Source organism: Marmota monax, unplaced genomic scaffold (assembly GCF_021218885.2).
Source record: "Marmota monax isolate L192 unplaced genomic scaffold, Marmota_monax_Labrador192_F-V1.1 WCK01_AAM20220418_F8-fsc00148, whole genome shotgun sequence".
Lineage (NCBI taxonomy): Eukaryota > Metazoa > Chordata > Mammalia > Rodentia > Sciuridae > Marmota > Marmota monax.
In genome coordinates, this window is record NW_026693034.1 from 2,233,962 (window position 1) to 2,375,103 (window position 141,142).

At 42.6% G+C, this 141,142-nt stretch overlaps 3 protein-coding genes, 1 long non-coding RNA gene, 1 other non-coding gene and 1 pseudogene across 5 annotated transcripts; 2 read left to right on the forward strand and 4 right to left on the reverse strand.

The window, feature by feature from the left end:
- Positions 1 to 2,329: 2,329 nt before the first annotated feature.
- On the forward strand, positions 2,330 to 28,015 carry Rac1 (Rac family small GTPase 1). Its single transcript, XM_046453656.2, has 6 exons — positions 2,330 to 2,589; positions 13,004 to 13,075; positions 15,417 to 15,534; positions 24,872 to 24,934; positions 25,860 to 26,019; positions 26,347 to 28,015. Exons 1-6 carry the CDS (start codon positions 2,555 to 2,557, stop codon positions 26,475 to 26,477), a joined length of 579 nt encoding a protein of 192 aa, XP_046309612.1. The 5' UTR covers positions 2,330 to 2,554; the 3' UTR covers positions 26,478 to 28,015.
- Positions 28,016 to 30,606: 2,591 nt separating this feature from the next.
- Daglb (diacylglycerol lipase beta) lies at positions 30,607 to 59,519 on the reverse strand. The gene is made up of 15 exons (XM_046453657.2): positions 59,338 to 59,519; positions 57,789 to 57,940; positions 51,478 to 51,649; positions 50,309 to 50,567; positions 48,320 to 48,442; positions 47,291 to 47,418; positions 45,256 to 45,382; positions 44,484 to 44,567; positions 42,710 to 42,787; positions 38,359 to 38,439; positions 38,145 to 38,272; positions 34,218 to 34,286; positions 34,059 to 34,131; positions 31,575 to 31,825; positions 30,607 to 31,465 (listed from the first exon to the last, which is right to left on the reverse strand). The coding sequence occupies exons 1-15, from the start codon at positions 59,430 to 59,432 to the stop codon at positions 31,267 to 31,269; spliced, it is 2,019 nt and encodes a 672-aa protein (XP_046309613.1). The 5' UTR covers positions 59,433 to 59,519; the 3' UTR covers positions 30,607 to 31,266.
- LOC124098820 (small nucleolar RNA SNORA42/SNORA80 family) lies at positions 54,542 to 54,671 on the reverse strand. Its single transcript, XR_006853710.1, has one exon. It is a non-coding gene; the product is annotated as a small nucleolar RNA SNORA42/SNORA80 family (small nucleolar RNA).
- Positions 59,520 to 63,431: 3,912 nt separating the features above from the next.
- On the reverse strand, positions 63,432 to 69,532 carry LOC124098804 (uncharacterized). The gene is made up of 2 exons (XR_006853699.2): positions 67,476 to 69,532; positions 63,432 to 66,553 (listed from the first exon to the last, which is right to left on the reverse strand). It is a non-coding gene; the product is annotated as an uncharacterized LOC124098804 (long non-coding RNA).
- Positions 69,533 to 103,484: 33,952 nt separating this feature from the next.
- On the reverse strand, positions 103,485 to 107,886 carry LOC124098781 (guanine nucleotide-binding protein subunit alpha-12-like; annotated as a pseudogene).
- A 28,345-nt stretch (positions 107,887 to 136,231) lies between these two features.
- LOC124098782 (speedy protein E4-like) lies at positions 136,232 to 141,080 on the forward strand. The gene is made up of 6 exons (XM_046453733.1): positions 136,232 to 136,337; positions 136,887 to 137,117; positions 137,691 to 137,749; positions 138,740 to 138,825; positions 139,502 to 139,670; positions 141,021 to 141,080. Exons 1-6 carry the CDS (start codon positions 136,232 to 136,234, stop codon positions 141,078 to 141,080), a joined length of 711 nt encoding a protein of 236 aa, XP_046309689.1.
- The last annotated feature ends 62 nt before the right edge of the window (positions 141,081 to 141,142 follow it).

Genomic DNA, 141,142 nt, shown 5'->3' on the forward strand with positions numbered 1-141,142 from the left:
CAATGGCCCACCACTATTACTGCTGAGAAACCCAAAGCCATTCTGTTTCCTGTTTCCTTAAGTCTTGTGTTTTCTCCTTGGAAGTCTGTAGTATCTTATCTGTTCACATTGTTCAACATGTCCTCTGAGTGGGTCTGTTTTCATCCATAGGGGTTGGCACTTTCCATTAGTAAACTCCTTCAGGCCTGGGAAATTTCTTTTCAGTATTTTCATGAAGGTTTCCTGATGAACCCAACCTAATTCTATTCTAAGATTGGGAGCCATCTCGGCACAAAGTTATAAAAAGCTCATTTCTGTTTGACTAAGATACCAATTTGGCTTGACCATACCGTGAGGGCTAATCTTGTTGGGAATTCCTGCTTGTGTTCCAGACTCACCCATGCCTGGCTCTCCTTGACCACATAATAACCCTTCGTAAAATCTTAGCAGCCCCTCATCAATTCTGATGTTGGAATATCAATTTAATCCCTTTCTTGAAATATTGAATCATGTAGATCATTAACCTGCTACCTGCCTTTGTTATGCTTGCCAGAATCTTGTTAGCTGTAAGTTCCCAACACATCCCCTTTTGTTACTTTTTATGCTATCAAGCCTTTTTCCTGGAGAGCTGGGCGGCTGTTCTCTAGCCTGGCTTTGGGTGAGACAGCGGCTGACCAGCTCTCTCTGTGTACACAATATAAGCTTGCTTTAATTTGATTTAAAATTGGAGTTGGTGGTCTTTTCTTTGCATCGTGGTTCAACATTTCCCTCCTTTGCTTTTTCTTCGTTCTTTCCACTGAGTTTTGAATTTTGGCTAGGTTGCTTTTTAATTTCTTTCTTGTTTATTTATTTATATTTTCATTTTAAAAATTTGTCTTTATTGCTTTTTAATTTCTAAGAAATTTTTAAAAACTTAGGCATGGTGGCCCAAACCTGTAATCCCAGCAACTCTGAGAGGCTCAGGCAGGAGGATCACAAGCTCCAGGCCAGCCTGAACAATTTAGCAAGATCCTTTCTCAAAATAAATAATAAAAAAGGGTTGGGGATGTAGCTCAGTGGTAGAACACCCTAGGTTCAAGTCCCAGTATCAGAAAAACAAAAACAAAAACCCAAGGTTTTGGGCCGTGGGGCCTTACAGCGGTAGAGCAGAAAGCCCTGGGTTTCATCCTCAATACCGCATAAACAAAACGATATTTTTTGAAATGCTCCTGTTTTCAGATAGAATTCACTTTCATTCCTTCTTTCCTGCAGGGGATTGAACTCAGGGTCACTCTATCTCCTACCTCCGATCTACTCCTCCAGCCTTCTTATTTTTTTAAATTTGAGACAGGGGTCTCCGTAAATCGTCCAGGCTGGCTTTGAACTTGTGATCCTCCTGCCTCAGCCTCCTGAGTCTCTGGGATCACAGGCATGCATCATCATACCCAGTTTAGATTTCCTTTCTTAATCATGGATGAATTATATATATTATCTGCAGATATTGACAACCTTTAAAAGAGGCTTTTCTTTTCTCACCCTGGATTCTGTGAGTGAGTGTGTGTGTCTGCTGTTGATGGCCTGAACTCAGGGGTGCTCTTCCACTGAGCCACATTTTAATTTATTTTTTTCTTTTTCTTTTTTTTTTTTCAGAGAGAGAGAGAGAGAATTTTTTTAATATTTATTTTTTAGTTTTCGGGGGACACAACATCTTTGTTTGTATGTGGTGCTGAGGATCGAACCCCGCAGGCATGCCAGGCGAGCGCGCTACCGCTTGAGCCACATCCCCAACCCCCTAGACTTTAATTTCTGAGACAAGGTCTCATTAAGTTGCTGAGGCTGGTCTTGAACTTTTGGTCCTCCAGCCTTGAGTCCCCAGTGGCAGAGACTACAGACCTGCCACTGAGCCAATCCTCCGTTTTCCCCAAAGTATTCATTATGATTATTTTAATGGTATGGAGTACAATTTTAGATTTCGAATTTTTTGGAAAGACCCATATCAATGACATAAGTTATGGTTATTATATAAAAAGGATTAAAAAAGGAGGATGCAGGTGGTTCGGCGGGCCTGGTCAGGAGCTGACGAGGGCCCGCGCGGCTCCCGGAACCTGGGTCTCCTTTTCAGACCCAAAGCCGGGCGGACCGCGAGGTGGGGATCTCCAGGCCTGGACACGCCCAGGAGTGTTAGCGCGCAAACATGGCGGCCATTCCGCTGCCCTCCGAGGCGCGCCCGCGGCCCGAGCCGAGCGCTTCCGAGCATTCCCGAGCGCTCCCGAAGCCCAGAGGAACCCCGGGAGCCGCGCGGGCGGGAGCGGCCCCGCCCGGAGCCTGGGAGCGGCGGCGCCGGCGCGGGGGGAGGGGAGGCCGGATGTGAGTGGAGCGGCCATTTCCTGTTTCTCTGCAGTTTTCCCCAGCTTTGGGTGGTGGCCGCTGCCAGGCTTTAGCTTCCAGTCCGCGGAAGGCGAGGCGGCGTGGACAGCGGCCCCGGCACCCCACGCCCCGCCGCCCGCAGCCGCGCGTCCGCCCGCCCGCCGCTTTCCGCGCCCGCCGTTTCTCGTCTCAGCGCTCGGCCGCTACCGCGGCCCCGCGAGCGGCCCAGATGCAGGCCATCAAGTGTGTGGTGGTGGGAGACGGGTGAGTGCCGGCGGGCCGGGGGCGGCGGGGTGGGCCAGGGAGGGCCGGGGGCGGCGAGGGCTGCGGGCTGCGCCCGGCTGCCGGGCTCGCGTGGCCGCCGCGGGCCTCGCGGGGCGCTGGCTCCCAGCCTCCCGGGCCGCGGCGCGGGCCTGGTTCCGGCGCTTCGGTGGGGGAGGGCTTGGGCGCTTCGGGCCGGAGGGAAAAGTGAACTCCACCCTCCGCTTTCTTCCCGGGCGGACGCCGCCCGCCCTGGTTGGCACGAAGATTAGGCGGGCTTGGAGGTGGTTGTCCCTTTTCCCCCTGGAGGAAGGAGTTCTTTTTGGTTTCTTCCTTCATCTCTAACCCGGAGTCGGTCCTGTTGGATGCCTGTTTGCACGGGCCACTTTGGCGGCCTCCAAACTTACTTAGGACCACCAGTTTGCTTCTGATTGGCACCTCTCCACTTTAAGGGTTCTAAAATGATCCTTTTCGTGGAGAAACTTAATTGAGATGCTATCTGTGAGGAGCCCGATCTGGTAGAGAAGGTTCTGAAAAGAGCCTGGTGTCATAAAGATTAAAAACAAACAAAAAAAACAAACAAGCCCAAACTTCCAAATGGACCTTCGTTTAATGCATTAGGTATGGCTGGAGCAGAACGGGCTCCGTGTGACTCTAGGCTTTTCTTTTCATTACTGTCCGTGGTGGTTACAGGCCCTTGAGGAAGACAAGACTTGTCTTATTCGTTCCCCCCCCCCGCCTCCCCCCGTATAGAAACAAGAATCTCAGTGTAATCCAAGCAAAATTGCGCATCTGAGCTTTGCTTGTGTAGGTTAGTGTTAACAAGGAAGCTCGGAGAATTACTAGCAGTTTCATGAAACTCAGAATGCAACTGGTACGTTGTGAAGTTGAGTAAAGTCGAAGGACAAGTTCTGGCATCCCGTTAATTTTTGGTTAATATTCTCCAAACTTAACTTTAACATTGATTTTACTTTTATGCTTCTAAATGTATTTGTTGATTTTCAACTTATTTAGATGATTCTAGGTTGGACATTTGAAATTGTTTCTATAACTAATTGAGATGAAAGGCAAACAACTGATATTTGTAAGATAACCAGTCTTTGGGATTTGCCCATTTACTGGCTTCTATGTATATAACTAGAAATTGTAAGGTTCACTTAATTTGAATGTATATGTGACTTTCTTTAACTTTTTGAAAGAAAGCTTTACTCTGTCACTTGGAAAAGATGTTCAGTTTTATAGTGAATTATTTTAGATGAAGTTTTCTTCTTTTTGCATGTCATATAGTTATCTGAACTTCCTTTAAAAGTTAAAAATACTGAATCCGTAGTGGCATGGGATATATAAAAGTACTACATACTAGTTTTTTAAAAGTTAAATTGGCTAGTTGCAGTGGTGCAAGCCTGTAATCCCACTTTATCCCAGATACTTAGGAGGCTGCTGTAACCCAGGCTGGCTTGGGCAATTTGGTGGGACACAGTCTCAAAAAGTGCTGTGGATGTAGCTCAGTGGTAAAGCCCTCCTGGGTTCAATCCCCAGTACCAAAAAATAAATAAAATAAAAAGTTACTGCTAATTCAGTACTCAGTCATACTATGTGATGTTATTTGAAGAATTCCAAGACTAAAATCTAAGGAGAAATCTGGTGTGGTGGCACCCAGTGGTTCAGGAGGCTGAGGCAGGAGGATAGCAGATTCAGAGCCAGCCTCAGCAACTTAGAGAGGCCCTAAGCAATAATAAAAAGAGCTTAGGATGTAACTCAGTGGTTAAGTGCCTCCAGAGGCACTTCTATTCCTGGTATCCTCCCCCCCGCCAAATATATATGTATGCACACAACAGTTACATTTAATTTAATTAATATGAGCAAGTCATGGACCTGTAATGTCTTGTTTTGGCTCCCCAGCTCCTGTTGCTAGGTATCAATCCAGGGCTTTGAATGTGTTAGGTAAGTGCTCTAACCACTGAGAAACACCTCCATCCCTGTATTAGCTTTTTTTTCCTTTTTTTAAAAAAATTTTTAGTTGTAGATGGGCATGATGTCTTTATTTTATTCCTTCGTTTTTATGTTGTGCTGAGGATTGAACCCAGTGCTCACCCATGCAAGATACGCCATCTGCCACTGAGCCACAACCTTAGCCCTAGCTTTTTTAAAATACAGTCAGATACTTGTTGAATGCCCACTATGGGAACTATATCCTTCCTTAATCCCCACCCCACCACTTACCTTGACCATATCACTCATCCTGAAGAGATGCATCAAGGGAAAGGTAAACAAGATGCTAAATATTAAGAGCCTGATAAGTGCCTTACTCTTTGCTGAGTGCTTAGTAATCTCCAGTTATTGTTGTCATTGTTACTATTGCTCTTTTTATTACTGGAAGACTCTGAGGGAATATGTAGTTCCTGCTGTGCATAATGTTGCAGCAACCTAGAGAGGCGGAGGTGGAGGATGGCAAGTTCAAGTCTAGCCTCAGCAACTTACCCAGACCCTGTCTCAAAATAAAAAATAAAAAGTACTGGGGATGTAGCTCAGTGGAAGAGTATTCCAGGAGACCCTCATACTGGACACCAGAAAGCCACAGTTCCTGGCTTTTTTTTTCAGTATGATTTTTAAGACTGCATTTGACATTTGGTATTGACTAGTGATATAGCTAAGTGATGTAAATGAAATGTGCCTTTACAGAAGAGTTTAAGCTGTGTTATGTCAAGGGATAATATGTAGCAAACATTATTTTAGTGAAAAATCTAGGTACGTACATAATTTTCACACCAGAAATATTTTTCTGCTTTTAACCAGATAATATTCCTGATATTATAGTTTGAATATTTTTATTCAGAAATTGCTAATTATAAATATGGGCCTAAATTTTGTGGGGCTTAAAGCTACTTAATGTTGTAGAATTATAAACAATTAAAAATAATAAAATCAATGAAGGCAAACTGATTGAGGTTTCACAAATTGCAAGCTTTCTTTTTTTTAATATTTATTTTTTAGTTGTAGTTGTAGTTATTTTATTTATTTTTTTTATGTGGTACTGAGGATCAAACCCAGGGTCTTGCACGTGCTAGGCAAGCGCTTTACTGCTGAGCCACAACCCCAGCCCCAAGCTTTCTTATTTAAGGAATTATAAACTATGTTATAACTGTATTATAGTGAGAATCATTTAGCTTGTATTCTTTTTGTTTTCAAATTTTATTTATTTTTTTAGTTGTAGTTGGACATAATACCCTTATTTAATTAATTTATTTATTTATAAATTTTTTGATGGGTCTTTATTTTGTTCATTTATTTATATATGGTGCTGAGAATCAAACCCAGGCAAGCACTCTACCACTGAGCCACAAACCCAGCTCCAATACCTTTATTTTATTTATTTATTTTCATATGGTGCTGAGGATGCACGTGCTAGGTGAGTGCTCTACTGCTGAGCCACAACCCCAGCCCTTAGCTTGTATTCTTTTGGTATATAATTTCCTGTATAGCAGTAAATTGGCATTGGGTATAAAATATGAGATAGGATTTATTTTTTAAAGATAGTCTTTCCTAGCACTGGGGTTATAGTTCAGTGATAGAGCACTTGCCTCACACGTGAGGCACTGGTTTCGATTCTCAGAACCACATAAAAATAAGTAAAATAAATATATTGTGTTCATCTTAAAAATCTTTAAGAAAAAAAGGTAGTCTTTCCTGAATGTAGGACCTATAATTTTTATTTGAGGGGGACCTCTGCCCTAAGATTGATTGTCTCTTTACTTAGGTAAGACAGCATCTCACAACTGTTTTGAAATTTTTTAAATAAAAATTGTTTTGATGCTGGGGATAGTATATGCTTCACCACTGGGGTATACCCACAACCAAAAACAGTATTTAATAGTGTTGTTTTAACTTTGGTTGACTAGAAGGTGGAGGGTGAATGACTTGAAGACCTCATACAAAATGATTTTTGGTTGGGCCAGTGATCTGTGCGCCACAGTGTCTGACTTAAGACATAGCTGCCTAGGTGTTTTTTTTAGTTGAGTGTGATAAATGCCTCTTGTGACATCATCTTTATAAGAATGTGTGCCATTTAGTATTTCCATTGAACTGTGTGATAGCATGAAAAATGAATTTCAGTTCTTCATAAATTGTCTTGGTGTGTTTTGAGGTTTACTTTTTATCTTCTTTAGTTTTGACCTGTTATAAAGGTATTTGAATTCTCTGCACTGGCTTACAAGCTTAGATTTAATGTATGACTGATAATGGTTGGCAAAATTATATATAATAATATTCATTTTTTTTTTTTAATACAGGACTGGGGATACAGGCACTTGCCTAGTATGCCAGAAGCCCTGGGTTCAATTCCCAGCAATGTGGGGGTGTGGAATGGCAGTACTAGTAAAAGTGGAGGAGTATCAGGAAGCCATTTTGAGAAACCTTCAATCTGTCATAATCTTCTCTTTTGCATTAGTCATTTAATATCTTAGTGCTTCCTACTTTTTCACCTCTGTATCACAGATAGCTCTGTCTTCTGATTGTAGTCTTCCTAGAGGGAGATGTTTTTATCAGGAGTCTTGTTATCAGTGTAGTTATCGCATGTCATCAGAAGGAACATTTTTCCACCAACAGGTTAATATGAAAAATTTCAAGCATACAGAAAAATTGAGTATAGTCAACACCCGTATTCTCACCACTATAATCTGTAGTCAGTATTTTACTCTATTTGCTTTCTCACATGACATCCCACTAACAGGGGATTTAATAGAGGAGTTGAAGGAGAATGGAGTGGTATGCAGTTAAGATATTATTTTTGAACTCTGTATCTTGAGCTCACTCATATCTGCTACACCATAGTTGGACTTGATTCTAGAAGGGTGGATTGGAAAAAAATCTGCTTCACACTTCAGTATTCATTCTCTCTCTCTCTCTTTCTCTCTCTCTCTTTTTTTTTCCTTTCTCAAAGACACAACTGTTTATTTAGGAAAGTAGAGATATTTAAGGGATAATGTAGGCTGTGTCAAGAGTGAGAAGTTTTTGAGATAAAGCAAGAAATACACATTCAGGAGAGAATGTGGGCCTTCTCCAGAGGAAGAGACAGCCCATAATTCAACAATTCATATGTAGTGTCTTCAGCCTTGAGTGTTTGAGAAACTTTAAACAGAATCTTAATTTGTATGTGTGTGTGTTTGTGTGTATGTGTGTGCACATGTGTGTGCGCTGCGCTGGAGATTGAACTGGGGTCTCACACATGCTAGGCAAGTACTGTCCCATTGAGCTATATCTCCAGCCCTGGAATCTTAATTTTTTAGGGAGCCTCTAATGGTGATAATGGCTAGCTTTCTGTTTTTTGTTTGGTTTTGGCTAGCTTTCTGTTCATTTGCTGTGATATTCACTGTTGGAAACAGAACTTAAGATTTCAGATTGGGTTTTGTGTTTTTGTAACATTGAACTACTCTCTCTTTTTTTTAATATTAGTTGTCAATGTGCCTTTCTTTAAATTTATATGTGATGCTGAGAATCGAACCCAGTGCCTCACACATACTAGGCAAGCGCTCTACCACAGAGCTACAACCCCAGCTCTGACCTACTCTTTTTAGAAATAATTTTTTTTGTAGATGAACACAATACCTTTATTTATTTTTATATGGTGCTGAGGATTAAACCCAGTGCCTCACACTTTCAAGGCAAGTGCTTTACTACCGAGTCACAACCTCAACCCCTGAACTACTCTTACTAGTTCATATTTTTTTCTGTACATATTCTCTTTAAGCATTTGTTGTAGAATCCCCATACCTTATTTCTCACTGTAAATTGAGGCTGAGGCAGGAGGATCTTGAATTCAAAGCCAACTAAGTGGGAGTGTAGACAACTTGGTGAGATCCTGTCTCTAAATAAAATATTAAAAGGGCTGGTTATGTGGCTCAGTGGGTTGAGTGCCCCTGGATTCATTCTTCAATATTAAAAAAACAAAACAAAACAAAACAAAAAACTAAAACAAAACTATGTGCTTTTAGATGACATTGCATGCTCTTTGTTTTGGTTTACAGTTGTCCTTGGAAGAATGTTTTTTTCTTTCCTAAGATCAGTTTACCTTAAAAAGCAGTGCAGAAAATTATTTATGCTTCCTAGATCCCTTTAATTTTTTTTTTTTTTTTTTAGTTATAGATGGACACAATATCTTTATGTTGTGCTGAGGATCAAACCCAGTTATCTCAGACATGCTAGGCAAGTGCTCTACCTCTGAGCCACAACCCCAGCCCCCTCCTTTTATTTTTATTTTTTTAATGTGAGGAAATTGCCATTGTTTCGTAATTATTGATTTTATGTGCTTTTAAGTTGTGGTTTATAGATTGCAAGAAATAATAAGGTTTGCAGAAAAAAAAAGTAAAACATTCTCTTAATGGGAAAGTGAAGAACCTAACAGAATGTACGTTATTGGCTTTAGTCAAATACAGGTTTAAAAAACTGTAATGTCGTGCGTGAACTTGGAGAAATCCAATATAGAACTGACATGAGCTTTCTCCCTGCAGGCCAATCCAGGTTCATTTTCTAGAGTGATGACATCTTTCAAAGATTAAAAAGAGGTTTAACTGAGCAGTTAAATATATAAAACTGGAAATTCCAAAGCAAAACTTCCAGAAATTCTACAAGAGCCTGTCCACACTGTGATCCAACATGGCTGACATTCTTCATGCATTTATGTTCAAGTTGTTTTGCCAAGTGCAGATGTTGACTCTGACCTCTAGAGTTGATTTATATATGTTTATATATACATATATGTATGTATATATAAACACACACATATTTAGTTGTAGTTGGACAGAATACCTTTATTTTATTTATTTTTATGTGACGCTGAGGATTGAACCCAGTGCCTCACATGTGCTAGGCGAGCATTCTACCTCTGAGTCACAACTCCAGCCTCTGATTTATATTTTTATATATACAAGGAATAAATAAACAAAAATTTCAATTTTTTTGTTCTTAATAATTAAAAAAAGGTAGGGCATGTACTTATTTTAAAAATCAGAATTCCACAATTTAATCTTTTTCGTAAAGATTTATAGATTAGTGGCTCCGGAGACTGAGGCAGGAGGATGAGAGTTCAAAGCTAGCCTCAGCAAAAACAAGACACTAAGCAACTCAGTGAGCCCCTGTCTCACTTTGTAAAATACAAAATAGGGCTGGGGATGTGGCTCAGTGGTTGAGTGCCCCTGAGTTCAATTTCCGGTACCCCCCCCCAAAAAAAAAAAAAAAAGAACATAGATTTGTAGCCAATAATGATAGATAGTAAATTATCAGCCAGTATCAGATTATGCCAATATCTTTTTTCTTTTTTGGTACTGGGGATTGAACCCAGGAGTGCTTTACCACTGAGCTACAATCCCAGTCCTTTTTATTACTTATTTTAAGACAGAGTATCAAATAGTCCTGCCTCAGTATCTTTAGTGACTGGGATTACAGGCCTGCACCAGTGTGTTCAGCAAGATATTTTATCTTAAAACATTTATAGTTGCTTGTCTTAGACATTAAGTGACAAGAATTGTTATCGTTTTCTACACGACATTTGTCATTTTGAAAAAGGGTTTATTTATCCTGGCCTTAGACTCCACTTTCTTTCTCAACTACCACATCCAAACCATGGCCAAACCATGATTGTTCTGCTTTGTGTCTAAGTAGCTCATGAAACAGCCCGTTTATTTTCACCCTACAGTCCCTCTCTGTGGTCCAGACTACCACAGGTGGTTCCTGGAACACAGCAGCAGCTTCCTTATTTTCCTACCTCATGTCACACCTTCCTCAGTCCTCTTTCCGCAGTGCATTTGGATATTTCTTGGAAAATCGAATGCATTCTTGGCAGTTTACCTTCTCTGGCTTGTAGGCAGGATCAGTCCCACATCTCTTCTTAAGGAGATGACACCTCTTCAGATTTTCCTCTACCACTGCCCCCATATTTCTTGTTAAGTTATGCTGGGCTTTGTTCAACTCTGGGCCTCCCCATCTGCTGTTGCTTTGTTTGCCCATTCTGTCTCCATTCCTCATAAGTTTTTAGCATACATTGCAGCCTTCTCTGTCTACCCCGAAGACAAGGTTAGATTTTTTTCTGTGCATTCCCAGATTAGGTTAGATTTTTTGCTGTGCATTTCCAGAGCATTTTTACTAATATCATACTGATGATGATGATTATTATTGAATTATTATTATTGAACCCAGGGCTTTGTATATGCTAGGCAAGCACTCTAACACTGAGCTACATCCCCAGCCTCATACCAGTACTTCTGTGTAATGATTGTGTTCTTCATTTTTTAGTTTAATAAGTGCACATACTCTGTGAGGCCTTGTTCAATGAAATATCTTTGGTGCCTAATATACTTCTTATAGTACACACTTGCTATAAATTAAAACTGAATTTATGCTCACAATAGTTTGCTGAATGAGTTGGTAGTTTTGCATCTGTTTGATAAACACAAAAACTGAAGCATATAAAGAAAGTTGGAACTTGCCAAAAGATTGGAACCACTTAGTGATAGTTGGTTCTGGATCTCAAACGCAGGCTTCTGACTCTAAATCTTTTGTCTCTTGCTTATATAGGTTCATTTGGAAAGTCTAAGCCTTTTACAAAATGTATGTCCAATGAGTCATTTCTATTTAGGAAACCTTAGAAGTTGGAAGTTACCTTCTGATGATGTAATGTTTGATTGTGAGATCTTTGGGGTGGAGAGTTCCAACTTCTGTTAAGCCCTTAATAATGTTAGGAGTAAAACAAGTACTGGCAAGACCGAATTAGCCTGTAATCTGCCCTTGTTGAGACATTTTCACTTTAAAACTTTAGAGTGTGAGGGGGAAAAATAGGAAAGCACTAAACTTTCTTTATGGTGAATCCATTTATGGCATTTGGGATTGAACAGTAAAAAACTTTTAAACCAATACCATAGTGAACTCTTATCATCTTAACTTTGGTAAACCAACAGAAAACAGCAAGAAACTGGGCTCACTATAGAGGACATTTGGTGAATTGAGCCCTTAGGAAAGCCCTGAAGAAGTCAACCTATGAATGCTGTAAAACTCCAACCATGCCCCTGCACAGTGGTGCAGTGACCTTAATTTATTTTTGTCCATTGATTGGTTTGTACTGGGGATTGAACACAAGGCCTTGCACATTCTACACAGTGTTCTACCACTGATTACATACCTAGCCCCTTGTAAATTTTATTTTGAGACAGGGTCTTGCTAAGTTGCCCAGACTGGCCTCCAACTTGGGAGCCTCTTGAGTAACTGAGATTATATGTGTGCTACTACACCTGGGCTAGGAATCTTAATTTTTATTTTTATTATTATTTTTTAATATTTATTTTTTAGTTTTTGGCAGACACAACATCTTTGTTTGTATGTGGTGCTGAGGATCGAACCCAGGCCGCGCGCATGCCAGGCGAACGTGCTACTGCTTGAGCCACATCCCCGGCCCCAGGAATCTTAATTTTTAGAAATATTCTCTTGAGGGCTGGGGATGTGGCTCAAGTGGTAGCGCGCTTGCCTGGCATGTGTGCAGCCCGGGTTCGATCCTCAGCACCACATACAAACAAAGATGTTGTGTCCGCCGAAAACTAAAAGAATAAATACTAAAATTAAAAAAAAAAAAAAGGAACATTCTCTTGAAAAACATTTCAGGTGGTTGGGAGACTGAATCACCACTTTGACTTTTGCCTGATGGTTTACTGGTAATATTGATCCAGTCTGTACCCATTACCAGTTGTACAGGTGGCTCTTTTGCCCTGAATATTTATTTCTACATGGTTCTCTTTTACTTTCTCTTTGTAACTGTTTGGGAACTTTACACTATCATCTCTGAGCTATTAATTAATATGTGTAGACTGTATTGTTAGACCCTGTTTTTAAAAGCTCATGACGTGGCAAATGCATACAGATAAATTAATGTGAGAACATTTGTGTATGATGGTTTTTAACTAAAAGCTCTGGAGAAGAGTCAAAACTGAGGGAAGCCTTTAGGAAGTGGGTGGGAGTTTGAGCTGTGTCCCTGAGGGATGGCAAAATAAGTTAGTTCTTACAGAAATAACTGCATGTATGTTGCAGGGGCAAGCTATGTTTGCATTAGTATTAGTGAACTAATACATTGAGTATAGAACTTAAAACTTCTTGTATGAAAGGCTTGTTCACAGAAGATGTTCACAGAAGAAACTTTTTTTAAATTTTAAAATGTTCTTCCTTTTGTAACTTCCTTTTGTAATTTGTACAAACAACTGTACAAATATTGACTATTGGTGCTAATACCACATAACCTTAATAGAACTAGATGGATCCAAAATCTTACCTTTCTGAAAAAATGCTGGTTTGTTTGGATTTCTAGAAATTATTTTAACAGAACAAAGAAAACTATAATTATGTTCATGTCAACTAAGCAATCTTATTTTTCTCCTTTTAGAGCTGTAGGTAAAACTTGCCTACTGATCAGTTATACAACCAATGCATTTCCTGGAGAGTATATCCCCACTGTGTAAGTATCTTCAGTTATACTTGTATTGTCTGATATGTTTTTTTCTGATTTTTTTTCCATTTGTTTTGTTGTTAACCCTATCTTAATGCTCGTATATGTGGATATAATTTGTTTTCCTCTCAAACATTGTCTGGGATTTAATTGTAAGTATTTTGGACTTTTAAGAAATACCTGGTCAGTTTAATATAGTTTTCTCACATGATGGAATAAACACAGCCTTGCTTTTCTAATTTTTAGATACTCAAGAAAACAAAGTTAAAATTTAGTGTGAGATATAGCACTTGGTAGTAATATAAAGAAATCCAGAGCTAGACAAAAGGAAGCTGACCAGAGATTGGTCAGAGAACAATTCTTGTGAATGTAAGAGTTTTGGATAAATTTGGCTCTATGGGAAGTGGAACATGAAGTATTCCATTAGATTTTAATTGGCTTTTTCTGACAAGTCATCCATCAGTTGGTTCTAGGTCACTGTTAAGTTACAGGCTTCACAGTTGAAACCAGGTAGGATAGAAATGGCCATTGGGCTGCATCTTCCCCAAGGGCAGCAGAATTGGGTGGGGAAGGAAAAGTGCTTTTTTGTTTCAGTTGTAGTTGGACACAGTATCTCTATTTAAATTTTTATGTGGTGCTGAGGATCAAACCCAGCGCCCCGCACATGCTAGGTAAACACTCTACTGATGACCCACAACCCCAGCTCCAGCAAAATGCTTTTTTGATGTTGGGTTACTAGAGAGTTTCAAGTAGCCAAGCTTCACTGTGGCCCAGTGAGTCTTGTGCATCCCAGTGAAGGCAGAGACACTGTGGAGAGGAACGCCTTTAAGTCCCGCCCTGCTCAAGCACAGCACACTGCTTAGGTGCTCTGTGAAAGTGCCATCGAACAATTTAAAGTATGTAAATGGTAACACTCTGTCCTAGTTGTCTTGTATTTGTGGTGGGAATTTATCTATGCATATAGATAGAGCTTAAATCCCTAATGATTATTGATTTTGAAGTACTATACCTGATTATACCACTGGTCCCCCTTTTTTTTTTTTTGCCTCGATGCAAGAATATTATCTAGTATTTTTTTTTTCCCCGTAGGCTTTTTTTGGCTAATGTTTGTAATTAATTTTTGGTATAGTATGAGGCAAGCATCTGATTTTCCACCCATGCCAGTGGGGGGAAAATACAATACTGTTTATTGAACATTTATTGAATAATCTGTCCTTTCCTCATGGAAGTACAATTACCACATTCATTTAACCTACTTTGCTACCAATAGGGGCCATGGGCACTTCCCAAACCTTTTCTTTATAAAAACAAGTTAGGTCATTAAATTCTGTAAATTATATTGGGAGCTTGCTTAGATCTCAACTCTGCTCTTGCAGTATAGTAAGAGGCATGAAGTATTAAAAGCATATAAAAAGTAAATCCTTGACTTTTATAGACTAATAATGTATTAGGGTATTTGTCTTGGCTTAAATTGCAAAGCTTGAAAAAAATCATAAAGCCCTTATTTTTGTTTTAATTATCTATGATACCAGTAGCACTTTTTAAATATCTGTCAGCCTATAAGCCTTTTTTCTCTGTTGCCTTTTCCTATAGTAACTAATTTGTGTATAGTAGCTTTAAGTTATTTTAAACATTGATGTGACCAGGTGTGCTCATTTTGAAAACAGGGGTGGCTTCTAAAGTCAGGTATGTCTTGTTACCACTGTACTTTGGTTGCAGGCATGGATGACCAAGACTGTACCAAGTATCACTCCATATACTCAGATGTGAGGGCTGGAAACACTTGTTGAAAATTATAAGACATGTACATGAAAAACCCCACACGTGGGATTTGAAGGAGGAACTAATTCCACTTTTTCCTGGGGAAAAAAGTCTTAAAACTTTCTGTTTATTTTATTTTTTAAATTTATTTTTTAGTTTTAGGTGGACACAATATTTTTATTTTACATTTATGTGGTGCTAAGGATTGAATCCCGTGCCTCGTGCATGCTAGGTGAGCACTCTACCACTGAGCCACAACCCCAGCCCCAACTTTTTGTTTATTAAGGCAAAGATTTTTTATTGCTGACAGAAATTTGTTTCACTTAAATTTAGTAGTTTGTCCTTTGTTTCTCAGGCATTTTTCTTTCTCAAGTGTGTGTTTAGTTGGTTCCTCATACATTTCAGCCAGCCTGCCTGCCATTCTCTCTCAGAGCTCTTTCTCCTTTTGCTTTTGTGGTCATTTCCTGGCCTGGCAGTATCCAGGTCCATTTGCTGCCTTTTAGCAAACCTTCTATGAGATGTGAGGTGCTGCTGGGACAGTGACTTTGATCCTTTGTCTGTGACTAACCACTTTTATCTCATTCTATAGTTTTGACAACTATTCTGCCAATGTTATGGTAGATGGGAAACCTGTGAATCTGGGCTTATGGGATACAGCTGGACAAGAAGATTATGACAGATTGCGCCCCCTCTCCTATCCACAAACAGTAAGGACTAAACTGAATTTTAAAGTTTTATTCTTGAATGTTTTATTAATGCATATCTATGGTTTGCTTATTTTGCTGTGATTTGGGTATATTGAGTAATAGCACTCAATATAAATTGGTTCCCTACATGCAATTCAGATTTTTACTTTTTGAGCATTACCAGTTATTTAGCCTTGTGCATTTTACATTCTTTCATTTAATTTTATTAGGCTTTTTTTTTTTAGCTAAAGGTTTTATCTTTAATTTATAATTCATTTTTGGTATAGTATAAGCAAGCATCAGACTCCCCTCCAAGTGAGGGTAAAATATAATACTATTTATTGAATAATCTGTCCTCTCCTCATGGAAGCAGAATTACCATATTTATTAAACCTCCCCCACTCATAATAAAACTGGTAATGTTTTTATTGTCACAAACCAGTTTTTAATAGCAGTTAGTTTGAAGATGATTTGCTTTGGGACAGTTTTTCACTACCATATCAAATTAAGTAGTTAAGATTAAGGTCTCTTTAAACCACATTAGTAATTAATCAGGGCTTAATAATTTATTTTCTTATAAAAAATATAATTCTTTGACTTTAGACCTAAATCTTTTCCATGTAGATTGAGGTTTCATTTTTATAAAATGGGTCTGCTGTGCCAATCAGAAAAAAATTTGTTTTGCCTCTCTATAAAACAACTAAAAGATTAAAAAGTGAATTAGAGCAGAAGCTGGCAAGAACAGTGGGTACTTAAAGAGGAAGCAGAGCAAATTCCTTGGGTTCAGATCCTGCTTTTCCACTTCCTAGCTGCTGTGTGACCTTGGACAGTGTCTTCTCTAGTTTTTGCCTCTTTGTTTCTTGAGTGAGTTAATACATGTAATGTACATAGAAAATTCTTAGCATATTGTACACACTCTAGTATTAACTGCTATTTGGATTCCTCTTCATTCTTATTGATACAATTTGATCAGTCTAGAGGCTCATTAGGTGTAAGTTGTGTCTTGGTGAGTGTCATTTTCTGTGAATGTGCTGGACAACCCAGTATTGGCCAGGAATCCAGGATGGGATCAGGAAGAGCTTAGAGAATGATCATATTTGAGCCCTGATTGGTAGGGTAGACTTAATTGACTTAATCATTACTTTTCTTTCTTTTTTTTTTTTTTTTAATTGAGTGTTATGTATTTAAATTTTTTTTTTAGTTGTGGGTGGACACAATACCTTTATTTTATTTTTTTATTTTTATGTGGTGCTGAGGGTCGAACCCAGTGCCTCACACATGCTACTGCTGAGCTACAACCCCAGCCCAACCATTATCTTCTTAGATCTTGTTTTTTAAAACAAACTTACTGTTTAGTGATAGTTTTAAGATCTTGAATACAGACAGCCTTTTCCCTCTAACCAACAGTCTCATGCATTTTGTTTCTAGCTGGAAGTATTGCCAAATACAGTCTAAACTATGTAGTTTTTGCACATTATACTTTAGCTGAATTTTAGTTAACAGTGCTAAATATAGTGTGGGAGGTTTCAGTTGGGTGGTTTCTCAGTTAAATCTATAGCTAAAAATTAAATGTGATTTAAGTATTAAAAATCAGCCCATAAACATAAAATGGTTCAAAATCTTAAATATCTTGAAAACTATTCTGTAATCAGTGAGTGTTGAATCATTCCTTTTTTGGGGGGGTGTTGAACTCAGGGGCACTCAACCACTGAGCCACATCTCCAGCCCTTTTTTGTATTTTATTTAGAGACAGGGTCTCACTGAGTTGTTGAGGGCCTTGCTAAGTTGCTGAGGCTGGCGTTGAACTTGTGATCCTCTTGCCTCAGCCTTCAGAGCTGCTGGGATTAGCGTGCACCACTGCGCCTGGCAAATCATTCCAAATTTTAAGTGGATTTAAAAATAGTGACTGGTAGAATAGGAATATCAACCCCTAGATAATCTGGAAGAGTGTGGCATCATTTCTGAGAAATGAGAGCCACCCCACTGTGACTCAGGGGATATAGGATAGGGCAAGGCCATTTTCTCTGAGGGAGTCACTTATAGCAAGTCAAAGGTGACTTGGCAAGAGTCCCATTCTGCTGAGAAGCACAGATAAGGTGAACTCTCAGATTGAAGAAAGCTATGTTGTTATGTTAGAGGCCTGAAATCAAAGGGGGTGTTGCCATGATGGGGCTTAAGACTAAACATTTTAGGTCTTGACTATGTACATCAGTGGACTGTTTTCCTATAAAGTACTTGAGTAGGAAAAAAGGAATAAGACAGGGTTCTTGCTCTCAAGTAACTTTCAGAAAAGACCCATAAACTGACTGCTGTGTAATACATTTGAGGAGGGTGAGTGGGGGTGCTTAAGGAGCACCTGACTAGCAGTTAAAGATATGCTTGTTTCAACTCCTTTTTGCAAGGAAATGATCTTGGGAGCGCAGGGGCAGGCCCAAATGGTTCGGTACCGGGGCCCAGATGTCTCATTACTTTGAATCACTTTTTACCAAGAGGATTTGGCCTGGGAGTTACAGGATGGCACCTTGTTGTCTTGTTGGTAATGGGGAAACCTCTCAACCTAAGTGTGGAATGGAACTTGATCTCTGATTTTGGCTCTTTGGACTGCAAGGCTTTTTATGTGGCTTACCCAAGACTTCTCAAACCCATTCCTGAAGGGCCAGGTTGAAGATTTCTTATTTAGGCCACACAAAAAAGATATATTATGCTTTTCGTGTTATTTAAAGTTGGCATCTTCTCTGTTGTATAGTTCTATGTAACTAAATCTTGTCTAAACCATTAATTTCTACTTTGTTCTCCAAAAGATAGTGAGCAGCTAGTCATCATTTTCAGCTGAAGTTACCCTTCAAATTATTTTTCCAAATTAAATAATCCTAAGGGCTTTTCTATCCTTCAATAAGTTACCTATATTTTTTTGCAAGTTCTGCATGCTCATATAGGTAGATCAAAGTAATGCTCAAATCCAACATCTTGTATTTCACTGTGTGGACTTAGTGACAGGAGTAGGAACATGAATGGTATGTCAGTATCATAAGGCTTATGCCCTGTTGGTGTCTGATCCAGCTGATGTAGCCTGTTTGCTGAGATGGTAGGCCTCTGTTTAGGTCAGCCCTCCCGTCACCTTTTTTTTTTTTTTTTTTGCTGGGAATAGAACACATGATTTACCACTGAGCTATATCCCCAATATCCTGTTCCCACCCCACCATTTTGAGACAGGGTCTCAACAAAGTCTGGATGAACTTGTGATTCTCCTGTCTCAGCTTTTTGAGTCACTGGGATTATAAGTATGTGCCACCACACCTGCTTGAAGGTTTTAACCCATTAAGTCCCAAGTTTTCAATTCTGCAAACATAATAAATATTTACACATTATTTCAAAATTGCCCAAGTAGTATATTTTTTGCTTAGTTTAAGGTCTTTTTTATTTTTTTGCCTTTTGACTTTTTATTACTCAAGCTTCAGTTTTTAATTATTACTTTTTAAAAATGTAGGTTTCTGACTCTACTTGTCCCTTCAACATAGCGGTTTTCTGTCCCTCAATAAGGAAAGCATGCTTGATCCTGTCATGGGCATATTTAGTAAGCGTGGACCCACTGTAGGCCTTGCTGATATATGAGTTTTTGTTTTAGAGATCTCGTAGGTCTCACAGCACATACCCTTGAAATCTGCCTGGGCACACAGCACGTGCAGATTTTGATGCTTTCCCAACCTTCTTTGTATAAAGGTTAACGATTCTAATACCAGGGGTTTGGGACAGCCTAGTTTTGTTAGAGGCTGTATTATAGGAGAAGCCTACAAAAGTATGTCAGATGCATTCTGAGTCTGTCTTTGGAAGGACTGCCAAGATTAAGGAGTTTTTGAAGCTTAAAGTAGGGGACTTGCTCACCACCAGCCTTCCTCTTTCTCCCCTTACCAATCCTCATGCCAGTTCAAAGAACTATTTGGTTTAAGTTTTTGTAGGTGGTCCATATCTGGAATGAAATTAGAATAATTCTCATTTGCCTTTAGAAGAATTCTCAAGAATTCTGTGTTGAAAGAATAAGTCTATTGATTTTTATTTGAAGTAAAGAAGTGAATTAAAAGCATTGTGGTAAACACTGGAAATGTTGTTAACTTTTGTCTCTAAGGAACAACCTCACCAAATCCATAGTGGGGCTTGGAATTGAGTCTTACTTTGAACCGCATTGTTCATTTCAGTAATACAAGTCTAAATCCAAACTACACACAGAACTAGGAGGAAGACAGGAACACAGCTCTGCACAGGAGCTTTTAGTGTTCAGTGTTAGAATTGTCAGCTCTCAACTCTGGCTGTGTCCTGGGAAAAACTCTCAAGTCTGGTCTGTTAGGCATGTTTCACAGGCAGGTGCCTTTTCTGTATTCAGGCTTCTGCAGGACTTGTCTGTAAGAACTTACGTGCAGCTCTTTGAAGAAGTGCCTGTTGCTGACGTATGCCAGTGACAGCACATGAGCAGGCCTTTATGTTAGGGGACACTTGCTAACATTTCCAGCTGCATGGGAATGTGTTAAATTCTTGTGTGTGCTCTACAGGTAGAAGGAACACCTTTGTGGCACCCTAGTGGGTTAATAGTGGGTTAGACTGCTGCAACATTGGATAAAAGAAAAACCATGCTTTATATAGCTGGGAATATTTTGGGGCGGGTATGGTTACAGGGATTAACGAAGGGTGCTTAACCACTGAGCCACATCCTCATCCATATATATGTGTGTGCGTGTATATATAAATATATATATATTTTTATATATATTTATTTTAGTTGTAGTTGGACACAATACCTTTATTTCACTTATTTATTTTTATGTGGTTCTGAGAATCGAACCCAGGCTCTCGCATGTGAGGTGAGCACTCTACTGCTGAGCCACAACCCTAGTCCCCCCCCTTTTTAAAAAAAATTTTAATATTTTTTATTTTTTGGTAGACACAACATCTTTGGTTGTATGTGGTGCTGAGGATCGAACCCGGGCTGCACACATGCCAGGCGAGCGCGCTACCACTTGAGCCACATCCCCAGCCCTAGTCCCCTTTTTTATATTTTATTTTGAGACAGGGTCTTGCTCAGTTACTTAGGGCCTTGCCGACTTGCTGAGGCTGGCTTTGAGCTTGGAATTCTCCTGCCGCAGCCACCCGAGCTGCTGGGATTACAGGTGTGTATCACCATGCCTGGTTTAGCTGGAAAATTTTGATTTTTTTTCAAAAGGCCTCAGCCTTCATTAGTTGGGTCAGTGTCCTTCGGCTACAGGTCATTAGGAACACACTTATAGTTAAGCAGAATTGGGTTTCTTACTTTTTGCCATGAAAGAGAAATACCTAAAAACTGGGGTGAGATTTGCTCTTGTGCTGTATGGTTGGGGGAGTGGTAGGGCTCAAAAAGGAAGTTGTTGTTTGTGGATGTATACCATCAGGAGCAGGGTAATTCTGCATTGGTATATTTTGATCATCTAGTTGGTGGGGAGATGAAGCAAAACTAAAGCTATGGTGGAAGAATGTAACTCATTTACTAGGAGCTTGGATGTTTAGCAATTTTGCAGTGATTCTTTTGACTTGTCTGCACTTAGACAAGATTATAAGTTTGTCTTTTTCTTTACTTTTGGTCTCATTTCAGTGTGGTCACATGGGGCCTTGTCTGATATTGGTGTTCTGAGAAATTGTTACATTCAACAGGCCCACTGTGACAAAGCTGTTGGCGCCAGGCTACTTCCTAGGTGTTGGGCTGCTTCTTTTTTTTTCTGGGGCTTATTTTCTTAGAGGTTCCACAGTGATGACACATGTCCAGCTTTTTTTAGTTCTGCCTTTTCTCTGTCATGTATGTATATCCTGGTCCTTTCTTTGCGCATAAAATGCCTGTATTAACAAAAAGAAAATTTCACACACTTGTAATCCTAGCTAATCAGGAGGCTGAGGTAGGATGATTGCAAGTTCGAGGAAAGCTTGGGCTGATTAGTGATTCCCTGTCTCTAATCAATCCCCAGCCTTTGGCTGGGGATTGATAAAGCACCCATAGGCTCAGTCCTCAGTACTAAGTTGAGGGCAGGGCAGAATTCCAAGACTGACGGGAAAAGAGAATAAAATGAAAGAAACAATACTGCTTTTGGAGTAGTGAGATTTCAGCCATGCAGATGTCTGCCCAGTCACATTCTACCAAGACCAGCCCATCAGTGTGGACTGTACTGTAGACAGGCAGAGGAGCAGCTGGTGGAATTGTTCTGTCTGTACTTTTGACCAGTGAGGAAGGGAAGTGGCTTGTGATAGGAGACTAATAAAGACATGGAAGACTTGCCACTTTCTTAAAAGGCATGTTGGGCGTCTGGTATAGTTGGAAACATCATAATGATCTGAGGAAAGTATTAGTGTTCAAGTCACAGGAAAGATAGGCCAGGACTAGAGGTGTTCTAACAGCCACGTGACTTGTGAAGAAGGAAAGTGAGAGACCTTGAAAGAGCCAGGTATTCCTAAGGAGTGCTTGCTGATGGTTCAAGGACAGGGAAAAACAGAGAGCCAGGTTGACCAGCACAACCTCACATGCCACGGTGTTAGGAAAGTAGAGTTGGAAGGAATAGGTGGTAGAAAGTAAGTGTCAGAAGCACCAGACATGTTTTCTGAAAGCTATATTTAGGCTGGGGGAAGAAAAAGCAACAAGGAAGGAACAGGCAGATGGTGCAGTGTTCACATAGGAGGGGAACTGGAACTGCTTGGCTCCTGTTGTGCATGTCCCTTATCTATCAAAAAAGATGTTCTTAAAAACTGAAAAGGGTACAACAAATGTGATTAGATGGTATTTTGAGTCTGTTTTTTTGTGTGACTGATCTCAGCAAGTGTGGATCACAATGAATATTTGGCCCCTCATCAATTCCTTCAGAGGACAAATCTTTAAAAACAGCCCAAACATTAAATCAGGAGGGTTAGGGGAAACAAATATTATCTTTGAATTATAAATTAGAGAATCTTGAGTGAGATGAAATTAGAATAATTCTCATTTGCCCTTAGAAGAATCCTCAAGAGTTCTGTGTTGAAATAATAAGTCTATTGATTTTTATTTGAAGCAAAGAAGTGAATTAAAAGCATTGTGGTAAACACTGGAAATATTAACTTTTGTCTCTAAGGAGCAACCTCACCAAATCCACAGTGGGGCTTGGAATTGAGTCTTACTTTGAACCGCATTGTTCATTTCAGTAATACAAGTCTAAATCCAAACTACACACAGAACTAGGAGGAAGACAGGAACACAGCTCTGCACAGGAGCTTTTAGTGTTCAGTGTTAGAATTGTCAGCTCTCAACTCTGGCTATGTCCTGGGAAAAACCCTCAAGTCTGGTCTATTAGGCATGTTTCACAGGCAGGTACCTTTTCTGTACTCAGGCTTCTGCAGGATTTGTCTGTAAGAACTTGCATGCAGCTCTTTGAAGAAGTGCCTGTTGCTGACGTATGCCAGTGACAGCACATGAGCAGGCCTTTATGTTAGGGGACACTTGCTAACATTTCCAGCTGCATGGGAATGTGTTAAATTCTGGTGTGTGCTCCACAGTAGAAGGAACACCTTTGTGGCACCCCAGTTGTTTTGTCTGACTTGACCATTGTTGAACTGCACTGATGGAATGAAACCTTTGGCCAGGTTTCATTGAATGATTCAGTGGTGTTTGGCATCAAAGATGTCTTAGGTTATTAAATGCTTTTGGATCCCTCAGGAGGGTTGAGCTGAAATTCTGATGAAGAATAAATAACAGGTTACGTTGATTTTTTTTTTTTTTTAAATTTTCTTCAGTTTGTACTGAACTCAAACAAAGTTCTCATACGTTACTAGGTTGGAGACACGTATGGTAAGGATATAACGTCCAGGGGCAAAGACAAGCCGATTGCCGTATGTAAGACTTTCAATCGACTTAAGCCTCAAGCTTTATCTCTTCTCTCATTTCACTTAGTTTTCTTAGGAATTCTTATTGAACCTCAAGTTCCTTTTGCTTGATGAAAAAAGCTTTCATTGGAGCGTGACAGGTCACTTACCAGCTTGATTGAAGCAGTTTCTGAACTGCTTGCTTCCCTCCTTCCAAGTGCAAGGAAGGGTTTGTGAGAGGGCCCCTTCTGGGCTGATTAGAGGAGGTGGTGTGAGAATCCACCTGGGAGCTCACAGGGGTGGCTTCATGTTGAGCCTGGGCAGGACTAACCTTGCTGCCAGAGCATTCTCTCTTTGCTGTGTTGTCCTGTGTGGTGTGCTGTCTGGGTGGCTGTGCGGCACTGGTGAGCTAACCCACTCATGCTTTGAGATGGTTGCAATCAACTTGGATGCTGGGGTGCCCTGGTGATTCTTGGACAAGCTTGTGCATGAGCCAGTATTTAAACAATGTTATTCATAAAAAAGCTGTTGTATGGGATGTTTCTTTCCTTTTCAGGTACAAGATAACCAGCTGGATGGTTTAAAGTGCTAGCTTGGGAATTGTATGCATTTCAAAAGCAGCATAATTGCGTTTTTCTAGGGATATGTTTTATAAACCTAGCATTTTAGAAACTCTTGGGCATTTTTTATACAGGTAAATATTTGAATTTTACATTATGTGCAGTATTAGATGGGAAGAAAAAGTCAAATATTTTCTGTTTAACCAGCAATTCTCTTCAAGTATTTACTCTGCGCTGCTTTTCCTTTGCATCTCTATTTAGCAACAGCTGCCCTGGGGGCAAGTTCTCCAGAGGCCCTGATTGTGCTTGAGAGTCTGTGACTGTATCTAGGTGGTTCTCAGCTAGGAAAATGCTACTTCCACACTTAAACTACCCTTTGTTGGAGAGGGAAGGGTGGGGACAGCAAATAAGCCAGCCACTATTTTGTGGCCAGGGACTGTGACAGCAGTTTAATTGGAACTCAGTGATAATCTAAAAATGTTTGTACTTAACCTGCATTAGAGAACGTAATGAAAAGCATATTGTTTGTAGCTAATGTTTTTAAAATTGACTCTGCTTTTGGGAAACTGAGAGATCAGATTTTACAGAAGTATTGGAAGAGCACTACTGTACTTTTTTTTGCCTGTTTATAACAGATAATTAGGTCTCCAGTTGAGAGTTAGGGAAAAGAGGCCCCCTGGGGGTCTGATTTGATGCTTTCCCAGCCTCCAACAGCTTTCAGTATTTTCCTTCTCCCTTCCTTTCTCATAATTCACTAGTTGCTTGATGTGCTGGTTCTGATTTGGGAGTCGTCTGACAGACTGGTGGGGTGAGTGGGGGGAGCTGGCCTCTGACATCAGCTGTTGGTACCAGTAAGCACCGCACCTAATGATTCATTCCCAGCAGCCTTTAGGAAGCAAATCACCTTCCTCATTTTAAGGTTGTTTTCTGAATGCTTTCCTGTTTCCTTTTTGTAGGATGTTTTCTTAATTTGCTTTTCCCTTGTGAGTCCTGCATCATTTGAAAATGTCCGTGCAAAGGTAAGTAGGATTTTGTTTTGTTTTTTCTTTTGGTATTGAGGATTGAATCCAGGGGTGCTTTACTACTAAATTTACCTCCCTAGCCCTTTAGTTTCTAAATTTTGAGACAGGATCTCACTAAGCTGCTATGGCTGGTGTCCAACTTGTAATCCTCATGCCTCAGTCTCCTGAGCAGCTAGGATTATAGGCATGTAATACTTATTTCTTTTAAATATTGGAAGGAACAATAAAAAAATATCATTTAGTGCTATGAATTTTCAGTTATTCAAATTGGTCTTAGTGATTTTATTTCTTGGGAACTTTATCAGGTTTTTTATTATTATTATTATTATTATTTCTTTGTGGTGCTGGGGATTGAACCCAGGGCTTCGTGCATGTGAGACAAGCACTAACCAACTGAGCTATATCCTTAGTCCCGTAATCAGTTTTTAAGCAATGCCTTTAGGATATAGATTTCTAAAGCTTCAGGTCTCATTCAGAAAATAAAGAACATCTTTGGAGTCAGTCTAATGACCATTTCTTTTTGCTTGATACTTGTCAATGTAGTCAAACAGGAGGGAGAGAGACCTTTTTGTTGTAATAATCAGGGACATTTTCAGGGTGGGCAATGGTGGCAGAGCCAGAGTACTCCACTAGGTAGTTTGTGTATTTTTATCCCTGAACAGGTGATGAATTTTCTGAGATGATCCTAAGAATTGGATGTTTTCCCCCAAATAAAGTGATTTCCTCTGATTTTTTCCTTAATCCCAGGAGTCCTGGCTTACTAAGATTATTTCTTACAGTTCTTTCAGGCTGAGCTAGAAGGTGTGAAGGACAGGCAGCAGCTGAAGTGGGGTGGTTGGCACAGTTTGGCACCTTAGTTGTAATTTAGGTCAAGGTCATCTGTGGAGGAGAATGGTACAGACTTTGTTCTTTTCACATCTAGTGGTATCCGGAAGTGCGACACCATTGTCCCAACACTCCTATCATCCTAGTGGGAACTAAACTTGATCTTAGGGATGATAAAGACACAATTGAGAAACTGAAGGAGAAGAAGCTGACTCCCATCACCTATCCACAAGGGTTAGCCATGGCTAAGGAGATTGGTATGAAATCCTGCATTTTCCTACCTGATCTGCATGTCTTTTACTCTAGTGAGAGGCTAGGGTTCAGTCTGGGGAAGTAGAGAGAATGTATTTTTCCTGCTTAGGGTTGGCTTACTTTTGGGGAACCAGCAAGGCCCTTCTAGGCCTTAGTGTTAGTTAGCCCTTGGGAGGTGGAGGTGGGGTTAGAGTTGGCTCTGCAGTGCCATGTCACATCAGCAGAAGAAGGTGCAGGGTTCCAGGGGAGCAGCCTTTTGCTGCTGTCCTGATCAGGAGAGTCGTGTCGTGCCATGCTGAGTGTACATTGCTGTGTGGCTGTGTGTCTCGTAGGTGCTGTAAAATACCTGGAGTGCTCAGCACTCACACAGCGAGGCCTCAAGACAGTGTTTGATGAAGCTATCCGAGCAGTTCTCTGCCCACCTCCTGTCAAGAAGAGGAAGAGAAAATGCCTGCTGTTGTAAATGTCCAAGTTCCTCGTTCTTGATCCTGCCCCTTGGAACCTTTGTATGCTTTGCTCAAAAACAGTGGAGCCTTCGCACTCAATGCCAAGTTTTTGTTAAAGATTAATTTTTCCATAAAACCATTTTGAACCAATCAGTAATTTTAAGGGTTTGTTTTAAGTGTATGAGTTCAAACTCACATTCTATTAAAATTTAGCCCTAAAGTGACAAGCCTTCTTAAAGCCTTATTTTTCAAAAGCCCCTATTCTTGCTCAGATTAAGAGTTGCCAAAATACCTTCTGAACTAAGTTGCGTTGAGCTGAGAACACCGAGCACTAAACTGTTGGGAGACCTTTGTCTAAGAAGACTGCGCTTCTGAAGTCAGGAGGTGCAGACGCTTTCCGAGTAGTTTGAGATCCTGTGAAGCAGCACAGCCTCCTTAATGATGAAATGTTGCCGTTTAATGCATCAGTAACTTATCAGCCCATGTTCACCACGTAACTGTACTGTATGTCGTAATGAAATGAGTATAACTCAGCTCTTTGGATAAGTTTCTGATTTCATAGTGAGTTTTTTTTTTTTTTTTAAATCAGTCGACTAGCTTTTGCAGAGACTTTGAACAGAACTCTCATTCACGTGTTTCCTCTAATGAAGTATTCTGTTCCTAGTCGTGGGTGTGCTGGGTGGAGCGTGTGAAACACGACGTGATCAAAGGATGAAGACAGTATTTTGACTAAATATAAGTGGAGATTAATTTACACTACATTGTACACAGAATAATTCAACTGAATAAAAAAGTGTCACGGGTAAAGATTTTTAAAGATTAATTTCTGTCAAATGCAGTAGATGAAGAAAGGTCGGTATTAAGTGTCTTTTCTTAAGCTTCTCCATTTTCCTATACTTGCCATCCCTCCCGGAATTGGGCATTTAATTCACTTTTGAACGGCCATTCCCATAGTTGCTAACTTAGTAAGTGCTTTTCTTATAGAACCCCTTCTTAATGAGCAATATGACTTCTACTTGTACTATAAATCTTTCTGATAATGCATTAGTTTTTTTGTAGGTTAGTAAAAGTGCATTCCTGTTTTCATGTTACTTTATTCAAAGCTAATAAGTGCTTTCCTTAGTTTTCTAGTAACTAGGTGTAAAAATCATGTGTTGCAGCTTTACAGTTTTTAAAATATTTTAGATATTCTTCAACTATGAACCTTCTTAACATCACTGTCTTGCCAGATTACCAACACTGTCACGTGACTAATACTGACCCTGTTTACCACACACACACACACACACACACACACGGACACACGCTTCCTGTTGTGGCTTTGCCTAATGATGTTCCTTTGGGTCTGTGAGGTTCTGTAAACTGTGCTAGTGCTAAGAATGTTCTGTACAACTTAAACTCACTGGCAAGAACACAATGTTGGACCTTTCAACCACTAGAACAAAATTTTTTAAATTGACAGTTGCAGAATTGTGCAGTGTTTTTACATTGATCTTTTGCTAATGCAATTAGCAGTATGTTTTGCATGTATGACTTAATAAATTCTTGAATCATATGACTGGTAATACTCGAATTTTTGAGAATTTGATGAACAAGCTCCTAGTGTGTTTGTCTCACTTTAAAGTGGATTTTAAAATCCTGGATTGCTAGGTTTTCATTTTCACACTGGAGGGACAAAGGGAGTCACCTGCAGGGGAAAAGTGGGCGAGTCCATAGCTGAACCATACAGTGTGTGTGTTGGGGGGGGCGGGGAGTGGGGGGGTCATGTTTGGGCCTGTTGAATTGTTGCAAGCTGTCCACGTGGAGATAGGCATGCTGGGACACGTGTGTGCATATGCGTGTGTCCTAGGCCAGAGCTCAGGGCCAATATCCCAGTGTTGAGAGCTTGGTAGGGTGGGGGGTGGACTACATCACCCCAACCCGTTATGTCTCAAACATACATAAAAAGTTGATGTTAGAATCAGTTTTCCTTGGGGCTGGGGATGTGGCTCAAGCAGTAGCGTGCTCGCCTGGCATGCGCGGGGCGCTGGGTTCAATCCTCAGCACCACATAAAAATAAAATAAAGATGTTGTGTCCACCAAAAACTAAAAAATAACTATTAAAAAAAAAAAGAATCAGTTTTCCTTGAAAAGTCTTATATTTTTGAGTTTTCTTTATTTTTTTAAACCAAAGGTAAGTAAGCAGTTTTTAAAGATAAAAGTTCTGAAAGTTTGTTACAAAGGACAGCAGTCTCTTATTCCCTTCATGCCCTCCAGAGGTAATACTCCAGGTTATTTTTGTAGTGCTGGGCACTGAACCTAGAGCCCTGTTTGCAAATGCTGTACCAACTGAAAATTTGATATTTACTACACACCTAAATTTATGCTTTTCCTGTTTGTTGAATCTTTCAGATATACTCCCATGGTGAAAGACTTGAGGCTTTCTCTCCTGACTGCAACCCTCCTCCTCAAACACTTCCCATTCTTGAAATACTGATTTTTTTTTAAGCATCTATGTGATTATTGCTATATAAACTAACTACTACTATTTTTCCCTTGTAGTAACTCTGCCTTTCTTTTTTCCCCTTTTCCTACATTTTTGTTTTTTTTTGGGATAATGTTTAATTTGGTTTTCTGTGTACTTATTTTTTTGGGGTAGGGTCCTGGGGATTGAACTCACTGAGCCACATTCCCAACCCTATTTTGTATTCAATTAGAGATGGGATCTTACTGAGTTGCTCAGCACTTTGCCGTTGCTGAGGCTGGCTTTGAACTCAAGATCCTCCTGCCTCAGCCTCCTGAGCCTCCGGGATTACAGGTGTGGGCCAACACACCCAGCTTCTGTGTACTCACTAAAAGTTCAACTGTCAGCATCCATCTGTTGTCTGAGTCTCAAGATTTTGCTAAGTCTCAAAATCATTTGATGACATCCACCTCTTACATGTTGATCTTTTATTTCTTTCATCCTGATGAATAACTTCTCCAAGAGATTCCTGAGAACATGGGAGAAGGGAAAGTGTGTATTTTTGAGCCTTTACATCTTTGAAAATAGCCATTCTACTGTGATACTCATGGCCTGTTCTAAAATTTTAGATTGATAATTTAGCTCATGCTTTCAGTTCAGATGTTCTTTAACTCTTCACTGTTTAGCTCTTTGGGTCAGTTTTGCAATGACAGCACTCTCTGGCCCCAGCTTCAGCTTGGGGTTGTTTGGAGCTTCAGCCTATGTATTCTTTGGCACTTCTGTTCTTGTTCCTCATTGGTAAGGGAGCATGTGGTGGCACTAGGGCAGCAAGTCAGTTCTCACCATCTGCCCCCACGAAGTGTAGAAACTTGTGTTTTGAGGCAAACCTGGCAGCAGTGGGGTACTCTTATGATATTTGTCCCCTTCTCCCTTCAGAAGGGGGATTGAACCCATGTAAACTTAAGAGACATGGCTGAGACAGCTAGGTGCCTACCTGAGCAAGGTCTCCAGAGGTCAGATTTGCCTGGCATGTTCTCCCCGATTGTCCAGGGAGTAGAGTGAGAAATGCTAAGGAAGGTCATTCCTTTTCCTCAACTGCTGATGCGCAGACCCCACCCTCTGCCCGAGAGCAAAGGGCCAGACCAGATTTTTCCTCCCCCTCGGACCCCTTGGACCGAGCTGTTTTCACATCTGCTCAGTTCCTAGGAACCTGGGTGGTGAGCCAGCTAGCTCATCTTTCCTACTTAGGAATCTTTTTTTTTTTTTGGGTACCAGGGACTGAACCCATGGGTGCTTAATCTCTGAACCACATCCCCAGCCTTTTTTATTTAGAGACAGGGTCCAAGTTGCTTAGGGTTTCACTTGCTGATGCTGGCTTTGAACTCGAAATCCTGCCTCAGCCTCCTGAGCCACGGGGATCACAGGTGGTCACGGCGCTCGGTTGGGAGCCATTCTTGAGCCAACCGTTCTTGTCTCTGGCTTTCCCCCATCCTTGTGGGTTTACGCTTTTCAGAGAAATTCCTCAACCATTTATTTATTGGTCTTGTGGGTGAAACGGGGTACTTGTGCATCTTTAATATTTAGCCAGAATGCCCAGAAAATGTAAGATTTCATTTTTGTTTACAGTAGGCAGAAAAAGCCAATACTTAAAACATAATTGCTGTAAAACAACTCAGTAAAGCGAACCTACCTGGAAATACTACTCATGGTGTGCAAGTACTTTATTTTTTAAACTTCTGAACCCACTGGCTGGCCTCAGAGCCAAAATAATACATGAGAATCAAACTATCAACTCTCACTGTTTAAACACCCAGGTGGTGTAAACACAGGCAGAGCCATAGGCTGAGGGAGCAGGAGTGGCCTTTGCTTACCTCCCGACCTGGCTCATCTTCATTTGAAGACGGAGCTCAGGGCTGCCCTTAGTACCCTGAGATATGGAAAAATAAACTATACACCTGTCATCCAAGTTCAGACCCACCTAAGTGGTGGCAGGACAAGACCCTGAGGGGGGAAGGCTACAGTCCATTTAGGGTCTTCAAATGCCGTTGGATTCCTGCCCTTTTGGGGCCGTTCTTAGGTGGCGTGGGTGGGGGAGCTGCTTCCACCTGGCTTCCCCACATTGCTGTCTTGGCAGCCCTGTAGTCTTGGCACGCTTCCCTGACTCCTGATCCTGCTGCCACTATGATCAAAAGTAGTTCCAAAGGACTGTTGAGTCATCTTGAAGCTCATTAAATTGAGTACCCATCAGATTCCTGTCAGTGGGCATCCAGTGTACCGGCATCATGGAAGTTATTTGCGCATTAAGTTGGTTTAAGAATTAATGTGTGAATCCATTGTTCTGGGGCCATTTCCAGGATACCTGATTACACCACATCTGTATTAGAGACCCCTTGTCCTGGACAGGAGAGACAGGCTGCTCTGTCAGCCACCATGCTGTCCAAGGCTCTCATCAGGATGTCTGGCATGTGGTCTGTCAGCATCTTTGGGCCTATGAGTATTTTGCTGAATTCTGCTTCATGTGACCACCTTGCTCTATACCGAGCAGCAGCCCAGCAGCCAAACCTTCAACAGAGAAGAAAATACTAGCTAGTGAGCGTTTCTTGAGTTTGGTCTCCAGCACACGCTTTCTTCCCCTGGTGGTGAGTGCAGACCTGCACACCCTCACACTCACCTCCCTGAGTTGCCCTCTTCCTCCAGGTGGATGATCCTGCCAGGAGGATACAGAGGCGGGTACTTGGGTGAAGAGTCAAGTGGGGAATCACTGGAGGAGCTGTATGCTGGGGACCAGTGTGTCAGCAGACTCTGCTCCCCAAGAAGAGGCTGTGTCAGGTCTCCCTGGTCACCCCCATCCAGTTCGGTTGGGAAGTTATCAGGGTTCCCTCCAAACAGTTCGTACCAGCAGCCTTGAAGCAAGATCTTGTACTGAGGGCGAGAACCAAGACAGAACATTGGTCCTCTGAGGATTTGCCACCCTTACCAGAGGGATCTCACAGGACTGTTAGGTGGCAGCAACCCTCAGGTTCAGGAAGTCCTCTCAGCCAAACCACCCAAACCAGTGTTGGGTGCCTCTTGCGTGATAAAGCCAACATACTTGTAGCAATATTTAAAAACTATATTATGCATATTTTGATGAGAAAAATCACTTTTTATTTTGGTGGTGCTGGAGATGGGACCCCTGGGCCTTATGCCTTAATTCTTTTCATGAAATTTTGCAAATTAGATACTAGTTTTTTTTCTTTCTCTCTTTCTCAGGGTTGTGGGGAGCTAAAGATTGAACCGAGGGCCTTGCATATGCTCTTCCACTGAGCTACACCCCAGCCTTTAGAAACTACCTTCTAGGAAATTTGGAGAGGATGGCTGATACAAGGATAATTTAGTTTTTTTCCTAATTAGCAACAAACCAAAAAAAAGTTGAAGAACTGAAGACACCTCTGCTGTGTGGGCTGTGATGAAAGGGGGGCCTCGGCTGTTCTTCAGGCACCTGAAGGCTATTTTTGCTAAAATCTCTGACTTCACTTGGGCCTACAAGTATCAAATGGGTGACTGGGATATGACCTTCATGTTGTGTCTTTCTCCTTTGCTACCTTAATCTTTGGGTCAGATTTTACTCAGCTTTGCATATAGACATATTGATCATCTGAGAAATGTTTTGTCTAGAACTATAAGGTTGATTTGACCTGAATTTGCCTAATGTCTGTGTCTGTCTGTCTCCCTACTCTAAGGCTAAAGACATATACCAGCTGCCATGATTGGAAAAACTGGACCATAAAAGGAACAAAAAGAGGTGGCACCTGAGTTCTGGAAGATCTTTACCTAATCTCAAAAAAGTCATGTGTTCCTCCCCTTTACTACCCAGTCTCTCGCCATCATTAATCCTATCTGTGTCTGTAACCCTGGCCCCCTTAAGTGGAGAAGCTGATTCATGAGCAAAGCTCCCTCTTTTTCATTCTTTGGCTACTGAATAAAGACTTATTTCTCCTGTCAAAAAAAGAAAAAAGTGGGCTGCGGTTGTGGCTCAGTGGTAGAGTGCTCGCCTAGCACGTGCGAGGCCCTGGGCTCGATCCTCAGCACCACATAAAAATATATTGTGTCCAACTACAACTAAAAAAATAAATGTTTAAAAAACAAAAGAAATGATCATCTGCAACTCCATTATCCAAATAAGATCACATTTTGGAATTTGGTATATATATATATATATTTATATATTTTTTTTTTTTTTGAGAGAGAGGAGAGTGAGGGAGGGAGGGAGGGAGGGAGAGAGAGAGAGAGAGAGAATTTATTTATTTATTTTTAGTTTTTCGGCGGACACAACATCTTTGTTTGTACGTGGTGCTGAGGATCGAACCCGGGCCGCATGCATGCCAGGCGAGCGCACTACCGCTTGAGCCACATCCCCAGCCCCTTGGTATATATTTTTCAAAATTTTTGTCAAAACCCAATCATACAGGTCTATAAATAGCTCCTTGTCTCCTCCCTCTGCTCATATAATGTTCTCTCCTCTAAAATTAGTTAATTTATTGCCGTACTAGGGACTGAATCCAGGGATACTCTACCATTGAGTTACATCCCCAGCCCTTTTTAGTAATTTTCAGACAGGGTCTGAATTGCCCAGGCTGGCCTCAAACTTGTGATCCTCCTGCCTCAGCCTTCTGAGATGCTGGGATTACAGGCATGTACCTGTTTTTTCAGTGCTGAGAATCAAACCCAGGGGTTGATGCATGCTAGGCAAGTGATCTACACTCCCAGCTTCTATCACTGTCTTTACAACTGCATAATATCTATAATGTGGACATAAAATCTGATTTAGCAGCCTTAAAATCTATTTTAAAAATCTTATTTTCTTAACCACAGACAATATTACCAAAAGCACCAGAATAGTCACAAAACAGGCCTAGGAAGTCTGGCAGAAGGCAAAACACTTAACTAGAACAGGAATATTCTGTTACAGTACTTCCTAACTGGCATTTTGTGTACTTGCTTTGGTCATTTGCTTTCTTAGGTATCAAAGTCCTAGACAAAAATCTGTTCAGAGGGCAGCAACAGAATTTAGAGCAACAGCTTAAAGTGCCCTCCCTGAGGCTGAGTCCAGAGAGCTCCTGAGCTCCATAAGGCCTCTCCCTGCAGACCCTCTTAACACTGGTGCCCAGATTACCTTAGGCTTATTAGAGTGAGCAATCACTCGCAAGATCCTTTTCTTCAGATCTTCCAAGTTGGTCACACTTAACCTGTTTAGCAAAAGATGAGATTGAGACTCAGTACTCAGTATTTTCAACTAACCCCAACCCACTGACCAACCATCCAGCACACTGACCTGGGAATCACATCCTTTCCCAGGACAAGTGACACAATGAAGTCCTTGGAGTACTCGTAAAGAGATTTGCTGAAAATTTTAAACAAGAGATGCCAAGTCAGTCTTCTGCAGTTTCAGAGAGAAAAAAGCAACACTGCCAGGTCAGTGGGAGGTTGGTATAGCTCTTCTCTGTCCTCCAGGGGGGAGAAGTGGCTTGAGCCAAAGCAGCTCTCGCCAGGTTCTATTAGAGCCACACGGACATTCAATGAAGACTCCACAGCAAAGCGTCAGACTGGATCCAGAGAGCAGACCAAGGTACACGTTGACCTTTGGCCCTGCCACCCCACCTAGCAGAAGCTACCTAAGAATGTAAGAGGCAAGAATGTAAGAGGAGAGGCAGAAAGCTATTCATTGTGGTGCTACTTGAAAAGCAGAGGCTGGTCACCACCCAAACATCTGTCCACAGAAAACTGGGTCCAGCCTATAACCGTCCACATGAGTTCTCTACTGCCGTGAGACAGGGTTCTGGGTACTGTTATGGTGCACTCAAAGATTATGCTGTTGGGGCTGGGGATGTGGCTCAAGCCGTAGCGCACTCGCCTGGCATGCGTGCGGCCCGGGTTCAATCCTCAGCACCACATACAAAGATGTTGTGTCTGCCGAAAAACTAAAAAAAAAAAAAAAAACTAAAAAATTCTCTTTCTTAAAAAAAAAAAAAAAAAAAAAGATTATGCTGTTGAAGTTAAAGGAATAAAAATGAGGCACAAGAGCAGGTATAATAGCTGCCTTTAAGAAGAGGGCCAGGGCTGGGGCTCAGTGGCAGAGCGCTTGCCTAGCACTTGTGAGACACTGGGTTTGACCCTCAGCACCATATAAAAAAGTAAATAAAAAAAAAAAAGTTGAAGAAGATATGCTTGATATATAATAATAATGAAAAGTAAAAAATCAGACATAGTTACTTCTGGAATGAAAGAAAGGACATTTTTGAGGGAACAGGATGGAAACTAAATTTCTCTGAAGGTATCTGCTCTGTAGGGTTGTCTCTGGAACCATGTTAACATTTTGTTAATGTAATAATTAACATAATTAGAACATAATCAAATAACACAAATAATCTCTAAAATCAAAAGCCAAATGAGATACATGAATCAGTTATTTCAAGTGACTTTAAACAACTGCAATTTGATCGTATATCCCTAGCAGGGGTAGATCCTATGAACAAACTAACTGCAAAGAACTCTGGAGCTACTTCTGATACTCACACTGTTGGAAACTACATTAGTGTTACTATTCTCAATCCCTGATCTCTGTGTTTATACACACACACAGGAGAAGGGTTTGAACAAAACCATTTCCTGCCTCTTTCTGCTGAAAGGAGCCGCAACTGACCCTGCATTAGTCCTGTTTCCCACAATAGGAACTGACACTCCTTGAAGTATGATTGATTCCAAATTTGAACAGAGAAAAAAAACATTAAGGCCATTTTAAGCCCAAAAGTTTAGGAGAGTTTGTTTTATCAGAAAGTTGAGAAAACTAGCCAACACCTGGGGTTGGTCAGAGGCTGGAGAAACCAATCTGAAGGGACTCCCCGTGGCTGTGGCCGTGGCCAGGACAGCTCATATGTTGACAGGCTAAGGAGTCAATGTGGCCAGGGACTGTTTCCCAGCAGTGCTAGGTGGAAAGATCCCAGCATTTATGTATCTCTCTTGAATTTCCTGTATGAACTACGTACCTCAAAGTAAGCAATATTTGCAGATAGGTTTTTAAATTTTCAACTAATTAACAGAGAAGGAATAACAGAAGCAGGCTATCACCATTTTACAACCTCCAATAAAAACCAAATCTCAGTAACAATCATTAGGGCTAATGTCATGGGAGGCAAGCAGACACAGCACAGCTGCTGAGGCAATGCAACAGGAAGCACATCCCCATGATGTCATACGGACAGGAAGTGCACCCTGAATCTGATCAAATCCTTCAGTACCATTTTCAAAGAACTACAAACAACCTAGGTGAGATAGATAATGTTCAATGGCACTATGGATATATATCCAGAAGGGGACAAGTTCTTCAGCACACATGACGTGGTTTCTTCAACAAATACAGAAGAGAGGGGAAAAATCTGTACGTTAAAAGACACAGGTACAGCCGGGCACAATGGAGCACGTCTATAATCCCAGTGGCTCGGGAGGCTGAGGCAGGTGGATTGCGAGTCAAAGCCAGCCTCAGCAAAAGTGAGGTGCTAAGCAACTCACTGAGACCTTGTCTCTAAATAAAATACAAAATAGGACTGGGGATGTGGCTCAGTTGTCAAGTGCCCTTGAGTTCAGTCCTTGAAACCCATCTCCCTCCAAAAAACGACAGTTGCAAGGCAAATGCACCATATACAATGTAAGAAACTTGTTTTGGATCCTAATACAGACAAACCAATTGTAAAACATTTAGGAGACAGCTGGGGAAATGTGATTCTATTACTAGATATTAAGACATTATTAAAAAGAATTAAAGCTGGGTGGCTGGGTGCAGTGGAGCATGTGCCTGCAATTCCAGTTACTCAAGAGACTGCAGCTGTAGGATCACAAGTCTGAGACCAGCCTGGTCAACTTGGTGAGACCCCATCTCAAAAAATAAAAAGGGCTGGGGATGTAGCTCAGTAGTAGAGTGCCCCTGGTTCAATCCCCAGTTCACCCCCCAAAACAAAACAAAATTACCAAGCCCTTTATCTTTTCTTCTTTTCTTTTTTTTTTTTTTTAGAGTTTTATAGTTACATGGAAATCAGTTTCAGTTTGTGATCCCCCTTTTCTCAGCCCCTAACCCCTTTATCTTTTACTTATATTAGGGTTATTTACAGATAAAATGATATGCTCTCTCAGATTTGTTTCCAAGTTAACTCAGCTGTGGGGGATGTGGGAAGTAGGGTGAAGGTACATAAAAAGATGAGCCATATGTTGATAGATTATTGTACTGAAGCTAATTAAATAGAAGCTCACACAATGAACTCTCTCTACATGAATTTTTGGGATGAGGTTTCAGGCCCACCTTAAACTCCTAGGCTCAAGTAACCCCCCACTTGCCTCAGCCTCGTGGTAGCTGGGACAACAGGCACATACCACTGCACCAGCTATGCTCCCTACTCTGAGTTTTTAATTTTATTTAAAAAATTGTAGGGGCTGGAGTGTAGCTCAGTGGTAGAGCACTTGCCTACTACATCTAGGCCCTGGGTTCCATCCCTAGCACTGGGAGGGGGGGAAAATAAAGGATCTTTTATCTCTTCACTTTTCTATATTTTCCCAATTTTCTATAATTAGGCACAAGGCCCTTTTTTATTTTCTTATTTTTTATTCTTAATTTGTCTTTTTTTTTTTAACTGTGGTACAATTAAAAAAAATAATCAGGGTGAAAGGTTACAGAGGACAGTCCAATCAGAATAATGAATCAGCAAAGAAAAATACTTTGCAAATTCATAAGAATGTCATTATTTATCCAGATCCATAGAATGTACATGTCCAAGAGACTCCCTAACACAAACTATGGATACTAGGTGACAGAGATGTGACAATGTAGGTTTATCAGAGGTGACAGGTGACAGCTGGGGGTGCTGACAATGGGGGAGGCTTGCAAGTGTGGGGGAGACAGGGACTTTCTGTACCTTTGCTCAATTCAGCTGTGAACCCAAATCTGCTCTAAAAAATAGTCTATTATAAAATGAATCTTGGATTTACATCATTTCAGCTCAGGAGGCTAAAGCGGGAGGATCAAGTTCAAAGTTAGCCTCAGCAATTTAGTGAGGCCCTAAGCAACGTAGTAAGACCCTGTCTCAAAAAAGGGCTGGGGATGTGACTCAGTGGTTAAGCACCTCTGGGTTCAATCCCTGGTTCCCCAAAAAAGATAAGTGGACCAGACAGCTTGTGGGCAGCCCCTGTTAAGCACTGGACAGCATGGCATTACCTTAACAGCCCTCGGGGCGGGGAGAAGGCATAGGCCCGGACTTGGGGGTAGGAGCTCCGGAGCATGATGGCCAACAGGGCAGCTGCTCCTGCGCCCAGGCTGTGCCCCACCACAACCAGCCGGTATTCCTGGAGGACGAAGAGCAGAGTGAGTAACTGCGAACAACAACACAAGGCTAATGACAGGGGAAGGAAAGAACGAAACAGGATCTCACGGGAGCGACGCTGAATGCTTGGCTCAGAATCCCATCATTGATGAGTCGTCGGTAAATGTATCTGGCAGCCTGAGCAATGCCCTGAAACAGACAAGCAGGTCAGCACGGCTCACACACAGGACCCCACAGTGTGCACTCACTGCTGACTCCCTAATGACCTCCCCAACGGGACCCGACCCAGTGGTCAGGGGCCCTACTGTTCTCTGCTGCCTTCCTGGCACCTGGGCCAGACCCTGGCATGAAACAGGTGCTCACTACATACATAGTCTATTATAAAATGAATTAAAAAAATAATCAGGACGCCCCAGGTGTGGGAGGCCAACCTTACACGTGACTGAGTCACACTCCCCGGCTGGGTGCTGAGGTGCTCAGGCACAGAAATGTGGCAGAGCTTTCCCCACCCTTCTTGGGTCTGAGGGTCGGTGTCTTGTGCCTGGGTGTGTCTTGCTACAGCCCCATGAGTGAAGCTACGCTCACCTGTTCCTTTGTAATACAACCCCTTGCCCTGTGATTTTTTTTTAAATTTTTTATTGTTGGCTGTTCAAAACATTACATAGTTCTTGATATATCATATTTCACAATTTGATTCAAGTGGGTTATGAGCTCCCATTTTTACCCCATATACAGATTGCAGAATCACATCAGTTACACATCCATTGATTTACATATTGCCATACTAATGTCTGTTGTATTCTGCTGCCTTTCCTATCCTCTACTATCCCCCCCCTTTTTTTTTTTAAAGAGAGAGAGAGAGAGAATTTTTTTAATATTTATTTTTTAGTTTTCGGCGGACACAACATCTTTGTTTGTATGTGGTGTTGAGGATCGAACCCGGGCTGCACGCATGCCAGGCGAGTGCACTACTGCTTGAGCCACATCCCCAGCCCCGACCCCTTGCCCTGTTTAGGATAGAATCTTCCATGGAAGGGCCTTGTGTGTGTGTCCCCTTCTCTTATTGTACCTTTGGGTATGGCCTACCCAGATGTCAGTCAACCTGCTGACAGTGGACATCATGAAGATAGACTCAGCCCCCTGAAACCTGACCCCTTGCCTCATTTGAATAGCTTCTCCTCAGCGAGTGCTCTTGCTCTCTCTCTCTTTCTGCGGACCTTTAAGATCAGAGGAGAAAGAAAAAGATATTTGTGTCTCTTGTGTGGTTATTTTGCGCAGCCCAGTTAGCCCAGTCCAACTGGAGTGACCCCTGAGCCTTCTAGTCACGAGAACAGAAACCAGCACCCAGGAGCACCCTCCCACGCCTGCACATATACTTCTGCAGCTTCCACTGTGGCTGCCTGGTGCTTTGCTGTGCGGACCTGCTGCAGTTTACTTCAGCCAAGTTCCTGTGGTCGGTCAGATTTTGATCATAAATGACTGACCACTTCTGAACAATGTTAAAGCTTACAATACAGTTATTTTTTAGTTTTATTTTTGGTACTGGGGATTGAACCCAGGGATGCTTAACCACTGAGCCACATCCCCAGTCCTTTTTATTTTTTATTTTGAGATAGGGTCTTGCTAAGCTGCTGAGGCAGGGTGAGACCCTCCAGTCTCAGCCTTCTGAGTCACTGGGATTACAGGTGTGTCATGTCTAGCTACAATACAGTCCTTAACCAATGACACTGAGTATTCCCTGGCTCTACAAAGGCCAAAAAAAAAAAAAAAGTTCGTCAAAAGTGAGTTCTAGGAAGTTCAGGTTTGGGCTTAACTTCAAAGAATAAATTTTAAAACTTTCTAACAAATACAGCTATTTAGCTATTTTACATCAGAGGCTCCTTGAATTATGCAGTCCCAACAGAGGAGACAACCCTGCTGGCCAGTCCACTTGTGGACAGTTTCTCTGCCAGGCCCCAGACAAGAGGGCCTTGCCCTGTCCTTGTGTGGCTCACAGTCTATGAGGAGGAGGGAAGGGGATCTGTTATAAGATGGGAGACTGATTGTGATCATCTCTACAACAGCTGCAAATACGATTGCGTAATGTGCTAATTCTGCAAGCAGAACACCACACAGGATAGATCAATCGGAAGCTCTGACACTCTGTGCCCTTTCAGACAGGGTTTCCTGACCCCAACTCCAGACTGCCCTCTAGGCACTGTTTATCAGGTTCCTACCCTTGGCCAGTTCTGCACACAGAGCCAAAGAGACCGTGGCCCACGGTGGCTGCGGGTGAGCATCCCTGGCACGTGGTAACAAGGGAATGCTGAGATGGCTCCCAGAGGCACGGGGCTGGGCTCTGACCACTGAGGACAGCGGCAGGGCCAAGAGCAGAGAGTAGGCCTGGGGCAGCGGCGCCCCAGCCGGAATACAAACTATACTGGAGATGGCAACTGGTGTGAGGCAGAGGCCTCTGCTCGTGGTCACAGAAAGCCTTTCTCTGAAAAGAGCCCATGAGTTCTGAAGGCCTCCTGGGCTCCCTGAGGTGTTCAAAGTTCTTTACACACACAATAACAGTTAAACTGCAGTCTTTTGTGAATTGATGCACAAAAGGACAGCTAAAGGTTAAAGAAAAAATTCCCACTGGGAGTGTCGCTCCGGGGCAGAGTGCTTGCCCAGCCCGCTTGAGGCCCAGGTTCGGTGCACAGCCCACACTCACACATATACTCGTCGATTTTAAAGTGATGACTACAGAAGTAGCACCTGTTCATACCAAGGATATAAAAGCAAGTCAAGTCCTTGCCTTCCTCTGACCTTTGGAAGTAAGTCATCCCAACTTTCCCTAAATGTTAACAAACTGCTCTGCAAACGTCATGAGTCATCAGGGAAATGCCAACCAAAACTACAGTGAGATGCCGCTTCACACCCCCCAGGACAGCTATCATCAAAGCCTGCAAATAATAAGTGCTGACGAGGACGCAGAGAAAATGTAAAATGCCGCAGCCACTGTGGATCTCACTTGTGCTTCCTCACCTTCAAACACAGGATCACCACACAACCCAGCAACTGCGCTCCGAGGTACCAACCCCAAGATTGAAATGAAAGGAGGAATTTGAACAGATGTTTGCATACCCATGTTCACAGCCATACTAGTCACAACAGCCAAAGGTGGACACACCTCAAGTGTCCACGGGCGGGTGAGTGGGTAGACGAAGCGAGCACAGCTGTACGATGCACAATTGTGAAGATTTAAAAAGAATGAAATTTCGATACATTCCACAATGTGGACGGACCCTGAACACTGTACTAAGTGAAAGAAGTCAATTGCAAAAGGGCAAACCTGGACGAATCCACCTACGTGAGGTTCCTAGAACACACAAATCCAAGGAGACTACATAGGACAGAGGTTACCAGGGGCTGCAGAGGGGGCTGTTAGTGTTGAATGCACACAGAGTTTATGGTGGGGATGATAAAAAATTCTGGGTAGAGGGCTGGGGCTGTAGCTCAGTAGTAGAGCACTTGCGTAGCATGCGTGAGGCACTGGGTTCGATCCTCAGCACCACATAGAAATAAACAAGTAAAATAAAGGCATGCTGTCCATCTACAACTACAAAAAAAATATTAAAAAAAAAAAAATCCTGGGTAGAGATAATGGTGATGGGTACACAGCATTATGCAAACACTTAATGCCACTGAACTGTACATTTACCAATGGTTAAAATTAGTCAGGTGTGGTGGTTCATGCCCCTAACCCCAGCAGCTTGGGAGGCTGAGGCAGGAGGATCACAAGCTGAAAGCCAGCCTCAGCAACTCAGCAAAACCCTTTATAAAAAAATAACAAGGGCTGGGGATGTGGTTCAGTGGCAAATTGCCTCTGGGTTCAATCCCCAGTACCCAAAATATAAAACAAATGGTTAACATAACAAATATTATGTATATTATTATGTATATTTCACTATCACTAAAGAAATGAAAAAGAATAGAACACTGTAAACATGGTTTAAAAACCTAAGGCTGTGCTCCGCGCGTGGGGGCTTCTTTGTCCCATCAGGTGGTGCTCCTGTGCCCTACCCCACGGCACAGTGAGAAACGGAGGCCCTGGCTCCTGACACATCCACAGAGAACTTGTGAGATGGTGTGCGGCACTGCCAAGGCGTCCCTGCCTCTGTGGCAGGAGCTCTTTCTCTGCTGCTCTGTATTGCACAAGAGCTTTGTCACCGTGACAGTGGACTTTAATTAAGAGGGAAGGAAAGCCACAGCGTTTCTGGCTCACACGCCCAGTCTGACACTCCAATAACTATGTGGCTTCAGTAAGTTACTCTGCCTCTTTGACCCAGTTTCTAAAACACATATACACACGCCGCCTGTAGGTCTGGTGCGGGGACCGCAACAGTAAGAACTAGCACTTGCTGTACGCGGCAGCTGGCATGTGGTGACTGTCACTCCATTAGCGCTGACAGAACCTGCGACCCCACTGTACCTTGTGTGCCACACAGTCCTGCACCTCGGCCTCCAGGTGGAGGCTCTCGCTCTCTGCAGACAGATCGGTGAGGATGTCCTATAAAAAAGGCACAGACAGGAGAAGTGTCAGGCTGTGGCGTGCACTCATGTCCTCTGAGGGATAGTGGGTGGCAGGCTCCTGGTCAGATTGCTTAGAAGGGACCCTGGGATGCTTGACCTCAGCAGAAATGCCCATGAGTCAGGCAGGCCCTGAGGCCTTGAGGACAGCAGCTTGGAACAAGCATGTACCTGAAGGGACTGTGGGTATATCCAAGTCATCCTATACCCAACAGACTGTACAGAGTCCACAGACCCTCAGAGCACAGAGCCTGTACCAGGTTTGTTTTTTTTTTATCTTATTTTTTTGGTACCAGAAATTGAACTCAGGGGCACTCAGCCACTGAGCCACTGAGCCACATCCCCAGCCCTATTTTATATTTTATTTAGAGACAGGGTCTCACTGAGATGCTTAGTAACTCCATGTTGCTGAGGCTGGCTTTGAATTTGCGATCCTCCTGCCTCAGCCTCCTGAGCTGCTGGGATTATAGGCAGGTGCCACCATGCCCAGCTGTATCAGGGTTTTGAACAAAGCACTGCTCCTGTCTTGAGGCCCACAGTCAAGAGCTAAACTCTGGCTGCTTGCTGGGATGAGGCTCCACACCTACACTGTACAAAGCCCCTCAGGTGATTTGCATGGGCTTCATACTAAAAGCAGCAGGAAGCATGGGCAGTTTTTGAAAAGGATGGGAAAGGACACACTGGGAAGATGAGAGCCGAGACAGGGATGGAGATGGGACCTTTCCACTGTAAGAAGAGGCCTGGACAGAATGAGGGCCATGGTGCTGGGAACGGAAGACATGGCCAGAGGTCTGGGCTAGAACTTCACACAGAATGGACTGGGCAGTGACCAGAGAAAGCAAGGACAACTCCACTGTTTCTTCAGGAGCAACTGGGGTTGCTGGCAGAATGGACATAAACAGGAAGTCCTGAGGAAGTTCAGGCCTGGGAGGGGGGAGGGTCCTGGGAGACCCAGATGGCCTCGAAGGTGCAAGTATGGGGTGCTGGGAACCAGGTGCGGGCACCCCAGAGTTGGTCCACAGCAGAAGAGGGCTGAGGGCACAAGCTGTGGAGTCTCAGTACATTTTATGGGTCAGCAGATAAGTATGAGGAAGTGAGAGAGAGGAGCAGTCAAGAAGGAACTGGAAAGCACGCGGAGAGGGAAGAAACGCTGCTCTGGGATGGGGAACACGGGAGGGGCCGCTGGGCAGGGGGAGACCAAGGGGGCCTACAGCTGCCTGGGGACTGGCAAGAGGACTGGGCCAGTGAGGAACCGGAAGAGGAACTTGGGAAGCATCATGTGACTTTCAACAGCAAGATTCAACTAGTCCTCTCTGGCTATGGGCACAGATTTGAGGGGACGGTCCCTTGGGTTTGGGGCCTTGGCCACATATCCAGGCAAGTTTCAGATGGGGAACTAAACAGGTGCTCCTCTCAGAGCCCCCCTAGATGGGGACGAACCTGCTGCGTTCAACAATCCCAACAAACCTGCTGCTCCCAACAATCCCACAGTGTTTTGAAAAGGGAGCATTTCACAATTCTGGATTTGCTTCCGCATTTTCTGTCGGGGCGTTTCCCTGTGGTTTTGCTGTTGCCTAACAATGTTTCCTTCATTTTGAGCACGGGTGCCTAGCTGATCTGTACTCCCTGCTCCCAGCACAGTCCCCCCCGTCTAATTTGTCAGGGTCCAGTGTTACCTGGAGAGACATGGTCCCTCTCACAGCGACCACGACAGCCTCCTTCCTGTGATCCAGAGCCACCAAGAAGGGCAGCTCATACACCTGAAGGATGAGAAACAGTGTGAGGCCTACATAATGGAAACATGCAGCTAACAATACAAAGTTAGAACATGTCTGCATCCCTTGCAATTGCCACAAGAAACCTGGAGGAAACACATCCACCTCGTCCTCACCAGCCAGGGCTCCACTTGACACTACACACCAAAGGCCTTCATTAAACACTCAACTGTCATGACCAGCGGTTTTCTTTCTTAGCCTCTCTCACCCCTGCCAGTAGGTCAAATCTACTGTGCAGCTCCCTGGTGGGTTCAAGGCTCACTTCACCTCCCTCATCTGGGTCCCGGCACCACTGATTGTTCATTCGATGGATAAATTCAGTCTTGTGCTGAGCAGCTACAGGCCAGCCCTGGAGGCCAGGACCACAGGTGCTAGCCACCAGATTCTCAGGCTGCACTATCCTGTCACCTACTGGAGTCAGGTGAGACAGCATGGTATCTCTGATGAACCCTGGTTGTTCTACCTTGTGTTAAACCTGGGTTTTAAACCTGGATCCATGGACCTGTGTGGGATTCGGGGGTGGGGGGGTGTCTGTGAACTCCTGAAATAGTACACAAGATTTGGGGTGAGTGTGTGTCTCTGAATTATATAAAGGATAATTCCTAATTCCGATTGGAATCTCAAAGGACTCTAGGATGCAAAATTAGTTAAGAGCCCCTGTTTGATACTGCACCTTGTCATGAAAGCTTATGTGAATGAAGTCTCTGTATTGTAGCCTCGTCGTTTGCAGGATGGAGCTGAAATGGCAGTTGAGCTGATCACCTCCAACCAAGTCATATTCTGTTGTTCTGCTTCTGCAACTAAAAAGAGGGCAAAGAGGTTACTGTGCCAACCTGAACCCTTACCAGGAGTCTGATACGGTCATATTTTCCCAGGGAAAAAGAACTAAAGCTGACAATTTCCAGGACATCCTGGCTAACAGAGAATGGCATGCACGCACTCATTCACCCACTAATTTTGCAGTACTGGGGACTAACCCAGGGGCACTCCACCACTGAGCCACACCCCCAGTTCTTTTTATTTTTTTATTTTGAGACAGAGTCTTGCTAAGTTGCCGAGACTGGCTTTGAACTGGGATTCTCCTTCCTTAGTCCCCTTAATCACTGGGATTACAGCTATGTGCCAGCCACCCTGCTCAGCTAAATTCACAATTTAACAGACACATCGGGCTGAACTGCATGAAATTGCTATTTTCCCCCAACTCTGTCCACTGAAAAGCCCAGAAGCAATGACACCCAGGAGGGATAGACACACTTAGATCTTGGTTTCTAAATACAACTGCCCACACTGAGAGCAAGGGGAGCCCCGCAGAAACCATTCCAGAGAAAAAGAAGATGAGTATCTTACGTCAGAAATTTAGGAAGTGCTCACAAAGTGATGGGGACATATCAAAAGGACACAGGAGAGTCTACAGGACCTAGGTGTCTGGGACACTTTGAGCACCAAATAAACAATATATGTATTAGAAAATGATTAGCAATGAATCTTAATCCACAGAATAAAGTCAAAATCTATATGTAAATATTAATAATACGTAATAAAGAAGGAAAAATTCTTCTTTATAGCAGAATGACAACTAATGCAGAAGAAATGGTGAAAAAAATCATAATTTTGTAATTATTCTAGAAATTACTGATGCACACAAAAATCAATGAATGCCAAAGATACTAGGTGGAAGTTTGGAGAGGAACTAAATATTTAAATGGTCTCAACTGTCTCATTAAAGGAGACTTCTTGTTTCAAATGGAAGGAAAGCACCACTGTCTGTGGCAGAAACTGCCATCAGCACCTGAGCCAAGCGATCAGTGACAACTGCGCCAGGAGAAGGGCAACTGGCCTCATGCGCTCCTGACAGGATGCATCAGGAAGGACACAAAGCACAGCATCCCTGCCCAAAGTCCAAAACCCGATCTACCGCAAGGAAACCATCAGACAAACACAAACAGAGGACCCTTCTACAAACTGTCAAAATTTGGAAGACAAGAGAATGACGGAGGAGCGGTTCCGAGCTGAGGGAGACTATGCAGAAGAGCCGGAGCTGCAGATGGTGCGCAGTGGTACAGCACTCGCCTTCCACGCACGAGGGCTGGGTTCTGTACCCAGCATGCAAACAAAAAAGGGAGCTGTGACAACCACAGTGAAAAGTACCATCCCCAGTGGAGGAAAAATCATGAAGAGGGATATTACCGATTGCAAGTTAGTTAATAATCAGAGATAAACTTCTTCAATTTTATTAGAGGTCTGTAAAAGAATGTCCTGAGAAAATTCAGGCTGAAGTAAAAAAGCATGGAGTAATAAGTAAATCTTGAACGGTTCAGGGAAAAAGAAATATGCCCGTGGAGAGAGGCTGACAGAGTACACATGGGATGAGTCGGAACTGGTGGCTCCAGATAAAGGACTGAGGGATGTCTTTGGTCACCTTTGTTGCTTTTTTTTTTTCCTTCAATACCAGAGATCAAACCCACCAGGGATGCTCTGCCACAAAAATATATCCCCAGCCCTCCCCTGTTTACTTTGAGACAAGGTCTATGTTAAGTTGCCTAGGCTGGCCTTGAACTCAATCCTACCACAGCCTCCTGAGTGGCTGAGATTCTAAGGTGTGTGCCACCATGCTCAACTTGAAAACTTCTGATTTCAAAATAAAACTTTATTTTTTTTTTTTAAAAGGACAAATGTGGACATGGAAGCCTCACCCCAAACCAACCTACCAGTCACCTCCAATCTTGCACAGTCCTGTAAATGGGTTTCTATAAATGTAGAGAGGCCACCCATAGGCAGCTGCTGCAAACTGCATATAATGATGGCAATTTTCTAATTCTACATCCAAATCAGCTTCCTGTAAGAGAAGGGAAAAAAAAAAAAGCTTTCATTTAGAGGAACTCATTACAGGGAGGATGAACACACTAAGATCTTAAAACTGAGAACTCTAATTCCTGATTCTTCCCGCTCTTTCCTCACTGACCAGAACTCTCAGAGAACGTCTGCAGGGAAAATCAATCCTTAAATACAGATTAGATGGACCCAAAAACGCAGGGAGTACGGAGGGAGCTAACATCAAAAAGACCGAGGATTCTTCTGACTCCTGCCTAGAGACATTAGCAAGGTTCTCACTGCAAGAGGTACTGCCAAGAAATGGGTGTTTCAGCAAGGAGCAGGGAAACACAAGTAGTCTGTTTGCAGTTTTCACTTTTGAAAGCATAAAAAACTATGGCAGATGGGGCTAGGGCTCAGCAGTAGCGCACTTGCCTGGCATGTGTGAGGCACTGGGTTTGATTCTCAGCACCACATATAAATAAATAAAGGTCTATCAAAACTAAAAAAAAAAAAAAAAAATTAAAAAAAAAAAAATTAAAAAAATCCATGGCAGAAAACCACCATAAAGCAAATATGAACTATTTCTGCCCCTCAGAGAAGAAAGCAAGCACACCCCAGGAGGTAGGAACCAGGCTCAAGTCCCACCCTAGAAGGAATTTTTCTGGTACTCAGAATCCAACAGTGAGTTTCCTAAAACAGAGGGCCTTGAAAACATGATGGATGGTAAATTGGCTGAGAATGGGCTCCCACCTCCTGGACTCCAGATGAGGAGCTGCCTCACAGACAGGTGATAAAGTACAAGCAGAAGCCACAAACTGGATTCAACTGCTATTGAAATTGCTTGTGGCTAATTGTGTATCTTTGAAGATCAACACAGAGGTGTGAATGTCAAAACTGTCAATCCAACAGAAATTCAGGGTTACCTGGGAGTCCCCTGGGGAGTGGCTGATCACCTCATTAGGCTCCTGGCTGTTGCTCACATTGTCCTGTTGCTGATGGAGAAGGGCGAGACCCGCCGCGATGTCGCTGGGCACCAGATCTGTGTCCTGGGAAAGAAATCAAAATGGCCTGTCATTAAAACCCAGCAGGAACTACCCAGTAACTCCTTAAAATTCATTTTACACCGTTCACAGGCACATGTGGACACACATAGATATAATGACATGTACAAGTCACTGAAGAAGCAATTTCCTTGTAGGACTCTCTATATATGTGAGTTTAATATTTTTTCATATCTTGTTCTCAGACAAACCTACGATTAATCGTTTTAAAACTTCCACTTCAAGTGACTTAACTATTTCTAGTCTATTTTAAATCTTTTATAAAGTCGAGGAGTAAATGGGTAAATCCTCCACCATTTTAGTAATGCACAATTTGAACCCAAGTTTATACCATCATTTCAAGTTGGTGTGAAAGTTTTTTTAAAAAGTATTTTTTTAGTTGTAAATGGACACAATATCTTTATTTTATGTATTTATTTTAATGTGGTGCTGAGGATCAATCCCAGTGCCTCATGCATGCGAGGCAAGTGCTCTACCACTGAGCCACAACCCCAGCCCAGCTGTGAAAGTTTTGTTAAAACACAGTCTACAGCAGAGATTTACGAGGCTGAATGTATGCTTACTGGGTGCAGCATACAGTAAAAGAAACCCCAAACAAGAAAAGCAACAGAGCTGTCCTCTGGAGTCTGACCTTACCCCTTACCCTTTTTCTTCAGGACAGATATGGAGGAGCAGAAGTCCTCTACCAACAGCAGGCACTTCTAGCACACAAGAAAGGACCATGTACTGGTCACTGGGCCTCTGGGTCATCAGTTCTGCCTATGATGAAGAATAAGAAATCCTGAGAATATCCAGCTTCTCTTCTTCCTCCTTCTAAATATCTTTAGATATTGGTTGAAGCACTCCTTCAAGATTCAGGGGAACACCCTTCTCTAATCCCCTTGAGGCTGCTGTGGCCTGGTGTCAGGCTCTGGGGCCAGCCCTGAATAGTACAAAGTCGGGTACCACTGAGAAGCGAGAGAGAGAGACAGGAAGGTATGGAGGATGTCGACACTTTTCCTCCTTACTTGGTCTCAATACAGAAAATAACAGCAGTTTATCAGAGAACATTACATGAAAAGACAAATCACACACCAAATACGAAAGAAAAACAAATATTTTCAAATCAGTAGAAGGCTCTAGAATGACATTCTTTTGTACCGCAACACTTCAAGCTTTCTTTCAAAAGTAAAGTAGTCTATCATTTCTATCATGGTATGAAGTGGTAAGAAATCACAGGTATTACCCTGGATGCATGACTCTGCCTATGCAGGTAGGTATCCACTGAGTCAGCTGGACAGAGGATGTATAAGAAGACAACTAGAAAATCATTCTCGAAATGTACAGCTTCCTTATTTAGTTCCTTAAAAATGAATTCAAGATCTTGACAGTATAAACTGGGCACAGTGAAACACACCTGTAATCACAGCTATTCAGGAAGCCGAGGCAGAAGGATCAAAAGTTCGAGGATAGACTTGGCAACTTAGTGAGACCCTGCCTCAAACATAAAATAAAGAGGGCTGGGGATATGGCTCAGTGGTAGAGCACTTTCCTAGTGTGTGTGAGGCCCTGGGTTCCATCTGCAGTATTGGGAAAAAACCCTCAACAATGCAATGAACAGGTGTCAATGACAGGACGCACCTGACCAGCGAGATAGGGTCTGAGAAAGCCTGGCCCCTGCAGTTAATGGCTCCCCAGAGCATTCATCCCAGGCACAGTGTCTGCCCCCAGCCCCATGCCCAAAGGTTCCAGGTTCTCAAATGCCACTTTGGAAGACTAGGGGGCTCAGCTCAAGATGCAGTGCGCTCATCTTCACAGAGAAGCATTTACTGAAACAGAAGAAAGAGACCAAACCATATCCCTTCAGCTTACTGAAAAGTAGGTTGAGAAAAGCTCTGCCGTACTCGAAAAAGCAACTCGAGTATGGTCGTCTTTCCCAATGCAACAGCACAAGAACTTGATTCTGGTTTCCCACACGCTTGTAGCTGCTGTCTTGAGGCCATTAAGTAACTGGCTTGAATCATTACTATCCAGGTGACTGGGACCAGCCGAGGAATATGGGGCCATTTTCCCCCCCAGTGGGTCAAAGACAATGATAATGGTGACCACCGTGGCGGCGATGATGATCCAACTGCAAAACAGAGAGTGGAAAAGGCTCAGTAACGGTGGGCCCCACCTCCAGATGGCTCAGCCCCTGCATCTCTACAGAGGTGCTCCTTCCTGAAGAGGATGTGGATTTTCCAGATCCTGACTGAGGCGAGCAACTCAGTTCTTCAAGAAAGTTCCTCATTGCTAACCCAGGCCCCATAAAGATTAGAGTAGTAAAAATAAAGAAACAAAGGAAACAGAACTATTTGGTGGGCAGAGCTGCAGTATGAACACAGAAGCAGCTGGAACTAGCTCTTCACAGCACTACCTTTATCAAAAGAATTTCCATATAGTGCGCTACCCCATAGTTCCTTTGTTCATGTGTTTACATATTTCTAGGTTGCCCCAGCGTGCTCGGGCGCCCCACAGAGTTCATGGACTGTGCTGCTGGGAAGATGCATATCAGTGAGGAAACTCTGCTGCCCCCTGGTGGTATGGCTGAGGAAAGGCAGCAACAGCAGGAACCCATTACTCAGAACAGGAGGAGATGGAATTAGATCATCTGTCAATTTTTAGCTTAGAATATTTGAAACCATATTATAAACATTACTACAGTATTATTCCCTGATGCCATTCCTGTCACTCTATTTTTTCTCATCCTACTTTTAGTTTTGGTCATCTATAGTCTTCCTTTTTAGAAGAGAGGGAATGCAGAAAAATGAGAACCTGTAAGAAATAAAACATCAACAAATATATAAGGGAAAACGAATTATTTCTCATGTACAAACCAGTGTCTCTTAAGTTTCCATGAGTCACTCAATCTGATTCTAATTCTGCTAGGAAGCCACTGGACACTGGGCTACCTGTCCTGTTTCTCAGAAAGACTTGTTCACCTGCCTCCCAAAAGCATCTGTGATGAGGAAAAAACTAAAAGAGAAGACAGAAGGCCTCACCTGACAACGACGGTTGCTACGATGCCATTCACAACAGTCCTGTCACACTGGACGCCCTCTGTTACCCAGGCGGCCCCCAGAGAAGCCCAGACCATCTCCGGCAAAAAGAGCGCTAAGCGGATGTACAGCAGCTTAGACATCGACTTCCGTGGTCCAGGGTTACAAATGGTTCCTGAAATATAGAAAATAACCAACGGCTCACTTACCTCTTCAGAGAAGAGCTTCCCTTCCACATAAGTACAGCTAAGGGGGCACACATCTGTGCACACCCACACCCGTCTTGGTAAGCATTGCCTTCACCGGAGAGCAGCTGACAAGGTGAAGCCTGACTCACAACAAAAAGCCTGATTCATTTCTCAGCTTCAATGGGGGTTAAAGCTCTAACTGGGGTGAACACATAATCACTGCCCAAATGGAGAGAATTCTGAGAGCAAAAGGGGACACTGTTAATAATCAGGCTGGGGCAACAGGCACGCCATAGGGCTGTCCCAGACCAGCAGGATACAGTCCTTCAGGTTCTTTTTATGTTTTGCTTTAATTTGGTCCAGGGGATTGATCCCAGAGGTGCTTTACCACTGAGCTACCTCCCCAGCACTTTTTATTTTTTGAGACAGGGTCTTGCTAAGTTACTTAGGGCCTCACTAAGTTGCTGAGGCTGACCTCAAACTTGAAATTCTCAAGGATTACAGGTGTGCTTCCCTGGTGCATTGCCCAGGTTCTGATAGAAAAACAAACTCCACACTCACAGAAAATTGTGCTGTCCAAAGCACCATTCTAAACCCTGTATGTCTGTTATTCTTTAATCTTCATGAACTGTGATTCAGTCATTATACCATTTTACAAATGAGGAAACTGAGACTCAGATGGAGTAAGAAGTACTTTCTGAAATATAATCTGGGTATGTAAGACGGGGGACGGGGGTTCTTTGACTTGTGGTCCTCACTTTGGGGAAGTGATCTACTCTTTTTTGTTAGTGCTAAAGATGGAAGCCAAGGTCTTTCCCATGCTGAGCAGGAGCTCTACCACTAAACTATACCCCTGTTCCCGGAAGTAAAAAGTCTGATGTGTGGGACCCCTTGAGGAGGGCTGATATTGAGACATGACATTTTTATTGTATTTGTAAAACAAATCCAAGTATCAGTAGAGGTCTTCAGTAGAGGTTCCCGAAATAGAGAAAATAACCAACGGCTCACTTCCCTCCTCAGAGAAGAGCTTCCCTTCCACTTAAGTACAGCTAAGGGGGCACACATCTGTGCACACATGCTAGGCAAGTGCTCTACCACTTTGTGTTTAAATTCTTGATGTAAAACATCAACTCCTTTTGGGAAAAAGTGGGGATACACTTATCTAAGTAACATAAAAATACCAAATGATTAAAACAAAAACAATATTGAAAAAAATCTTAGATCTAAGATCTAAAGAATGACATGGTAAAGAAATAGTCTTTAAATTTCAAAAATTATCCTCTGTTAGAATTAGAGTCTCGCTTAAAAATATTAGGCAATCTCTGGACTCATTTGTGGCACAAAGACAAATTTTATAAAATAATTGTTTCTAATAGTTCTCTCTCTCTGAGGGACAGATAAAGGAGCAGATCTGTAAAAACAGTTCCACATAACTGACCCTCCTAGAGAAACAGAAAACAGTACCCTGACACTGCCTCCAGGGGAGCTGGGACCCTCAACAAGAACATGTCTTAACACCTTACATCCCAACGCTATCTGAAACACCAACAGTGACAACAGCTACAAATGCTGCATTAAAGAAATACACACATAGACGAGGAAGCAAAATGGAGTGCTTCAGATCAAGGTTCCAGAAAAGACATGAGACACTGAAGGTCCCTTTCCATAGTTACACCTGCCTGAGAGGAAAGTGAATGTGCAAATAAAGATAGAGTCTTCCCAGTCTCACTCTCTTTTTTTAAAAATATTTTTCTCAGTTGTAATGGACCTTTCTTTTATTTATTTATATGTGGTGCTGAGAACTGAACCCAGTGCCTCACTACATGCTAGGCAAGTGCTCTACCACTGAGCCACAGCCCAGCCCTAACCAAAGCCTCTTATAGTAGATATGAAGTTAAACTAGTACATCCACACCTTGCAATACTGCTCAGCAATAAAAAGATAAACCAACAAGGCGTGGTGGCACACACCTGCAATCTCAGCCACCCAAGAGGCTGAGGCAAGAGGATCCCAAGTTCAAGGCCAGCCTCAGTAACTTAGTGAGACCTGTCTCAAAATAAAGAATTAAAAAAGGGCCGGGAACATAGCTCAGTGGTAGGGTCCCTGTATTCAACTGCCAGTGCCACTGAAGGAAAAAAAAAATAACTATAATAACAGTGATTGCTCCCAACAAAGCTATGTATTTACAACCAAGAAAAAGAGGATCAGTCTCTTGGATAAGGATGACTCAATTATTTTGCTCCAAATACTCCCTCTACAACGTGTGATATTTCAGAGAATATCAGTGTAAAGCTAAATACATATTGTCTTTCTGCTCAAATGACAGATTAATTACTAAGATTTGACTAATAAAACAAAAGGGGCAATGGAAGTTATCCTTGTACCAAGAATTAAAGTTACCAATGTGTTAATTATTTTAAAATAGACCTGAAATTAAAATATGTAAAGACAAACAACCCCCTCCCCCCCCACACACACAAATACACACACCTCACTGAATCAGTACAGAGTAAAAAGTTCAAATAGGTCAAGTTGATAAAAACTCAATTTTAGGGTTGAGGTGTAGTTCAGTGGTAGAAAACTTGTCTAGCAGCATAATGCCCAGGGATCCACCCCTAGTCCACAAAATAATGGTGATGATGATGATAATAAAAGTAAATTTTAAGCATTCCCCCCACCCCGGAACCCCAGTCCTCAGTTCCCCTCCCTAGAAGTAAGCCAGTAGCTGTGTCTCCTTCAGGGAGAGTCTGCACATAAACAAACACATATTACATTCTGTGGAAAAGAGCAGCAAACAACATACAATGTCTTGTACCTTAGCCCACATGAAATCACCCTTTACTGTTCACAACTTATTTTCTCTTTCTTTTTCCCCCCACCATTGTGCAACCTGCTTCAGTGCCAGCAGCCTAAGGGTAGAGGTCAGCAGTGGTTCTGGGCTCGTCTGCCCTGGGCTGGGCACTATCAGAGGTCCAAGGGAAGGGGCCTGCCACAAATCCAAATCCAGGAATCACTTTCTCATGTAAAGGAGCACAGCAGACCATGACAAGGATGAAGTACAGTTCATCTAATCAGTGACCTTTGGATACACATAGTATTATATGTTTTATTTCTAGGAACAGCATCTCAATGAAGATCCCTACAAGTGCACCTTTGCACAAGTCAAATATATAGGAAAAAAATAGATACACACACTCTTATTGCCATATTGGTCTCCCAAAGGACTCAACTAATTTACCTTCTCACCAACAAATGAGCTGCCTGAGGGCTGAGGATGTTGCTCATGGCAGAGGGCTCACCTGGCACGCTGAGGCCTTGAGTTCCACCCCAGCACTAAAAACAAAAAAAGCTGCCTATTTCTACTTAGCATCACCATGCAAGGTTCTAAGGGATTTTATTTTGTGATTGAGGCTAAATATTTTATATGTTTGAATTTGCTTTCTCTACTGCTCATGCTGTCTGCCTGTGTTTCTATTACCTGTGGGTTCCCTTCCTAGTCACTGTAGAAATCCTTATATACTGAGGAGTCTCTGTCTTTGTCTCAGGTGTTACAATTGCCTTTTTCCATTTGTCCTTTTTTTTTTTTTTTTAAGCCTTTTCTATGATATTCATCACTGAAATTTCTATAATGTTTTAAATGACATTCAATACTAATTACTTGTAATAATTTGGTAATTTTAAAAAGTTTTTTTTGGTACTGAAAACTGAACCCAGAGATACTTTACCACTGAGCTACATCCCCAGCCCCTTTTAAAAATTTTTTTATTTTCTGCCAGGCATGTGGTGCATGTCTGTAATACCAGCAGCTTGGGAGGCTAAGGCAGGAGGCTTGCAAGTTCAAAGCCAGCCTCAGCAACTTAGCAAGGCCCTACACAACTTAGTGAAACCTAAGTTGAGGAGGCTGGCCTCAAACTTGTGATAATCCTGCCTAAGCTTCCCAAGCCACAAGGATTATAGGCCTGTGCTACCACACCTGGCTACAAATTGGATATTAAATTGGCAAGTTCTTATAAGATATTGCTTTTAGTTTATCTGGGATACCTCTAGAAACAAGTAACAGAAAAATCTAACTCAAACTGGTTTAAAGGCAGGAAGAACCTGTGCAGACTCAAAGGACAGGTCCTGAGAGGCAGATGGGAATCAGGCTTCTCACTGGGCTGCCTCCTCAGTGTGTGGGTAGAGAAGCAGCACCACCCAGAACAGCCATGATGATCTCTCCTACAGCAGCAAGGAAGCACTTCCCTAGAAACTTCCAGCACATGCTCCTGACTTTCAGTGGCCCACACTGGGTCCCACATCCACTCCTGAACCAATCACCCACATGTGAAGACCACCCTGAGCCGGGCTTACACCAGCTTCTCTCACACTGTTGGAATGTGAGGGGTGGGGATGGACTAAACAAAGCCAGGCTAGGTTAGGGGAGGTGGTGGGGCAGGCAACCCACAACTACAGTATGACCTGCAGAGGATTCCTGGGCTCTGACCAGGGGTGTGATGGTACAGGCATCATGGGAGCATTTAGGAGGAGTGAATAGGGGCACCCACCACAGAAATGCAAACGTGTCCTGATACCACCAAAAAACAGTAGAAAAACATTTAAGAGGAAAGGGAGTTCACACTTAACTGTTCCAAATCTGAACCTCCCATAATAGTTAGAAACTCAGTGGTTCAAATGGAATGTGACTTGACAAAAAGGGCATATGAATTAGAAAACGCTATGTCTAAAATGACACCTGTCCAAATACTTTATCTTTCAGAAAATCGGCCTTGACTGGGAATTGTCACTGCACTGGGAAGTGCCATGCTGTACACATTCAGTTCCTCCTTTCAGCATTTGTACCAATAAAACTCAGACTAGAGATCAACAGAGACCACAAAACGGGGACCTTCTTCAATCCAGACCCAACAGATCCACCGTTTTACTAAATATTGAAATACACAGAGCTCTGTTTTCTATATATTCCCATCGTAAATGAGTGCATGCTCTGCTTCTTAGTGATCTGGAGCCCTAAGATCTTTTTCTTATGAAACACTTTACTAACACCTGTTTCAGCTGGTCATTCCTAACTGTCAGGACCTGCACTCTATCACCCACTGTATAACTGTCCTTCCAGTTGGCCATCCACAACTGGACATATCTCACTGGTAGACTATAAGTTTAGCACATGCAAGGCCTGGGGTCAATCCCCAGCACCCAAAAGAAAACAAAAAGGATAATCTTTATATAATAATAATTTATAAAAGGATAATCTTTATATAATAATAACATAATCTTTATAAAGGATAATATATTTTTAGAGTAGACAATTATTTTTTAGAGTAGACAATTTTCCAAAACTGATATATAAAAATAGCCAGTAAGCACATGAAAGGATGGTCAACACCATTAGTCATCAAAAAATGTAAATCAAAACCATGAAATACCATTTCCTGCTCACTAGGATGCCTATAATCAGAAAGTCTGATAATAATGTGTGAGGACAGGAAATTAGAATGCTTATACACACTGATGTGAAAGCAAAAGGTGCAGCTACTCAGAAGTCTGGCAGAAGTCATGCCAAAAGGTTAAACTTAGAGTTACTACTTGACCCAGCAACTCCACTCCTAGGTACACATCTGAGAGAAATGAAAAGACACATCTACACAAAAACCTGCAAGCAAATGTTCAAAGTAGCATTATCTGTAGTAGCCCCCAATGGAAACCCAATGTTCGCCAACCGTTGAGTGAGTAAAATGTGGTCTATCCTTCAATGTAACCTTATTCAGCCATAAGAAGGAATGGAGTACTGAACGTGAATAACATGAATGAACCTTGAAAACATTATGCCAAGAAGCCAGACCAAAAGGCCAATTAACGACAATTCTACTTCTGTGATGTCCAGAACAGGCACATCTATGGAGACAGAATGTAGACTAGTGGATGCCCAAGGCTGGGTGAACTTGGGGGAAATAAGTGACTATTAATGGGTACATCTTTTGGAGATGATAAAAATATTCTGAGGTTGATTGTGGTGATAGTTGCACAATTCTTATGCACTTTAAATGGGTGAGTTGCAGAGTATGCAAATTTCATTTCAATAAGGTTATTTAAATAAAAAAGAATAGGTAACAAATAGGAAACTACTACCTTTCATGCTGACACACACGATGGCCGAAACAGTACATATAACAACCGCCAGAAGGACCATGAGGACGATCAAGTAACTGCTGAGAAGAACTCCTCCAGCACAGTCTAGCTTCCTTCTGTGCATGACATACAAGGTCAGAACGCCAATCCACCTGTCCAGAAACAGGGAGGGTCAGAATTGGAATCCAAGGAGCAGCTTTGTAAAACATGATTCAAAGAAGTAAAGAAAGTTAATATTTTTCAAAACAAGGCTGACTGTGAAATACAATTTTCATCAATAAAAGATCAAGCAAGCCAATGAAAGAGCATGGCTTTCTATACTTTCCATGCTTATACCATTGTTCTTATTCTGTGCATGCTATAATCCATTTAAAGTCACAAATAAGCAAATATAATGTGAGCTGCTGGTGGAAATATGCAACTGGTAAGCCAAAAATTATGTTTGCTAAATTACTAATGAGAATTTGTACATTGGTGGTTTAACAACAAGCACACTATAATCTGCAGTGTGTAATTCAAAACCAAGAGGGAAGGAACTAAACAGAAATGCAAAGATGTTCATGCTAAGCACAGACAAGACAGGAAAGGAGAAGTCCTGTGGCCCTGTGACTACAATTTTGTAATTCAGTGCAGAACAATGAAAGACAGCACTGAACACCACAAAGTAATAATGACCCTGACCTATCCCTAGAGGTATTTTAGCAGAAGGCTGCGCAACACTTGGCAAGATTGCCTTATTACATAGATTCAAGCCCAGATCTTTAAGAAGTAGAACTTGGGGGCTGGGGATTGACCTCAGTGGTAGAGTGCTCGTGTGAGACCCTGGATTTGAGGCCCTGGGTTTGAGTCCCGGGACCACCTGGAGGAATTAAAAAAGAAAAAAGAAAAGAAAGAGGAAGGGGTACTGGACTAGATAACTGCTTTCTTCAGTTTTGCGAAATCAGGCCTTCATGTCTAGAAATAACAGGGAAATGACTTCAGAAAACCTGGCCCTGAAAACTAGAAAGTTCCTGGGAAGTAGCTCGTAACTCTTGTTTTCAAATTCCTTGAGAATCCACTGTTTGAGAACGATGGTATTACTCCTTGCCCACACCCTTTGCGAACTGACTTCATGCACCAGTGTCGCTTCCCATTGGTTCCACACTCCGAAAGACAACACTTGAGGAGTCTTTCTGCCACCACCGGCTCAAGAATGCAACGAAGGGCATTATTTTCCAACTTTCGTCTTGCAGGGGCAGGAGTTTTGCTCTCCCACGCGGAGTTAGGGAATGAAGCAAGTGCACCCGGCTCGAGAAGGAGAGCTCGAGGCAATGGTACTTGGTCTGCAACGAGGACCCCGCTCCCGTGTGCCAGGTCTCAGCGTTGCAACCGGGCGCTGCTCGTGCCCTGTAGCGCCGACGTCCTGGCCGCGCACCTGACCCCGACACCGCCTCCCCTGTCCCGGCCTCTGCGGTCAGCAGGCTGGTACTTTTGTCACTGTCTCCAGGGACAGCGCGCCCCCAGCTCCTCCTCGGCGCGGTACAGTCGCCCGCAGAGCGGCCGCCCTTACCACAGCACTCGCAGGAACAGCTCGAAGAACCCAGGGAAAACCAAGTCGTCACTGGCGATGGCCCAGCGCCGGCCGAAAAGCACCATGCCCGGCATGGCGCAGGCCCAGCAGCGCACCGAGCAGCTCCAAACCTTCCGGACTCCGCGGGCGAACCGACCCGCGACTCCGCGCAGGCGCCCACGAGGGCGAGGCCTTGCGCAAGCTCGCTCCGACCCGAGGCGCACGCGCAATAACCCCCACGTCGCCCCCCCCCCGCCCTGCGGCAGTCTGCGCCTGCGCAGGCTCGCCGACACAGCTGATGGCTGTTTACTTTTTAAAAACAATACGGAATCTTATTTCTAAAATGAACTATCCAGATCAAAGTATAGCTCCCGAGAAGGCAAAGGACCCTCATACCTCTTTTTTAGCGATGAAAATGTTTCATTTATAGAGAAGTTGGGCAGCACTTAAGGACTTACCAGGCATCCTTTTTTTTTTTTTTTTTTTTTGGTACCGGGATCGAAACCAGGTGCACTTAACCACTGAGCCACATTAACCCTCTTTATATTTCATTTTGAGTCAGGGTCTCGCTAAGTTGCTGAGGCTGGCTTTGAGCTCGTGCTCCTTCTGCCTCAGCCTCCTCAGCTGCTGGGATTACAGGTGTGCGCCGCCCCGCTCGGCCCTACCAAGCATCTTTAACAAGGGATAACATCCTATCGTTTTGTCTCATGACTTTTGGAAAAATAAAGATCTTTTTATATTATTTTCTGTTCTTTTAGGTTTAACTTCACCATTTGCACGTTGCAGGAAGCAGTCTAAGAGACGTGGCATTTCATCATGAATTTGTATTAACTTGGAGAAATTTATCTTAAATCTTTGATTCATACTCCCTCCATTTTCCCGTTTGGGACTTGATTTTCTTGATTCGGGTAACTTCTATGATTCAGATGCAATGAACATCCTTGCATTTAGTGTTTTCTACTCTTGCCTACTGTTTTCCCCAGGTGATTGTTCAGGATTTTGAGTAGTTGTTTTTCTGAGAATTCTTTAAAATCCTGAGATCTTCAATTATCAGATTGTGAAGTAAATAAATCACGTTTTTAGTTTCAGGACACAGCAATTTCCTATGACAAACCCATTTATTGTCATAGAAACTTTATCAGATGAGTAAACAGGTTTTATCTTTTCATTGTATTTTGGCAGAGTCAAGTGTAGTGTTGGTTAACTGAAGTCTAAAGACTCACACCTTTTAAGTGCCCGAGGTGAAAGTAGGACAGATTTGCACTGTATATTTTAGTATTTGTTATGGCTTGAATATGAGTGTACCACCCAAAGCTCATGAGACAATGTAACCGTGTTCACAGGTGAAGCAATTAGATTGAGAGCTGTTACATGATCAGTGGGTTAATCCACTTGATGAATTAAACATTTGAAAGGATTGCTGTACTGGTGTTAACTGTAGGCAGGTGGGGCATGACTGGAGGAAGTGGGTCACTAGGGGTGACCTGCCTTTGGAGTGTGTGTGTGTGTGTATGTGTGTATGTATGTGTGTGTGTGTGTGTATATATATATATATATATATATATATATATATATATATATATTAATATTTACTTTTAGTTATAGGTGAACACATCTTTATTTTATTTTATTGTGGTGCTGAGGATGGAAGCCAGTGCCTCATGCATGCTAGGCTAGCGCTTTACTTCTGAGCCACATTCCCAGCCCTTGGGATTTATATTTTGTCCCTGGCATCTCACCCACTCTCTGCTTCCTGGCTGCCATGAATTGAGCATCACAACCACCAGGATATTCTGTTTCACCTGGGGCTCAGAATAATGGAGTGGCAGACCATGGGCTGAGACCTCTGTTATCAAGAGCCTGAAATAAAAATTTCCTCCTTTAAGTTATGCTTGTCAGGGATTTTGGTAACAGTGACAAAAAGCTGATTAATAGTTTTATTAAAAATTATCCTTGGGTTGGGCTGGGGATGTGGCTCAAGCGGTAGTGCGCTCGCCTGGTTTGCGTGCAGCCCGGGTTCGATCCTCAGCACCACGTACAAACAAAGATGTTGTGCCCGCCGATAACTAAAAAAAAAATAAAAATAAATAAATGTTAAAAAAAAATTATCCTTGGGTGGGATTGTGGCTCAGCAGTAGAGCACTACAACGTGCTGGGTTCAATCCTCAGCACCACATAAAAATAAATAAATAAACAAACAAAAAAATCAAATAAAGGTATTGTGTCCAACTATAACTAACTAAATAACTAAATAAATATTTTTTTTAAATTTATCTTTGCTTTGTCATTTAAAACGATTAGTGCTGTGTTGCAACTTGCTTTTAAATTTGCAGGTATAAAAGCAGGCAATACTTCAAACTTGCATGATAAACACCTAAAGAACCTATGCAAGATTCCTCACCGTAGCGGGGCAAGGTGATATACACCTGTAATACCAGTGACTAAGGAGGCTGAATCGGGAGGATCTCAAGTTTGAGATCAGCCTCAGAAACTTAGTGAGATACTGTCTCAAAATAAAAACTTCTTTAAAAAGGTCTGGGGGGGGGCTGGGGTTGTGGCTCAGTGATAGAGCACTTGCCTAGCACGTGTGAGGACCTGGGTTTGATCCTTAGCACCACATAAAAACAAATAAACAAAATAAAGGTATTGTGTACAACTAAAAAATAAATATTAAAAGAAAAAAGGTCTGGGGGAAGCTGGGCCTTGTGGTGCATGCCCATAATCCCAGCAGCTCTGGAGGCTGAGGCAGGAGGATGGCAAGTTTGAGGCTAGCGTCTACAATTTAGGCTGTAAGCAACTTAGTGAGACCCTGTCTCTAAATAAAAAAATAAAGAGGCCTGGGGATGTGGCTCAGTGGTTGAGCACCCCTGGGTCCAATCCCCAGTACAAAAAGGGCTGGGGATGTAGCTGAGTGGTATAGTAGGGGTTTGAACCCCAATAATATAAAGTATACTTTCATTGTAAAGGTTAACTCAGATAGGTGGGAAGGCCCATTCTAGGCAGGTGTTCAGGGTCCCTGAAAATTCCACATCTGACCACTAGAGGGCAAAACAACAAAAATCCCTGGTGAAGCCCAGACCTGGATTCCAGCTCAGGTACCCTCCTTAATAAGATGTCATCCTAATTGACCACAAAAAAATGGTGGTGACATCTTAGCCAATTTTATTTTCACTTGGGAATAAGGACTAAAGGAGGCTTTCACATGCTGAGGTTCCAAATCTTGTTCTGTGTATGGTGCTTTACAGTGAGTGACCCCAGCTTGTGTTATTTACATGCATGAAGACAGGTATAAACCCCCTTTCCCCCAGTCTGGGCAGCAAGTGGTTGGCTTGACCTACTGCCACTGGAATTCCCACCCTTCCTGCATACTCTGAATTGTCCAAGGAGGATGAAAACAGACCACACCCACTAAACCAAGATTAGGATGCTGAGAAAAAAATGTAGACTGCTACATAAAGCAAAAACATGGAAGCAATGGGCTGGGGTTGTGGTTCAGCGGTACAGCGCTTGCCTGGCATGTCCAAGGCCCTGGGTTCAAACCTCAGCACCCCATATAAATAAATAAAATAAAGGCATTGTGTCTAACAACAACTAAAAAATAAATATTAAAAAAAACATGAAGCAAAAGGGGAAATAATATGAGGATTAAACTATGCGATTATGCTGCCAATTCAGAAAGCTGTTACGATCCACATAAATAAACGTACAACTCTTCCAGCTCCTTTCCCCCACAAGACAATTTAAGGCAGGAAGTAAAAATACTATATCCTCCCTGTGGTAAGCACTGTTAGTGTTCAACACTTTCATATTGATGGTGGATCAGGTAAAATCAAAGTCATATACTTATGCATAAATCGAAGAAGTGTTACAAATCAATATAATGGCAAAATCGAGAGGAGGAATTCTAGTATTTCTACAAAATAGAGAAAAAGTTTTCCAGATAATGTGAAATGCTTGCAGGCTGAAAGAGCTTTTGCTATCAAATGAAAACAAATCATACCAACATAGAATGTTTAAAAGTCTAATTCGACAGCATATAAATAAATAAAATAAAGGTCCACCAACAACTAATAAAAAGTCTAATTCATAAAAAATTCTGTGTTTATTAAAGCATTTATTTAGGATAATAACATAAGTCATGCAAGAGCTCAGTTAAAAACAAAGAATATTAGGAATGGTAATTGGTGCTTTCAATTTAAAAAGAATTGTAAATCACTTTACTATCCAATATTGATAGGAAAAATCATTAGAATCTGAGCATGGACATGGTTGTGGCAATCTTTTGGGAACTGCAAATGAAAGTGATAGATAAGTTGTGCTCTGTTTCTCAGAAAAGTAGGGTCTCATATCCAAAGTAATCATTACAGTCCCTCCAGTCACACTTGGATAGCAAGCAGTCCAGAGCCCTTGCCAGTGAGTTCTTTGGAACTCTTGGGGAAGTCTTAAGGGAGAAGAGCAGGCTCCTTTGGCAACTCTTAGTTGACACCCCATCTACATTCAGAACCTTAAAATTTTGGTTCTGAGGGACTTGCAAGTCACCAACACTAACCTTAAATGTAGTGTTGTGATGTCCACGGAAGGATTTCCACGGCTGGCAGAAATAAACTTGGACAGATGTACAAAATTCAACATACTGTCTCAGATTTCAAACAAATATGACTCATCTTTTGGCAAAAAATAAATGTAGTGGAATTCAAATTTGATAGATGTTAGAGTAGATAATTTACCAACTGCCAAGAAGTACGATTTCATTGTAGACACACTCAACCTTCAAGAAGTTTTTTTTTTTTTAAAGTCTGCACTTACTCATTGTAAAATCATGACTTTTGAAACTACCCCAATTAAACTGCACACTGAATTTATTAATACAGAAGGGTATGGAAAACAACAACCCGCAGGGAGAAAAGAAAAGTAATGGGCTCTGGACTTTCACAATTTCCCATTCTACAACTATTTCTCTGACTGCCCAGCCCACATATTCTGCTATGATTAAGTGTGTATGATTAAGTCTCACTTAACTCTATAAAAATCAGATCCCCATTGTAACCAGTTGCCATTTTCCTCCTGAAAAAGTGCCCCTCCGTTGCTTAATAAAGCATAGGGGGGTCCCTCAAGGTCTGTCCCCTTGTGTGTGTGTGTGTGTGTGTGTGTGTGTGTTTGCTTTCAAATACAGCATTAAGTTTCTTTGTGTTAAAAAAAAAAGATAAGGCAAGATGCATTGGACAGAAATCTTCTGGTTCTTTTCCTCTGCATTCTTAAGGACCACTGATGACTGCAACAAGAGTTAAGTTTCTGATTTTCCACATTGAGCATCTGGTCCCTTTGCTGTGGTAAGAATTGTGTCCCTGGACATTGATGGTCTTTGGCACTTAGGCTGGCAAACTGAGCTAGAATTGCAAAGAAAGGGGAGAAACAATCGGTTACTGAAGTTGACAAGCTCAGTTTCTTGAGCTAACCCTAAACGTGACCTTGGTGAGGCATGGCCACAGGTGTTCTTTTTCGTTTGTGTGTGCTGTTTTTTTTTTTTTTCTTTTGCAGTCGAAGCGCGTTCGTTGTGCCATCTGGAAAAGCCACGGTTTCGGTCTTCTTTCCTTTCCTTGGAAAGCAATGCTGGGCATCTGGAATAGCCTAGACTTTGAGGGGGAACTTCTTCTAGCATCTTGGTTCAGTGAATAGGACACATTCTCTCCTTCATGTCACAACTCGAGGCTCTGTGCAAAGAGAGGACCTTGGCTCCTGGACCAAACACGCGGCCAGCCACCGAACGCAGAAAGGGACTAGAGACAAATGAGCGCGCGGTTCCCGGCGGCCAGGGGCTCACAGCAAAGCGCCTCTGAACCCCTGGATGAGGCGGAGACATTTTCGACATTCCCTAAGGAGTGAAGACCCACCGGAGCCGCCGGGTCCACCCTCAAGCCGCAGTGCTGAGTCCGGAGCTGGAGACTCTGGGACCTGGAGGGAGGCGCGGCCTGGGCCCTTGGAGCACACCTGCTTGGCGAGGGGAGGTCGGAAGCCTGGGAGCAGCAGTGGCCTCTGGAAGCATCCGCGCCTCGGCCTGCTCGGGAGCAATAATGGCCCCAGGAACCGTAGTCCCGGTTCTCCTCTGGACCCGTAATGGCCCTCGGAATCGGCTGCACCCAGATCCGTCCAGAGCAGCAACCATCAGCAGCGGGGACCCGGTCACCGCTGACCCCTCGGGAGCTGAAAGGCCACAGCTGCGCATTCCCAGGAGGTGCAGGTAGTGAGTGCAGGAACCGCGTGGCGGGTTATTGCGCGAGGCAGGGCAGGGTTTAGTGGCTTCAGGAGAGACAGATGGGGGGCAGCAGTCACTGGGACTGCCGGGACTTCTGCCTGCACTCCTCCCCCCCCCCCACTTATGCTCCAGTGTCTCCAGGTGTGTCAACCTCCAGGAGCACCTCAGATCTTTGACTTTCCCTCTCAGATCTGTCCTTGCAGAATCAAGCCGTGTAGTGAGGACAAGTCTCTTATTGCCTCATTCGATGGAGGAATCTTGGGCTTGACGTGGGCTTCATCAAGGTCTCGGCTGGTTTGTGGGCACTTCCAGGCCAGCATGCCTTCCACTGTATTCCACTCAAGTCACAGTTTCTTAATAAAATACCCCTTTGAGCAGCGCCACTCAAGTTTCTACAAAGTCCAACCATGCTGACTGCATTCGTTATTCAGAGAATCCTATGGATTTTATGATCTTAAGTGGTTAAAAGAGTAAGAAAACAGATGAGTGTTGTAGAGCAGAATTTCTTTTTCAGCTGACATTTAAATGATGGCAGATGTTTTCATTTGGATTTGAAGTTCATTCACCCTGAGACTCCCACTTATTCGTTCACTGCTAGAAACATGTAGGTGGGGAAGGCCTAATGGGACAGCCTCCCATGAGGTGTCCTTTTAAAAAATAGGTTTTTTTTTTTTAGTTGTAGATGGACACAATATATTTATTTATTTGCTTTTATTTTTATACGGTGCCAGGGATCAAACCCAGTGCCTCACGAAGGGAAGGCTAGGGAAGCGCTCGGCCACTGAGCCACAGCCCTGGCCCCAGTGCTTGCATTTTCCATCCCCAGATCTGCACCTGTTTCCACATCTTCCATGTTTTCCAAGAGCAGAAGAAAACGAGTAAATCCCTGCTCAGTTTTTCTATTCATGTGTTTTCTCTACTTTTGCTTACAATACTCCATAGGAGTCAAATAAGTGTTCAAATCTGAAAATGGGAAAATAGAAATAGTTAAAAATATGGTCAACTACAATGGTTATTTTTATCCTTTCCCCTTTACTCTCTCCTTGTTACCATTATTACAGTTTTGGGTTTTTTTTTTTTTGTTTCTTTGGACTCTTGCAGAAACTCCCATTCTCTACTACTTCTTTCCTTCACTGGCTCAAGTGCATTTTCTGCCTTGAGTATTTCTCCTAAAACCATAATTTGATCATGCTGCCTCCATGTGGAAAAGCACTTCAGAGGCTCCCTGAGTGACCAGGAAAACTAGGTTATCATTAAACTGGGAGTGGGAGATGGTGAAAAATCAGGTTTGAAAAAAAGGCCAGAATTGGATTTTAGCCATTTTGAGTCAGCTGTGTTAGCATGAGGTAAAGCAGAGATAGCAAGAGGGCAGGGATTGTGTTGGGACTTCAGTGGACAGCCTGCGCTGGAAATCAGCATGGAAAGCTGTGTTGGGAGGTGGACAAGGAGGTGAGCCCAGGACTCTCCCATGTGCAAAGTGCTACAGAAGGTGGGACTGGGTGGGGCTGGTGGTAAGGCCAGCGTGAGGACCAGAAGCATGAAGTTTTAGGAGCCAAGGAAATGAAAAGATCTGGGAATTAGAGGAGAACTGTATCAAATGCTGTTCACAGTCAAGCCCAAGGACAGAACTGGCCATGGGATTCAGTCCTGGGGAGGTCCTGTGACTCCTTGAGGATTTGTTTAGCTGGGTCTCGAAGGGTTTGAGAGAGTGGTACAATTGGATTTGATCTATTCATAATTTTAAATAATTGTTGACCCAATGGGAAAAGAGGATTTGGTCAGTAGCTATAGGAGTTGAGGTCAAGAAAATATTGTTTAGTTTTGATATGATGGGAGGAATAAGAATGGGGATGAGCCAGCAGAGAAGGAAAATCTTTTGACTTACTTGTGTTTTATGCTCTCCTAATTGGAAAGTGATAAGCCAGGAGTAGACACGTCATTGACAACGGTGGTATGCACAAAGCTGCATTAAGTCCTCTCTATGGAGCCCCTGCTTTCTGCTGATGGTTCAGGATGTGATGGGGACCATCACCATCTTACTGTAGAGGTGATGATAGTAAAGGATGCAGTTATAGTGCTGGTGGGAGTTTTTGTGAATGGGACAGTTTGCTCAGAGGATGCACATTAAAAGTCAGTTTACAGGTAAGCTCTATATCCCTTACCAGGAAGGCATTTCTCCTCTTCTGGAATGTGTTAATATGGAGAAAGGAAATTCAGGGTTCCCAAACTGGGAATCGTGGACAATCAAGTCATGCTATTGCTGATACCTCTTGCAGCAGGCTGTGGACTTTCTTGCAATGAAATGTGAAATTAGAACATGTGTTGCCTGGCTTGCTTGTTGCTTTGGTGATTGTGGCCAATGCAGAGTGGTTCCATTAGGCTAGAAGAGGAACAGGCTGACAGGAATAGCAATTGAATCTGAGGCTTGTTGAACTTAAGATCTGAGACATGTGAATCTGGACTTGAGGATGGTTCTGGGACTGGTGTGAGTGGCCTGGGAATCCCAGAGTTGCAGCCGGTATGAAGTGTGAGCAGTGTAGTGAGGCCTGTGGCCTCAACTGGTGGTATTTCATCTCAATGCAGGTGATCAGCATTAGAATGGCTTTGCACAGTGCCATCTGTCTCCCCCACCCACGCCGCTTTGGTACTGGAGATAGAACCCAGTGGTGCTCTGCCACTGAGTCATATCCCCAGCCCTTTTTAATTTTTTTTGGGGGTGCTGGGATTGAACTCAGGGCCTTGTGCATATGAAGCAGGCATTCTACCAACTGAGCTATGTCCCCAGGCCCCTTTTTAATTTTTTTATTATGACACAGGGTCTCACTGTTTGCTGAGGCTGTCCTTGAAATTTTGATCCTCCAAGCCACTGGGAATACAGGCATGCTCCACCATGCCTGACAACAATGCCTATCTTATTGGCTTTTCCCTTGATGGATCCTCTTCAGTTGCTCCATTCACTCAACCACCCTCCCTCTCTTAAAGTATCCATCTAGTTTTAAGCTCATTCCAAATGTCATCCTTTCCAGCCCCTCAGCATTGTTCTCTCTCTCTCTAACCCATTCACATCTCATCTCTGGCTCTGTTGTCGCCTCTCTTTAGCTTTGTTTTACTTCTGGCTGATACTCTGCTTTATCTGCTTATTCCCAGCTGCTCCCCTATTCTCTGATGCTCCCATCTCCCAAGGTGCCTTTCTGCAGTTGTTGAGGGGCTGCACTAGTAGCTCGCTTCCCTCCTCTCTGTGCCTATCTGTTTAGCAGCTTTAGCTCTTCCTCACTTCATTCTTCTCAGAACCTGTTCTTCATTTCTCTTCACACTTTCTATTTCATCACAACCTTCTGGATCGTCCTTCTGTTATGTAAAACTGGAATTAGAGGTTGTGGAAAAGACTGTGATAATGACTTAACTAGCAAACTCTACCTTTCCCTGTGTGTCCCCCTCCTTGGACCATTGCCAGGAAGGCATCTCCTGTGAGACACTTCCTGATTTCAGATTTAGGATTTCTATATAGTTCCCATAGAACTTTCTTTCTTCTTTGTACTCCTCAATGTCCTCCTGTGTTTCCTGCTTCCAGACTCTAATTTAGGATCTGCCACCTTCTCTGTTGTTTTCCAACATGAAAAGCAATTAAAAATTCTTTTTTTTTCAGGTAAGAAATTTGGTCAGTTACCCAGAACCCTGTGAGTGAACAAGCAGTCCAGACTGACATGATCACATGCATTGTGAAGATGCAAAGACGTTCATCTTTATTAAATTTCCCCAAGAAATGTGCTGTGTTCTGCCAAAGCTCATAGCACATGACCTCTTAAAATGCACACTTTCTTTAAAATGATAGACGTGTCAAAGCACATTAAAGAACGGCTGCTTAATGTTCACAACTCAATAATGAAGACCAAAAATCAAAATTTGTACTGAGGGCTGGGGATGTGGCTCAAGCGGTAATGCACTCACCTGGCATGCACGGGGCGCTGGATTCGATCCTCAGCACCACATAAAAAAATAAAATAAAGATGTTGTGTCCGCTGAAAACTGAAAAATAAATATTAAAAAATTCTCTTCTCTCTCTCTCTCAAAAAAATTTGTACTGACAAGAATTTGGGTTTACTTCCACTGAGCTAGAAATATAATAGACATATAAGTATAATAGCTCAAAAAAAAAACCTCTCTTAAAAGTGAAAATATTTATTCATTTTATATTTTTAAAAAATTGTTCTAGTTATTTATCATGACAGTAGAATACAATTTGACACATTGTACACAAATGAGCACAACTTCTCATTCCTCTGGCTGTACATGGTGCTGAGTCACACCAGTAGTGTAATCATACTTGTATATACAGCAGTAATGTCTGTCTCATTTTCTGGTCTTTCCCATCTCCACCACCCTGCCTTTCCCCTCACTCCCCTCTGTATAATACAAAGTTCCTTCATTCTTCCCTACTGCCCCCACCCCACCCCCACTATGGATCAGCATCCACTTATCAGAGAAAACATTTCGTCTTTGGTTTTCTGGGACTGGCTTATTTCACTTAGTATGTTCCATCCATTTACCTGTAAATGCCTTAATTTCATTCTTCTTTATGGCTGAGTAATATTTCATTGTGTATATCACATTTTCTTTATCCATTCGTCTGTTGAAAGGCATCTAGGTTGGTTCCACAGTTTAGCTATTGTGAATTGAGCTGCTATAAACATTGATGTGGCTGCATCACTGTAGTATGCTAATTTTAAGTCCTGTGGGTATAAACTGAGGACTGGAATAGCTGGGTCAAATGGTGGTTCCATTCCAAGTATTCTGAGGAATCTCCATACTGCTTTCCATAGTGATTACACCAATTTACAGTACCATCAATAATGTATGAATGTACCTTTAACCCCATATCCCATATAGGTTTTTGGCACCTTTGTCTAGTATGAGATAACTGTATTTATGTGGGTTTTTCTCTGGGTCTTCTATTCTGTACCATTGGTCAATGTATCTGTGTTGGTGCCAATACCATGCTATTTTTGTTATTATGGCTCTGAAGTATAGTTTTAAGTTCTGGTATTGTGATGTCTCCTGCTTCATTTTTCTTGCTAAAGATTGCTTTGGCTATTCTGGGTCTCTTATTTTTTCAAAGGAATTTCATGATTGCTTTTTCTAGTTCCATGAAGAATATCATTGGAATTTAATTTTTTTTAGTTGTAGATGAACACAATACTTTGTTTTATTTTTATGTGGTGCCAGGATCAAACCCAGTGCCTCATGCATTCTAGACAATCGCTTTACCACTGAGCCATAACCCTAGCCCAGTCATTATGATTTTAATAGGAATTGCATTAAATCTGTACAACAGTTTTGGTAGTATGGCCATTTTGACAATATTAACTCTGACCATCCAAGAGCATGGGAGATCATTCCATTTTCTAAGGTCTTCTTCAATTTCTTTCTTTAGTTTTCATTGTAGAGGTCTTTCACCTCTTTTGTTAGATTGATTCCCAAATATTTTTTTGAGGTTATTGTGAATGGGTATTTTTCCTAATTTCTCTGGCAGTGGCTTCATCGCTTATATATAAAAATGCATTTGATTTATGGATATTGATTTTACATCCTGCTACTTTTATGAATTCATTTATTAGTTCTAGAAGTTTTCTGGTGGAATTTGTTTGATATTCTAAATATAGAATCATCTCGTGGGCAAATAGTAATAGTTTGAATTTATTCTTTTCCTATTCGTATCCCTTTAATTTCTTCCTCCTAATTGCTCTGGCTAGAGTTTCAAGAATGATGTTGAATAGAAGTGGCCTAAGAGGGCATTCTTGTCTTCTTCCAGTTTTTAGAGGGGATGCTTTCAATTTTTCTCCATTTAGAATGATGTTGGCCTTAGGCTTAGTATAGACAGCTTGTACAATGTTGAGGTATATTCCTACTATCCTTAGTTTTCTAGTGTTTTGAACATGGAGAGGTGCTGTATTTTGCCAAAAGCTTTTTCCTCTTGTTTTTCATAATGTGGCTACTCTGGACACACTCTGGGGGACACCAGTAGGCTGAACTATTGGCCTGTCATTCTAGGCTCCTCTCCAATGGTCTTGATCCACATTTCCAATACCCCTCTCCCACACGTCTACCATGATTGGCGATGCCACTGGTTAGGGCTCTTTGTTGCTCTAGGACCAAGGTGGGCACAGTCCAGACTCCTTGCCCCTTGGTGCTTCTGTCCCTAGGAATGTCAGGGTCCCCTAGTACATGTCTCCCAGGACCAGCTTTCCAGACTCCCTGGGATGTGATGTGCTGTCTTACCTGCTTCTAGTCTCCTGAACCAGAAATCATGTGCTTGTGGCTGTCCCCAGTCACTATATGGTTGTTATGGTTTAGATATTATGTGTCCCCTAAATCTCATGTCTGAGACAATGCAAGGAGGTTTAGAAATGAAGTGATAACCCAATAAGTGAATTAATACTGATAGTAATTACTGGGTGGTAACTGAAGGCAGGCAGGGTGTGGCTGGAGGAAGTGGGTCCCTGGGGGTTGCTTTTGGGGTTTAGATTTTGTGCTTGTTGAACAGACTCTTTATCCACATCTCTGCTTCCTGTTAATGTCCAGAACCACCTTCCTCCACCACATTCTGAGCTACAAGGAATGGAGTCAACCTTCTATGGACTGAGACCTCTGAAATTGTGAGCCCCCAAGTAAACTTTTCCTCTAATTGTTCTTGTCAGGTCCTTTAGTCACAGCAGTGACAAAACTGACTAAAACAATGGTCTTTCAGTACATGCCCCAATTTTCCAGATGGCCTGTGGGGCAGGGATGTTGACTCCACCCCTTCCCAGAGCCCACACAGTACCTAAAGCAGATCTAGCACCCACTTAACTTCCGCAGGGCGACATACTCAACATGACCAGCAGATGGCACCAGGGCTTCTGCTAGAGCTGCCAAGACCTTGTACTTTGGGTTGGATGGAGAGAAATCTTAGGTTTTCCCAGAAGACTGTGACAGCCCCTCTCCTGGAGCCACGCGTGTGTATATTCTTTTGTGATTTCTGCCTGTTTGGGGAGATGAGGGATGCTGGCTGATTCCAGTTTCCAGAAGAAACCCAGGATTTTCCAATTCAGAGAGGGTCTAGGGACTGAAGAGAAGGCAGTTCTATGTGAGGCAATGGCAGGAATCCCATGCTCAGAAGCCTAGACCTGGGACCTGGGTCAGCCTCATCACTGCTGGCCCAAGGAGGTGCCTTGGAAATTGCATTGTACAAATGGAGGAGACCCTAGGCTTCCTTTAGCCCCCCAGTACAGACATGGCCCAGTTGGAGCAGGAAAATGCCTGGCAGCCTGGTGAGACTGAGGTCAGACCTGAGGCTGAATCCTGACTCCATGGACAGTGGCGCCTGAAGTCCAGGCACCTTAAAGCATTGTGCCTTTGGGTGACCTTAACGTTTCTCTTCTTCAAAAGTAGTCGAAGGCTTGAAATGAGAGGTCATGGAAGCATGTCCAGCACATGCCATGCATCATGCTCACTGCAGGCCAGTGTGGCTTCCTATCCTGCACACAGGATAGAGCACCTGCTTTAGCAAGACAGTTAGTTTTGGTATAGATCAGAGACATCTGCATGCAGCCCTATACTTACAATGTAGATAATGCACAAACAGACATTTTTAAAAATTTTACTCCACTTGATCATGGTGCACTATCTTTTTGATATGTTTTTGTATTTGATTTGCCAGAATTTTATTGAGAATTTCTGCATTAATGTTCATTACAAATACTGGTCTGAAGTTGTCTTTCTTTGATGTGTCTTTGCCTGGTTTTGGAATCAGGGTGATACTGGCCTCATAGAACGAGTTTGGAAGTATTCCCTCTTTTGCTGTTTCATGAAATAATTTGAAGAGTACTGATATTATTTCTTCTTTAAAGGTCTTGTAGAACTGGGCTGTGTATCCATCTGGCCCTGGGTTTTCTTGGTTGGTAGGCTTCTGATGGCAGCTTCTGATGACATCTTCTATCTCATCATTTGAAATTGCTCTGTAAATTGTGTATATCATCCTGATTCAATTCGGGCAAATCATATGACTCTAGAAATTTGTTGATGCCTTTGATATTGTCTATTTTTTTGGAGTGTAAGTTTTCAAAATAATTTCTAATTATCTTCTTTATTTCTATAGTGTCTGTTGTGATATTTCTTTTATCATCATGTAGGTTAGTATTTTGAGTTTTCTCTCTCCTTCGTTAGCATGGCTAAGGGTTTGTCAATTTTATTTATTTTTTCAAAAAACCAGCTTTTTGTCAATTGAACTGTTTCTATTTCATTGATTTTCACCCTGATTTTAATTATTTCCTGTCTTCTACTACTTTTGGTGTTGGTTTGTTGTTCTTTTTCTAGGGCTTTATGATGTAATGTCAGGTCATTTATTTGTTTTTTCTTCTTTTAATGATTAAGCTCAATGCAATGAACTTTCCTCTTCATAGTTTCCCAGATATTTTGATATGTTGTATTGGAGTTTTCATTTACTTCTAAGAATTTTTTAATCTCCTCCCTGATGTCTTCTGTTATCCATGCATCATTCAATAGCATACTATTTAGTCTCTAGTGTTGGAGTAGTTTCTATTTTTAATTTTATCATTGATTTCTAATTTCATTCCATTATGGTCAGATAGAATGCAGAGTAGTATCTCTATTTTTTTGTATTTTCTAGGACTTGCTTTGTGGTATAACTTATGGTCTATTTTGGAGGAGTATCCATGTGCTGCTGAGAAAAAAGTGTATTCACTCATTGATGGATTTAATATTCTATATATGTCTGTTAAGTATTCATTATTGATTGTTTTATTGACTTCTATAGTTCTTTGTTTAGTTTTTCTTTGGAAGATCTATCCAGTGGTGAGAGAGGTGTATTAAAGTCACCCAGTATTTTTGTGTTGTGGTCTATTTGATTCTTGAAGTTGAGAAGGGCTTGTTTGATATACATAGATGCCCCATTGTTTGTCTTGTTAATGTATGAATCCCTTGAGTAGTATGAAATGTGCTTCTTTATCCCTTTTCACTAACTTTGGTTTGAAGTCCACTTTATCTGATTTTAGGATGGAAACCCTTACTTGTTTATGTGGTCCATGTGAGTGATGTTTTTTCCCCATCCTTTCACCTTCAGTCTATGGATGTCTTTTCCTGCGAGATGAGTCTCTTGAAGGCAACATATTGTTGGGTCTTTTTTTTTGTTTGATTTGCTAGCCTGTGTCTTTTAATTGATGAGGTTAGGCCATTCATATTCTGGGTTATTACTGAAATATGTTTTGTATTCCCAGTCATTTGGGTTTACTTTTGGTTTTAAACATGACTTGGTTTCTTCTTTGATTGGATTTTCCTTTAGTGTAGTTTCTCCCTTTGCAGATTTTCATTTCCTCCTCATGGAATATTTTGCCAATAATGTCCAGGCTTTCTTGGTGTAAATTCTTTTACCTTTTTTTTTTCATGGAAGGTTTTTATTTCAGCATAAAATCTGAAGCTTAATTCTTGGTTGGCATCCATATTCTTTTTTTTTTTTTAAAGAGAGAGAGAGAGAGAGAGAGAGAGAGAGAGAGGGAGAGGGAGGGAGGGAGGGAGGGAGAGAGAGAATTTTTAGTATTTATTTTTTAGTTTTTTTTCGGCAGACACAACATCTTTGTGGCCTTTAAATTTCTATTCTTATTCTGTATGCTAGTGCTGAGGATTGTATGTGGTGCTGAGGATCGAAACCGGGCCACATGCATGCCAGGCAAGTGCGCTACCACTTGAGCCACATCCCCAGCCCAACATGCATATTCTTTCAGAGCTTGGTATATGTTCCAGGATCTCTTGGCTTTGAGGGTCTGGTTTGAAATATCTGCTGAGATCTGAATTGGTCTCCCCCATATGTAATCTGATTCTTCTCTTTTGTGGCCTTTAAATTTCTATTCTTATTCTGTATGCTAGGCATTTTTATTATAATGTGCCTTGGTGTAGATCTGTTGTAATTTTGCACATTTGGTGTCCTGCAAGCCTCTTCTATTTGATTTTCCAATTCATTCTTCATGTTTGGGAAATTTCTGTCTTCACTGAGGTTCTGTTTTCCAAGTGATCTAGTCTGTTGATGCTTTCTATTGAGTTTTTTATTTGGTTTATTCTTTCCTTAATTTCAAGGATTATTTTTTTTTCAGAATCTCTTTCTTGAAGTAAGCTTTTACTCCCTGTATTTGCTCTCTTATCTCTTTGTTGGTATGATCAATGGTTGCCTGCATTTGCTCTCTTGTCTCTTTGTTGGAGTGATCATTTTTTGCCTGTATTTGCTTCTTAGGTCATTCTTTAATTCGCAGATCATTTTAATTATGTACATTCTGAACTCCTTCTCTGACATGTCATCTACTGCACTGACAATGGATTCTATTACTATAGTATCTTGGTTTGTCTGGGGCATTTTTCTCTCTTGTTTTTCATGTTGTCTATGTGTCTTCCTCTCTTGCAGTGCAGCTCTGAGGTATTGCAGCTTCTACTCTATAATCTTGTAGAGTCCCTGCAGGTTACTAATACCTCACATTTAAGGGGACGATCAATGTTTATAGCACCCAATGCAACCAGTGTATAGCCATGAATCTATTAGCTTCTATTTAGATACTTACAGTTTTGTTGCTATAAAGAGAAATCATGAGTTTGGTTATCCTCTATCATGAAGCCAGTAGGTTTCCATAAGGGTTTACAGTTTCTAATGAAAGAGAATGCAGGGAGGGGTAGGATGTGATGTTTATGAGGTAGAATGTGAGAATGCAGAGGTATTAGTTTATGGGATGAGTAAAAGATGAATCAAAAGAAGTTGTCTGTTAGCAGGATAAAAAAGATAGGCAACCCCATGCAAGGCTCCCTGTTGCCTCTGCAACAGGATGGTGTCTGTTAGCACACCTAGTAAGGATACCTCTTGTGCAACTGGGCCCACAGGGACCTTGGCAATGGTCTTCCAGGACCTGGTTGTTGTCCCTAGATGGAAATGGCCATATCCCTAGTTGGTGGTGGCAGTAGCATCAAGCCTGTAGGTACCTTGATGTTGGGCTTCCAGGCCCTGGTTGGTGTCCCAAGATGGAAGCTTCCCCATCTAAAGAAGGCAGAAGCTGCAGTGGAGGTAACCCAAAATGGTGGTGGAGCTGTCCCAAGACGGAGGCAAATGCTTTCAGAGACAGGGCTTGAAGGATGGGCTATGTGATGGTGTTTGGTGGCCTGTTCGGTGATGGTGCACTATAGTGTGCAGTGCTGCAATGGGCAGCTGCCTCCTGGCCCTGTCTGTTGTCCCACAGTTGATATTACCATGTGTGAAGGGGTATGTTGGTGGCTGCAGTGTCCCAAGATGGAGGCAGTTTGGGTGGAGCCACATGTTAGTAGATAGGGGACCACAGTGCGATGTTCTTCTGTGCGTAGGCACAGTTTTCTGGGTTCTGGTGAGGCGGGGTGTGGTCTGGTGGCCCAGGCCAGATTAATGTTTTAAGTAATTTAACACATAGAGGATTAAACATTGTTTTATATCAGTATATTAATATTGACCTTAGGAAAAACCTTAAATAGCTTATAACCGATTGTTCCAAGTATAGCCAACTTAGTCACAAACTTGTTGAGATTTGCCCTCCACAAACATTGTATAACTTAGACATGGCACAACTTTTTACTTTCCCACACAAAAGACTTTCTGATCCAGAAACATTTATTTTTCCTTCTACTTTCATGTTAAAATATATTTCCATGCTAGAACCTTTTTATAGCTCTTTCCTGTTGACCCCCATTAAAACTCACATTTTGTAATAATCCTTAATGAAATTTCTGAATTTAGACAAATTACTGCACTTTAATAAGATGAAATACTTTTTTTATAGTACTTTAAATGAAACCCAGATTAAATCTCTTGTACTCTTTGCATGTAGAATTACACCTAATAGAATCTTAATTATTAGTAATGTTGTTTTTAGTGAAGACACAGAAATAAAGCATTCTCAAACCTTTTTCCATTTGCCAATTAATGAAACACATTTAATGTTTAAATATATTACCTTATGGAATTTAAGAAGTCAAGAATACTTGATTTGATATTTAGCAGTTGGTGTTTTAGCATTTTAGCTTCATAAGTTAATCAGATGTCTCCTGTAACAAGCACATTTATAAAGATTAATCCCATTGTTGTTAAATCTAATTTACTCATTTTAAATATAAAAAAGATATCAGACAAGTGTAGTTAACAGTATTAGCCATCTTTTCTCTGTTGAAGACCAATCCTAGAAGTAAGAGAAATTGCATTCTAGACATTTTATAGAAACCAATACTTTATTGTCTGAGTACCTACTAAAACTTGTGAGTTAGTAATTTAAAAAATATCGTTAGTCTCATTTGTTTATTATTCAGCATTAAAAGAGAATAAAATCATGGCTTTTGCAGGTAAATGGATGAAGCTGGAGAATATAATGCTAAGTGAAATTAGCTAATCCCCCCAAATTAGCCAATCCTGAATGCCGAATGATTTCTCTGATTTAGGGATGCTAATCCATAATATGCTGTGTGTGGGAGGAGGGACGGGAGGATTAAATGAACTCTAGACAGGGCAAAGGGGAAAAGGGAAGGGAGCGGGCATAAGGGTAGGAAAGATGGTGGAATGCAATGGCCATCATTATCCTAAGTACATGTAAGAAGAAGGAACTGGCTCTACTTTGTGTACAACCAGAGATATGAAAAATTGTGCTCTATATGTGTAATATGAATTGTAATGCATTCTGTTGTCATATATAACAAATCAAAATAAAAAATAAATTGAACTTTTTAAAAAGTCATGTGATTTTAAATTTAGATCCATTTCTCATTTAAATTTTGATATATGAGTACTCATTTAGCTCTATGCCAATTTGACACCATGTACATGATATATGGATACAAGCACATATGTAGACACAATACAATAAACAGACGTGCACAGATAAATAAAAGAGATGGCAAACAAAGATCTTGCAGTTTTTTGTAGACAGATCTTCATAGGTAGGAGGCAATGCTACCAATGTTTATTAAAGCTTCTATTAGATTTAACATGTTAGAAATTAAAAGAGGGAAAAAAAGAAATTAAAACAGAGCCTATCAGACTTTTACATTATGACTTAAATATAGGGCAGGCCTGTATAGTTGGAAATGCTAGGCATAAAGTCTGACAGACATGGTGGACACTAAAATCAAATGTTCAGGGTCCACTTGTCCTCAATGGCTGTCAGATTTATTCCCAACATCACCATGTCTATGTCCTTCTTAGGATTTTGTAATAGGAGATTTTCCAATCCTAACCCTTGAAAAATTGGCTTTTTGTGATCAAAGAGTGTAAAAACCTCTATAATTAGATAAAATAAGTCTGATCAGAAAAATATATTAATTTAGGTGTGCAGGATCAAATATGAGTTTACCATAAAACCATGAGCTCAAAAATATAGAAATTGAAAAAAAAAAACAAGAGAGTTCTAAAACAATGACATAGCTGTAATTACTCTAGTAAAGGAGCATGCAAAACATGTTTATCAGATCAGTGTACTTTTGTGTCAGATTAGAGTCACTCCAGATATTTCAAGAATGTGAGAATCCAGAAATCCTTAGGTAAAGATTCTCAAGGTAAAGAAAATTTGTATATATGAGAGTAAAAATAGAAGTATTTTTACTCTTGTGCTGTAACATTTAGGAAGGAACTTGTTAAGAAAGCAGGTGGTAGAGTACAAGAACAGATAAGATAGCCAGCTATTTAGGTCCTGCAGTGGCTTGAATTTAAAAGTGACACTTTCTTTTTTTCAGTCTCACACCAGTTTTGGATAATCACCTCTGTAGCTTACATTTCAGATGCAAACCTTGGAGAGAGGGGAGGTGAGGGTGTGGGGGAGAGATATCTGATAGAAGGCTAACAAGGGAGAGCTATTGTTTTGAGCTTGAGAGGGAAAGCCCCATAAGGAGGACATTTTCACTATTTTTCTTTAGTAAAATCAGTCTCCTGAGTGGGGTGTTATAGTTTGTGTTTACTCTTGAGACTGTTTTCCATTCCTGCAGTTGGTAATGAGGCCAGGTTTGGATGCAGACATCTCTTTTTCCAACTGTGATTAGGTTGGCAGCAGAAGAAAATGAGACACTTTTTCTGAGCATATGTGGGTCAAACTACTCCCAATTTTTCAGTATTCAGGCTAGTGGTGAACCTGGCATACTGTTGAGAATGAAGGTCCCATCTGAGTCCATCTTGTTGGGATGTCTCTCTGGAAGAGCTTCTAATGGCCAGCAAACCCATCTCTTACTACCTTGCTCTGAATTTGTTGCTGCCTCACCAGTGAGAATAAACAAAGTCCCAGGCTGCCATATGACAATGACCCTGGAGAATTGACTCAGCAGCATGACTGAACTCCTCCTGCCACCATTCAGCTTTTAAATGTGATGACCTACAGGGGAAAAAACTGACCTGTGGTGGGGAATATTCTCCCTGCTCTCTGGGCTAAAGGAACCTCTAGAGGATAAGGGAGACATCTAGTGGTTATTAAATGCTTAATGTCCTTTTCTCAGAGGAGTGAATTGAAAATGCTGCCCTTTTTACAGCCAAACAATCTCAGAAGAACAGAAACAATGGAGAAAATCCCTAAAGCTTGTAAGGGATTAATATGTGAACACAGGGAACCTCGGCATGTCCTTACGAACCATGCCATGTAAAATGTTCCTTTCTCAACAGCTAGAGTCTGATCAGCTGAAGTGTGATAGGGGAGTGGAGGGGAGGGTTTGGGAGGAGTGAGTGTGGGGGAGTGCAGTTTGGCCCCTATGGAAGTGTATGTCACTGGGGCATTTGCCTAGCACCGCTTGATTGACCAGTTACCCCAAGATGCACTATTAGGGCTGTTGGGAGATGGCTGCAACCTGTCATCCCCACATACTTTATGGAAGGGCATGAAGACCAGGAAAAGGATTCCTTCTGGCCAAAGCAACCAGCTCCCCACTGGCTCAAGGGGAGCATCTCCATCTATACTCTGTCAAGCCATTTACATTGGCTTTAGGCAAGTAAGTCCCCATGAACCCTGGCTTAAGGTGAGCAAGTATATACAGTGAGCAGGAAAGGGAGGCACAGTGGTCCAGGTCTTAGAGAGGATGGCTACTGGGCTCTGGCTCTTGCTGTGAGGCCTCTAAAAAAAAAAAAACAACCAACAACAAAAAACCTGCCTTTTTAAAATCTTTGAAACATCAATTTTATTATACAATTTGTGAAAAAAATTAAGAATAAATTTCTCTGAAAACATGGGAGAAAGGATAAAGGGCAGGGCAGGAGGAAGTGTCCCTTCACATGTCCACACGTGAAGCACATCATCAAGAGTCTCTATGATGTGCTTCACATGTGGGAGCAGAGGAATCATCTGGTGGATGCAGATGCGCTCCTGCCTGGAATCCATGTGGAGAAGCTTGAGCCAGTTAGCACACCCCACTCCCACACCATAATGTCAACATCCCACACAGCTCAGGGTCTTCTGGCTGTCTGTCAGTTCTGCCCATCTGGGCTGGGCATTTCCACTGGAGCCACTCTGTTTCTGGACACTGGCTGACAGAAGCGGGGTATACAGCAGAGATGCTAGATGCGTTTGGCAATCCTCCTCCTCTCCCTCTTCCAACCCTGGCTACTGTCTCAGAGTTGCCCTGTGGAGGTCCTGTGGGAGGATGAGTGACTGGGCACAGGGTCATGCTGGGGGGCTAGGCTGGGAGGGGGTGTGTCCACATGAGGAGGTGGAGAGGGATAGCAGGCACACTGGCACTTCCAGCAGGCTTCTGCAGGAATTGCTTGGCCTCCGCAGGCTACTGCTGCTCACAGGGAAAGGGAAGGGCAGGCTCACTACAACACTTATTGGGGCCGACCCTGGGAGGATCCTCAGGGACTGGGCGATGGTTGGGCTTCACCTGGAATGTGCAGGACTCCCCCTGGGTTCTCTGGCACTTAGGATGAGGTATGTTGCCATTCTGTTATTGAATTTCCTACATTGCCATGGATACCCAGGTATTTTAATGGTCGCAACCCATGTTGATCATGGTTTTCAAAAATTGCAGGATCTAGGAGTTTGAGGAGTGCCTCAGGAGGAGGACTGGGTGAAGTTTCCTCACCCTGGGTCAGCCATGGGTGCTTCATTACATAGTCTATGGTGGGCCTCTGCATGGGATCCACTGTGAGTATCTCACAAAGGGAGCTCTGGGGTCCCTAGGAGACATGTGGGGGAATGTCATATGTTCCCTGCTTGATCAGCTTCTTCACCTCCCTATTACTGCTTGCCTCAAAAGAGCATTTTCCTGTGAGCATTGCATAGAGAAGGAGATCCAGGCTCCAGATATCTGCCTGTGGGTCCTTATATTCCTTCTCCTGAATGATTTCAGGGGCAACATGGAGGACAGTGCCAAAGAACCTCTTCAGCTTCTTCCCAGCTGTGAATCTGGTACTCAGGTCAAAGTCGATGAATGTGATGTTGCCGCCAGCATCCACCCCCATATTCTCTGGCTTCAAGTCAAGGTGCACAATGCCCTTCTGGTGGAAGTATTGCATGGCATGCACAATCTGCCTGAACAGTCTGTGGGCCTCCTCATCCTGTATGCCATCATTTTGTAGGATGAGGTCCATTAGCTGTCCCCCAACTGTATGCTCCATGATAAGGTGGATATATTCGTTGGTCTCCATGACCTGAAAGAGGTGGATCACATTTGGGTGGTCCAAGCCCGCCATCACATCTGGTTCAGATAGGAAGGGGAAGTTCGAGGCTACTTTTGCCAAGATCTTCACCGCAAACTCTGTCCCAGAAAGGAGATGGTGGCAAGTTTCACCTCAGCAAAGCCCCCTTCCCCAATGTTCTGCAGGACCATATAATGGTCCGTGAAGGTGGGCTCACAGCAGGAGCTTTGAGCATTACACTGCTCTGACTACTCATCCTAAACTGGAACAAGGATGTTAGCTTAAAAACAAAAAAAACAGGGGCTGGGGTTGTGGCTCAGTGGTAAAACGCTCTCCTAACATGTGTGAGGCACTAGGTTCAATCTTCAGCACCACATAAAAAAATAAATAAACAAACAAAACAAAGGTATTGTGTTCATCTACAACTAAAACAAAACCAAAACCAAAATAAAAACAAAACCCCCAAAAAACCATCCAACCAACCAACCAAACAACCAGAAAAGCAAAAACAAAACAAAAAAAAACCCCAAATCAAAAAACCCAATATCCAAAGACCACAACCACCAGCCAGCAACCATCAACTACCAGTCAGCAACCATCAACCACCACCCACCACCAAATGTGCTAACTATCTGGGAGTCTGACAGGTCACTATCAAGAGCTTCCTGTACTTATGGACCAAAAAACCCAGCTGTAGCCACTCTCTTAAATACTGTAGTTTGAAACTCACTCACAATGGCTCCAGGCACACCTGGGCACAACCCCCAGTGGTCATTGCACTTTTGGGCCTCCAGGACCTTTTCCACTTTCATAATAATAATAATAAAGGACTTGTTGGGAAAAGGTATAACGGCAGCCACACCCCCCAAAAAACCCCAACATGGTGCCCGAGGAGCTTCTCTTCCTGCCTCCCCCTTCCCCGCCGGTGCCAAAAACTCCCGCCAGCACCAATTCTCCCGCTGGCGCCAATATTCAAATCTCGCTGGAGGGGAACCTTAGCCCCAATAAGAACTAATTTCGTGGGCTCTGGAACTGACATCTGGAAGAACTTACCAATGAACGGGTGACCCATCATTTACCTAAGCCCTGCCACCTCTCCTTAGATCTATATAAGCCCATAGCCTTTTGTAATAAAGTGGAATTCCTCCGGTGATTTGTCTTGTGTCGTTTCTTTCATTGATGCCGAAACCTGGGAGACGGGTGAGCATTTTAACAGAGCCCTGTCTCCGGCTCTGCCGAGACATCTCACCCTCGTCCGCCTTTTCAGACGCAGGCTCCTTACACCCACCACTGATCGGGCTTAGGTAAGTTCCCCTCCTGGCTCGTGACCCTCTTCGGGCTACAGCAGGAACTGCGACCGTGATCGTGCGGCACACTCCTGACGCCCGATAGAGAGACCCCACCCCACTAAGGTTTTTACAGCCGCAGTGGACTCTCTGATGACCCGTTCTCCTTTTGGGGAGTGAGGCTTCTAGGTGCAGGCGAGAGACCCCTCTGTTTCTTCCTTCTCCTCCTTCCATAACCAGTAAATCCTAGTACTAGGTTCTTCGTGGCCTCCGGCTTTTGCCTCCGGCTTTTTGCCTCCCGAGAGTTGCAGTTCGGGTGACGACCCTCACTGCCTCCCGTTTCCTGGCTCTTCCTAGAGTCTCTTCGATCCCCAAGGTCCTAAAAGGGGACGCCCTTTTAGCCCTTGCTGATCATTCTGGCCCGAAGATTCTCTCTCTCTCTCCATCTCTTTCTGTGACCATGGGTGCCTCCTTGTCTATACCTGAAACCTCGCCTCTTAAATGTCTAATAAAAAATCTGACCACACTCTCTCACACACCAGATATCAAACCCAATTTCTGATCAAATTGTGTACCCAATATTGGCCTATATATCCTCTGGATAATGGCAATCATTGGCCTCCAGAAGGCTATGATCCAAATCTTCTCCGGGACCTTTTTAACTATTGCCAGCATCTGAAAAAGTGGAGGGAGATTCCCTGCAGTTGAAGGTTTTAGCCTTCTCGAACAGCACCCTGCTCTCTGCTCCTCCTGTTCTCCCTCTCAAGTCCTCCTTGCTTGCAAACCCCTCCTCCTTCCCCTACTTCTACTCCTGACCTCGCGGACTCTTCCTCATTTGACCCGGCAGACGAACCCCCACCTTATCCCTCAGCCCCACCTGCTCCTCCCCTCCTGCCATCCCCTCCTCTTCCTGTGCCTGATCCCATGGATCCTCAGCCTTCCGTTTCACCCCTTTCCCCTCCACCCTCTTCTGCTGCTGCCTCCACCCCCTCCTCCGCAGAGACATCCTTTTCCCCTCCCTCTTTTTCCTGCCCGTCGCCGACTGCCTCTTTCAGTCCTCCTGTTACCAGGTCTAAGGGACCCCTTCCCGCTCCCATGACGATTGTACCCCTTCGTGAGGTTGCTGGTCCCGAGGGTGTTATCAGAGTACATGTACCCTTCTCCATGTCGGATCTTACTCAGCTAGAGAGGAAGTTAGGCTCATTCACCACTGACCCCACCACTTACATTCGGGAGTATCAATGGGTCCTGAAGCATATAGCCTCACTCATCACGACATTTACATGCTCCTGGCCAATACACTTCTCCCTGAGGAAAGGCAACAGGTCTGGGAACTAGACCAGGCCCATGCTGATGAGAATCATAGAACCAATCTCAACCACCCTATGGGCCCACATGCTGTTCTGGAGCAGGATCCTCTATGGGATTATAACACCCCTGGAGGCTTACAGTCTCATGACCTTTTTGCATCCTGCCTCTTGGCAGGCCTGAAAAAGGCCGCCCGCAAGGTCGTTAATTTTCAAAAAGTGCAGGAGGTCATTCAGAAGAAGGAAGAAACACCTTCAGAATTCCTGGATAGACTAACCAAGGCCCTCCAACAGTACACAAACCTTGACCCAGAAACCCCTGACGGCCATCATGTAAAGCCAAACTTAAGAAGCTTGAACAGGGCCCTGCTACTCCTCAGACCGAAATCCTGGTCGCTTTCAAGGTTTTCCATGGTAGGGAGGACGAAAGCGAACGCCGCAGGCAGAAGGCCGAAATTGCCAAATTCCAAATGTTGGCCCAGGTCGTTCAGGGAAGGTCATCACCACACCGTCCTGATAAGATACCCCCTGGAGCTTGCTTCAAATGTGGTAAGGAGGGACATTGGGCTAAGGCTTATTCTTCACCGAGAACACCCTCCACCCCCTGCCCAAAATGCCACAAGAGGGGGCATTGGGGGTCAGACTGTCCAACAACCCGGAGGGGAGGTTGGTCAGCTGCCCCACAACCCCAGCCTCTCCTGGGCTTGGCAGAGGAGGATTGACAGAGCCCTGGGCTGCTGGGAGCCATTAGCCAAGTAGGTATGACAATTTCCTGGCCAGCGTACCCCATGTTGCAGTGACATTGAATGTAGGTGACCTTGCTCAAGGACCAGGGCAGATTAGGGTGTTCCCGGTTTAAGATAATCGGGTTTAGGGTGTTCCAGTTTAGGGCGTTCCAGGTTTAAGATTATTCCTCCTGGGAATAGGGCGTATCCTGCTGCCTGAGTTCCCCTTGAGTTCTCACAGGATTCAGACAGTAGATTTTGGAGATAGAAGCCCAGTGAAGTGGATTTGGGCAGAGAACGTGGATTTCCCCAGAACGTGATTGTAGACGGCTGGTGTGAGTTCGGGAATAGAGAGTTGCTGTTTGAATCTACAAGCTGTGTGGTGGCTCGTGATTGTGTGCCCAGCCAGACTGCGGCATTTGTGCCCAGCCAGACTGCGGCACTGGGCCTTCCCTCCCAATTATTACCATCAAGAAGCAAGAGCCTAGGGTCACCTTCCTGGTGGATGGACACTCCATTACCTTCCTCTTGGATACTGGTGCCACTTTTTCGGTCTTGAGGGAGTATTGGGGTCCTATCACACCCTCGAAAACTCCTATTGTTGGGGTAGGAGGTTAAACAGATTTTCCCTCGGCAACCCTCCCCCGCTTATCATGTTACATGCAGGGATCCCTTTTGTCCTTCACATACTCCTTTCTTGTTATGACCCATTGCCCCCATTCCCCTTCTGGGAAGGGATATACTCTCACTATTGAAGGTCACCATTCACATATCACCCCACACCTCCCCCGTCTCTCATTTCCTCATGATGTTCCTAGGGACAGATACACCTCTTTTACACATTCTCCCACAACTATCTAAACCAGTTAACCCTGAGGTTTGGGACACAACTACGCCCTCTACGGCTAAGTGCAGTCCTATTCATATTGTCTTATGGGACACTTCAAAATATATTAATCAACCACAATATCCACTTACAACCACAACCCTCCTCGGATTAGAACCCATCATCCAGGATTTATTACAGAAGGGGTATCTTAGGCCTACACACTCTCCTTTCAAAACCCCCATTCTGGCAGTTAGGAAACCTAACGGGTCCTACAGACTGGTCCAAGACCTTCGCCTCGTCAACTCCTCTGTAGTCCCCAATCACCCGCTAGTGCCCAACCCCTACACCCTTCTCTCTCAGATCCCTGCTACTACTACCCACTTCTCAGTCCTAGATTTAAAGGATGCCTTCTTTTCTATTCCCTTGTCCTCAGAATCTCAGGATATCTTTGCTTTTACATGGACTTATCCTCGCACCCACCATTCTTGTCAGCTTACCTGGACCGTCCTTCCGCAGGGATTCAGGGATAGTCCCCATCTCTTTGGCCAAGTTCTTTCCCAGGACCTCACATCTTTCCACCCTACCTGTCCTGACTCTACCCTCCTTCAATATGTCGATGATCTTCTTTTATGTAGTCCTTCTTGGGAACAGTCTCAATCCCACACCGCCCAGCTTCTCAAATTTCCTAGCAGATAAGGGGTATAGGGTGTCTCCCCACAAGGCCCAGGTTTCCCAGTCTACTGTCACCTACCTTGGTTTTCCCCTTGCACCAGGGAAAAAGGAAATAACACTGGATAGGAGGCAACTCCTCTCTAATCTTCTGGTGCCTCATATGAAAGCTGAAATACTATCATTCCTAGGATTAGCAGGATATTTTAGGGCCTGGATCCCAAATTATTCTCTTCTAGCCAAACCCCTGAATGACCTAGCAAAGGGACCCCCTGGTGAACCTCTTGCATCCTCGGCCCCCACTTCCGCAGACATCAGCAACTCCTCTTAAAGGCACCCGCCCTTCACCTTCCCAATCTTTCAAGACCATTTCATCTATATGCCCATGAAAAAGGGAGACAGGCACTTGGGGTTTTGGGTCAAACTTATGGGCCTACATTTGCACCTGTGATATATCTTTCCAAGCAATTACATCCTAGCATCCGTGGGTGGGCCCCTTGCTTTAGAGCTCTGGCTGCTGGACAAATCTTACACCAAGAAGCCTCTAAGTTGACTTTCGGGGCCCTTTAACTATCCACTCCCCACATCATTTGAAGGATCTTTTAGCTTATAAGGGCCTTCAAACCCTTCCTCCCTCCAGAGTTTTGTCACTCCTCACTTCCTTTCTGGAAAATCCCAATATTACATTCCCCACTGCCCTGCACTGAACCCTGCCTCCCTGCTCCCAATGACCTCCACACCTGACGCACCAGTTCATAATTGCTTGGAAACCTTGGATAATTTCCTCCCCTGTCATTCTTCCATTTCTGAGGGACCACTCACCAAGCCCGACCTTATCTGGTTTACTGACGGCAGTTCCTTTAGGCAAAATGGCACTCATTACTCTGGATATGCCATTGTTTTGGCTACTAAGATTATAGAAGCCAAAGCTCTGCCTTCAGGAACCACCAACCAGCAGGCCGAACTTGTAGTAGTCACTCGTGCCTGCCTTCTAGCGCAGGGCAAATCCCTCACCCTTTATACTGACTCAAAATATGTCTTCCACATTCTATTATCCCATGCTGCAATCTGGAAGGAGCAAGGTCTACTTACCACCAAAGGTAATGTGATCGCTAATTCAGCTCTTATAACCAATTTGATAGAGGCTTCCCACTTACCCACCCAGTTGGGAGTTGTCCATTGTAGGTCCCATCAGAAGGATGGCTTTCTTGTTGCTGAGGGCAACGCCAAAGCTGACCAGGCAGCACGGATGGCTGCTACCACTTCCAATTATGACCCCCCTGGGGGGCATATAATGGCCACTTTAGACTGTCCATCTGAAGCCCCTACTTCTTCCAGTAAGAACAAGGACCTTTTCGAGTTCCTCCATCCTCTATTCCATTCCAATTCTCAGTCCTTGACCCTCTTTTTACAGAGCTTCTTCTCCCTCACCCCCTCTGACAAAGCCATGCTATAGAATATAGCCTCTAATTGTCAGATCTGTCAGTGGACTAACCCTCACACTCCTTTAAGGCCTAAACTGTTTCCCTCCCACCAAGCCCGGGGACATGTTTCTGCTGCTGACTGGCAGGTAGATTTCACCAACATGCCCGCAGTACAGCGTACTAAATACCTCCTTGTCTTTGTGGACACTTTCTCTGGTTGGGTTGAGGCATTTCCCACTTCCAATAAAAAGGCTTCCATTATAGCTTCAATCTTACTGACAGACATCATTCCCAGATTCGGTATGCCCACTTCCTTACAATCCGACAATGGCCCTGAGTTTATTTCTAGAATCACACAAAAGGTCTCTCAAGCCCTCTCCTTCAAGTGGCATTTCCACTGTCCATATCGTCCCCAGGCTTCAGGAAAAGTGGAAAGGGTAAATCGGACTCTGAAGGAAGTTCTTACCAAATTGACAATGGAATTAAACTTAGACTGGGTCAAGCTCCTTCCCCTGGCCTTGCTTCGGATCAGAGCTCTCCCTAAGAAACCATCTTTACTGTCTCCCTTTGAGATAATGTATGGAAGACCTCTTATACCACCTGGATTGGTTGTTTCACAGGGACCTCTCTCATGAGATTTGTCTTTGCCTCTCTTGTTTCATCTTCGCTCGGAACTCTGGAAATATCAGGACTGGCTTCTCCCGGACCCAGACTCCTCTCCAAACACTCCTCCCTTAACACCTGGGAGTTTAGTCTATTATAATACCTCGGAGGAGAAAGGGCCTCTTGCCCCAAAATGGGAAGGCCCCTATCTGGTCATTCTCTGTACCCCCACCGCCACCAAACTCTCCTTACCAGACAACCGTCTTACCCCCTGGATTCACATTTCCATACCATCAAGAAGTCTCATCTACTGATGACAGGACCATCCTAGGGGAACTCCAAGAGTCACTTCCTGAACCTCCCCTTTACTCCTGCTCTCCACACCCATCTCATCCCTTTAAGTTACGGCTCACACGGTGTTCCCCGCAGCCCAATTCCTCTTAAAGAAGGCACAATGAGCTCTCCCAACACTCTAGCTCTCTCTTCGCTTGTTTTCTGTGCTCTTTTGGGACTGGTCTTCACCTTCCTCTCCTACCATGTACCAATTCACCCTTTGGGAATGATACTCGGAACACGGCATGCAGAAGGTCCGCACAATCAATGTAACTACTTGCTTCATCCACAACTGCACCTCTGTTTCCCTAAAATTGACACCTTCCAGGTTCTTCGATCCAGGTAGCTATGATGATCCTTTCATTTGCTTTCTTTTTGATCAGACTGAAAATTATTGCCACCGGTGGTCAGAGGTTTATAATGGGTGTCCTTACTGGTCGTGCATAATTCATTATACAAATCGTAAGGCCTGGATTTCGACCAGATTCCTTAAACGGCATGGGCAACATGTGAACCCGACCTCATGGTACACTTTAACTATATCTGACCCCAAAGACAAATGATGGGAATATACTGAGTTTACTGTCTACCCTCGGATAAGTGCAGCCAAACCCACAGGATGGATGACTGTTTCCCGCTCCCTAATAATGCCACCTAAGGCAACCATCCAGGTAATTGAACACATCAAGGAGTCAGCATCAAAGCTTCGAGATCTTATCCATAGCCCATCCAAAGGTGATTCAGAGCCTTCAACCCCCTCAGGCCCCCCTCCCACATGGCTTAATTTGCTACACCAAACTCTCCAATTATTAAACTCCACCCTCTTTCTGTGCCCACTTCTCAGTGCTTCCTCTGTGCTTCACTCAGTCATCCGCTTCTAGCAGCAGTCCCATTAGCAGCAGGAAATATTTCAGCAAAAACCTATAATTTCTCAAAGAAAGGACAACCCCTACATGTGGCACGCATCCCACTGTGGGAAAGTTATTCCACCAATGCTTCATTCCCTTTCATCTGTTTCCACCTGCCAAAAATGAATCCTTTACCCATTTGTGCCTTGAGCTATAGCACCCCATCGAGCCCTGCATTTATGCAACCTGGAAATTTCCTCTGGTGTAATGGGTCTTTAAGTACTTCAACGATCAATGTCTCTGACACCTGTTTCTTGGTTACTGTAGTTCCTCAGCTGTCTTTGTACACTTCCGCTGAATTCCGACAACTGGTCCCACCTTCCCGTACCCATAGGGCAGTCTTTCTGCCGGTTCTGGTAGGCCTCACTTTAACAACCTCAGTGGCGAGTCTCGGACTCTCTGGTGGAGCTATAGGTCATGCTCTATGGGCATCCAATGACCTTCAACAAAAACTGCAAGAAGCACTCAATACCACTGCTGAATCTCTGGGCTCCTTGCAGTGGCAGGTTACTTCATTGGCAGAGGTGGCTTTACAGAACCGAAGGGTGATTGATCTCCTCACTGCAGAAAAAGGGGGTACATGCCTGTTCCTCAGAGAGGAATGTTGCTACTATGTTAATGAGTCTGGGCTAATAGAAAAGAATGTTGTTAAATTGCAGGAATTATCGACCCAATTGCTCAAACCCACCTCCCCTAATCCCATAACGGGGTTCTTCCAATCCTCTCTCGCCACATACTTGCTACATTTCTTGGGGCCCCTTATTGGGATGCTCCTTTTTTGCTCTCTCTTGCCCTGCATAATGAAGTTCCTTCAAACACAATTCCAGAAAATTTCTAATCAAACTTTCAACCAGCTTCTGCTTAGGCACTACCAGCCTCTGATGACCGATGAACCCCCAACATCTTTAAGAGAACAGCTCACTCAGTGCTGAAGCTTACTACCAGGCACGATGGAATGCAACGGACATGGACAGCAGGAGACAATGAGCCCGGAGGACCTCTTAGCCTGCCATTCTGGATTTTTGAGCCTTTATGTCCTTTTAAGCCTTCTCATGGCCCTCGGCCTCTTCTCTGTCAGTCCCCCAACATGGAACTCCTGCCAAAAACTGACCTTTGCATTAATTTTTATCTTCATCCTGTTTTTGTTCGCTCTGATTTTCTTCAGGTGCTGGTGACACCATGTCAAGGCAACGCTTCCAATACTTCCTAGAATCTCTGTTACAAGACCAGTGCCTGATACCAACAATCTCCTCCATTCAGGACTGGTTCGATGCCATCGATGACTTGTGGCTTTAAGGAACCTTTATAGACTTCACCCCTACCGAAGTAGCTGTCTATAGCCACTGGGTTTTATTTCTGGTTGCCATGGTATCCCCAGACCTGCCCCCCGAACATTCCTCCACTTCCCCTTTCTAGGTCCCACGCTGCCCCCGCACAGCAGGAAGCAGCCAGATCTGACCAATGACGCCCCAGTTCCTAAGAAAACAAAAAAGGAGGAATGTTGGGAAAAGGTATTACGGCAGCCACACCCCAAAAAAACCCCAACATGGCACCTGAGGAGCTTCTCTTCCTGCCTCCCCCTTTCCTGTGCACATCCCATCCCTAGGGTTGGAGCTTCCTGGCCTAACCTCAATCCTGTTACAATGAGGCCGAACTGTCAACAGGAATTTTGGAGGGATACAGTCAAACCACAGCACATGATAAATAAGAGTCCAGAGGGCAGGTCCTTATTATATGTGCCCTGTGTGAGGGGAGTCTTTTAGGTTGCACTGAAGGACATTAGATAGGAACTCAGATCTTGATAAAGACAGAAAGAGGTCCCATATTCATGATAATCATAAGAGCTAGTGCTACTTTTGTTTTCTACATGTAAGACAATAATGTATCAAAACACCCAATTTTATTCTATGGCATCAAATAATTATCATATATAACACTGCAACATGAGTAACCAAAGGGGAGGAGTTGGAGAGGTACAGCAGCCACATCTGTACACAAATGAAGTCATATTGTTATAGATTCACATCAGAATGGCATCTCTTTCTCATGTTAAATGGAACCCCATAGGAACCACAAAGAAAGGCTTGTACAGCATACTCAAAATGAGAGGTAAGGGTATTGAAATATTTTACTGCAATCATGAATAAATAGGAGGAAAGATAATCAAATAACCAAAGCAAGTCACAATGAATCAAAGCTTGTGCTGTTCTCCTTATCCTTATAAGGATACAAGGCACACTGAACCAAGGGCCAATGCTATTGTCCTTATAAGGGCACAAGCCAAGCTGAACCAGCTCCCCCCCCACACAATCTCCTTATAGGACACAAACCACACACTCCCCTGAGAGGATTGGGCCCACAGCTGGTGCCCCTGGGAATGGGGATGTCTTGTCCCTTAAAGATTTTAGGTTTCCTTTCATCTCATGCCTACATGACCAAAAGGCAGGAAAAGAGCATCAACGAGGTATTGCTTGTATTGGAAAGTGAGATCTTTCTACTAACCTGGAGGTGTTAGGAATCGGTGGATGGGGAAGTGCTATCTAGTTATTTCTTTTTCTTTGATAATCAGCTACCTGTCTTTTTCCCCTGTCTCAGGTGGTTGGCAGGCTGGCTGGCTGGGAATTACTAGAGAAATGTCTGGTACATATAATAAATTGTAACTGTATTTTTCTGTTGTATTGTGGTGGCACCTGCTCCTCCACAAAACTTCTTCAGAGACCCTCACCATAATTGTTCAGCAAGAATTTCTGCAGAAGAGTTTTCAGGCAAGAAGGCCTTGGTCTGAAGCCTTCACAGAGGCATTTACATTTCAAAGGAAAGTAGTTAGATCCTAAAAGTTCTTCACAATCCCAAAGATAAGAAAGAATGGTGCAAATTAGATTCCCTGAAGCCAGCTGGCAAGAAAGGGGAAGGGAACTCTCCCTTTCCCAGGGACTGATTTTCACAAACAGCATCCTTGAATTATTTTTGTATCTAGGCCTGGGTTGGTTGCAATAGAAAAAAAACCTACTTTTATGTGGACTTTTGCAGATTGTAAGCCTCTGAGGCCCCCCTTCCCCTACATACTGGGTATAAAGTTATAAACATTTTTGAACTCGGGGTTCAGGGGGATGAACTAATTTAGATGAAAGCCCCCTCTGGACTGATGCAGCTAAAAAACCTGCTTCCTACTAATTCCTCGGTGTCCAGCCTCATCTGTCCTACAACAGTCTTACAGCATCTAAATCCCTTATTCTCATATACTGAAATATTTGTGTCTACAAATGTCCACTGATTTAACCTATTTTAATACCGTACATGGTGGGCTGGGACTGTGGCTCAGCGGTAGCACAACTTGCCTGGCATGTGTGAGGCACTGGGTTCAATTCTCAGCTCCATGTATAAATAAATAAGGGTCTATCAACAACTAAAAAAATACTGTACATGGAATACTGTTGTTCTCATGATAGAAAAAATATACATTGTTTCACATGTGTTTTGTTTGTGCAGAGAACCAAAGAGCAAATGCATTCTGCATAAAACCTGCCCCTTTATGTTACAAAGCTAAGCATTAGTCCTTAAACAAACAAACCAACAATTACTTAGCATAAATTGCAATAAACAGATGTGCATTTTCCCTCAAGGACTTTATCTTTTCCACTATGGGAATGGGAGGAGCTTCCACTGTCATCCAAATCTGTTTCGAATACTATTGCTGAGTAACAAACTGCCTCCAAACTTAGTATTGAAAAATATAGACTGAATCATGGTTACAAGTTTTGTTGGATCAGAAATTAGGACAGAGCACAGGGGAGATGGCTTGCCTCTGCTTCAGGTTCTCTGGTATCTCATCTTGGAAGACTCATTGACACATATGGGACTTGATGGTTGGTGACCAGAATCATTGGGAGTTTCATTCACATGTCTGGCACCTGGACTGAGATGTCTTGCAAACTGACCTCAGCAGGACTGTCAATCAGAGTACATGTATGAGTCTTCTCCATACATCTGTGCTCTCCCCAAAAGTGGCAGCCTCAGGATAGTTGAACATATAACTTGAAAGCTGTGGCTCCAGTGTAAGGGTTCCAGTGGGCAAGGCAGAAGCCTCATTGCCTGTTATGACCCGGCCTTGGTGGTCACATAGTATAACTTCTTGTAGGGCATGGCTGCCCGCCTCCTGGTCTTGGGGCCGCACATGTGGCTGGGATGGCTCCTGGCGATCAGCCAGGAGGTGGTGCTGTGGGCAGTGATGGAGAAGGCGGACCACCTCCAGGATAGGTCTGGGACTCTTCCGCCCTCGTGGACAGCTCGTGCCTTCCCTTACGGACTATGGGATGGGTGTACACGTGAACTTGCTCCACCCTTCTGACCTTTATTCTGATTGGCTCCTGTGCAGTATATAAGCTGTGTGTACTTCATCATTAAACGAGATCCTGCTTCAACTCGTCTCTCTGGCGCATCTGATTGTCCTCCTGTGAGGGAGGGCTGGATGCAGGCCTGCCAGTCGACCTTTACCTCTCTTGGCTCGTCTTGGTCGGGGCGTGCTTTCCCCACTTCTCCTGCCAGTCAGGAGGAGGCGGGGGGGGGGGGGGCTAAAACCCCCGACAACCTCCATTCTATTTTATTGTTTGAAGATGTTATCAGTCTACCCAGTTTTCCAAGAAGAAGATATAAACCTCACACCTTGATGGGAGGCATGTAGAAAAGTTTTATAGTCATGTTTAAAACCCCTCACCTCTAAGTATTAGAAACTGAAGTATAGAATCCTGTGGAAGGCAATCTGACCTTAATTCATTTCATCACCCTGTCTTTGGGCCTCATTTTCATTGACATGTCTCATCCACTTTTTATGAGAAATCAGAGCTCCCCATCATGCCCTGAATGTGCTGGCAACATGGTGGTGAAAAAACTCTTATCTCCTTTCCTGAATCCAGTGCTTATCATGGGATTAAGCCAACTTTGAGAGAGGAACCCTTGGCACTGGCTGGACCAGTGGCAGGGAACCTTCCTAATGTTCTGAACATTAATAGAACCCATGCTTTGTTCAGGGCAAAGCAGTTAGGTGCAGAGTAACAGGATGCATGGGCAAGCATGCTGAGAACAGTGACCTACACCAAACCTCCATCTACCCCACAGCACCCCTTTCTCCTTAGGATCTTGTCCACTGGTCTCATGCTTCTCTCAGAGTGCAACAGTTTTCTGGAAATACACAGAGCCAGGGAGAAAGCAGCATTTTCCTGTGGATTCAGATGTTTGAGATATGTTCTTTGGGTCTATAGGACTCCTGTGAGAGACTCTTCCTTAGCTTCATCAGGGATCTTTAGAAAATAAGGTGGCTGGATGCCAGGACCTTGGGTCATGGCACAGAGATCTTGGGACTTGAGACCCACTGGCACCAGGGAGGTGAAGATGTTCCAATGGACTGCCAGGATTTCAATGACACCCTACATCCTGGTTCAGCTGGTGTATACTCCTGGTACTGAGTGCCAGAGGTGGTGCTTCCTGCCCACCCTGCCAGAAACTGATGTGCCTGAGTGTCCTATAGGATGTCTGTCAGCTGTGGCCAGTAATCCTGTTCTTGCCTGGATTCACAGCACCTTGTCCACTGGCCCCAAATGCCTTACCACATAAGATAAAAAGGATGCGGCAACCATCTCCACTCCCATAGTGTCACCCAGCAGCAGCTGGCAGATCCAGGTGTAGTCTTTCTTTTGTGAGTATTGCTCAGGACAGAGGAGGACCTTTAGCTAAGAATCATAACAACTCTATATTTATTGAGCCCTTATTATGTTTTACACATTAGAAACAATGTGCATACTCTGCTTTCATCAACATAACAAACCTGGAGTATCAAGTATCCCAAGCATAAGTACTGCTAAATATTCATTGGCTTTACATAGTGACAGAGGAGTTTGGAAAAGGCTGATAGTCTAAACTGCGATAGAAATGGTAATTCTCCAGGAAAGGAGTACATGTAGAATTTTCCAACCTTACTTAGTCATAAGGCAACTTGGAGAACTGGGTATTTTAAGGAACACAAAATTGAAGCTTGAGTAGATGGTATAGAAATGAATCGAGAAAATATGGTGTCCTATGAGGAGTGGTCTAAGAGGCATTTGGCAATAGGTAGAGTTTAAGCCATCATGGTGGAACTCATGCCACTATCTTTGAAAATGAATATTCATGATATACATGGGATGGCTAGTGCCTCTGGAAGGTCACTATGGTTTATCCTTAGAAGACTAGCATCTACTTTAAAACTCTCCAAAGAAGGCTGCAATGATATCACAGGTGCAAGGAGCTTCATCTGCTTCTTACTACCAGTCACAAGTACAAGGTAGAAAGATGCTGAGCCGCTGAGGTGTTCCCAGGCTGCCCCTCTGCTGTGTCTGTCTTCTCCAAGAATGTTGAAGGCTCTTTCCTGAATACAGTACTACATGGAGCCCAGGACCAAAGTCTGATATAAACTGCAATCTGACCCTCGTTCTGTTTGTTATTCTAAATCTGTATCCTAAATACACTCTTCTTTCCTTTTCTTCTTCTGATATCATCAAAATATTTCAGTCTGTTTTTGCAGCATTTATACATCTTTTATACAACTTCATATTCATTCTACCAAATGCTTTTGAAAGCACTGATTGTAGAAGGGAGGGTTAGGGTTAGAGTTAGAGTTAGGGGTTAGGGGCAGACGAATGGGGGGTAAACAGCAAGAGATCAGTGGGTAGCCAGGGCTGCCTTCAGAGAAACAGTATTACCTCTGCTTGAATCCCAAGTTGTGGAGCGACAAGGAATGCAGCCTCCCTCTAGTTTGCCATCTTGGAACTCCCTCTGTCCTCTGCCTTTTAACCTCTTTGTCCTGTTTGCCCTGTGTAGAAGATATTACAGCATTATTGTAAAGGATTTAAAAAAAATATTTCTCCTAGTAAAAACAAACAAACAAGCTCCCCAAAGGCCAGTTTTAAAAAATTAAAGAAAACCAAAGGGAACATAAAGCTCACTTGAGAGGAGTGGAGGAAAGCATGGGCACATCCTGTCCCTGGCAGAGAGACTGGAGGTGCAGCCACATCTCATTGCTCGCTCTCTTTCTTTCTTCCTGTATCTACACCAATATTGTTTTGCCTTCTGCCTTTGTATTTCCAAGACACATGCCCAATTTCTTGCTCAGCACAGGTCCCGTGTAAAGTGCTTCCTGCTAGTCCTTCCTACAGGGGTCTTCCAAGTCTGTGGCTTTCTACATACCCCCTGAAAATCCTTCCCAGAAGGGTTCAACCACCCTTTATGCCTCCTCCTCAAGTGTGTTACTCCTTGCTTTCTAGACAAAGTCTGGAGTCCTTTAGAAGGTTCTGTCTGGCAGAGGCATCTGAACCAAAGGATGGTCCTCTGTAACACTTAATAGGGCTGGTGCAGTCCTGTATGAAGATGGTCCACCTGGTCTCTTTTATGGGAAGCTGACTCCAATGAGAGGGGTCCTACCTGGTTGTACTGCTGAGGAGCAACCTGGTTTCTTTCTCCAGCTACCTGCCAACCACATGGAGGAGGACAACTAGGCTCCTAAACAAAACATCTTTCATTTCCTCTATGGGAATAGCTATACCCACCCCTATTCCACAGAGTGCACTAGCAATTCATCTGTTTCGTGGGCTGGAACACTTGGGTTTCCAGGGAGGTGTGTGAGGAGGTGGATGCGGCTGTGTGTGCTTGTGGGGGGAGAGGGATGGACTGACTGGAGAGACACAGGAAGGTGAGTAGTTGCAGGTGGGATCTGGGAAGGAGAAAGCTCTGGAGGCTGTGCAGGGAGCAAAAGACTTCCTTGGCAGTCATAAGTTTGTGTGTGGGTGTGTATGTGTGTATACCCAATATGTATGTCAATTTACTCTGTGCAATCTAATATTTGGTGGTAACTTATCATAGATACACAACTGATTTAAGTAATAAAAGAAAGTCCAATTTCAAGAAAATAAATTCCTATCTTGAGGAAATATAAAAGTACATAAAATTGTAAAGCCAAGTTCAGTTTCAATGCAATAAGTGAACTATATATAGTCTAATAAAGCAGAACTTAGGTGACTTTTTTTTAGATATATATCTTTGCTCTTTTTTTTTTTTCGTGGTGTTGGGGACTGAACCAAGTTAGGTCCTTGTGCATGCGAGGCAAGCACTCTACCAACTGAGCTATATCCCCAGCCCCTATATCTTTGCTCTTTAATATATATTTATATACAGATACATCTGCCAATTGTAAACTATGGTGTACTTTAAAGGAATGGGTAAAATGAGATGAACGGAAACTTAATGCTATATATATATTCCATTCATTCAATCTTTGCACAATTAATTTCTACTTTCAACCTAAGTAGATTTACAGTTTAATTATTTGTCCAGAACACTGAAAGGTACTCTTTAGTTTTAAACAAATCAAACCAAAACTATTTATCTGCCAGGCTTATTGATATGTAGAATGTATAATGAAGTTTAGATGCTATAAGATGCATCCAAGCATGTAACTTTTTAAAAAATGTTTTAATTTTTGATGGTCACAATACTTTTTAAAAAAATAGTTTTAGGTGGAAACAATATCTTTATTTTACATTTATGTGGTGCTGAGGATCGAACCCAGTGCCTCGTGCATGCTAGGTGAGCGCTCTACCACTGAGCCACAACCCCAGCCCCCAACACTTTTATTTATTTATTTTTATGTGGTGCTGAGGATCAAACCCAGTGCCTCACACATGCTGGCAAGTGCTCTACCACTGAGCCACAACCCCAGCTTCAGCATGTAACTTTTTGATGTACCCAAGCAGGAATATCACCAACATTAAAGCATTATTCTACTGAAATCAGAGACAATGATAAATCTTTCTCTTGATAAAATCAACTCCTCAAACTTGATTAGGTGGGACACCAAAAGAATTGTTATCTGTCAAAACATCTTTTCAAAATTTTCCACACAGATAGCATAATTTAGTTACCTCATATAAAATAGAAAAATGGGCTTAATTTTTATTGAAAAGAAAGCTGAAAATATGATGTCCCTTAACCTTACGTAACATATAATACAGAATATGCTCCTGATAAATGTTGTCCATGTTAATAATAGGTAAAATGTGGCAGTGACATCCACATATAGTTAATTAATTTATCACTAGGCTAAATAAATCTAATAATTATACCTTGATATATTACTCCTTTATAGCCTAAAGAACATAGTTAATAGAATAATGCCTCTCTCAATGTTTATTTTTAAGATATTTGTAGACTGTTAAATCATGGCTACTAGAAAGATGACATCAAGATGAAGTTATTTTATAGAATGAAAAAACAACTTCAAAACCCTTAATATCCTGTAGTTATCAGCTTTTGTGAAGGCTCTTTTCTTTCCAGATTCAAGCTTATGATTCTGAGCTCTGGGTGTGGGGCCAAAATCACATGGGGATTCCTTAGAAGTCCTGGAACCATGTTGGCTTGAGGTCATCAGTCTGAGAGGAGGTATAAAATTCTGTATCCCTGGCCCGATGACAAGGTCATTTATTGTCTATTTAGGATGCTCAAGGATCTAACTACTTAATCCACTCCTGTCCACCCACCCACAGCCACCCTCTGCACATGCTGAAGCACTCTGACTCTCCCAGTCAGCTTCACAGCCACACAGGTGACCTCCTAGAAATGTGCTGGATGCTCCATGGCTGCTAAGCCAGATCTGAGAGAGAACAGTTTGTCACACAGGATGTGCTTAAAATTTTTACAAGCAACTGATCCCAAATTCAGCTTTGATGAAAGGTTGATCTCAGTCTAAAGTGAAGAAACTTTAGCCACGGATCTCTCTCCCCCACTGGAATTTGTCTTTTTACCTTCTCCTTTTAATTCATCTTGGGCAAACACCTCCTAAAGATCCCAAGCATGGAGATTTACTTATAACAAAGTGAATGTGCAATAATAGGATATTCCATGTAACTCTTCCCATATTCCATAATTTTCATCTCATTTTCTAAATAAAGGGTTTAAGCCAGAATTTATTTTTTAATATTTGCTGAGTTCATTCTGGTTCCATTTTCCCCAGTCACCTCTGACATTTTAGATAGACGTTGAATAAAAATTGTTTCTGAGGTAAATGATCCTGCCTGTATTTTATATATTCAGTGGTCACAGCCTAGAATGTTTTGAATAGGCATGTAGGGGCTGTGGGAGGGAATTACTTTAAAACTTGAAATGAGAACCATAGGATTTTCCTAGAGTTTTAATGTTATTGGTGTATTTTGAACTATACTCATGTTAAATAGTTTTGAGAGAGTTTCTGTTTTGAAAACTTACTGTTCCTCATTAGTTTTGTGATGAGTGTTATAACAGGTTTATGTACATAAATATTTTTAATTTAAAGAGGTTTTTAATCTTTGAATCTATTATATCACTTACATTGATAGCTCAGTGGTAACACCCCAAAGTCTTGTAAATATAAAATTTTCATTTGATGTTTAATCATCATTATTGTAAATATTGAGCTGCTATTTTTTTACTTGCCTTGACATGTTTGTCATTTTAAATTAAGTGTGCATTTTAAGACAGCACATGTGCTATGTGCCTTTGAAGATCACAGTACAGTGTATTTTGTGGGGAAATGTAATGAGGATAAAATTCTTCTTACCTTAATAACACATATGCTCATGTCATTCTGGACTGTTTGCGGACAAACTGTGTTTAACAGGGTTGTCATCAACTGACCAAATTTCTGACCTGTGGGGAAAAGAAAACAGTTCAATTATTTTTCACGTAGGAAAAAAAAAAAAACAGAGAAAGTGGCAGATCCTAAATTGAAGAGTGGAAACATGAAACATGGGGAGGACACTGAGGGAGAGACAGCACAGGAAGAGTCAAAGAAACATGTCGCTGCAGAACATGGCAGCTGGTATGGTTATCATCTGTGGAGACAACCTGCATGGGCCAGCTGCCCAGTCATGGGGGCCCAGGCAAAGGGCTTGGTTGGAGGCAGCTCTTATTATCCTGGTGAGGCTGTAAAATGGGAATTGAAGGACAGCTCTGGTTGTGAAAGGATTTGATTTCTCATTTATGTCCTTCGTCTGGGGCTCATTCAACCATCTGATGGGAACTTTTATAATTTTATCCAGTTGAGGGGGTGTGGTGTTCAACAGACCCTGGGTAAGCTCTGAGGGCTAAGGTGGTGGGTGTAGCTTCTCCTCCCATGGTGCTCCTTGAAATGGTTGGCCCTTGAGGGCAGTCAATCTTTTCTTAGGACAGGGCTCAGGGACCTGGGAGGACAATAACTGTAGTAGGGGAGGAGCTATGCAGGACAAGATTTCACACATGTCCTGGGATGGCCCAAGGACTCTAAGAGCCATGGAGCTGACCCAGGGCCAGTATCTCTGCTCAAAGAAATATTCCAGTGTTGTAATGTTGGCCAGTGTCCACTGACACAAGAACCACAACAGAGCCTGGGGCTGCTGCAGCTCTGTGGACTTGCTCCTACAGAGAGGGTGAGTACCCAGAAGGGATGCTGCTACTCAGTGGATGGAGCAGCAGGGTTTCCTGAGGACGTGCTCAGATCTGGAGGATGGAGATTGCCTTCTCTGGGGCTCCCCTGGCACACTCTGGCCAGACCAGGAGGACATAGGTGCTGTCCTAGGGAGAGGCCCACACAGAGTGGCTCCCAGAACTGGGGTCTTCTGTGAGCCTGATCCTGAAAGATGGAAGAAATACAGAGGGACCTGGTTTCAATGAAAACCAAGGAATTTATAGACCTTAAAATAACAGGCTACCAAGCAGTATGGAGATTCCTTGGAAAACTGGGGATGGAACCACCTTTTGACCCACTCCTCTGTCTATACACAAAGGACTTAAAAACAGCATACTACAAGGACAGAGACACATCAATGCTTACTGCAGCATAATTCACAATAGCTAAACTGTGGAACCAACCTAGATGTCCTTCAGTAGATGGATTAAAAAATGTGGTATATATAAACACAACAGAATATTACTCAGCAGTGAAACAGAATAAAATCATGGCATTTGCAGGTAAATGGATGGAGTTGGAAAATATAATGCTAAGTGAAGTAAGCCAATCCCAAAAAACCTTATGCTGAATGTTTTCTCTGATATAAGGAGGGGGAGCATGGAAAGTGGGGTTCGGAGGGGGAACATGGGAATAGACAAACTGTAGATAGGGCAAAGGGGAAGGAGAGGGAGGGAGGGGGCAAGGGGGTAAAAAAAGATGGTGGAATGAGATGGACATCACTACCCTAAGTACATATATGAAAAAGACATGAATGGTGTGAATATACTTGTATACAATCAGAGAAAAGAAAAATTGTGTTCTACATATGTAATATGAATTATAATGCATTCTGCTGTCATATATAACAAATTAGAATAAAAATTAAAAAAAAAACAGGTTACCAAAGACACACACTCCTGAATAATTGAGGAATCAGGGAAAGCCCACTGCCTCATGTAAAGGATCCCAGCTTTTTAAAACTACTAGAATAAATGCAAAGAGCCAGTGGGAATGGCTGACTGTTCTTTCTTCTCCCAACGTCACCTCAATCCACAAGAATCCAAAATAACAGGCTTATTTTTTGAACTTAGCTTCTTGGTAAGAAGACAACAAAAACAAGCTTAAGTCAGGGGTTTGATTTAAAAACGAATTTCCAAGAATTATCTAGGAGTTACTGGGTTTTCAGTTAATCCCTGACTCCCAGACTCCTAGTGATGGTCAGAGGCAACCAGAACACTCACAAAAAACTGGTGGGTTGCAAAGACCTGCTTCCCGCAAGGAACAGCTCCACCAGGGTAACTTACAAGCCTGTCCACCCTCAGACCCTCTTCCAGATGATCCCAGCTCTCCATATTAACCATAAAGCAGAGCAGCCAGGCCCATGAGCAAGGCCACCCCAGATGCTACTACCTGGGCCTGCAAGTGAACACTGCACTTTCTAATATGGGCCAGGCCATTACACCTGGGCTCTCCGTTCCTCCTCTGGCCCCAGCCACAATGTCTCACCCCTCACAGCATGTGCTGTCTTAACACTGTGTCCCACCCATACCCTCCCTGGTGTAGGGTGTCTTTCCTCCATGCATGCATGGTTTTCTGGTTGTAGCACAGATGCCAATTCTTGGCTAAAGTGACATGTCTGCCCCACTGGGGCCCATGCTGTAGGTGCACCTTCTGTTTGTTTATAAACTTTACCACCATCTGTGAGTTTGTTTCAGGGGCTGTCACTGGTCAGTAGTCAGTGGGAGCTCACAAGAACCATGACTTTGAGGCATGTGCACACACACTCACCTGCCATGCCTAGCAATTTGGATCAACTTGGAAGCCACTCCTCCTCAGGTGGCCTTTAGGGAGCAGGAACATGACTTCCTGTTTCTTCCAACACCTGCCTAGGTTGAGGCTTCTGATGTTATTTAACAGACAGAGGAGGCTAGAATTAGGTAGAATTAGGCTAGAATTACGCTGTCGTAAGCATATGGTCTAATACACAGTGGTTTAAATGTTGAGTTCCCTCCTCAATCCTGCTGCTGTGTCTGCCTTCCCATCACATCTCCCTGAAACATTCACTTTACATGGGGCTCTTGAGAGTCATGGACCCCAAGCAGGAGTGGTGCTTGCAAAAGGCAGAGGAGGGTGCAAAGATAAGTGCCCTTCCCTGGCTGCAGCATCTGCCTATGACAGACCTTGTGTGTGGCAATTTTGTCTGCCCACAGGGCACTGTTTTTAAGTCCACCTAAATTCAGGAATTAGTACTGAGATCACTGGTGACTGACACACAATATGTTCTATGTTATTCAGATTTTCTAGAGTGTTTCCCTATTATATCTCATATCAATAACTGCTGAAGCCCAAATTAGAAGTGTAAGTGAAAATGAGAGAAATCGTCATTTCAACTCAATCAGTACTTCCTTCCTGTTTAGAATGCAAGGCTCCCACGGGAGTCCCTCTACAAGGTGGCCGTTCCTCCTTGTGTGACAGTTTTTCATGCAAGGCACTGCTTGTGGCAGTGGATGTTCCACTCATCCCTGTGCAAGGACTCCTCCAAGATGCTGCTGCTGTGCTGTTGAGTGTGGGGAGCCACTCTGAATGATTCACGCCTTCCATCCTGGAGTGGAGAGACTTTGACCAGTCATTGTAGTGACCAGGACATTGCCCTGGTCCAGGAAGTTTGAGGGCGTGTCTTCAGATGTAGGCGTGTCACCCCCTGGATTGAGCTACGCTTACCTATTCCTTTGTAATACTACCCTTTTGCCCTGTTTGGGATAGAAAGTTCCATGGAAACTCCCTTTGTGTGTCTCCTTCTCTTGCTCTGCCATTGGGTATGGCCTTCCTAGATGTCAGTCAACCTGCTGACAGCAGACATCATGAATCTAGACTCACACCCCTGAAACCTGACCCCATGCCTCATTTGAATGGCTTCTCCTCAATAAAAGGGTTCAGCACGTGCTTGCTCTCTCTTTCTGCGGACCCTTAAGGTCGGAGGAGCCGTCACAGGACCCCAAAGAAAAAGGTATCTCTGTCCCTTGTGTGATTATTTCATACAGCCCAGTTCACCTGGAGTGACCCTGAGTGTTTTTGTCATGTGGAATGTGACAGGTGAGGACAGGCTGGGAGTCCTGGCTACATGTCCCTACAGATATCCATATATTGAGCATCCAGCCTCCCATCTTTGCTCATCTACTGGAGGTTTTAGAAAGACCTATTAGACTGGTCACTTCATCAATGCTCACATCAATTCCATATTTTTGAGAGCCAGAGTTGAGGCTTTTATGTTATTAACAGACAGGGGAGGCTAGTTTTAGGTGGAATACTAATACTAATACATGTGGAACCTCATGTGTTTATGCTCTTGTCACCTGTAGCATTTTCTGCCTTGGTCCTGCTGACTTCTCATATTTCACCCACACTTATAGGTCTGAGCATGTGATAGTTATTAAGTTGAAAAATGACTGACTCTTGTTGAATGAACACCGGGTAGGATGTAAGACTGTCTAGGTGTGATGAAGAAGTGCCAGGGTGGTCAGCACCAGGGTAGAAGATGGCACAGTGAAGGAAAGGCAGGAGAGGGGCTGGGCCAGAGCTGTGCACTGGGGCACCCACTTACCTCACTTGCCCACGTATGTTCCTGACACACGCATTTTGTCCACATCGAGGTCTGTAGGAGACCTCTGCTTTAGGAGAGGCACCAGTCAAAGGTAGAGAATTATCCAGGAAACCTGTAACCCTGCACTCAAGATCCACCCCAAGTGCACTGTTCTGCTTTGACACAGGTCAGTAGGTTGTCTCATTCGGGGGCACACTGTATGGCAGCAGTCTGTGTGGTGGGAACTGGCACATTGATGGGAGGTGACAACCCAGGAAGACAAATGTCGTTTAAGGAAACTTTTAATAGATTTGTAGAAATCACATGTTCAAAACCTGTTAAACTACCCACCATGGGTGTAAAATTCACTCATTGAGGGAAGGTGGCTGAGCACACAATTCTTGATTAAACTGTGCCTGGAAAGGAATAGAGTTTCTGTAAAAAAAAAAAAAAAGAGGCTGTTTTGTTGGTACTGCAGATTAACACCAAAGTGGTGAGCACGGGGATTTCAGTATTTCACCAGTCCCCAGAATCAGAAGCTCACATGGAGTTCCCATGTCCTCTTGCCTAGAGCTCATGGCTGGGCTGGAGTCCAGCTTTCTTGACCCAGGTGTAATACAGATGTGTCCAAGAAGCCCTGCAGAACCACACAGGCCACAAGCACTAATAGCCATGCAGGCAGCCTCAAAAAGGCATGAGGGGGCTTCCTCTCTCAAAGTATCATTACGTCCCTTAGGTTCTCCTGCAGGATCGAGTTCTTCACAGCATGGAACATGAAGTGGATGTTCTCGGTGTCTATGGCGGAAGTGAAATGGGGATCAGCAGCTTGCTGTGGTTTCACCTCCTTCTGTCAAAACATTGGACCAGGCATAGCTGGATGTCCTCCAGTTGAGGAGGGTCACCATTGAAATTCAGGAAGTGTTTCCTGAGGCTGCCCATCTTCACATTCTCTACTAGGAGGTCCATCTTCTTGAGGAAAAAAATTATGGAGACATTGAAGAAGAACTTGTTGAGGATGGTCTCAAAGATGTTCAATGACTCCCTTCACTAGTTGCTGTGCCTGTCCGCCACGTGTGCCTGTTTGTTTTCACAAGAGGACACCATGAACAGGATTGACATGTTCCCATCAAAGCACTGGAACTAATTTAGGCACTGAGACCAGCGGCTACTCACACCACCATCTTAAAAGGGATTTTTTAAAAATAATGAAGTAATGTTCCACAATCCCCTTGGTGGCCTTCCTGGCCAGCAAGATGTCTTGCTTACTAGGGAAGTAGTTCTATAAAATACAGGATGAGGGAGACATTCAGGAGAAAATAAGAATCAGAACATGTCAAAAGAAAAGGATGTAGGGAAAAGTTACCCCAACTTTGCAAGAAGTTTAAATTTCATTTACACAGTCATACACATACTGTAAAACAGGTGAAAGGTTCAAATGCCTCATTTCAAAATGAATGGAGGCTCATCAATCTGAGGAGGAATGATCAGAAACCCTACTGCCAGGCCCCAGAGGAAAATCACTTTTTTCTTTGTTTCTCTTTTTGTTTCTACACAACAGATATCTTTTGTTTCTCACTTCCAGAGCATAAACATTCCAAAAACTTAGTATTCATTTAATTTAGGTTTTGCAATGCTATATAAATTTAGTATTTTGTTCATCTTAGAAAACCCTGTTTTTGCCTTTGCTTTGGTTGTCTGTATTCTTCCTCTTCTTCTTCTTCTTCTTTTTTTTTTTATAATACAGATTGAACCCAGGAGTACTTAAACACTGAACACACTCCAAGCTCTTTTTAAATTTTTTTAAAAATTTTGAGACAGGGCCTCATTAAGTTGCTGAAAGCCTCACTAAGTTGCTGAGGCTGACTTTGAACTTGGACTACTCATGTATCAGCTTCCATAGCCACTAAGATTATAACACTGTGCTACTGTGCCCAGCTCTATTCTTCCTTCTTACAAGAGAGGGAATGCAGAAAAACAAGAACCAGTAAGAAATAAAAAGTCAATAAATGCATAAGGTAATATGAATTATTTTTCATATACAAACCAGTACGTCACTCAGTCTGATTTTAACACTGTTAAGAAGCCCTCTTGACACTGGGCTACCTGTCGTGTTCCTCAGAAAGACTTGTTCACCTGACTCTCAAATGCATCTGTGATGAGAAGAAACTAAATGAGAAGACGGAAAACCTCATCTGACAATGGCGATTGCCACAATGCCATTCACACAGTCCTGTCACACTGGAAGTTGACCACTATGCAGAGAAGCCTAGACCAATCTCTGATATAAAGAGTGCTGGGTGGATGTACAACATCATAGACATTGACTTCTGTGATGCAGGGTTACAAATGGTTTCTGAAATACAGAAAATAACCAATGGCTCACTTGCCTCCTCAGAGAAGAGCTTCCCTTTCACACAAATACAGCTAAGGGGGCACACATCTGTGCACACCCACACCTACCTCGGATTCCTCCCACTTGTGCTTGGTAAACATTGCACACACTGAAGAGCAACTGACAAAATGAAGCCTGACTCATGACAAAAAGCTTGACTTGTTTCTCAGCTTCAATGGGGGTTAAAGCTACTTTTGGGTTCTAACTGGGGTGTACATGTAATCACTGCCCAAATGGGGAGACTTCTGAGAGCAAAAGGGGGCACTGTTAATAATCATGCTGGGGCAACAAGCACACCACAGGGCTGTCCCAGGCAAACAGGATGCAGTCCCCCAGGTTCTAGCATCCAAGAAAACAAGCTCCACACTTATAGGAGACTGTTTTGTTCTAAACACCATCCTAAACCCTGTATGTCTGTTTTTTTTTAAGCCTCACAAATTGTAGGTTAATCATTACCTACTGTACAAATGAGAAAACTAAGGCTCAGACAGCATAAGAGGTACTTTCTAAAATATAATGTAGGTCTACCTGACCTAGGCTCTTTGACATGTGGTCCTCACTCTGGGAAACTGAACTATTCTTTTTTGTTTCATGCTGAGGATGGAACCCAAGGCCTTGTTTATGCTAAGCATGGGCTCTACCACTGAGCAACACCTCTAGTTTCAGAAGTGAAAAATTCTGATGTGTGAGACCCTTTGAAAAAGCCAACATTGAGACCTGACATTTTTACTGTATTTTTAAAACAAATCCAAGTATCAGAAGAGGCCTGTGTGCTTAAATACGATGTAAAACATCAACTCTCTCCTTTTGGGAAAAAGCAAGGATAAACACTAATTCAAGCAAAATAAAAATGCCATATGATTAAAACAAAAACAACAGTGAAAAAAAATCAAAGATGTAAAGAATGACATGGTAAAGAAATGGCATTTAATTCCAAAAATTATCTGCTGTTAGAATTACTTATCTAGAGTCTCATTTTTAAAATATTAGGCAACCCCTGGACTTATTTTCGACACACAAACAGATTTTATAAAGTAATTAATCCTTTTTTTTTTTTTTTAAGCAGGGGAGAGGGTACTAGGGATTGAACTCAGGGGCACTTGACCGCTGAGTCACATCCCCAATCCTTTTTTGAGATTTATTCAGAGACAGGGTCTCCCTGAGTTGCTCAGTACCTCATCATTGCTGAGACTGGCTTTGAACTACTCATGATCCTCCTGCCTCAGCCTCCTGAGCCACTGGGATCACAGGCATGCGCCACTGCCCCCAGCTCTTAAAATATTTATTCTAACAGCCTTCTCTTTCTCGAACAGATAAAGGGTGCAGACCTGTAAAAACAGATCCCTTAATAGCCCTCCCATGAGAACAGAAAACAGTACCTGCACACTGCCTCCAGGAGAGCAGGGATTCTCAACAAGGACCCACCTAACACCGTCCATCCTGACATTATTTGAAGTACCTGGGCTAAAAATACCAAAAGTGACAACAGCTACAGATGCTGCATTAATGAAATACACATATATATATATAAGAAGAAAAATAGAGTGCTTCAGATCAAGTTTCCAGAAAAGATATGAGACACTGAAGGTCCCTTTCCATAGTTACACCTGCCTGGGAAGGCATCTTTATTTGGACATTCACTTTCCTCTCGAGATAAAGAAGCAGGTATGAACCTGGCCTCTGCAGTAAGTGCCTTGATGCAATGACCCACTACCAAGGAGCACAGCTGTGGTGCAACATCCTCACCTGTCTACTTCAAGTGACCTATGGTCCTGCATCAGGCACAGTCACTGAAGGCAGAGAAACAAAGAGGCCTGTGTCACAGAATCGTGAGCTTCAATGCCTCTGGTCACTGCATACATCTTCTGTGGCTGGAGATAAGCAAGTGCTCTTGAGGCTCAAAGGCAGAAAAGAAGACGATGATGTCTCATCACCAAAACCAAACATGGCGAATGGCAGCCTTCATCTATCACGGACGTTCTCTGTGAAAACATAGTAGCAAAGACAACAGAGGTTTCCATTTAAACCTCTCACTCAGTGACAACTACAGGATTTCATCTGGGAGGTTCTTAAATCCAAAAAGAAACAGGAAGAGTGGCACATGCCTGTAAACCCAATGACTTGGGAGGCCGAGGCAGGAGGATTGCAGGTTCAAAGACAGCCTCAGCATCTTAGAGAGACCCCATCTCCAAATATAAAATAAAAAGGGTTGGAGATATGGCTCAGTGGACGAGTGCCCCAGGGTCCAGCTCCCAGACAGACAGACACAAACAGAAGCACTCAAAATAATAAAAAAGAAAAGAAATGACCATAATAATCTCAAGAATGTTCCCCAAAACACTTGCTTACATATATTTATAACCAAGAAAAAGAGGATTGGTCCTTTGAATACAGATGACTGAATTATATTTGTTCCAAATGCTCCCTCTACAATGTGTGATATTTCTTTTAAAGAGAAATATCAGCCCAAAGCTAAATACATTGACTTCATGCTCAAGCGATAGATTATTGAGACTTGACTAATGAAACAAAAAGGGCAATGGAAGTCATACACATACCAAGAATAAGATTTAACAATGTGTTAATTATTTAAAAAGTAGACCTGAAACTAAAACTTGTAGAAGGGAAACCTCGCTGATTCAGCGCAGGTAATGCAAACAAAGGGTAAAAAGTTCAAATAGGTCAAGTAGGTAAAAACCCAATTTTAGGGCTGAGGCGTATGTAGCTCAGTGGTAGAACACCTGCCTAGCAGCATAATGCCCTGGGTTCCATCCCTAGTATACAAAATAATGGTGATTATGATAATAATAACAAAGTAAATTTTAAGCATTTATCCCACCATTGAACCCTTAGTCTTCAGTTCCCTTCCCTAGAAATAAGCCAGTAGCTGTGTCTCCTTCAGGGAGAGTCTGTACATAAACAATACATATTATATTCTGTGGAAAACAGCCATAATAACATACAATATCCTGGACCTTAGTACATAGGAAATCCCCCTTTAATTTCATAACTTATTTTCTCTATTTAAAAAAACATTTTAGTTGTAGTTTGACACAATGCCTTTATTTTATTTATTTATTTTTATGTGGTGTTGTGGATTGAACTTAGTGCCTCACACAGGCTAGGTGAGCACTTTACTGCTGAGCCACAGCCCCAGTTCCTTATTTTCTCTGTTTTTTTTTTTTTTGTTGTTGTTGTTTTGTTTTTTACCTGTTTCAGTGTCATCAGTCTAAGGGCAGAGGTGAAAAGTAGTTCTGGGCTAGCTTGCTCTGGAATGGACACTATCAGAGGTACAGGGGGATAGGCCTGCCATAAGTCCAAATCCAGCAATCACTTTCTCATGGAAAAGTGCACAGTAAACCATGACATAGACAAAGTACAGTTTACCTAACCAGTGACCTTTGAGATAGTGCTCTCTGGTGTTTTATTTCTAGGAACAGCACCATGATGAAGATCCCCACAAGTGCTGCTTTGCACAAGTCAAATATAGAGGGAAAAAAAAAGGGTAAGGATTCACACAATCTCATTACCATATTAGCCTTCCACAGGCTAATTTATTTTCTCACCAACAAAATGAGCTGCCTGAGGGCTGGAGATGTGGCTCAAGGCAGAGTACTTGTCTGGCATGCTGAGGACCTGGATTCCATTCTTGGCACTGGGGGGCGGGGGGGAAGCTGCCTATTCTATCCAGCCTCATCCAGCAATGTACTAAGAGATTTTATTTTGTGATTGAGGTTGAACATTTTATACAGTTGAATTTGCTTTCTCTACTGCTCATGTTGTCTGCCTGGGGGTTCAATACCTAGACACTGCTAAAGCCCTTCTATACTGAGAAGACTGCTTCTTTGTTTCTCATGTTACAAATGCTTTATCCTATTGGGTTTTCTTGTTTGCTTTTTACCTTTTTTATGGTATTCATGGAAATATAAATAATAATTTTACTGAGACATTTAATACTCATTATTTGTAACAAATTAGTAATTAAGCTGACATTTTTTATAAAACATTGTTTTAAGTTCAGTTGGGATACCTCTAGCCACAAATAACAGAAAATCCAACTCAATCTGGTTTAAAGGCAGGAAGGAGCTGTACAGAAGACTGGCTGTGAGAGGTGGATGGGCATCAGGCTTCTCATGGGGCTGCCTCCTCTATGTTTGAGTGAAGAAACAACACCACCCAAAACAGCCATGCTGATCTCTCCTACAGCAGCAAGGAAGCACTTCCCTAGAAACTTCCAGCATATGCTCCTGACTTTCAGTGGCCCACTCTAGGTCCCACATCCACTCCTGAACCAATCACCCACATGTGGGGATCATCTGAGCTGGGCTCACGTCAGCTTCTTTGACACCCTTGGCATTAAGGGCTGGGGATGGACTAAACAAAGCAGGGCTTGGTTTGGAAAAGGCTGTGGGACAGGCAACCCATGACACCAACATGACCTGCAGAGGACTCCTGGGCTCTGACCAGGGGTGTGATGGGGTAGGCATCATGTTTCAGCCCATTACCCCAAACTGTCAGGACCTGCACTCTATCACCCACTGTATCACTACCCTTCCAGTTGGCCACCCACAATTTGATAAGCATGTGCCTACATCCTGACACCCTTTGGAGGGTGACATGTCACACAGCCCTTCTGCCTGCGCAATTTTTAAAATTTCCCATGCACTTTTTAAAATAAATATTTATTTTTTAGTTGTAGTTAGAAACAATATCTTTATTTATTTTTATGTGGTGCTGAGGATTGAACCCAGGGCCTCACACGAGCTAGGTGAGTGCTCTACCGCTGAGCCACAACCCCAGCCCCCCCCCCCCCAATGTACTTTTTTATTAGCTACAGAATGCTCAGCTCACTGTGAACCACAGCAATAAAAGAAGGGAAGATTCCAATATTTCCAGAAGTATTTTCAAAAAAAATATTGTGGAAATATCGAATATACAGGAAAAATTATCATTGAGAATAGGTGGAAGGACTGGAGTGGACTGTGGTTAGCCTGTGTAAGAAAATGAGTTCAATCCCCATATCAAAAATGAAAAAAAGGGGAGTGAACAAAATAAGTATAACTAACTCATTAATAAAAGGCTAAATAAACTTGTTTATACTGTTATGTTAGTAGACAATTCTCCAAAACTGACATAAAAATGGCCAAATAACAGCACATAAAAGGATGGTCAGCACCATTAGTCATCAAAGAAATGCAAATCAAAATCATGTGATACCATTTCCTATTCACTAGGATACCTATAACCAGAAAGTCTGATAAAAATGTGTTGGTGAGGAATTAAAACCCTTCTACATTGCTGGTGGGTAAATAAAAGGTATAGCTGCTCACAGTGTGGCAGTTACTAAAAAATGTGAAACAGAGTTACCACATGACCCAGCAACCGCACTCCTAGGTACATAGATGGGAGAAATGAAAACACATATCTATAAAAAAAACCTGCATGCAAATGTTCATAGCAGCATTACTGGTAACAGTTCAGAAAGGGAAACAACCCAAATGTTTACCATGTAACCTTAATCGGCCATAAGGAGGAAGGAGATACTGAGCATGAATAAGATGAATGAACCTTGAAAACATTAAGCTAAGAAGCCAGAACAAAAGGCCACAAAGTCAATAATTCCAACTCTATGATGTCCAGAATAGGCAAATTGATGGAGATAGAATGCAGATGAGTGTATGCCTAGGGCTAGGTGAACTGGGGAGGGGGGAATGAGGAATAACTGCTAACTAGTGAAGAGAGGATTTCTTTTGGAGATGATGAAAATGTTCTGAAGTTGACTGTGGTGATAGCTGCACAACTCTGACATGTACTGAAAACCCCTGAATTGTACTCTTTAAATGGGTGAGTTGCATAGCATGGAAATTACATCTCAATAAGGCTATTAAATGAAAAGGAATAGGTGTCAAACAGAAAAGGCTACTCTTTACCTTTCATGTTGACACACATGATGGCCCACATGGCACCTATAACAACTGATAGCAGGACCGTGAGAACTCCAACAGCACAATCTAACTTCCCTTTGTGCATGACATATAAAATCAAAATGCCAATCCACCTGTCCAGAAACAGGGAGGGTCAGAAATGGAACCTAAGAAACTGCTCTGTAAAACATGATACAAAAAAGTAAAGGGAGTTAATATTTTGCAAAACAAGGTAAGCCTGATGTGAATAATAATTTTCATCAATATAAAGATACACCAATTAAAGAGTATGGCTTTCTTTTTTCACTTTTCATGCTTACTCACGTTATTGTTCTTATTCTATGCTTGCTATATTCCATTTAAATGCATCTCAATGTTACCGCTGTTGACTGGTGACGAGTTCTTGCTTCCCCAATGTTGAAGAATAACACCAAAGAAGCACGCTGAGGCAAGGTCAGAGTAGAAATTAGAAGTTTATTAAAGGACAGCAGAAAAGACTTCTCCCGGAGGAAGAAGGGGACCCAAGAGGTGGAATCCGTGGAAGGGATGTTGTCTCCCCTTTTTATAGTTCTTTCAGTGATGGAATGTAGGTGGGAAGGACCGAGGGGTGGGACACAGGTGGGCCAAAGAAGTAATCTGGTCAGGAAGGACTTCTGAGTCAGCACCTTCTTGCTGGGGGCTGTTCATTAACATTTCTTTGAGGTGGACTTTGGCCTAGGGCCTTTTCGGGACTTCATTAACATTCCATGAGTTGTCCTGCGTTTCCCGGAATCATTGCCAGCATGGCCTCCATTTTAGATTTCACTCGATATTAGACCCGATTTACCTAACTACACTGACTACCTAACTTTAAATCTGGCTTCATCAAGACATAAGCAAACAAATAAAAGTCGGCTGCTAAAAAACTGCTCACCATATGCAACTGATAAACCAACAAACTACATGTTTGCTAAATTTCGAACAAGAGAATTTGTACATCTGTGGATTAACAAGATCAATACACATTGAAACTGAACCAAGAGGGAAAGAACTGAACAGAGATGCAAACATGTTCATGGTGAGCATTGATAAAACTCAAAAGGAGAAGTCCTGTGGCCTTGAAACTACCATTTTGTAATCACTGCAGAACAATGAAAGACAGAACCAAACAACATGAAGTCATAATGACCCTGACCCATCCATCCCTACAGGTATTTTAGCAGAAGGCAGTGCACCACTTGGCAAGATTGCCCTATTAAAGATTCAAGCCCACAGCCTTTAAGAAGTGAAACTGGGGGGCTGGGAATTTAGCTCATTGGCTGAGTGCTTGTGTTTTTCATCAGTTTTGTGCTATCAGGCTTCCATGTCTACACATAATAGGGAAATGATCTCCAAAATACCTGACCCTGAAAACTGGAAAGTTCCTGGAAAGCAGATCACATTTCTTGTTCTGAAATCCCTTTCCCCTTCAGAATCTACTTTTTTAGAACCATGATATTATTCCTTGCCCACACCCTTTGCCAGCAGACTTCAAGCACCTGTGGCGCTCCGCACTGGTTCCACACTCCGGAACAACACACATATGCGGAGCCTTTCTGCTTCTCGAGAAATTTTGCCACCCCGGCTCAAAAGGGCAACGAAGGGCATTATTTCCTACTTCCCTCTTGCAGGGCAGGAGCTCTGCTCTCCTGCGCAGGAGTGGGAACCACGCAAGTGCACCTGGCTCCGCAAAGTTCGAGGCCGTGATTTTCGGTTGGCAACAACGGCCCCGCCCCACCAGTCCTCCGCGCGGCAGCCCGTGCTCCTGCCCTGCAGCGCTGACCTCTGGGCCACAGATGTGACCCTGGACATGGACACAGCCTCCTGTCTCCCGGCCTTGGCCTGACATCTGTAAAGCGGGGACAGCAACCGCACCTACCTGCAAGGGACTAAAAGGCCATTGCCGTGACCGCGTCAGTACCCGGCAGGCTGGCGACTCTCATCAGAGCCGAGACGGCTCGCCTCCCTGCTCCTCGTCGCCTTCCAGGACAGCACTCGCAGGAACAGCTTGAAGAACGCGGGGAAGACCAAGTCATAGCGGGCAAGCGATGGCCAAAGAGCAGCAACCCAGGAACCGCCTCAGACGACGCCACACCTCCCTCAACTCCTTTGGACTCCAGTCATTTATGCCCAACTCCGCATCCGCGCCCAAGACAGGGCACTGCGCATGCTCGCTTAGGGCCAGGCGCGCGCACGCTCACTGACCCATGTTGCCCACCCCGCGCAACCTTCCCTGTCTCTGAACCTGCACAGGCTCCCTAACCCAGTCATTTGGTCACCGAGTTTACGTCTTTTTTCATTGAGAAAGAAATTGAAATCTTTTATTTCCAAAATGAACCATCCAGATCACAGTATGGCTGTAAAGAAGGTAAAGCATCCTCATGCCTCTTTTTTTTTTTTTTTTTAATGAGGAATATGTTTTGTACATACAGACATTGCCCAGCACTTAAGGACACACCAGACAGCTTTCAAAACAAACAACAAATAAAAAAATCAACCTTAATTTTATTTATGTTTATTTATGGTTCTGAAGATCGAATCCAGTGCCTCACAGTGCTCTACCACTGAGCCCCAACCCCAGCCCAGGCATTATTTTTAAGTTTTAGGTGGACACAACATGTTGTTTTTATGTGGTGCTGAGGATTGAACCCAGTGCCTCACGCTAGGCGAGCGCTCTACCACTGAGCCACAACCCCAGGCCTCCCCTCCACCGCCCCCGCATCTTTAACAAGTGATAACATCCTATGATATTTGTCTTGGCATGACTTTTGGCAAAATACCTTTGATATCCTTCTTTGCTTGTTCTTTTAGGTTAGCTTCGCTATTTGCAAGTTACAGGAAGCAGTCTAAGAGACTTGGTATTTCATTATATCTTCATATTAGCTGCGAAAAACTTTTCATGAATCTTTGGTTTTTCCAAATTGATTCATACCTTCTTGTATTTCTCCATCTAGGACTTGATTTTCTTTGTTTCAAGTAAAATGATTTATTTTATTCAGGTAAAATTAATATCTTTGCATTTGGTATTTGCCACTGTTGTCTACTGTTTTGGCCAGGTGATTTTCCAGGAATTTGGAGAGTTGTTTTTCTGAGAATTCTTTAAAGTCCTGAGATCTTCAGGTCTCAGACCATAAAGTAAATAAATCACATTGTTAGTTTTAGGATACACAAATTTCCTTATGACAAACCCATATTATGCTAGAAACCTTATTAAGTGAGTAAATAGGTTTTATCTTTTCATTCTATTTTGCAACAGAGTCAAGTGCAGTGTTGGGGTTGACTAAAAACTTATATCCTTTCAGTGCTTGAGGTGAAATTAGAACAGAGATTCGGAGCGCCGTATTTTAATATTTGTTATAGCTTGAATATGAGGTGTCCCCCAAAGCTCATGAGACCAAGTAATAATGTTTACAGGTGAAATGATTGGACTGTGAGAGCTGCAATCTAAGCAGTGCTGCTGTTTAATCAGTGGATTAACTAACTTGATGGATTAATAATTTGAAAGGACTACTGTACTGTGTGTTAAGTGTAGGCAGATGAGGTGTGGCTAAAGAAAATAGGTCACTGGGGTCACCTGCCTTTGGGTTTGATATTTTGTCCCTAGTGCCTTAGCCCATTCTCTCTGCTTCCTGGATGCCATGTTCTGAGCACCAGGCCCTACTGCCATGGTGCCTCACTTGGGCCCAGAGTAATGGGCCTGGGAGATCAAGGGTTAAGACCTCTGAAATCAGGAACCCCAAATGAAGCTTCCACTTCTAAATTGTGCTTGTCAGTGATTTGGGTAACAGCAATGAAAAGCTGACTAACAGTATTATATTTTAAAAATCCTAGTTATTTAAAAGGATTAGTGTTATGTTGCAACTTGCTCTTAAATTGCAAGTATAAAAGCAGGCATTATTTAAACCTGCAGGAAAAACATGTAAAGAACCTACAGCAAGATTAACTGGGCAAGGTGGTGCACACCTATAATACCAGTGACTAGGGAGGCTGAACCAGTAGGAGCTGAAGTTTGAGGCCAGCCTCAGCAACTCAGCAAGACCCTGTCTCCAAAGTAAAACTTAAAAAAAATCAAGGATTTTTTTACATCAGTGATAAAGCAGGGGTTCAATCCCCAATACTTGAAGAAGAAAATATATAGATCATACTATAAAAGGGTTACCTCAGACAGATTGGGGAACCCATCCTAGGTAGAGTTCAGGTTCCCTGGAAAATTCTACCTCTGACTAGTAGTGGGAAAAATAACAGAAAAACTCTTCTTGAAGCCCCAATTCTATCACCATTGAACCTCAGTGGTCATTTGGGAAGGCACTTTCTCCTCATCTACTCTCTAACAAGGATTCTGAGCAGAACTGACCAATGTCATCAACTGGACAGGAGGGGTTCCTGCCAGGATCAGGTACTAGCCAGCTTTCAGGGGTGCTGTCTCTAATGAGAACATGGGGCCTTGGAGGTGACTAATGTATGCCAAACTTGGTTTTGTGAGCTTCACCAACAAGGGCCCCTTTAAACCTTACAGAAATCCTAAGGCAGTAATTTTTCCATGAATCAGGGGAACAAGGCTGATATTAGATTCCTTGTCCGGGGAGTAGCAAGTGCATTTACACAAGTCTGACCCTAAAGCTCATGCTTTTCTTAGAGTTTCCATAAGGCACTGTGGTTTCTATCAAACTATTTCTCTACCTGCTCTCTTGGCCAGAGTGTGAGGCAGCAGGAAACTTGATTCAAACTCTCTGACTGAACTGGACAGGAGTGGATTGGTGCCTGTGAATTTACATAGTCATCACTTCACACACACATGGACTGGGAGTGTAGATCAGTGGTAGAGCACTTGCTTAGCATGGGACAAGGCCCTGTGTTCAATCCCCAGCACTACAAAAAAAGAAAGAAACACACACACACACCCCTCAATGAAAACCATTAATTAGGGGCTGGGGTTATGGCTCAGCGGTACAGCATGCGCCTCTTACATGTGAGACCCTGGGTTCGATCCTCAGCACCACATAAAATAAATAAACAAAATAAAGATATTGTGTCCATGTATAACTAAAAAATATTAAAAAAGAAAACCATTAATTACCTGATAATCTTTCTTCAAGAAGTGAAATTAACTATGAAACAGTGCTTCATAAGGGGAGTCAGACAAGGCAAGGCCTTTGTTTCTAACACAGGAGGACTTGGCCGAGTCCTGCACTCTAGTTCAGGCACCCTCCTTTAATTAGAAGTCATCCTGGTTCACCATGAAATGGTGGTGATGTCTTAGCCAAATTTATTTTTACATGGGAATAATGACTACGGGTGGCTTGACATGATGAGGTTCCAGTTCTTGTTCTGTGCATGGTGCTCTACTGAGAGTGACCCCAGCTTGTCTGTGCAAAGACAGGTATGAGCCCCACTCAGCCTACCCCCTCCCGAGTCTGGGCAGCAGGGGGTCTGCTGGACCTGCATTAAGTGCTCTCCATAGAACCCCTGCTTCCTGCTGATGGTACAGTATGTGATGGGGACCATCACCATCTTACTGTAGAGGTGATGATAGTAATGATAGTAAAGGATGCAGTTATAGTGCTGGTGTGAGTTTTTGTGAATGGGACAGTTTGTTCAGAGGATGCACATTAAAAGTCAGTTTCCAGGTAAGCTCTGTACCCCTTGTCAGGAAGGTTTTTCTCCTCTCCTTTAGCCTTGAATTTCCCTCTCCCCTAAAATTAACTGCCCTTTTACCCTTTCTTGTTCATTTGGGCCATTCTTCCCTAAGGATACCAAGTATGGAGATTTATTTACAACAATGTGAATGTGACACAATAGGATATTCCATGAAACTACTCACATATTCTACAATGAAAATAATTCTCATTAACTCTATTTTCATCCCAGTTTGCTCTCAATAAAATGGCTTATGGCCAGAACTCTTTTCTGAATATTTGCTGCCCTCTAACTTACTACTTCTGGATGAAGCTCTCCTCTTATACAATCATATTTTTCCCTGTCAAGTTCATGGTCAAGCAAGTTTTTTAGAACCACAGGGGATTAAGAAATATACTAGCTTCAGGGCAGCTTCTTACACAGCACACAGTTGAGTTTAGATTTGGGCAGAGGATGAAGCAAAGGTTTTATTGCAAACAAGTGGAAGCAGCCAAGTTAGGAGCAGGCATTATAGGGACAAACTAGGAGATAGGTCAGGGATCAGACACCTGGTCTCCTGGTTCCTGATGTTGATATGTTAGTAATGTTTGTTACACAGTTAGTACAGATGTGAAATAAGTGGCAAAGACCATGGTGTGAGTTAAGTTTAAGGCCCCATTCTCCAAGTGTGCTTTGCTCTAGCTGCATTATCAGCTCAAGTCCTTGTTATAAAGCAGACCTCTGGGCCTGACCCAGGGCATAGGAAATAATTTTTGAAGTCAGGGTTAGTAAAGTCTGGGGATCAAAGTTGAAAATGATGATTCAGTGCTGGTGTCAAGAATGAAGGATCAGATAAGGCTGGGTTAGTAGGTTGGTCTAAAGCCCTAGTTAGGACTGACTCAGGGTATAACTCATCTTCACATCTAGAGAACTGTGTCCATCAAGTAAAACAACCTCTCTTCTTCCTTCCAGACCACTGGCAGAGACACATTTTGAGCAAGACATCTATGGAGACACAGGCAGGCATTAGGAGGGGAGAGAGGAGCCTCCCATACAGATAATCCAGAAGAACCTAGACTCTTCTAGGAGGATTTGCATAGTTACCATGTTGTACTCATGGCATCTAGGGTTCTTTCTGTTCCATTTTCCCCAATCACCCTCTAAATTTTAGAGTGTTGAATAAAAACTGTCTCTAAGGTAAATGATTTGGTCCCATATTTTAAATATTTAGTTGTCATAGTCTAGGATGTTCTGAATGGGCATGCAGGGACTCTGGGAGGGAATTACTTTTAAACATAAAATTGGAGCCATAGGATTGTCATAGAGAGTTTGCCTACATATCATATATTTTGTTGGTTTATTTTGACCATGTTGGCCAAAGAATTATTACTGTATTTATTTGAAATAGTTTTGAGATAGTCAGTATTTTGAAAACTTGCTATTTCTAATTAGTTATCTGTTGAGTCTTATAATTGATATATGTACATAAATATTTTCCATTTAAGAGAGGGTTTTATCTTTTTATCTATTTTATTTATATATCTATTATTTTTATAGCTCAGTGGTAGCACTGCCAAATTTTGTTAATATGGAATTTTCATTTGATGTTTAGTTTTCATTATTGAGTTGTTGACACTGAACTGCCATGTGCCTTGACCTGTTGTCATTTTAAAGTGGGTGTGTATTTTAGATGTGCTACATGCTTTTGAAAAGCACAGCATAGTGCATTCTTGGGCAAACTTAATAAACATCTTCTCACATTTGAGACCATGTGATCATATCAGTCTAGACGGCTTCTTTGCTGTCAAATGCTACTGTTTTTAAAGGGGTTCTAGTTACCTGACCCAATTATTACCTCTGAAAAAGAATACTCGATTGCTTTTCATATAGGAAAACAAAAGAAATGGTGGCAGACCTTAAGCTAGAGACTAGAAGCAGGAAACAGAGAGGACCTTGAGGGAGACAACCCATTTCAGAGACCCCCTCAGGGCTTACAGAAGCACATTACCAGCTAGATGCAAACAAGATGCTTATATCACTTTATAGGGATCCATCACTGATTTCCTCAAGGAAATGCTATACAAAATGGACAGAGGAAAAGTCTCTAACTCTTGGCAACATGCTAAGTTTAACTTTCTTTTCATTACATACATATTAATTTACTATTTGCAGTGCTTCAAATGGGACCCAGCTAGACCAATACTATACCACAGGGCATACCTCCAGCCCAACATTTTAAAAAATCTGTACAATGAAGCTAACAGTGTCCATAAAAATTGTCAAGTAAATGTGCTAGTAAATAATAATGTACAAGGATAATATCACTATGACTTTAACATAAAAATACACTTTCACAAAAATACCTAAATAATAAAACCATTTATAGAATAACTGCTTCTACTTCAGAAGGGTTTTAGAAGAAAAATAAAATGTAAAATAAGATCAACAAGCATGCCAAAAGGGACATGCTCTTTCTTAACATAGGACAAAATAAAGCCCCACATAGTCCAACAGGTTTTCATGAGAGAATGTCTGTATGGTGTTGGGCAAGTCAGGGAGCCTTTCTGTGATTTGCTTTTCTTGTTTGAACTCAGAGACCCACAGTTGCAGGTCCTAAGTAGTTGATGATGTTCTCAACCACTCTAGGCTCAGTATCTGCCAGTGGACACCTGAATGGGTGTGTCAAACCTCTGAACCCACTCCAGTATTTTCTTGAGCCAAAGCACACCTGCACTCAGCACCTGATGCAGGTTTGTCATAAACTGTGAATACATTGGTCCTTGTCCAAAAGCTGAAATGGGACCAACATTGAATGAGTCAGCAGGGAACCAAGATGGGGTGACAGATCGGGGAAAGGAATGGGAATAGAAACCAGGATCTGGAATGATGGTTTCCAGATCTATGTTCTTATCTGGGAGGGAGTACAGAAGGGCCACCTTGGGAGGAAGCTGCAGAGGAGGTAAATTCGGGGACCCCAGTAGCAGACTCATGCTTTAGCTTCAGTTCTCCCTTATTGCTCTGTGACCAGGGCAACTTTGTGAGCCTAGTTTTCTTTTCAAACAAAAGAGGACTAAGTTTGAAATCAAGTTCCATATGTCTCCCAGCATCCTTTCTAAACAAGGATTAACAGAGTTAGGATGACAAAGGAGAGAGATTTATACAAGGACCAGCTCCATAATCACAGAGCAAGCAAAGAGGGTGAATTTTCAACTGATATACAATGAATGCACAATGGCTGTATATTTACATCTATACATCAGCACATGCAGTACTTCATTCCTTCTTTAAACTGATAATATTCCTTCATATGGATAAAACACATTTTGTTTACAAATGTGTATATAGATTCTTCTTGGAGTACCTCCTTTCAGTTCTTTGGGTATACACACTGATGTGGATTGCTGGATCGCAGGGGGAATATGTGTTTAGCTGGGCAAGGAGCCAATAAATTGTTTTCCACCATTTTACATTCCCACCAGTGATGGTAACGGAGTTAAAGATTCTCCACATCTTTGCCAACATTTGGTACCTACCTCTTTTGTCTTAGCCATCAAAGATGTGATGGACTTTCTGAAGGTGTTTTGGGTTTGTATCCTGCATCAACTTTGTCTCCTCCTCATAGGGAAGTTGTCACTCTGACATACCAAATCAATTCATGATTGTTTTTACATTAACATTGATGAAACTTTTCATTTTTCTAACATATAATCCATTTTCCAAACAAGTTGGTATATAGTCCCTTTTATTCACAGGCTTGAACTTTATTTTATAACATAATGTACATCCCTGTGCACAGTTCTGGTGGTCAGATGTAAATGGACTGGCACTTACTTTTATAGTATTTCATAGCACTTAGTTTATCTATTTCTCTTACTTACAATTGTAACATTGTATCTGTTCATACCTCTACATTTTGCTGTTAGTATTTACATTCCAGGAGATTTTTCATTTCACTTTGCCAAATTCCCTCCAAAGGAACCCACTGAGAAGATCATAATGCTATAGTCTGTATCTCTTGAACAAAACTAATGTTTCTCCAACTGAATTCACATAGATTTGTAAAAAGGATCTAAGCTTCTGAACTTCTGTTATTAGCCTCCTAAATCTGGATTAAAAACTTGATCAGACTTTCCTCATGGGGGAAAAGGATAGATTTTTGTTAGGTTTAAATAAAAATCAAACAATGGGGAATTAGATCAGTTAGAACATATTGTCTCTGCAGAATGTTGTCTTATTGCCATGTAGTCATCTGCTTTTCCTAACTATAGCACCCTTACCAATTTCCAAAAGGAGCAGCGGATTAAGCCCACCACTCCATCCAAATGCTTTGTAAAGCAGAAACCAGGGGTGATAACATGTCACTTTTTAGCCTAAAGAGTATTTCCACACCTGGAAAAACTCATCCTGAACAAGACAGAGCACACACGCATAGTTGCATACATGAAGTCCCAGCAGCTCACCCCCCCCCCCAAAAAAAAAATACAAGGTAAAAACAGAACCATTTCTACCATCACATTTTGGCCACTAGCATCATAAAATATTATTTTGCCTATATTTGCCCATGAGAAGAAATATCTTCTAGCCAATATCATAAAGATAGTTTGGGCTGAGTGAGAGGTAACAGTTCTAAAATACAGCAATTGTAAATCCAAAACTATTTCACTGATTTCCAGTAATGATTTAAAATCAGGATGCACTAGGGACAGTAGTTTGGATCTGCAGTGTCACCTAAGACCCATGCATTGGAGGCCTAGTAACCAGCTTGTAGTGTTATTGGGAGGTGGTGGACTCTTTAGAAGATGGGGGTGTAAATTAGGAGGTAGTCAAGTCAATGGGGGTGTGCCCTTGAGGAGATATTGGAACATGGGCCCCTTCCTGTTTCTCTCTTTCCTTCTTGACTGCCATGAGGTGAGCAGACCTCCTATACTTCATGCTCCAAATCTGAGATTCTGGGTACCTACAGGCCCTAAGCAACAGGACAAGCAACCATGGTCTTGGAACCTCTGAGATTGTGAGTCAAAGTGAACTTTTCCTTCTTTTAAGAGGATTATTTGGGTATTTTGTCACAGAAAACTGACCAATACACTAGGTTATATCATGAAACCATCTAAGACATCTCAGTGGCTCCAAATGAGAAAGTTGTCCTTGTGCACACTGTATGTCCTCAGTGGATGTGCAAGCACCCTGTCATTGGGTCCTTGAGGCACCCAGGCTGGTGAAATGGCCACCATCTCCAACCTAGGTAGTTGCTACACCAGAGAAATGAGGGATTTCTGTGCATCTTATATTAGAAATACTCTGCACTAAAGTTAATGAAGGTGATATTGACTGTACAGCTGGGAAATACAGACTGCTAGAGCACACACAGGTGTGGAGCATACTTGGGTGGAGACTTTGGGATTTTCCTCTATATCCTAGCCCATGTCTTTATACATGCAATCATGTCAATCATTGAATTCTCCATGACTTTACCATGATCTAAAATATTAACAAAGTCTTGAATTAAACTGCAGACCAACCATATACACCATCAGGCCAGGTAGTCTGACACTGTGAGCCCTGCTGTAGAAATCTTACTAACCCAGTAATAAGTATTGGTTCATCCCAATGAGTGGGCACTTAACGTATCCTGATTTCTTGGCATTCCCAGCTCATCTGTGTCATTCAACTCATTCAGCAAAAAATGGTCCATGTCCAGCACTGCTACTGGAAGTATCTGGGTGGCCGACAACATCATGTCCAACTCTTACTAAAGTTGAACATGGCCTTGCTGAAGGAGTGAAAGTGACAATGGTGACAGAGAGAGCACATGTCCAACCTCCAGGGAACACTTCTCTGTGTGCTTTTCTGCCTTAGGTCATGAACAAAAGCCATACTTGGATGTCTAGGAAGCAAGGGAAGAGGGGTAAAGCCAGAATTTACCTGGACCTTGCTCTCACCTCCCACTGTGCGCTCACCACATTCAGACCCAGACTGTGAGCCTCTGCATGTCTCATCTCTCTCAGATTCTCTGCACCATGACCTCTAGCTACCATGTTTCCTTAGACACCAACTCTGTCCTTTCTGCTCAAAGAAACTGCTGGCTCCCCCATGTCCCCTCTGTGTCTTGAAATTACCCATCTGGACAGTGAGCTCAACTGGCTTTTCTCTCAGGAATCTAAACTGTTAAAGACTGATATTGAGAAACTGATGTGACTCCATTTTTGAGAAACCAGCTTCTACCTCAAGGCCTATCCTAAGGAAGGGGGCATGACCCTTGTCCTTGGAAAAACCCACAGAGCACTCCTAGGCACATACCCACCCTGCTGAGTTGTTTGTCTGTAAATAACAGGAGAGATCTGTGGTGCCAGGTGTCCCTGACTCAGTTAGACTAGGTGAGGACCCATAGCAACACCCTAGCAACCACCAATCAGCATGAGACAGGGAAAATACCTGGGATGCCAGATGACCCCCCCCAGTAGTTTATGATAACATGTTGGGAAACCATGTAGTTTAGCACGTACCCCCATCATGGCCTAAAACAATCAATTCAAAGGAATCCCCCTCTTGTACTAACCCATCACCCCTACCCAACTTGATCCCGCCAGTGAATGTGCTAATCAATGTTAAAAGTTGTTGTTTGATTTTCCCACGGTATGGAATGATTTGCTGTGTGATGTTGTGATGCACAGAGTATCCCCCCCCCCAAAACCTATAAAATCTCACCAATCAGAGGACCAGGACTCATTCCCTGGGACCCCTGCATTGGGAACGGTTGTGAGTCCAGGCTGGAGCTCACAATAAAGACTCTTATGTGACTGCATCGGACTCAGCTCCTGGAGGTCTACTGGGGTCCCACGAATCTGGCATTACATCTGGGGGCTCGTCCAGGATCCCCCAGACCTCAGGACCCCCGAACCTGAGAGTCTAACACTGGTGAGTCTTGTTATTCGTGTGTCAGTTGTCTGCTTTGTTCTGATTATGGCCCATAGAATCTGAATTCTGGGCTGGCAACTGGCCTTGTCATAGGCAAGGGCTCCTGGGAAACGTTCCAGACCCCAATCTGAGGGGGATACTCCCCCAATCTGGGGTCATCAGAGGGGGGATACTTCCCCAATCTGTTTGTCTGAGGGGAAGGCTGCAGTTGGCTTGGGGCCAGCACCCCACTTCTGTTTTTGTCGATCTGGGGTCATCAGACCCAATCTAAGGGGGATACTCCCCCAATCTGGGGTTGACAGACCCAATCTGAGGGGGACACCTACTTCCATTTTTGTCTGCAATATGAAAAGAGAATCTGTGTTTTGGTTTTTTGTCTGTGTCTCAGTTAAGTGTGATGGCATTGTTTTACTTTGGACAGATGCAGTATCCCAAGTTCTGATCTGCCTTAGATGTGTGGAAGTAACTTGAGCTAAATTTTAGCCTGAAAATATCCCTGGTATGCTTCTCCTGCTTCCCTGAAAGGGACCAAAAGTCAATAGAACTGCCAGATTTTCTGTTCTCACCTCTTACACCCCTTTGAGCTGTGTTTTAAAGAACTTTGATAAGCTTTACCCCCCCTTTGTTAAACAGGATTATGGAAGCAATGTTTTCTTTTCTTCCCCTAGTTGGCTTGAGTGTACCCACTGCATAGGGAAATGCCTGCTGGGGATATAAGAACTTTGGTATCTCCCTTTTTCTTTTTCTCAAAACCCTGTCCTCATTATCAAATTGACATTAATTGGCTTCGAGGACAGGAACTGAACTTTCAGTTACAAATTTTGACACTCCAGAGGGGACTCTAGAGGAACCCCCGCCCCACTTTCTTGGGGAAGCCTAGCACTCCAAACAACTGCATGCAGAGGATTAAAATGAACTTTTTGAGAGCTGACTACTGGAATGTTAGGAGATATGGAGCATGCCTGGTACCTGGGGTCACACCGAACCAGAGGAGCTAATCCTGTAAGTAAAAGGAGGGACTGAGGGACTCCCAGCAGCTGCCAAAGCCCCTTTTGCTTCGGGGAACTCCTGCCTTCCTTCCCTGCACTGTAAGGATTACTCTACCTCTGTCTACTTGAAAAAAAAATAAGGACACTGAATGCAGTCATGTGTTGATATTAGGTTGTTTCTAGGGAATGATCTTGGCTGAATGTGTGTCTAAAAGATGACGTTTTATTGTAACAATCTGGTATCTGAATGGGTTTTTGAAGCATTGCACAATCTTGAAGTTAAAAGTTAGGTTTAGGTAATTATTTAGTTTATGATTTCAGATAATTCATGCCAGAGAACTTAAATACTTAGGATGGAAAACTAAAGAACTCTACTTCCAAATTGGCAAGTAACTCCCAATCATTCAGTTTTTTCACCAATTTTTGAATTGGGTAGCCTGGGAAGATTTCACTGGGTGTACCAGTGCATTATTAATTTGGGCAAGGATAGTAAATCATGGTATGGTATCTGTTCCCCTCAGTGTTTAGGGAAGGAAAGTGTTGGATTGGGGGTTGGTCTGGCATATTGGAATGAAACTGAATAGCAACAGTCTTGGGAATTTTTAAAGCTTAATTTTGGATATAGATGGTAGTATGGGGTTCTCTTTTGTAACTTAATACTACTATAGGAACTTCAGAGTGAAGGAAGTGGCTTAATGATCCTGAAGGGATTTCTTCGGATGGTAGTTTTTATATTATCAAGTAAGATCCTATTTTCAGTTTTGTGTGAGCAAGTTTTTCTAGTGTAGGAAAAAATTTTCCTTTGGCAAAACAAGATGTAAAGGTATGAAATTTTGTGAATTGTATCTTAAACTTGTATCATAATTTTCAACATCCAAAACCTGAAAATTATGACTTAAGGTTAAAATGCCTTAGGCATGAGGTTTCTGCTGAGAATAGCAGTTTTCCCTGCTCCTTCCAGACCTCAGCCAGGACTTACGTTGAGTTGAAATGCAAATTGAAGAAGCCTACGAGCTCAGTAGGAGACTGATCTGAGGCTCAAGGAAAAAAAAAAGTAAAGGTGTCTTTTTACCTGAACTCAAACTAGACTAAACCAAAAAAGTAAATTGTATGGTACTTTCTAATTACTGGCCGGTCATTTTTTTCTAGGACTCTTGCTTTTTCTTAGATTCTGTATTTTTTGAGCTCATGATTTTGATCCTACAGATCTAGGTTAATGTTTTTCTGATCAGTTCTATTTTTGATCAACTGTGGAGTTTTTAAACATTGCAATGGAGATTTCATCTGCGAAAAGCTACAAGGCCTTTACTATTGTATTATGTGTGCACACTTGTGTTATGTGTTGTATGTCTGTATGTGCGTATGTCCATATATCATGCACATGACATGAAAATTGGCAGATATATGAGGAGTGCTCATGAAATTTTAAAACATGGATCCAAATATCTTTGATTCACATGATTTAAATGGTTCAATTTAAATTGGGTAAACAGATGAAAATAATAATGTCTATAAAATTAAGCTTACAAGTTTTCCTAGGTGTTCAAAAAAAAATGTTGATGTCTATGAAATGCCTGATATGCTCTGGTTCTAGGACTTTTCTTCAACAAGGAAGAAATGGCTAACACTGTTCAATACACTTGTCTGATATTTTGATAAAATAAGTAAAGTATATTTGACATGGGATTACTCATTTATGAGTACTTTTGTTAGATATCTGATTGATTAACAAGGTTAAAATGCTAAATGTTAAATATACCATTGAGTACTCTTAACTCCTTGAATTGCACTGGGTAACATTATTGATGTTTTTGTAAGTTGGTAAATGAAGAAAAAAGGTATAAAGTTGCTTTGTCATCCCTGATACTTAGACATTGTGTTTTCATGAAATGGTAAACAGATGTGAGTCTAGATACAAGGGTTTATAAAAGATTGCTTTATATAAAGGCCCCAAAGTTTCAACTGTTTCAATTAAGAATACTATAAGTAAAATCAAATATTTCTTTTTATTAAAATGAAATAGTCTGCCTAAATTCAGAAATTTACAAGGATTGTTTCAAAATGTGAACAGAAAAGGAGGTTAACAGATGGAAATGAGAAATTAGAAGGTTCTAGGTATGGAAATCATATTTAATAAAAGGAAAAAAATGTTCCTGATAAGAAAGTCTTTATGTGATGAAGTAAATAAGAGAGTTTAAGTAAGTGATAAAGAAGGTCTGTGTAAGTTTGTTTTTACAACCAATCATATGTTAAAAGGACAAAGACTTCTTAAAACATTAGTTTATCCATAACATTGTGTTTATTAAGTTTTGTTTCTTGTTTCTAGAGCAAGTAATCTTAAAGGGATTAAATATCTGGTTAAACAAGAACTGTTATTTTAGAGAATTGTACCATGTTATTTCTTTAAAAGGTAAATTTGGTTAATATAAAAACATCAATGTAACTGTGGTGCTATTAATGTGTTCAGATCTTCCAGGTGTACAAGGCTGTAAGGTAGAAGCTTTAAAAGAACATTATATTAAGCTGGTGTTCTAAAGCTGTAAGGTAATTTTAGGCTTAAAAGAAAAGACATATTGGAGATTTATTTATATCATTTGATGTTCTATAACTGGACCTGTTATCAATAAGTTATGTAAAGTTTTATGCTACTTTTTACACTGAGGTGCAATTTAAATGTATTTTTAAGTTAATGAGAACCTTATCTGTGTAAAGGTTAATATTGTAATACAAAAGTACTTTGATACTTTTCTACAAAAGGTTAAAAGCTTTCAGCCTTTCTTTAATTCATGTTTTAGATGTGATATTATATTGTGTTAGCTAATATTCATGTAAATTGAGCAACAATTTATGTAAACTTTGTAAAATGATGTTTAAAAAACAAAGATCAGCTTCAGAACTACAGTACTTTACTTAAGATTTATGAAGAGCCCAGCCTTACCTGAGATAAGGCTCTGTGTCCCATTTTACTACATGTGAGAATGACTATGAAAGAAGTAAGCCAGATTTCAGTACATTTAAAGTTGCGTCCAAAAGTTGGCTTTTGTCAAGATTACTAGGATCTCAAACAGGGGATATAATGTATAACTCTGCCAAAGTTCAAGGTAACTATTTCACAAACTAAATAAGTTTTTACTCTTGTTAATTTTATTTTGTAGTTTTCTTATAAACGGTCTAAAGATTGCTTGTTAATGTTTTGCAGAGGTACTGCTTTAAGAACACACGACCTGGGTTAATTTAAGATAATAAGTTGTCACCTACACGATAGAGAGATAGACATTAAAGCCCAGTACTCTGGTGAGATTGATTTGCTGGGTGTTTAAGATTTAAAATTAAAGTTAAATTAAAAGGGCCAAGAAAACCAATGTCTGGCTCTTTCCCTCTGAGTCAGTCTGAATCCAGGGAACAGGGGACTTCTCTAAAGAGCTTTGCAACTCTGGGCCACATAACCTCCCGATCAGGGAGATTAGTGAGACCACTGGAGAACAGAAAGCCAATCAGTGCATTTGCTATGAAGAGAAGGGTCATCAGAGAAGAGAGACATCCCTGATGCTTCCAAGGGAAGCCACATAGTCAAGCAAGACCTGGACCCATCCTAGCGCAAATGGCACTAGCAGAACTGAGAAGCTGCTCCAAAGATCCCCCAGGATTCCCATGAAAACTCAGCTGTTAACAATAGATAGAAACAAAAGTCAGTTTGACTGCTTCATCTTAAACACTTAGCAAAGACAGTTAAAACCAAAACACAGTTATTCCTGGGCATTTTAAATAATAATAATAGTTAAATGTAACTTAAGGTGTACACCTTGTGTTAGTCCCCAAGAATAAGTAAGACTGGAGGCTACAGAAGAGATTATTAGGCAGGAATGCCTGATAGCTATCAAAAGAAACTATCAAGAGAAACTGTCAGAGTAGTTTTTAGTTTAAGGCCTACAGATATTCCTAACCTACACAAGTAGGCTTGGTGTTTGCTAGTATGATCACACAGCCCGAAGTAACAGAATTAAAGATTTCTCTATTAGACACAGAGGTCATACTAGTAAAAAGATTTTGCAAGAGCAGATGACATTAAATTATTAAACTGTATCTTATGAGGAAGGACATCTGTAACACTAAAAGTTAAATGTTATATTTACAGTCCTGATAACTGGGGATGTTAAAGCCTGGTGAGGACATTTCTATACAATGACATGTTCGTTGCTGCAACATTTATTCAGTACTCATGGTTTTTGTTTCTCTCATAGAAACACCCATCCCCAGATGACTTTACAACCTGTTCTTCCCCAACCAGACTTCAAACCAAACTGAATTCTAAAAGGGAACTCACATCCCCAACGTCGTCCCCCACGTCATCGAGCTCCCTCACGTTCAATGCCCCCTCTCAGCTCTGAAGCAGCCAGAACGAACCATTGCCCCTTCTCCTTACAGCAATAAGGAGTTCCTAAAATTAGAGGGGGGAATAAAGCCAGAAATAGATAGACAGTATAGATAGGTAAATCGAGTCAGGAGGCCAATTTTGAGTGAGTCTGGTAAGTTGAAGACTGTCCCCTGAGGGTTACTGTTTACTCTAAAATTACCCTAGTGTCAACCTTAGTAGGACCACTTATGAACAAGCTAGTGGCTTTCATCAAGGACAGAGTAAACACAGTTCAGATGATGGTTCTGCATACCCAATATCAAGCCCTAAACCCAGAAGGAGAATCCTACCAAGATGTAGGGCTTGCCCATATAGACCCCCAGATGAGGGAACCATGATTGGTCCCCAAGTTTCCAGACAAAGGGGGGAATGAGAAACTGATGTGACTCCATTTTTGAGAAACCAGCTCTACCTCAAGGCCTGTCCTAAGGAAGGAAGCGTGACCCTTGTCCTTAGAAAAACCCACAGAGCACTCCTAGGCACATACCAACCCTGCTGAGTTGTTTGTCTGTAAATAACAGGAGAGATCTGTGGTGCCAGGTGTCCCTGACTCAGTCAGGCTAGGTGAGGACCCATAGCAACCCCCTAGCAACTACCAATCAGCATGATACAGGGAAAATACCTGGGATGCCAGATGACCCCTCAGTAGTTTATAGTGGTTGATAACATTTGAGAAACCATGTAGTTTAGCACATACCCCTGTTGTGGCCTAAACCAATCAATTCAAAGGAATCTCCCTCTTGCACTAACCCATCACCCTTACCCAACTTGATCCTGCAGTGGATGTGCTAATCAATGTTAAGAGTTGTTGTTTGATTTTCCTGTGGTATGGAATGATTTGCTGTGTGATGTTGTGACACATAGAGTATCCCCCCAAAACCTATAAAATCTCACTGATCAAAGGATCAGGACTCACTTCCTGGGAACGCTGCATCGGAAACGGTTGTGAGTCCAGGCTCGAGCTTGTAATAAAGACTCTTGTGTGATTGCATCGGATTCAGCTCCTGGAGGTCTATTGAGGTCTCACGAATCTGGCATTACAATATTACATATATTTTCCCTCTTTTTAAACATGATTCATATGGGACAGAAAATCTCAACCCTGAGAATCCATGTTTGGCAGTTATGGCAAATATCCTCCTTAGCACTCATTCTCTTTCCCAAGGCTTTAAACTGGTTCTATTAGTCACAGAACAGGTATTTCTCTTCCAGGTCCAGAGACCTTGACTCCTCAGGGAGGAGGGAAGGAGAGGAGCAGACCAGGCAAGGTGTGGAGAACTTGCTGGGTAAGAGGTGGCAGGGCTTCCTTGGGAGGCTCCTATCCATGTGAATTCCAAGGCTCAACAAGGGACTTCCAGCATCAAGGACAACTGCAGCATTCTTCAGATAGTCCCCGTCAGTGGCGGACTTGAGGACTACCACAGCCCTCCCATGGTAGGCCCTCAACATACCTCACCTTCCCATAAAAGTGTTTCCTCTTTATTTTCTTCTATAGTGGTTTCAATTTCTCCCTCCCTCCCTCTTTCCTTCTTTCCTCTTCTTTATTGCTTTCTTTCCTTCTTTATTTCTTTTTTCCCTTTATTTTCTTTCTTACCTTCTTTTCTTTTTTTGGTACCAGGGATAGAACCCAGGGGCACTCAACCACTGAGCCACATCCCCAACCCTTTTTTATATTTTCTTTAGAGACAGGGCCTTGCTGAGTTGCTTAGGGCCTTGCTAAGTTGCTGAAGCTAGGTCTGAACTCACAAGACTCCTGTTTCAGCCTCTGGACCCTCTGAGGTTACATGCACGTTCTACTCCACCAAGCCTGATTTTAGCTTCTTTAGGATCCCTGCTACCTAATCCAAAGACAGATTTGGAAAACTGTCATGTCCATCTAGTTAGAATCTATGAGGCAAGGGCCAGAAACTGTACTGTAGTATTCCTACCTCTGACCTTATGCAAAAAGGCTGGTGTTTGCAAAGCAGATCTATTCACTCTGTTATCTTCCCAGTATAACTATCATCATTGCTGCATACGACTGCATCAACAGGAAGAGAAGAGAAGTGGAGAGGTGAAGGTACCTATCAGACAAAAACTAGTCGTGTTACTGTCCCAAAATAATTGGGACTTCTTATGGTCTGGAAGAGAATTTTAGTGGGAACAGAATCTTCTCATGTACTCGTGCATCATTAACCAGTAAGATAAGGACTGAAAAATGTGCTGATGGGCAATTTGTCACTGTGCCAAGTCACTGAGTGTATTTACAGAAGCTAAGATGGCTCCTAAGTCACTAGGCTATACCATTGTTTGGGACCTCCATCATATATATGGACCATCATTGACCGAAAAATTATCATGTTGCATGTGAATGTACTTGAAAGCTGTCCACTGTAAGAGAATATGAACTTTCTATTTGTTGTGGGAGGACCCAAGCACCTCTGATGTTTAAAGGCATCATGACTAGAAACTGAATAAGCAGAGAAATTGGTCTTCCACAGCAATGGGACTTGCTTCCTGACTGCCAGGACCTTTCCCAGCAGGGAGATACTTAGGGGGCAGCCCAGGCTTGGGAAAGAGCTGCCAAGGAACTCACGGTTTCTTGGAAGGTTGATGGATCCTCATTCAACTCTGAACATCCATGGCTGCCAATTAAGTTGGACACTGACTCTCAGTAGATAACAAGAATCAACCTGCATTTACTCTTGTTTGGCATGGGATCATCAGAATCATGTAAGATATTAAAATGCAAAATAAAACCTCATGCACAACATGAATAACAAGTGTGCTTCCGTCAATGAGGTATAATAATGGCAAATAAAAGACTTCAGGCTTAAATGTGGAAAACAACCCAATGCCCACGGAGGGATGAATAAATGGACAACAGATGGAGTCTGCCCATCTGTTATTCAGCCTTAAGAAAGAGGGAAATTCTGATCCATCCTCCAGTAATGTAGGATCTTGAGGACAGTGCACAAAGTAAAATAAGGCAGACACACTGGGACACATACTGTATGAATTCCCAGTCCTCAACACAGATAAGGTACTGAGGGTTGTCAATTTCACAGAGATAGAAATGAGAATGGTGGTCAGTAGGAGGTGAAGAGGAGAAGTGGGAGTTAGTGTTTCATGGGTGAAGACTGTCTGCTTATGGTGATGGAAAAGCTCTGCAGATGGATGATGGAGGTGGATGCACAAGAGAAATTTATAGTCATGCCCCACATGATGACATTATGGCCAGTGATGGGAAAATACACCACATACACGAATTTGTTCCACAATATGACATAGCATAAGTAAGACTGTAGCCATCTCAGTTGGTGTAAGAGCATTGTAGAATGTTTGTGCAATGATGAATCATACTGAAACACATTTTCAGGAATATATCTCCATTATTAAGTGAGACATGCATGTAATCAACACCACTCACCTCTACACATCATAATGGTTAACATGGTAAGTTTTCTACATATTTAACCACATTTTGTGGCTAGAAAGAAAAACATGGATTGAATGCCCAGCTGGAAAGGAGCTGAGTTAAGATGTTTGGAAGCAGCTCCCCAGTTCCACTGGGTGCTGGGACACATCCCTTGCACTTCCCATCTTCTGGGCAAATACTATATTCTGTCTTGTATGGGAAAATTTCCATTTGTTTCTTTTTTCACAGATTTTCCATAGGGCACATGGGTGACAGTGAAATATCCAGATCAAGAGCAATATCTTTGCTCCCAAATATACTATGTAAACTGGAGAGAGATTGATTGGAAATGAGAGGCTAACTTGAGATGATCCATAGACTCCCAGAAAGTGGAGACACTCTGTGAAGAGTATGAGCATGTGTAGAATTTCCTATGATTTTATGTTTTCAAAAGGAATCCTGTGTTAAAGATGCCTAAGTGCACAGTGTATGTCGCCTCGACAGATTTCTGAAAACAGTGAAGGCCAGTGGCACTTAGAGGAATAGATTTGCTAAATTGAGTGTTTCCATTTAGGTTTTTCAAGTGATAATTCAGTGTACATGGGTTCTTTTGTATATACTGAGCTCCTTCTTGGGAGGTCTTGTCATTTCTGCCCTTCTCCATCTTCCTTGCCATCCTCCTTCCTCTCCCTCCACACTAAGCTCTGAAATGGAAATGCTAAAAGGCAGGGTATCTAACACGTGTTGTGTTGAGAATGGAGAGAAGAACCCACAATCTAGAGAGAAGTGAAAGAGGGAGGAGTCAGAGACCCATAGGGTAATTTGGCAAGGTGGACAGAGTTTGGATTAGTAGCAGCAGAGACCATCTCCTCTAGAACTCTAGGACAGGTGCACACACCAGTCTGACAGTTACAGGGTTTTCCTTCAAACTGGTTGCCAGGTTGGAATGAGTGATGACATCAGAGGCTTCCAACCTTCCTGATTGGAAGGGACAGACTCTGTGGACCACTGGTAGTGCAGTGGGCAACAGTTTGTCCTCAGCACTGTTCTTCACCTGGTTTCTCCCGTTTGGAGAAGAGCGAACAGATTCCTATACAACCAAATTCTGGAAGAAGGCTTTGCCTTAGTAAGAATCTAGGTTTTGTAAAAGGAAGACAGAGTATTGGAGAACTTATGGAGGATCAACAAATCTCCCAGTCTGGGCAATCGCCTTCCCAGCCAAGCACCTCAGAAACCCACCTGGAAGTGGTGGTAGATGATGAGATCCCAGGTCCATCAGGTGAGAGAGCTAGAGTGAGAACTGATTTGACATGATGACTGGTAAGGAGGAAGGAAGGGGTAGAGAAGCCAGAAAAGGTAGACTAGGGAGCTCACTTTTGAAGTCTAAAGTTCCTTGCCATGGGACAAGGTAGTCCACATGGATGGAAAATCTGTAGAGAAAGGAGTTGGGTTAGAAGATGAAATCTAAGCATAGGAAGTAGGTAGAGGAGATGTAAAAAGGGTCACTCCCCCATGGAAGAAAGTATCCATAATGAGGAAGAGTTCTGAGGAACAGGGAGATGGGACACTGGTAAAGAGAATCAGGGGCACATGTTTATCAGCAAAGGGGAGAGGTTGAACAATAGCTCAGAAGAAGGTAACAGTTGAAGGTCTTGGGTGTGGGAGGTGAACTGGGATCAGATAATGAAAGGCTGAATTCCAAGTACAGGAGCTTGACTCTGCTTCCTTTACTCAGCTCTGTGGGTAAAACCCTGCCTCCCATGTCGGTCCTCGAGGAAGAGAGAGTGGACCTCAGAATCTGAGGAAGACTCGGAGGATGATTCCCCAGGGATTTTTGATTCTGCACCCTGGGTAGAATCTGGCCTCCTGCCTGAGACCACTGGTCTAAAGAGAAAGAGAGAGTCCTCCACTGAATCTGAGGATGAGCTGGAGGATCTGGAAAGTGAGCTAAATCACCCCTGGGATGTGGAGTCACTGTGTGGCCTCAAAATGAAACTCAAAAAACGGCGCATGGACTTGGTGCAACCAGAACACCATGAGGTTTTCAAGAGGCTTCTAGGTAGGGAGACACCCGGGTAGTGCCCTCCAATCCTTTCTTTACACAAATAAGGAACTTACAGCCACTGCACTTTTCCAAAGAGCCCTGCTATCCCTGAGATCCCCATTCTTGGAGGACTCAGGACCCATCTCCCTGAGAGACTTTTAGATGATGGATGCTTACATTAGACCTGACAAGGTCTCTGCTTGGAATCACAGAACTTGGTTCCAATTGTCCTGATTGAAGACATCTTGACTCTAATAGATTTCCTCCTCCATGAGAAAATGACCTAGTAATTCTCTGATTCTGAGGTGGTGGTATATTCTTGGGTGATGATGAGCCTTCACAGTTTACTCAAAGCTTTTATTCATATAGATATCCAGATGTTACCCAAACCCTCACTCAGTTGTTTCTCGGGGGGGGGGGGTCTCATGTCAAAGCAACTTGCCCAAGGAATGTTCCTGTCCTCTATCTATCCACCTTTATTGGGCTCCAATCCCACACCTTCTCCAAGGGAGGTCCTGTTCTCTCTGCTCTCTATCACCCATTGCAACCCCTTCTGGTTCCAAACTAACACCAGTGTTCTGTTCACAGAGGATCCTGTTGTCAAAAGATTCCTGGCCTGGGACAAGAACCTGAGGGTGTCTGACAAGGTGAGGTTGCTTTCCACTGGGAAGTGTTACTGATCCAGCACAGCCTGGAGTGGGAAGGGCTTTCTGACCCTATGGTCCTCTATTGGGCTCCAATCCAACACCTTCTCCAAGGGAGGTCCTGTTCTCTCTGCTCTCTCTCACCCATTGAAGCCCCGTGAACATGGTCCCATTACTCACCCCTCAGGGAGGAGGAAATCTATTAGAGTCATAATGTCTGCAATCAGGATGATTGGAACCAAGCTCTGTGATCCCAAGCAGAGACCTTGTCAGGTCTAAACTAATGTAAGCATCCATCATCTAATAGTCTCTCAGGTATATGCATTCTGAGTCCTCCAGACATGGGGGAGAGATCAGCCATAGCAGGGCACTTTGGAAAAGTGCATTGGCTATAGAAGAAATTATAGCATTGTAGTATAGTTTTTTTTCCCCCTCACAATTCCCTAGTCAAAACAAACACACAAGCTCCACATGGTCCTTCTCTCTGCCTCTGCATACAGCCAAAAAGATGTACCAAGTCCTGGCACCTTTGTAACTTGTCAACATCTCCCTTCAGGGCCTAGCAGCTTTTTGCAGAGAGGACAGGTGGACCTTGCTTCTGCTTGGGTTGCTTGGGCTCCAAGTCCGAGACCACAGTCTTGCATGTCTATCACCTCTCTGCTTGATACCACCTGAGGTTCTGGGCTCCTCTCCTCTTTGCTCTCCCTAGGATCTCCTATTCTTTAGCTTACCCAAGACCCTCCTCACCCAGCTGACCTACATGCCTTCTCTCAAAAGGTCGCCTCAGAGCTGGCCCAGTGCACATCTAGGCCTCCTCTCCCCCTGACTGCTCCGACTGACCTTGGTCCTTCTTGTCCTTCCCCAAGGAAGCAGGTCTCTTTACTTGGTTACTTTATCTTAGTGGCACTCTCTACCCCAGACCTCCATTCCTCTGTCCCCTCTTTCCTCCTGTTCCAGGATGTGACCTCTCTGTCTTTCCTCTCTCTCCATCAGTACCTCCTGTCTATGGTCATAGCTTATTTTAGCCGGGCTGGCCTCTTCTCCTGGCAGTACCAACGAATCCACTTCTTTCTGGCCCTGTAAGTATTTGGTCTCCATCAATCAGAACTCACTACCTGGGAGGGTAGAAACTGTCCTTTACTTTTGGCCTGTTTGTCTGGTTTACTCTGTGTAGAAGAAATTGTAGCATTGTTTTTTCCCCACAATTCCTGACTCAAAACAAACATAAGCTCCCTAAAAGCCAGTTTTAAAAAAATAAAGGAAACTTGAGAAGAGTGGAGGAAAGCATGGGCACATCCTGTCCCTGGCAGAGAGACTGGAGTTGCAGACACATCTTCCTTCCTGTATCTACACTGTTCTGTCTTCTGCCTCTGGATTTCTAAAACAGATGCCCAACTCCCAACCTGGCACAGGTGCAGTGTAAGGTGCTCCCCTCTGGTCCTTCATACATGTGTCTTCTCACATTTGTGGCATTCTATGTACCCCCTGAAATTCCTTCCAGGATGGATCCAACCACCTCTTAGGCCTCCTCCACAAGTGTTGCTCACTGCTTTCCAGACAAAGGCTGGAGTCCTTCAGAAGGTGTGTGTCTGGCAGAGACCTCTGGACCAAGGCATGGTCCTCTGTAACACTTAATAGGGCTGGTGCAGTCCTGTCTGAAGATGGTCCTCTGGGAGTCCCTTTTTTAGAAGCTGACTCCAAGGGGAGGCTTTTCCTGGTTATGTTGCTGAGGAGCAACCTGGTTTCTTTCCCCAGCTACCTGGCCAATGACATGGAGGAGGACAACCAGGCTCCTAAACAAGACATCTTTCATTTCCTCTACGGGAAGAGCTATGCCCAGCGTCCCCTGTTCCACAAACTGCGCTATCAGTTCATCTGCTCCATGGGCTGGAACACTCGGGTTTCCAAGGAGGAGTGTGAGGAGGTGGGTGGTGCTGTGTGTGCTTGTGGGGGGAGAGGGATGGGCTGACTGGAGAGACACAGGGAGGTGGGTGGCTGCAGGTGGGCTCTAGGGAGGAGAAAACTCCGACAGCTGTGCAGGGAGGGAAGGATTTCCTGGGCAGTCTTCAGTTTTTTGTTTTTGTTTTTTTTGTGGGGGGGGGGGGCGGGGGTTTGTTAGTGTACAAAATGTGTACCTCAATTTACTGTATACCATCTAACAAAAATTTAGTGGAAATTTATCAGATATATATAAGTGATTCAAGTAATAAAAGAAAGTCTCATTTCAAGAAAATGAACTTCTTGAGGAAAAGTAAAGTACATTAAAAGTGTAAAGACAAGTCCAATTTCTATGCAATAAGGGAACTACAGTTTAATAAAGCAGATTCAAGTGATTTTTTTCCATATGTATCTTTGGTCTTTAATATATATTTATGTATAGATGGATCTAACCATTGTAAACTATGGTTTATTTTAAAGGAAGTGGATAAATGAGATGAAAGGAATCTTTATACTAGACTAAAATTATTCACAAAGCAGAACATTTTACAGTGAAATATTTTTTTCATTCATAGAATTTTTACACAATTAATTTCTACTTTGGATGTAACTAAAATTATAGTTTAATTATTTGTCTAGAACACTAGAACACTGAGATATACTCTTTAGTTTTAAACAAAAATCATACCAAAATTATTCATCTGCCAGTCTTATAGTCATGTAAAAATTATAATTTTATTATAATTACATTAAACCATTATTCTATTCAAATCAGAGACAATGATAAAGCTGTCTCTTGATAAAATCAAGTTTCCAAATTTGATTCAATGAGACACCAAAACCACTGTCTCTGTCAAAGCATCTTTACAAAATTTTCCACACAGGTAGCATAATTTAGTTGTCTAATATAAAATGGGAAAATATACTCAATTTTTATTGAAAAGAAAGCCGAAAATATGATGTCCCACATCTTACATAATATGCTCCTAATATATAGCCATGTTAGTAATAAGTAAAATAATGTTGTGATATCCATATATAGCTACTTCATTTGTCACCAGGATAAATAAATCTAATAATTACACCTTGATAGCTGACAGAACTTGTTAATAGAATCAAGCCTCTCAACATTTTATTTAAGATATTTGTAAACTGCTGAATCATAGTAACTAGAAAGAAGAAATTGTAGCATTGTGTATAGTTTTTTCCCCACAATTCCTGACTCAAATCAAAGTGAACTAATTTTAAGGAATGTGAAAATAGATTAACCATGACTTCAAAACACTCAATATCTTGTAAACTCATCAGCTTTTTGGGGGGCTCTTTTTCTTTTCAGATTCAAGCTTATGATCCCGAGCTCTGGGTGTGGGGCCGAGATCGCACTCTTATTCCCTAGAAGACCCGGAAGAATGGAGGCCTGAGGGGAGAATCAAAATTTTGTATCTCTGGCCTTATGAC

Excerpts from the sequence above, each read along its gene's own strand:
- Daglb (XM_046453657.2), bottom strand. The coding sequence starts at position 59,432 with ATGCCGGGCATGGTGCTTTTCGGCCGGCGCTGGGCCATCGCCAGTGAC. Across the intron at positions 50,568-51,477 it reads GTAGCAACCGTCGTTGTCAG|TTGGATCATCATCGCCGCCA; the intron begins GTGAGGCCTTCT and ends TCTGTTTTGCAG. Across the intron at positions 31,826-34,058 it reads CTCACTCTAATAAGCCTAAG|TACAAGATCTTGCTTCAAGG; the intron begins GTAATCTGGGCA and ends TCTCGCCCTCAG.
- Rac1 (XM_046453656.2), top strand. The coding sequence starts at position 2,555 with ATGCAGGCCATCAAGTGTGTGGTGGTGGGAGACGG. Across the intron at positions 15,535-24,871 it reads CCCTCTCCTATCCACAAACA|GATGTTTTCTTAATTTGCTT; the intron begins GTAAGGACTAAA and ends TCCTTTTTGTAG. Across the intron at positions 26,020-26,346 it reads AGCCATGGCTAAGGAGATTG|GTGCTGTAAAATACCTGGAG; the intron begins GTATGAAATCCT and ends TGTGTCTCGTAG.
- LOC124098782 (XM_046453733.1), top strand. The coding sequence starts at position 136,232 with ATGGAGGATCAACAAATCTCCCAGTCTGGGCAATCGCCTTCCCAGCCA. Across the intron at positions 137,118-137,690 it reads GGTTTTCAAGAGGCTTCTAG|AGGATCCTGTTGTCAAAAGA; the intron begins GTAGGGAGACAC and ends TTCTGTTCACAG. Across the intron at positions 139,671-141,020 it reads CCAAGGAGGAGTGTGAGGAG|ATTCAAGCTTATGATCCCGA; the intron begins GTGGGTGGTGCT and ends TTTTCTTTTCAG.